Genomic DNA, 135,353 nt, shown 5'->3' on the forward strand with positions numbered 1-135,353 from the left:
ATAGATTGTTTATGCCAAATAAAAATAAAAATAAAAAAAATAAAATTGTATAGTTAATGGAGTTTGTCTGGTTTTGTTAAAGAAAACATGAGATAACGTCGTTGGTATAATGTTTTTGAGAATTATTATAATCATAAACTATTAATACCACAAATATTAAAAAAAAATTAGCAACAAAAATATCAACAGTTAAAAATTAAAATAATACCCGTAGACATGCATCTATATTCTATTCTATTTAGTTGATATTAATTATTAATATTTTTCACTTCTACAACGAAATTCAACTACTTATCAAATTATTCACCTGACAATAAAATGTTGCCACAAAAAAGGGGAAATAACCATTGGCTATTTTTTCAATGTGTCGCTTGTATAACACTAGGACACTAGGTATATAATATATAGGACACAACAATTATTAAAAAGTGGATACAAATAATTTATCATATAGGTGTAATTTTTGATGCTCACTGCAGTTGCATTTTTTGGTAAAATCTAAAACAGTTCATATTTATTTTAAGAAAATATCAGGACATTTGGATAATTTAGTACAGAATATACTGAGTTGAAACAGTTGTAAGTAGATATATAATTACTTGATAGTTAATACTCTAAAGTATTTAGTTTTGTTATTGCAAAATAATAATATATTTTTATTTCTAAGCACAGAATATTATTATAATCTGACATCTGTTTACCTATTAGAGATTGGCTGTCGGTTGAAGATTATTATATTTTCAAGTTAAGGTCGTTGCAATGTTAATATCTGGATACAACACATTAAATATTATACCTATTGTCAATTTATTTCTATACAGTATAGAAATACAATTTGATAGTATAATTCAATTATCAGGTCTTAAATCATAAAACTTCTAAATAAATTTAAATGTCGTCTCTCTGTAAAAGCTTTTGTGTTTAAATATTAAGTGTATATATATTATATTTTAGGCTCCATCATTAACTAGTTGATGGAATAAATTCAGAAATGTTCGCAGGAATTGGAATAGGATTGATTCATTGGGAAACTTATTTATTATAAATCTATATCATTATTATTTTAATTCATAATTCATGTATACCTACCTATGCATCATTTTTTCTCTCTCTAAAAAAAAATTATATAATGTAAACGTGTTAGAACGTATTACTTATGTAGAAATTCCCAATGGATATATTATATACTGCAGATGGTTATTTTTTCTTAAATAAATAAATAGTTGAGATATTTTTCAAACTATGCATGTATAGAATAAAATGTTTCCAAAGTTTTAGTGATTGATTAAAATCAATAAAATATTAATAACTTTTTTATTCTATATTAATTTTTAAATGATAAAATCTAAAGCGTATATAAATTATAAAACACATTTTGTAGTTATAATTACACTAATACAACACATAATTTCAATAGTGATTAATGATTCTCGAGTTTAATGAGTTAAATTCTCAGAAACATTACAGCTTATAACAGTTTAAAAAAACCCAATAAATCAGTTTTTAACTTATTATTAATAAGATCTAAAAAAATAAATACACCTATTTAGTATTTATTATCGTTATGCATTTGCAGTTAATACATATTTCAATATATATATTTTTTTCATATAATATATCTTTTTAGGTTTTATAACTATATACCTACTAAGTAATAAACTCGGTCTTGACTCAGAAAAATTGTATGATTTCAATATTTTTGTGTTGATATAGATATTATTAATTGTTTAATCAATTATACAGAGTGATCCATTTAACGTAAGACACTTTATCGTTTAACCATCTACTTTTTGTATACTAAGTGTCTTACGTTAAATGGATCACCCTGTATATATGTAAAAATGTATGTAATATATTTTAATTTCTTCTTTTGGATTGTCTACAGAGTGATACTCCAAGGAAGCTCAATCCATTTTTCTTCTTCAATAATGCAATAAGATATTTAAAATTTGATTTTTGGATTTGTTAAATACCTACTTATAGACTATATTTTCATATTCTTGAGATTTTTCATACTACTAAGGGATGTCCTGTTGTGGTACACACTTTTATTTTTAAAATAATAACCCTCTTTTTTTATTATAAATTATTTAACAAATAATTTTTCTGAATAAAAATCGTACCGGTAGTTTTTGAGTTATTTAACTTTGTGTGCTTCCGATAAAAGATCCATTGTAATTGTAATATTAGAAGATACAAGGGCTATAGTAATTTGAAAATTGGGACTATTATCTTTGTTTGGAATTGACTATTGAGTTATAGTAATAAATATTTATATGACTGGTAAAATAGGGATGAGCACGCTTGGTGAATATACTACACACTGTAGGTACCTATACATATAACGGTAGATTTACCTAATACCTACAAGTGTAATTCACAATACCTATATTTTTATAATAGTGATATAGTGACTAATGCCCCTGAGGCGTCGATAAATAAATAAATAAATAAATAAATAAATAGCTAATGATACTATTACTAGGTAGTTATGACAGTTATGTTAACTAAATACTTTTATTGATAGTTAAAATTAAACCCTAAATTAATTAATTAAATATGATAATTATGGTTAAATGATATAATAAAGACGTTTAAATATATATATTGATACATATATTTATATATTATATTATATTATTGTTTTAGCCTTTTAAAATAAATTCTAAAGTTACTGAATTGAACTAACAAACATCGAAACTGTAATTGAATGTTGATTGTGGTTCAGACATAAATAGCAATGAAATGTAGATTAAATATATCTTAATGTTGTCTATACAAAATATACAAACATACTTTTTTACTTAAATCTTTAATATATTCTCGAGTTTTATAGATACGTTGTTTCTTATTAATTGTAAAAAACCTTACTACATCTGTTTTATCGGTATTTTATAATATCATACCAGTAACTTAAACCTACTTACTAAAAACAATTATCGTTAATCACGAATAAAATAACGATTTATAACAATTAAATCGAACTTAAAGTTATTTATTTATTTTATCTTTAAACAAAAATGTGTGAATAATTTTAACACGTAATATTATATAATACATATGTAAATAATTTAATATTATGCATCTTTCAATCTTTGTACCTATAGTGAATGACAACTATAAATAGCTTATGTGTGTCTAAACATAATATATTAAAATATTATATTACCTACACTTATTAAAATTTGGAATTTATCTAAATCATAAATATGTGGATAATTTAAAAATATTTACTGGTTTATGTATACATAATACGTATACGTCTCGAACTGTAGTATATTATTCTTTTACACTTTTGGGCTTTGGCTGTATATAATTTGGAAGTACCTACGATTGTTTTTTTTATTATTATTATTATCTATACACTTTATTATAATATCCAACAGTCAGTCAGTTAGTATATATCAAATGTAATTTTAATCTATACTTATGAAAAAAGTAATTCCAAAAATTCCAGTTCACATTTAGTGTGAGTTCTCGTGTTTATTTTGGTCAACAAACTACATTTCTACGACAGTTTCTAAGGTCAGACTGGATATGCGTGTATTATTTTTTTAGTACCTACCTATAATACTGTTATACTATACATATGGTTACTATTTAAAGTGAGTGAACATGACGTATTTTCAGGAGAATCTCATGATTGTTGCACTCTTATAAACATAAAAACAAGTAAAGGCATTTTAATCTACGTCGTACCCGTCGTGGATAAATATTTTGAAATTGTTGCTAACATATTATATCAATCCAGTTTTGATACAGTGTGATTCAGTATAACCTTACTCCCCCCCCCCCCCATTTTTAATTTATAATAAATTTATTTGAATTCTGATTTTTGAATGTTTTAAGTATACACAAGGACCATACTCTTAAACACTTGGATTTTTTTTAATCTTATTTGAGGCAATTCCAACACCCTTTTTCCCTGTAAATTAATAAGTTGATAACTTTTTAAAAATCTTGATTTATCTAAATCAAAATTCCAACAGGTAGTTTCTTTATTTTTTTGTACCTAATAAGAATAATAGTTCTATGAATATAGGTTTGGAAGACATTTCGGAGGCTAATGAACATCATGATTTTTAAATAAGAGTTATAATAAATTATTAATTTTACCCAATTTATTAACATTTTATCATTTTTAAAAATTTATCCAATAAAGAAAATACCTACTAGATGAAATATTACATCAATTTTATATTTTTTTAAGGACTCGTATCCTTAGAATAAACATTTTAATAACTCAGAAATACTCTTTCAAACTTTTATTTAAAACACCAAAATATTTTTAAAAAAAATCATTTGTTTAACAAATTATAATAAAAAAAGGTTGGTTGTCATTGAAAGAAGATACGACAGTCCCGTGATATAAAAAAATCAAAGCATTTGAAAATATATGATCGTTAAGTACACCTAATAATTCAAAAAACCAGAATTTAAATAACTTCTTTATTTAAGGAAAAATACAGGAGGGTAAATCAATCTGTACATCATGTATTTATCTGCGTTACGTGAATCACTCTGTATAGTAATGATAGTTTTGATTTTAATTTATGTTCCGTTGGCATATCACTGGTATAAAAATATAAGCAGCGTGCCAGCGTACTAATTTAGCACAATAATTTGAATTTAATCGCTTAAATGTGTGCGTGATTTACATATATTTACATTTTCCCTAGCATTTAAGACATTATTATTTGTTTTTTTTTACAGAAAAGATTCCAATTCCACACCGAAGATGCTTATCGAGTTATTAATATTTTTCATGTTTTCATAAACATTTTTATTTTCTCATCGTTTTTAAAGACAATTTCACGCAGTAAAGACTTATATAATATTTACTTTGCATATAAAAAACATTTTATGATTTTTAATTTTGTTAATTATCGAAATCAAATGTTTGAATGTTACAAGATGAGTGGCTAGTAAATTAAACATTCTTATAAACATAAAATAACAGTTTATTAAAAAATAACAAAACATATTTTACCCGATGTAGTGTGATTTCTGTACGATTGTACTCACAAACCAGTAATCACTATAGTCATTTTGGATAGCTATAGGTACTGATTTTCAACTCGATATACCAAATACCAATACTAAATGACCATAGAAATTAAAACTTTGTATTATTAATTATTACATTAACTTAAAACTAATAATATATTAAACAGCCAATTTATTTTAAGCAATTTTTCATTCATTCATGATAAAAAGTTTTCATTTATAAATAATACATATTAATTCTATAATATGATGTGTACTATTGTATAACAATATTTATGACAGCTAAAATATCGTAGTTAGATTGTTTTTTCCCATAAATAATACTTTCAACAATCAACACATTTTTATTATTCCGTAAATTAAAATAAACTTTAAGTAAAAAAAAAATTAAACTATAAATTAGGTAACCAAAATATTATAACTCTTATAAAAAAATACCTATGAATATAATTTGAACAATAACGAATTGTAAGATTTAATCAAATTCAAATGTTATAATCATAGCTTATTTATCCAGTTATAATAATACACTTAAATGTATTAATATTTAATATATAATATTATCTACAATAAACGAAAATATAAAATCGTAAGTGTATTATTAATATTTTAGTTTGACTATTATTGAAAATGATTTACTCTATCGAGTATCAATAATAATTAACACAATAGTTAATTTAATATAATATTGTTGGTGGAGTAGAAATCGAATTGAATAATAATATTAGTTTTCGGATATTACGAACTTATCATTATTTCTTCTTTGTATTCTCCACGTATCATAATATATGGCGTCTGTTGGACGCAAAATAAAAATTATTTTCAAAAGTTATCCGACAACTAGACACCAATGATATTTTCATTTGTCTTATGGTTTTGAAACTTTGTTTGTGCCAGTTCAAACGTTACGATGGTTTCTACTTGTGTCTTGAAAGTTTATATTTTTGCTAAGAAAAACGTTCGTTGAAAAGGATAAAAAAAATTTGATAAATAGAAGGAAAACGAGTAACCGAATACAATTATATAACAGATATATTATATAATAATATAATTATCGTAGTGGGTGTGTGTGGGGAGGGGGGATTAGGAAAAACGGGAATCTTACGTGAAACCGGCTTTTCTTAAAAACTATTTATTTTTTATTTTGTTGTTTATTTTTAGGTATACATTTTTGGAATTAAGATGTGACCAAATGCATTCTATTGTCTGGGCGTTGGCTCCTGTTAGCGAGTGGACAAAATGTTTAGAATGGTTTTTAGTCGAGTGATTATAACCTTTATTTTGTAAAAATGTATAGGGTTTCCTATTCATCTGAGATGATTGTTGTTCTTGGAAGTATTTCTTTTTCAATTATTAGAATAACTAATAAGTGTATCTCTATCTCGACAAAAAAAAACGTAAAAACCCAACGTCCTTCTACTCGTTTTCCATAATAACTATTCGCGTTATTAGGAGGAATATTTTTAGAATCAGAATCCTTGTTTGAACTATTGTCGTCCGTTCAATTTGCACCTCTAACACCCCGTACCTAGAATCCTGCCTCATTATACTTCTATTATCATAATAATTAATAAATAATATAATAAATTAATAAATATAGGTATTAATATTTTATTAATAATAATAATTGTAGATCATGTTGACACCTAGTATAATACGATAGATTACCTGATACACCGTAACAGAGGTAGTAGATCACCTGTTACACCAATGCCAGATTTTTGAAACATTTATTTTATGGTGATAATAATAATAAAAGCCAACCTAGCTGAATAACGGCCCGTTGCATATTTCTATTGATAATCTTTATCTATTGGACGTGATAGATGGTTGAGTGTTGTGCTGTAATGCTGTATGACTGTTTCTTTTTTGAATTTGTTGATATTAAATCAAAATTTGAAACATTTCGTATATAGCTAAAGTTATAAAATTTACTTGTAAAATATGGATTTATACATAGTTTAACCAGAGTCCGGGAAAACAAATGTATTCGGCACTGTTTATTAAGTATGTAAATCATAAATGTAATTAATGTCGTTAGTGGTTAGTCGTCATAAATGGCAAAGAATCAGTTCCTACATCAGAACATAAAATGATTTAAGTAAATAAAAAAATTATATTTCAAACTATAAATTATTTTTATTTCAAAGTATATTTTATATAATATTAAAAATTTGATTTTCAAAAGCATCCATTTTATAAGTTCATTAGATCTCCTAAGTATATATTTTGAATGTATAATGCTAGGGTTTTAATTTTTAAAAGTAACTAACTACTAATATAGATTATAGGTAATAGGTCTTATAATAAATTATTAATTAACGTGTATATATTTTATATTTTTAGTTAATATAGTCATATTTTTAATTCAAAATACACTGTTAAAAATATATGTAAATTTAAATTATAGAGATAATTAAAAATAAGATTGTTTTAAATAAGTGATAATTTGAATGGGAAGTATTTTTTTAGATTTTAACCAAGAAATATATTTTTTACTGTTTTTGAGCATTTTAAATGATTTACACGAACGTAGGTACGTTTGGTTGTTAATCGTTGGTTGTAGGAACATTATTTTCATTTATAAGAATACATATAGGTGGTCCGTACACTCAACTGCGGAGAAGCTCTGAGTGTACGTATCAGCCGGTGTTGCTAGCTCCCGGATGGGTGACCACCCAGGATTTTTAGCTACAAATCCTTGCCACACATACAAACGTGTTTCGACCAACCGTTCCAACCGACAAACTCCCCCCTACAAACATAAAAAAAACAGCTAATGGTCATAATTGCCGGGATTAAGCTCAATAAAAAATAATAAAAATAAAAATAATACATAGTTTTAACTAACCTACCTATACAAATATAATATAAAATATAGAATAATATATTTTGTTGTTTTATATCACTATTATTGACATTTGTATTGCTGTCTGCTAATTATTTAATTAAACGTAACGTACTAACGTAAAAACAAAGATTAATAAAACAACAATGGCATTTTTTTGTATGCTATTGTATAATTCTAATATTCGAGATGTGACATTGATTTTATATTATTATCAAATGAAGACATGGTCGTTTTTTAGTGGAATGGGGTAGGAGATATACCTGCTATGATTTTTTTATTTATAATCACAAATAACTGTAACTTTTGATACTGGAGTGTTTTTTATGTGCTTATTGTAGCTAGGTGGCAAATAGGTTATATGTATTTTGTAATAATTAATGAATACATATTGATTTATTATCTTTTTACATATTATATATTATTTTTAAAGAGTGTCAAACATCGGAAGGCATTTTTAAATTTTAGTATAACTTAAATATTCTTCCCGTCATTACTGATTGCTGTATTAATCCTAAAACGATTGTATTTTTTCATTTGTCCTAAATAATATTTAGGGAAATACAATCGTTCTAATAATATATTAAAACGGTTTCCTTATGATTTAAAAACATATAGTAGGGTTATGACAGCTAGGTAATAATTTTGTTTTACACATAGAAATTTTTGATGGAAAATCGCAAAAAAGAACTTGTTGATTTGTTATTTAACCCTTTTTGTATTTTCTCTACGATATCATTAAAATGGCGTTATATTAATCAGTATTATAATTATTAATTCTATAAAAACAAAAAGATAAAATATTAATTTATTATAATACACGCCTACTTAAATTCGTTGTCTGTAAGTAAGTACCTATATCGTGTAATGGGATAAACTATCTCCGTATATAATATTTTCATTATTAGCCTTCCCAAATTTGGTAAAACTCAGGAACTCCACTGTCTTATACAAGAATATTAAAATATAAAAATATAATGAAAGTTTTAGTATCATCTATGAACTTATGGGCTGTGTATAATTTGCATAATTTATTAAGATCAGGTTTTTTCAACTAAAAAATATCAGAACTTATCTAGTAATCATTGGTAATAATATGCATAAGTAATAGCATAGTATTTTCGTATAGATTTTGTATTGGAATGATAAAATTAGTTGTCAAGATTAAAATATATCCCTCCCTATAGTTTAACAACATATCTATGCATAATGTGGTAAATTTTATGAAAATAATAGTCACTATTCAAAGTAAATAACTCAACAAAAATGATAGTTTTTATGAACCAGTTGAGTTTAGCGAAATTCAAGTTCGTATCGTATTACCTTTATTTATAGTTTATATGTAAATTTTTAAATAGATACTAAATATTTTAGCTTCTGAATAAATAAGTAATAACCATTGACATTATATACCTACTTGTTAGTAAATAGTTTCAGATGGTTTCATAAAATGATTGAAATATAATGTATTTAAATATTTAAAGTTTTAACTATACAAGTATATAGCTTTAATATTCTTGAATTATTTTTATGGACTTGAAATTGGCCAATTATCAAAATAATCGCAAGAAATTATTATAAACCTGATATGACTTGCGTGTAATTTTTAACACTTTTCCAATTTAAGGAATTTAACATATCATGATTTATAATAAGGTATTATAAAATATTATTTTTATTAAACCAATAAGTAAAATAATTTCGATAAATTGAGATATTTTAATATTTTATATAATTTAATTTGTCATTTTTATATTTTGTCTGTTTGTATTATAATTTATAACAATTGAATTGTTTTAATAATGATAAATATTATTGTCTATACAGTTATGTTTTTGTTACATTTTAGTTTTAAAACAATAACTATAATATCGTAAATACTAAATTGTATTATTGTTATTGTTATTAATTGTGCAAGATGGTTCAAACTTTAATACTCATTGGCCATTGCACTCCGACAATCTTCAATTTCATTTTACTATTATATTTGTATTTATTTGTGAATAAAAATCAATTTAAGATTTTTGCACATAATTATTTTTACAATATAAGATTATAGGTAACATTTCAGACTATTTGTATTTTTCATTTTTCAGTTTCAATGATCAGTGGCGGATCCCGGGTTTAATTTTGTGAGGGGCTCCTAAAAAATTACTTATAAGCCATAAATACATTATATACTTTAAAATATTTCTGTAAGTAAAAAGAGAAGTCTGTTGTCTGTTGAGAGGTCTGGGGGGGGGGCGAGGCCCCTGCCCCCCTCCTGGATCCTCTACTATCAATGATGTGTTTTTATGTAGAGAGGGAGGATAATAATTAAAAATATTTGGAAAAGGCACTACTTTATGTTGGACACATCCTGATTACTTTATTGCTATACATACTATCTATACATCTTCAATATATTGAATCTAAAAATATTCTAAATATTAATAACTTAATAAGAATTCAATAATATTAAATATTTTATACGGATTTCAATTGCTAAAACATTATGGAATTACAAATCTAAAAACAATAATAATAATAATAATAATAATAATATTAGTGCCAACATCGGACTGCCACTTATAAAGCATTACTCTGTAATTTTTTATGTGTTCTATTGATAAGGATTAAGTCTACATTAATATTTATTATCAAATAAAGAAATCAGCGCAATGCAAGCGTGGTATTTGAGTTGTGCAATATTGCATGTTATTATTGTAAACTACAGAATAAATATGAGATAATAATTAATAAACACATTATAATTTTGTAGTATAGATAATAACTTTTTTGTCATTTACCTAGTTAGGTACTTACATCTTTAGTTAAATTATAAAAATAACCACTTGAATAATTAATACATTTCACTAAAATAAATAATATTACGCGTTATATTTATTAAGAAGGATGATATTTATAATGTGTTTCGGTTAAATATTAATATTTCTAGGCTAATGACTATTAATAGACATGTTGTATTGGTTTTACAATGATGTGTTTTTTTGTGTTCGTTACACCTTTTGTGGGTGGCTTAAGGTACATATTAGGATCTAGTTGGGAATTTTTTTTTTTGAGTGGTGGGATAAAAAGTTAAAATTCCTAAATTTAGATTACTTTTTAAAATAATCAGGATAATATAATTAAAAAGCGGGTAAAAGGATATCACTCTGCTGCATAGAAGGTTACAAGTTGTTCACTTTAATGGATGATATTAAATTTGAATTCAATGATATAATAACATTGTATACGAAAAACGATTCTGAGCGTTTTTCAGCCAAGGATATTTCATATTATATGTATATTATTATTATTAATACCTACTATAGCCGGTAAGTAGAATTATATTATTTGTACATAATAATATTCTTTAGAAGATTCAAGTACTCACGAATAATTATTAATTTAAATATAACATAATATAACTAAAATCGTTTTTCTTCGTTTAAATATTTAATTTCGTCCAAATTTGAACATAAAAAACCGTGTTTATGTATATTTTTAGATTTTTTGGTTACAAAATTAAATACTAACTTGGAACCTTGTTTTAAATTTTCAATCCTTGGCTGAAAGTTGAACATTTTTAACTACAAAATCATTTTTAAATTTCTAATCTGTCATCTGATACATTTTGTCAAAATTCGAACTTTAAATGATTATAAAAAAAAAATTGTGCTTATGTAGATATTTTAAATGTATTTCAACTGCTATTATAACAATTTATAAGGATTTTTGTATTTATACTGATTTTAATCCATGATACCACCATATATATTACAATATATTAAGAAATATCTTTAGACAATTAAATTGACAAACCGTCTCCACTCACAATAGCATACAATGATCTATCATAGAATTCAAATTTAATACATCCGTATTAGTGACCTAGTCAATGATGAGATACACTCAACATCTTCTGTACTGCAGAGGAATGTCCCCAATTTCGTTATTTGAAATTTGAAGGCCAAGGCTCTCAATTAGCCTTTAAATTACCTGGGAGTGCTATTGGACATTGGTCGCACCCAACTTCCTACTAAGTGTCTTCACTAAATGTAATAACTATTCAGTTATTAGTAATGACTAATGTGTAGTCCCATTCCACGAATGAAATAATAGTAATGTTTTTCATATTCATCATATTAATTTAATTAATTAAATAATCTATATTGTACTTAAATCAAGATTAGCGTTTTTTTTTTTTTTGTTCTCTATGAACATTGAACTCAGTAACTACTGAACCATTTTCAATAAAAGTTATATCAATTAATTTCTTCGACTGGTGGAAGATTTTTGAATCTAGGACTTTCCCTTCGTGCTTTTCCCCCTCCACTATTCATTGAACACTCACCCTCCCAAACGGGAAAATTGCACCTCCGACAAAAAATTAAATATTAAACAATAACATACCTACGATAAAAATTAATAAATGTATAAATGGCTAAATTAATATATACATATAATTCAATTTCAAACGTAGTAATAATACTTATATAGGTTAGGTAGTTACTAATACAAAATTCACTAATGAATATTATAAAAGCTAGCATTGCAAGTGGTACCCCCCAAAGTACCAACTAGTTTTACTTTCCCACTATAAAAGATTCTGAAGTAAAAAACCGATGCATTTTTACTACCCTAAAGGATGAACAAATAATAACATACATCATTGTAAAATCAATGTATTATTTGCTCCACTCAGAAACTAAAATACAAAACTAAATAATAAAAAAAAAAAATGAACCAAATTTTTATTTTTGAAAAATAACTTATATAACTTAAAACATTCAAAAAAAATTAACTTACCTATCGCATCATTAGCCAAGTTATTACAAAAAACTCCTGTTCTATAATTAATAATTTTAATAAATTAACTTGTAGAGTTACTCATCTGTAGAGCTTCAATGAAAAGCCATGATTGATTCAGACTAATTTTGTAAGCTTATTATTTCACCCTTCCAGAATATTATTTGCTTTACTTATACTAGTTTTAGTTATAAGAAAAAAATAGCCCCTAATAAAAATAAAAAAATATTTATTAGGTGGGGGGGGAGGGGAACAACGTTCAAAAACCATGATTTTTAGCTTCGATTTTTAATTCAAATAAGTTGCTATAGGATGGTTCACGCCTCACACCTTTCGTTTCGGATCACGAAAATCGAATATTTTTTTGTTTATATAGGTAAAGGGTTGCTTTTGTCACAGATAATAAAATAGGTATTATGATTGGATAGAATTGTCTGTACCAACCTATTGTATTATATTTTATCATTTAAACAAATGAATAGATTAGTTACATAAATGTAAAATTGATTAACAGGATCAGGATGCACCTTAATAAATGGATGGATTTGGATCAGGTGTTACCCGTTGACGGGTGAGGGGGTAGAGGGATGCCAGTGAGGCTGTGACCTTTGTGTTTGTAGACCAATGTAGTTTCAATTTTCATCTTATTTTGGTCCAAGGCATACTTATTTTAATATAATAATTATTAATTTATCTATACCTATTGTTAATTAATGGACATAATATATTATATTATAATATAGATAGACATAAACGATAGCCAAAGTACAAGATCTACATGTAATTTTGTATGTACCTAACTATTTTTTTAAATACGATGTATTTTTCATAATCCTAATTAAATGTGTAACTTTTTTTATATCAATAATACTATACAGTAATGATCAAAAAAAAAAAATAACCTGTCAGTTAAAAAAAAACGTGCATGAATAGATTTAAAAGTTGTCTAGGTCAGCACTTGAATTTTGAATATTGCCGTTCATAAAGTCATTACATGTTTGGGCACTAAGGTTAAAACCGTTATTGTGAACTTATTACCTACTGTAAAAACATATTACCCAGGGTGATTTGTAGGTGTATTTAAATTGTATGCTTCGTGTTAGAAAAAAAATGAAACACAAAAAAGAGATTGAACGGAAAAAAAGATACAGTCACATAGCAGACCACTGACCTAACTAGGTAATAATTAGATAATAACTAGGTACTATACTTTCAATCTCAACTTGAAGATCCCAATTTGTTTAATTGTAGGATTAATAATAAGAGTATAATATTATCTTTATATGTGCTCGATCAATGTAGAATGTAGATAATATTGCTTATTTACAATTAATTATCTTTTCGTCTGAAAGAATGTAAGATAATAACAAATAATAGTAATGTACCTATTTCGTTTTTGTTTATCAAAAATGTTATTTAATAAATAAAATAAAATATTTATTAATATGCTATTATGGTTTTTGCGACCTTTTGTCGTCCCGAAGGTAAGACACTTTTTATCAAGAGACCAATTTAGAAAATTTATTTTCGTTATATTCAACTACAATAGATATATAATGTATATATAGTAAAAATCATATTATGTATTGTTAAATTTGTTACTTTGTTATGTACCTACCTATAACTATAACTGTTATAATATTCACACGGGTTGAAAATGGTGAATGACAACAGCCTGCAAGCACCCGCCGGCCCACCCTACTTTTAAGTTATTTATGCTATAACATATTATCAGTATTGTCACCGAGCGCTGAAGTACCAGTCTCTAATGAGACATCACAGCATTCCGGCAGAGAGAAAATATTCACATACATTTTTTATATGGGCAAGTTTCAACTGTATTTTTGTTTAAAAACTTACAATGTTACCTTACTGACGATTTACAGACAGTAAATGTGGGTAATAAAATCAGTGAATTAAAATTTTCATTTACAATATGTCAATAAAATAGGCATATCTACAATTAACAATGAATTACATTTTCTTTTCATATAATGCGTGGACAATAAGTATAGACACTTACACTTATAACAGTGATAAGTTATACAACTTTTAGCAGCTGCAGTAGAAAATGTTAAGATATGAACATATTATAAAAAAATTGCATAGGTACAACAGGTTAGAGGTAGGTTATAGGTACCTATATTGCATTACTTACTTACTATTTACTACTATTGATTATAAATAAAATTAGTATTTATAATTAATGTAACCACCCATCTATAACCTATATAGTATATGTATATCAAAACAGTGGCGTGATTACGGAGGGGATTTGGGTGTCGTATCCCCCCCCATGACCTTTTTTTTAAGACTGGTTAACTACATTTACCTATGTACTTCTTTATCTAATAATATATTTTTTTTATTATTGATATCAAATGCCTTGGCTAGCTGGCAGTTGTCCGAAAAATGATAAGAGTGATAAGAGTATTATTTTTTCGTGGATCGACGACGCTCGATGATTATCAGATTATTTTATCTAGATTAAAGACTATCGTCCCATTGAAGTATTGAACAAAAAATAACTTAATAATGATTTGTACACTCGGAATTTTCGTAGTAACTTTCCTAGTTTCGTCGTTATTCGGTAATCGAATATCGGTTATAAGTTACAGTTACAATCAGCAATCGACATTCGACTTTTATAGTTTTATAATTCATAATTTGATATTGTGACATTGGTACTGATATTAAATTAATCATTCGTGTGGAGTTTTGTTATTTAATTTTAATATTTACTATTTATAAATATATCGCACTGAAAGGTGCTTATAATAAATAATTTTTTTTTTTTTTTGGGGGGGGGGGCAAAATGTTAAAAAATGTCATCCCCCCCACAAAAATGACCAAATTACGCCACTATATCAAAACCGTAATTGGTTATTGTATAGGCACACGCGGACCGTGCTTACATAGGTAATTGAATACTGAAATTCATTTAGTACCCGTTAAGTCATAATAAGTTTATTATTAATACATTATGCAAATATTAATATTACGTATTAAATAATAATAATAATTTATTTAGCTTGAAGTTTCGCCGTTAGATAAATAATTATGTTAAGACAATATTATATTATTCGTAGATAAATTACAAAGCAAAAAAAAATTACACAATCCATTTACCTTTATGTGTAATGTACAATATAAAAATTAATATTAGTTCGCGCGTAATGATTATATAGTAATAAAAATATAATAATACGTACACATATCTATAGGTATATAAATTATTGAAGACGATAAAAATAAATTGCACGTTATAAAAATTGGCAAATCTCCGTCCCGTAGGCCGACAGATGGAGTGCGCGGCCGTCGACCCGCCGCCGCAGCCGTCCGGCTCAGCTGACCGCCGTCTTCGCCGCCACCGCCGCCGCCACAGCAGAAGTCCCTCCACCTCTGCTTTTCCAGATCGTGACCGCCCACCCGTCGAGTTGCGGCGGCGCCCCCGACGACGTGCATCGCCCGCGAATTCGTCAGTCAGTCGTGCCGTTCAAACCCGGTTGAGCTGTACGCGTGTTGCCGTTGATCGACGCCGCATCCGCTGTCGTCGTATTCGTATTTTCAATATCGGTTATAATATTAATTAATATATTATTATAAAAATAATTTTAGACGAGGAAATGTACCAAAATTCCAACTGTTGATTACGCGAGTTTTTCGTCCGTCGGGTGTGCGGTCATTTTTTCCAAATTCGATAAATTATTGTTTTCACGCGTGTTTTTGAGTTTAGTTCCGGAAACGTAGTAGTAAAAATATAAAAGTACGTGTATTATATTTTAATAATAATATATATACGTCGCCGTGTCGCGGGCGGTCGCGCTAGTGTCTACAACAGTTTCCGATCGTGTTTCCGCGCATCACCGTGCATAATATACATTATTATACACATAATATTAAATAATTAGGAGATACCTTTAAGTCCGTCGTCAAGCCGCCCACACCTCCGAGCCCGACATGCGGAGGTTTTTGTTGGCGGTAATCGTGTTGTCGGCGCACCGTCGGTGGGACGGATGCGCCTACCCGACGTCTGCGGAGTCAGCTGCAGACGGGGAATGCCGCGTGGCCGTACAGCGGTTCCGATCAGTCGGCCTGTACGACACGCCGACGTCGCGGATCGACCAAGGTAAGCGCCACCGTTCATTCTCGGTCTAATATTCGTATAAATATTATGTATATTATATGGGTACGTCATACACTATCATCATAATACTCAGACTATTTATATTATCGTATGTATTCTTGTCAGCGGTGTGTCGAGCTTTACGAGAGCCCATGCCACGAGCGAGTCGAAACGATTATTATTATACCTATACCTCGTATATTATACGAGTACCCATATACACGCCACTTCATCTGCAGCAGATCGTTCCCATTGATAATATATAGAGGAATGTATATGATATAAGACATGCCTATATATTGCATAAGGTTCTATGATCGGAATGGCAGCCAACTGTCCCGATCTAGCTGCTACTGTACTGCCTTGCCGTGGTCACTCGACACTATAGTGTTATAGTATCTACAGATCTAAGCACAAAACAATTTAGCTGATATTCTCTACCCATTTATTCATCTAGGTATACGGATAAAATTGTCTCAAAAAATTTTTTTTTAATTAATTGGAAATTCAGTGATAATAATATTAAATGTATTACCCTTGTCCTTCCCACCACCACCCGAACAATGGCTTACGATAAATATCGTGGTTCGTTGACTTCACCTCCCCCGCAACTGTTTCTGTATAAATATGTGCTGTTTCATGCTACAGTGATTCGTCCCGCGATCGGGTTGTGACAAACCTGTAATGTCAACTTGTCTTACTTCGTATCAATAATATAGTTAGAATGCTTACTCGTAAGAGCATCCAGCTGGGTACATTTCCTATGACCGTTATAGATGTAGATATATGGATACAGTAATCATATAGGTAGGTAGGTTTAAAATATATTGTTCTTGATACTTAAATCGTTATTGATCGTTAATATTTTCAATTTTGTAACTGTATACTTATTAAATTTCAAATTTAAGTATTTAATTTTAGATCAACTTTTCAACTGTTGATTTATTTTTGTCTGATATGGTAAAATATATTGTTACAATATTCTAAAAACGTACGAACAGTATTGATGATTGTCCCACTTAATGAGACTTTCTTATCACGAGTACCTAGGTTTTATATCTCATTATAATAATAGCCCCAAATGGTATGTTTAATATTATTTTTCTTAAACGTTCACTTATGTAGTACCTACTGTATAAGATACAATCAAATTTACAATCGTGGTTTTTAAAAAAAAAAACTATAATCACTGTTTAATATTCACTAAAAATTAATATAACACTATTTTGCTATTTGTATACAGAAACAAAGATATTTAGAAATTAAAATACTCAGACATTGCAAGTTAAAAGAATAATGTAAATTTGTATGCTTGTGTATACATACAACAATTGATTTTATTAATTTGGTAAACGTATATAATTTGGATTATCGTTTGAAGATTACTAAGACCACACTCTATGATCGAGATCTATAATTCTAAAGGAAATAATCTCGATTGAAACATATAACAATTTTACCTCGAATTTTACAATGTTTAAATTTTAATACTATTCGTTTAAAAATAAATTCTTACAAATTGTTTACGTGATCACAAAGCTTCCTTACATATTACGAGCATAATTTGAGTACGTTATCTAATTAAATCTTCAATAATATTAGTTATATGAATATTAAAATTAAAAATTATAAAGGAGGAACCTGTAAATATTATACTATTCTATATACGTATCTAAACAAATTGTAATATACCTACTATATTTATCACTTGTCAGTTATCACTTGCAAATACTATGTTTACATAGTTACAGTGGCATAGCCAGTGGTGCTGAGGTGGCTACAGTCCCTCCACCCACAGAAAATTCAGAAATAATTAAAAATGCTTTCAGTGTTCTATGGATGTATTATACGCAAGACGTAACCAACTATTAAAATTGTAACTTATGAAGGTTGCTGCAAAACTAAAATGTTTTATACATATGGCCTCGGTATACCAAATTTATAAGAAATCATAATTAAGGTTATCCCCTTTCCAAAAAAAAAAAGAAAATCTTGGCCATGCCACTGCATAGTTTAGTTAAAATTGAAAATTATCTACTGTAATATATACGTAAATGATTGCTTTTCAATTTTAAAAACTGTTCTGGAATAGTAGATTGAGTGTTATAGAACCACAATATTATATTGATTCATCTGAAATAATGGTTATACACTGCACATTAATAGAGTTTAACCAACTATAAAATCTCGTCTTTATTTCTTTTCATTCGGGTTCTTTTTTTACGACAAGAAGTTACTTTCTTTTTACTTTTTGAGTTGAGTTTAGTTTATAAAAATGTGATAACAAAGACTTCTTAGTTAAAAAAACATCAACAAAATAAAATAATAAATAGCGATGCTTTTTTTCTTTTCGTTTTTAAGCTAACCAAAAAGTTAAGTTAAACTTTACCAATAAAAACATAAATAACAAAAGTGATTTTAATTATATTAAGTTATATCTTTATAGGATGATTTTGATCATTTATGGAATTCGCTGTTTTTAGTTGAATATTATTTTTCAGACGAAATTTCCATAATAATTTATTACGTATGTACATCATGTTAACCTCGGGGGTGTGTTCATCTCTATAAAAAAAAAAGGTACTGAACAGTGAATTCCTAATTGAACACGTCGCGTTGGATTTTGTTTTTTTTTTTGTAAATTATACCACAATGACTTCATTATTCTGTGGTAACAGGGACTGTGTAATCGTGATCTCATGTTCTCCGTATAAAATTATATTATTGCCGTACAGGTCAGCCGCCTCCCATTAATTCAACTAAAACACGGTAACCACAAGCGCCGGCGCGATTAACGTACACGCGTCATACGTGTAACTGAATCTAATATTACGGGTGCATATATAGGTACCTACTGTAGAATGAAGGGTCGAGGAAACTTGTGATTAACATATTAATTCTAATAAAAACGACAAATTACGGAGTGGTCAATTATAATTAATCATCTCGCATTAGTCGTACTTTTAAGAACATATTCCCTGTATGAAAAAACAAATGGCTATAAAACGTATAGGTAGGTACAGTAAAAATTATTGTAGAAGAGTAAAAAAAAATACGATTTGTTTAATAATATGTTATTTATAAACAATGTGGATGAATTAATCATAATCAAAACATATTAACGGACACATTTATTAATTAGTTATTTATCATGCTTCGTACATTATGTAATCAGTGTACATATTTTATTGCAGATGTTCCAATGTTCCATTCTGAATTTGATATTTTAATAAAGATTTTGATTGTGTTGGTATAAGATGTGTTGCGTTTGGTATTTTGATTTTGAGTTTGTGTCCAAGTTTCTGATTAATTGAAAAAAAAAATATCTCTGTAATAAATTGCGTTCAAATTTGTAGTAGGTACTAAAAAAGATGGTTCAAACACTACCCACAGTAGTGCTATACGTGGGCAGTATATTATGAGTTTGAAATTGAATGCCGTACAAACAGAAAAAGTTAGGCGACCAAAATATGCCCAAACAACTAAAACTCTATAAAATAACGAATATTATCACAGGACATACGTGCTATTGGGACTTAGGTGGGGACATCGTTGTTTGGCCGAATTCCCGTGGCTGATTGCCAACCGGACCAAGTGGGCGCGGACAATATTTTCATGCATTAGCCAAAATTAAAAAAAGTAATTCGGCCGGTCACTAAAAGTTACTTTATCACCAATATATGGTCACTAAAGAATTTTACGTCTTAATAAAATCTCATTGCTAACAATGCACTCGAAATTATTTTAATTAATATTATACTCTTTTCAAATAAAAATCCATTCCACAATATTTTATGTTGGTTTCGTCAACGTTGGCTGCAAGACAAAGCATGAATTTAAATAATTATGTAATAAAAACAATTTACATAAAATAAGTGATTTAATTATATAGTTCAACAGCCGTGACATCTAAACATCTTTAATAAAATTGCCGTTTTCCGAGGATTTTAAGTACTTATTTATAGTATACATAATATCTACAGTTGACTATTACTTAAGTATAATAATTACTTGTAGGTACTAAAATATGTTGTGATTCAAACTGATCAAGTTTTTTTTTAACAATGAAAACTAAACTATTGTATTTTAATATCGTCGAGAGAACCGAATAATAATTATAACTCTTAGTCAAATAATTAAAATTATAGGAAACTAGTATCGAAATGATTATAGCCTATAGGTACTCAAAATTTGAATAAATATGAATTAAAAGTTGTATAATCATACAATAGGTAATGTAAAAACAGCCATTCGTGTCAGAACATCCGCTCCAGAATTGCAGTCATATTATAATAGCCTATTTAGGATTCCAGTGTTTGTCACGTCTGTGTGTAAAACAATGTAGAATTAAAGTGGGAACGAGCCAAATAACTCTGCAATTGTCTGTACAGTTAATAATAGGAAGGCGGATTTATTGGTCTTAAAAAATTCCTTATATGCATTTTGGTCGAAAAAAAGAAGACGTTTCATTTAAAACTCATCCGGGAAGTCGGCCAAATGGATTTATCAATGTTGTAAATAGGACAACATGGTATGGTAAATGGTAATATTATTTAAAAGCTTTTCAACATTATTTATGACGTTACGCTTTATTACTCGTGTGATGATTTGATGACGTTCAAATCTAAAATTACAGGGTCGTCAACAGTAGGTACATTTCTCGTATATATATATATTATGGTTTAAAATAATAATAACATTATAAGTCTGGTTGTAAATGTTTAATAGTCTACTGTATGAAACACCCTTTGGTGTAGTCGTATTCGTACACATATTACATAGGATTATGACTGTATAATACTTCCGCAATGCAAGGACGGTTTGAGATAATATAATAAAAATAATACACGGAATTATACGTAGTTCGATCCGGTGTGGATTAAAATATCTTATTGAAACGATAAGTACGTTTACGGCCTAAATAATAATAATAATAATAATAATAAAAGAATAAACGAGTATTATATTCTCGTTTATTCTCGAGCAACGCGAATCCACTATTTTTATTTATTATATATTCTTTACACAATAGGTATTGTGTGACAACCGTGGAAATTGTTGCATAGCGCCAGACCTAACGACTGTGGCGCAACCAGTGAGGGGGTCTCTGTAGGTTCTGGACCTCTCCCCTTGAAGCGTAGTTATTTGAGTATTTATATCAAGTGGTCAATTTTATTTGGTATTAATGAAAATTGCAGGGAACAAAAATATAATACCGAGCTTTTGTGGGCTTCACTGCCCCCTCAACTCTCCCACTACAAAAAATTATTATGTAAAAACATTTTGTTTATTGGCATTCTTACGTCGTGTCTCTTACTTGTTTTATTTGTACAAGCTACGCAATGCACCACGAGCCGTACTTTATACATTTGTGACCATATACAATATCCTTCGAGGTATCCTTCGATAACAAAGTGACTTTGCGGGTCAAAATAAAACTAAATGCGAGTTAAAACTGAAAAGCTGAATCACGCGTATAAGTGTATAACGTATAAACGTAGTCCTCTCGTCGGTATTGTAGAAATGAAAAACTCTTTAGGTACACTCGTCTATTTCCACGCATATAACATTATTTGTATCTACCTACTTGTAATGTACACTCGACACGCAATATTTACGTATATCCATTATTTCGCACGCACACGTATAGTGTTACGAGTTTATGACTTGTGTACATCAATACAGACACAATACGGGGTATAGGTACATTACGCGCAATAACAATAATAACACTGATATCCATTTAGGCGTGTCTACGGATCGTGCCTATCATGTACATACACCATCTGCGAAATTTGACAAGCCATTTAGGCATGTGAATAAATGTAATATCAATAATAGTAATTCCGGTTTCTTTTAAATGTTAATAATTTTTCTTTTCATTTTTATAAATTTTATTACTTATTTTATTTTCAGTACCTACATAGTATATACTCACAATACAAGGTAATGATATTTATTTTTCATCAAAATTTGGGTGTCAAACTCGTTATCCCCACCTGGTTTCACATTCGTGTATTGATGAGCTTAAATATAAGGTCTGGACACGCCTAGCAGTGCCTTGACATCAGATTCTATTACATAAATCGTCACGACTTAAATACAGATGGTGCGTATAAACGCTATACCTATTTCAATATCATCAACGACACGTCTTCTTACAGCATCCATATACATCAATTATACATGTATAAATATATAGTCGGAATTCTGGAATTCGTATAACCGGACGTCCGGACCACGGTCCCCGCCAAAATCTACCCCCCTGTTATACGATATTGTTATTATTATTACACGTGGTGCCTGGCGCTCTGGTCAAAGCGACCGGTGGTGCTGGCGGTTCGCCGTAGGCGACTGGTGCACACACACACACACACACACACACATAAACACACGTTTAAAGCGCGTGAAAAGGTGTATGAGCGCGCGCGCATGTGTGTGTGTGTGCGTGTGTGAGGCGGTGGTGGTGTGGTGCTCAACGGGGTGGCGGCGGCGGGGCAACACACACACTCTCACCGGTGCATTCCATTAGGTCTGGCAACGATGGTTTTTAAACGCCGGTGGCCCGCCGCCGCCGCCGTACACGTACACCTCCCACGCGGTATATACCTGTCCACCCGTCCTCCTACCCCCCGCCGCGCGTGTCCCTGAATCGCGCCGCGGACGGAGCACCGGCACCGGACACCCGAAACTTGTATAATAATAATATTATTATTATTATTATTATTATGTTCCCACGATGAGTCGAAAACGACGACCACCGCTGCCGCCGCTGACTTTGGCTGTATAATAAGTATATTATAGGTATACACCACTCCCGTCACTCCCTCCATATCAAACATTTATATTACATACCCCTGGTCCACGTTTTATTTTTTACGGAAATTGTTTCCATCAGATATTTTAATCAATGTGACGTCATACACGATCACTTGACATGCTATTCAAATCCCCGAAAACGAATTTGGTGTGTGGGTATATATTATCATATGTTTAGATCTTTCAGAGTAAGGCTCGATTAAAAATTAAATTTTCCTAAAAACGATTATTGTTTGTGGCGTAAAAATGTACAACTTGGCTCATTGGGAGGGGTAACCCATCCTGCGGTAACCAACCAACCCAGTGATACCGGTATCGGCAGAGCTTTTCGCGAAGTTTATTAAATTTATTTTCCGGGCACTCGTGGTCGATTTCCGTTTTCCGTTTTCGAGTCACGCACGCCACCACCACCACCTTCGTCGAATAATGTAGATCTATTGCACGTGCTTAGGAATGCCATTCGAGCGTTAGACAGCCGCCATAGATGGCTGTAGATCGGGTTAAACGATCGTGCGCTATAAAAAGTGTGCGTACACATACGTGTGCCGGTCAATGAGTATGACGTTAAGACGATATATTCTTTTGATAATAGAATATATTACGTTATTAGTCATTATTACTGCATATTATAATATATATATTATTATTATGACGTGGTGGTTGCGCAGTCGTTAATCTGGGAGAAAAAACACCGAAGAATCTCGCTTTATAGCTGCTTCACCACTTTACACAATATAATACATATAAGCATATCCTGTGCTGTATATACCAAACTACGTACTTTAATATCGGGAGACGAGTAATCCAACGCTTCGGCGATTAAAAACCATTGGAAATTCTATTAATTGTGACATTTCGAAATTTATCATTATTTAATTCAATAATTCTTATGATGCAAATGTCATCTTATACGTACCTACCATAAAAATAATATGTTAAAATAATAAAATACATTCACTCATTTTTAGTATTCGAACTTCTTTTCTTAGATAGTTAGATACCTACCTACCCAATGTCTAGATGTTTATTATAGCGACAAGTGCAGTTATATTGCGGACCTAGCCGAGCTAGGAGATATTTTTCGTCACTTAATAATTATTTATTGTGTATACCATTTCTATGTGGTTATTTGTGTTGTTGAAAAGGGAATTCAAACATTCCATATTAATAGTGATTATTCGCAATGTAAGTATGTGTGTGCTCTGAAGATCATTCGGGAGGCGCTGAGTCAGCAGTTTGTCTCGATTGTTACTCGGGCACTATCTTCGGAAAAGCATTTTGCATTGTCCCTATATAGGTGTGTAATAAATAATGGAGGCTTTTCTTGTTATTTTTTTTCCTTTTGGAGACATATTTTAGGTTTTAACTTTTAATTGGCATACCCTTTCTAATCAGTTAAAATAAATACAAAATAATTATACAGCTCGGACATGAATTCTGCATTATAATGATGTATCTAGACTTAAATTTTGTACATAAATCAAGACAATGATTATAAATGTGTAAAAGCGGCTGGGTTTTAGTTTTTGCCATTAATTTATAGTTGGCTTTATTATCGGCATGACTAATGATTTTGAGATTATACTTATATAGTCTTCGTGGTCTTGTACAGACCTAACAGATAGCAAATAAAGATGAATATTATAATAAACGTATATACTATATCCATACATTTTATACATATAAGTACGTAGTACGTGACTATGTGAGATTGTGGGGATAATTATGATTTATTATGAAATAGGTAGGTAGATAAATTTGTTTAGTATTCTGTGGATTAATTTGTATAAGGTATAATAATACACATAATATGCCTAAATAAGTACTGAAAACCCTATTAAGTATTTAATAAATTTTAAATCTGTTGGTTTGTATAGAATCTGAGTAGCTGACGTACGTACTACGCAACAACCAAATGCTTATTTTTCAAAAGAAGCAAAATATTTTTTTTTTAATTTATGTTTTGTTTATTCATTCTAACTTGACTGAAATTAATGATTTTGTTTCAAGTGTGACCAGATTTATAATAGGAATTCTTGATCTTCGAAAGTTGTTCATATTTTGGATAATGATAAAAAATGATAAATGTTTGTTTGATTTGTTCCTCGCTAATTCTATTATATTCGTCTAACAGACGATTTTAGCATTGAGTTTATTGCGGCATTTTTTTTTTAATTAGTAAACAAATAATTAGGTATTTATAAACGTGTATACCTACTAATGCACAAATAATTATTATCATAGTGTTCAATGTACACCGCATGCCTACCATATAATAGCAACATTTTATAATGTGAAATTAACTTATCGTGACTTCCGTCATTTCATTATATTCTATAAAAGCTGTACCATACTACAACGATAGTTCATATACAAACTTTGCGTGTACTATAATATTATTTTGATGAATGTTTAAAGTTTAGACGTGGTAAGTTATGTGTTTGCTTTGATTGATTGAAAAGTTATACCTATCAGGCTATTATACATAAATATAATGTACAGGTCTGTGTATAGCATTATTTTATCGCGCTAGAAATTATGAGTTCTATAATAATATGATATCACTTTAAATAACTTAATTTTTACAACCACTTCCTAGTGTATAGGTACTATATATTTAAGATAAACTATAATCAGTGGCGAATTTAGGCATACAAATTTTATTAGCACCCTCTTTTCCCCCAACGAGATTTTGTTCTATATATTATATTATATAGTATTAATTATGATCCTATATTTTTAAAAGTAAATAATAATACATATGGGGGGGGGGGGGGGCGTTGTCAAAATTAGAAAACTGCCAAATCTTAATATAATGGAGAAACTTATATTATCATTTTCTGGACATGATATAATTTTTATTGGTTATTTTTGAGCTATTTATAGAGATTTGAATTTTATTTTTTTAAGTCAAAATCTTGGAAGTTATGATCTAGTACATTATACATTAGTATTTAGTACATCAAAACTCATAATAAATTATATTTTAGGTTGTGGTTGATAAAATAGATTTACTGCAAAATGCCGCGCCGCCCCGTAGAGTATACTCGTATTAATATACATAGACCATTAGACCCGTATGAAAACAGTTTTACATTTTTATATTTTATTTCTGTTAGAGAAAACAAAAAAGATTTTTAAAACTGTCAATTTATAAGTACAGCGGTACAGTGTGTAATAGTGTTAAAGTTTTTTGTAACAAAAAATAAAAATAAATTTTATATTTAAATTCAATTTTGTTACCTAGAGGTACTTGGGAGATGATTAATAAGTTACTTCACTAACAAAATACTTATATATCCATCACTAGTATTTATTGATCGCTGGGTATAGATTAACATTTTTCTGCCCAGGACATTCACCCTAGTCACTCACCCTCCCCCAACCATTAAACGTGCAACTGCCTACCGTAATTATATATATTTTCAATTATTTTGATTACTGTTTGATTGCGCATACAATATAATGTAGGCACGTATTGTCACATATATATTATAATGTATTCATGGTATTATGTTGTCATCATTACGGTCTATATTATTATGATTGTAAAGTTGTAATCTATAGTGAATTGAATAAATGTTCATTAAAGCATGCGCGCGTATTTGTCAGTTGTACACAAATAATTAGTAGTTTGTAGTACCAATTTCTCATAGTAAAAATAAAAAATATGCATAGTACAATATAATGTATAATTTATTTTTTAAGCCGCTATTGTTTTCATTTTTAAGTTGTTATTACCGTGTAAACACGATTAGTAATTAATTCGTCCATTGTGAATGCATATAGGTAATACGAGTGTATTAGGTGTACACATTTGAACATATCATTCAAAATTAGTAGTTTGATTATATTTTTAGAACATTCTGACCAGGTACAGTATTATTACAGTAATAAATATAATAATATGTACTTATAATACAAACTTATCAAATCCACAGGATATCAATTGAACATGCGTATTTGATAATTTTAAGGTCACGGATCTATGATTTGTCGAGAATAATGTCCTATCTATACATTGTATACATTGTGTCGTTGGTATGATATTACTATATTACACACGTGAATATTAATTAAGAATTATGTAGACAACACGCACGTGTACATATATGCCATAATATTATATAGTATATAAAGTTATACCTATACAGTTCCGGATTAAGTCTGTAGTCACTTTTTTTACACAAGCTTACCAATTACCATATTTATGCATGAATATTAATTGCATAATACATTCAAATATTATAATATCTACATAATATAATATGTCATATTATAAAGTTTATTTTTCGATCAAATCAACTATTTTTTAAAAGAATTATGTCAGTACGTCCACTTATTATCATTACTTACAATAGGAATGTAAGTCATAAACGAAAAAATAAATGGCCCTAAAATCGGTTCGTATAGGTATTAAGTATAGCCAGCATAGGTACATAATATACAGCCTCATATTATATTATGCTCGTATATAAAATATTATCGATAACGATACAGACCCAATTAGTTATAGTGAAGTTATATTATTAAATTGTTAAATTGTTAGTTATGAATTTTAAATAAAAAAAACACCGAACGGTTTCATATTTTCGTATCCTTTCGGCTTTCGTCGAGCTGTTTAAGTGGATAACACGTCGCGAGTTGAAATTAAACTCGAAGTGTATATTATTTTACGTATAAATTACTGTCGTCGCTTCATTTCTTGTTTACGACTATATACTACATATCCAACTGCCAAAAGAAAACTCAACAGAAATAGAAGGTATCCTAATAATAGTCGCGGTGATAAATTCATGAAATTATACTATACATTACGACCGCGACGGTTCAGCTTGGATTAATAATTATATTATGTAACTCGTAAGTCACACATATTGACAGACAAGAGCAACAGTTATAGGTATATTTAACACTAGAATAATAACAATGTGTTATGTTTGCTGTTGAAAACAGATTAAAAATTTTAATTATGAAGAAAAAAAAGTTAAAAAAAAAATAACGCATGAAGTATTATATACTTGTGTCTTGTAATAATAGCATTAAAATAAAATATATGATACTCGAAGAAAAATAATATAAAATATAGCCTATACAGAAACGCAACGAACAAAAGATAAGTAGCTAGAGTATAATGTATCTATATATGCCTATATGATTGCAAAGTATGCATGATAACATTGTGTCGCTAAAAAATAAGTTATTTTCCCATCTCAATGATAATCTAATACCTACATAGTTGCACAGTGCATGAATATCTTTACTTCAATAAATTGCCCTTAAGGTCATCGTGGTAATGTCGTATTTTAAAGTGTCTGTCTACTGTATAAATAGTTTTTTATTTTAATAATTATTGTATTTACTCGAAAGTAAATGATGAGAGGCCTCTGGTATATTATAATGTAGTTTGGTTTTTTTAACTCGCCAAATTAAATGTATACATATGGATACTAAAGATAAAAATCATCATCGATTACTTATTATTATTATAGTTATAGTATATAATATTATAATTAATTATGGTTTTCCGACCAACGCTGGACCGTTGTAGTAGAGAGTTGGAACGTTTAAAAATAGGTACTGTATAATCTATATTATATATTTATCGTTCATATTATTATGCTAATATATCTTTAATACTCGTATAATGCAAAATATAATATTAATTAGTAATTACCATTACGAGTACAATACACACACATAATATACACTTCATGTCGGGAGGGTGTATTACTAGCTATACAGTAATTTAAAATTCGTTATACCTGCAGTGGTTCTACGGCAACGACGGCGGTCAATGATCTCTCTCACTCTCTCTCTCTCTCTCTCTCTCTCTCACTCACTCTCGCTCTTTCTATCTACGGTCAGTTGTACCGAAAACGCCCGAGTGCGCGTGCATCGCGTATAGCGTACCTATACAACAGTGAAAACGGTTGGTTGGAAAAACTATGCACACCGTGTCTGACCGACGACAGTGGTGGCGACAGTTACGAGTGTATACCTATAATACACACACATGGCGGACGTGTCAAAGATGTGCGAGGACGCCGAACCTTTGCGCACCGAATCATTATATTATATTATTTATGTATATAACGTAATATTATATTATATATATATATATATATATATAAAGAAGAGAACTAAATAGTAAGGAAAAAAAATTGTATTCCCTCCGCCCGGTTATATGTCCTATTGTCATTTCTAGACGTTCAAGGCCCACGCTGCAGCAGCAGTGTGTATATTATTATTACTATATTATCATGTATATGTATTCTATCCTCTGTGATGAACGCCGAAACCACCGTCCATAATGTGATTTTCTGCTCGTCTCACCCACGCTGCAGCAGCACTACATGCGTTTTCCCTATTTTTACACACAACACACACACACACATGCGGTTAGACGAAACGGATTAGAGAAAAAAATCAAGTGACGTAATTTCTATTATTATTATATATATATTTTTACAATGAAATCGTAATTTCGCTCTTTGTTCAAAGATCAATTGATGTGTATTGGACGACAGTTGTCGTAGTTTTACCCAGCTATCCGATAACCACCCCCTCCCCTCCCCCTCATAGAAGTCCAATTTTATTTTGAAGGACTTGTTGCGTAAGTCTTACGTTTATACCTATTATATAGCTCATAGCTCCTATAGTACACGCTCAATAACAATGATAATAGACAATATTATAGTTCCCGGCTTTTAATGACGAGCATGTTATCTGAAATCCAGAAAAGATCTCAGCGAATGAGTCCGTATCATTTGTTTTGTTTTTAAAAAACCGATAAAAGGAAAAAAATCATATAAATGCTACAATGTTTATGTTTACAAATTATATACATTAAACTAATGGTCATATTATTACACTCGTGTTACTATAATATAATAATATTATTTATAATGTATTTAAACTATTATATGATTTATGAACACGAAAAAAAACCGTTTAAGCAGTTACGCACGCGAAGAACCCGGAGGACTCGTAGAGATAACATGACGTACAATATAATATATATATTTATTCAAGAGGCGGTTCCCGTAATACATTTGGGCTGGAAGCGCAAGTCTTAATGTTATTTACTTTGGGCTTATACACGCGTGTAATATTATTATACTACACAGCTGTGTGTTGTACTAATGTGTATTTGTTCTTTTAGCGTTTTTTCAATCGATTTTGCCACAAAATATGAAGTATAATATTATTATGTTTTCACAATGACCAATAATGACTAATATTCGTTAAAAACCGTCGGTAGGTAATATGTACCTATATTATGAATTATGATATTATAATAATATTATTGTCGTGCACTAGTGTATTTGTGGGAAAAAAATTCAAAACTCTATTTACAATATAATTACAGCACTGTACTCGGGTTTGTTTGACTGGGTTGATATAATAATAATAATATTATTATGTATATTATAGTTTTCGGAGTTGCAGATGGAAAACGGCGCTCCGTCCGTCCGTCACACGCTTGGCCTTCAGTCACCGACCTGCCGCAGTGATATAATAATATACGGCAACAATATCGATATATAATTAATGGTCGACTTTGGCCGTTTTGCATACAGTTTAACGCATTGTTCTCTTTTTCTTAAATAAAATTGGCGTACACAAAATTGTCCCCGTTTACCTGTGACCACCAACCGAGACAGTTTCGGCGCGCGTCTGCAATGTAGATTCGTTACGATGTTTGATCTCTCTGCGGTCGACTCACAATATATATTTATAATAATAATAATAATATTCGAAGACTCGATTCGATCACTGCACGCGAAATTATTTTAATATTTTGATAGGCTAGGCGTACCTATCTTTATTATACATACACTGATGTTATATAGAGACACCGTTTTGTACGATCGTCTGCATCGTCACCACTCACGCAGCCACTCAGTAGGACCGCATTCGGTGAGTTATATTTATGAATACAAAGGTATTAACTTATAAAAAAGCCATTTTTTGTTTGGTTTTGATCTTAAATAATATAGTCAATTCATTTTCTAATGAACTTAAATACATAGTAACTTAACTAGTATCTATTGTAATAACTTTGCCTTTTCCAGTTGATTTAAAAAATATTATACATTTAGCTAAAATCAAGTTTATACATAACTTAAGTTAAAACAAATTAATAATTTATTTTTTGCTTTATCATTCTTTATACAATCATTTTAAATAAAAATAACAAATAAATATGTCTTAACTAAAAATAATTTATTTGACACTAAATGTGAAACCTACTAACCTGTAATTTCCTAAGCCATTACAATAGCTACTACGCAATAAGAATTAGGATTTATTTTTGGTAAAATATTTAGTTATTATTTACATCAAATTAAAAGTTGCATAGCAATCACTTATATATTATGTTTGGCCAATATGGGACAAAAAAAACGTTAACTTTTTTAGTTTAATATTTTTATCTATTTTAATTTTAAACTTTTTCAACTTCATGAGTTTAATATATTATTATGAATTTGTTAACTATATTAACTTATAACTCAACGTACATAGTATTAACTTAAATTACACTAACTATAGATAATTTTTTTCGTTAACTTGCCCACCTCTGTATAAATAATATACCTATTATATATTGTTGTTGTTATTGTTATAATATAAAAGGGTCAAACCCGCGGCGCGGCGACGGTGCGTGATATATTATGATCATTTAAAAAATAATAATAATGCTAGCCCCCTGTTTTCAAATAGAGATATTTGATCCGGCATCGTGTGTAGTGTTTTCTAATTTTATTTAATATTTATTCAAGACCGGTTTTCGAACCGTGTGTGCGACGGTCGATAAGACAAAAAAAAAAAAAAAGAAGTAAATAAATAAAATAAAATACAAGCCCGATTTTTACCCGGTAGTTTGCGCGCCGGTTTGCACGCCCTCCCCTCGTTGGACTCACCGTCGCCGCCGCTGCACCGTTCTTCGTTCCCACCGGATCGTTTGACCGAAGGCGCGTGCGTGGGCGCTAGACAGAGATCTTCAATACACTTGGTACACAGGTCAACCTACCCACAGTGGGTACCTAAACTATTATATCGCGCGTGTTCGTACATTAATATTAATAATCCGTTCCTCTTATATGGCGCAAAACGATACTTAAACAACGGTAGGCATAACACGTAGGTACTGTTGTATGCATAACATAAATAAAGTATAATATGATAAGCGACGATGGTTTTTACTTCGTGTTATTTTACACGCGAGTCGCAACCCTCGGATATAGCTGACAATTTATGTAGTAAGTGCTTATATTTATTACATAAGTGTGTACACACAATTTGTTGAGATCTAACGTCTAACCTATCTATATAAAATTATAATATATAAGTTCCAGTGATGTAGCCAAGGGTTTCAAAGAGTTAAGGGGCCATGCCCCTCCCATCCACCACCCTATCAGTAGAATTTTTGCAGAATATGACATTGTAGAAAAATAAATATTGAACTTTTTTTAAAATAAAATCTCCTAAAAGAATTCAAGTTTTAAATTGGATTTGGACAGAATAATAATATTATATTAAAAGTACCTCGTAAACATGTAAGTTTTTTGTAATAAATGAATATAAATAAAAAGTTGTTTAAAAATATTATTTATTTAGAAGGATGTATTTAATATTATATATCTGGTCATCTAATAAGTATAAAAATCATCTCTAGATATTGCGAACAATAAAAATTTAATTTTTCAAAGATTTTTCTTACTGTCCCTCCCTTTTTAGAAATTCTGGCTTCGCCACTTATTAGTTTACAGTAGGTATTACATTACTATTATAGTGAGTTAGCTAAGTCTATTCCACACTTAGGTAGGTAACAAATAGTTACCTACTTGAATGTTAACGGGTATTGCCAGTTGTTTTTGTTTCTTTGAAACAAAGTGCAACATTTATAAACATACTGTCCTCTTCATACCAATAAATTTAGTTCGAAACATGTTGCTCTATGAACACGCTGCTTGGAACATTTTAATCCGTTTACACTGATAAACTTGTTGCGACCTGGCACCCGTAGTCGCTACTCGTCACCAATTTTAAATTGTATTGTTCAATGGGAACATGTTTCGCTTTTAATCGAAATACAAAATAAGTTGGAATTTTGGTTGCCATCCACATAAACATGTTACGACATTTGGAATCATAAAGAAATATTTATCAACTTTTGAATTATGAGCAACAAGTTACAGCTGGAAAAATTGCTTTATATGGATCTAATGTGGTCGTGCGGACCAGACTAAGCTACAACTATATATACTTAATAGGTACCTAATATATTATAATGTGTGACTGTTGTCGTATATGCATATAATATGATATTATAATGTATTATGTGAGATAATATTATTATTATTACAACGATCCACCGCAATGGGCCACCGCAGTTTTGCGTGGGAAACCGTTATCTCAAAACGCGTATCGGAATGTCCTCTTCTCCTACGCGCCTCTTCTTGCTGATGAGTTCATAACGCGCAGTCGGTCGCATCGTCACCGCTTAAATTAAAAAATGGTTTTTAATTTCCCGTCCGGTTAGTTCGGCGGTGGAAGAGACGAAAAAATCCGATTCATCACCAAAGTGTGACCCCCCGGTATACTCGCCTCTCGCGGTGCGCAGCGTATAATATACCTAATATTATTATAAATTATAATACATTATAATATCCCACGCATAACGTACCTATGTAGCAATTTAACATCACTCGGTCGACGGTATTATTATAATATTATGTCATGCGATATACATCGTATAGTAGGTACATATATTAATTATGACTATATAATATGTAATTTAGTACATTATAACAAAAACAGTAGGTATCTATGCTTTTAATAATATATATTATTATGACCGTACTTCCATTACAATAATTATAATTTTGTTTGTATACTGGACAATATCCGTGTGTTCGGAGGTATTATATACGTGTATATGCTATATGTTTATGAGCAGGTTCCTATTTAGGTATAATATATATATTGCAAAGTGCGAGCGGTGAGTAATTTGCACGTTTGACTGGACTCGTCCGTTGTTTTTGTTCATTTTTCTGTATACACATTACACAGTACACACACACACACACACACACACACACACACATAATATATAATAAAATTATATACGGATATCCAAACACGATTTGTATTATGTATGTAACGTGTTTACGATTTGTTTTTTTTTTATTTCAAATATTTCAGTCAATTCTAATTTGCAATTCATCCCGGCTTATATGGAAATTTACTGCATGTGATTGAATAATATTTTGCACGTGGTATGCACGCGAATAAATATAGGTAATATATATTGCGGTGTTTTACCGTGGTGTTTGTCCACGCAAATTACATTTTTTTTACTACATTTTTTGAAACACGACTTTTTTTAGAATTATTTCAGCATTGGATTTAGTCAGATTTATCACAATTTATTTATTTTTTTTATCTATTATACAACCGTATTAAATCATTTGAAAAAAAAAATTGTTGGGTCATATTAATACAACCTGTCACCTGAAAATGGGCGCTGAGATACCCAATTAGTGGTGTGGATTTTTCCAGGCAGATTAATTACTATTATTCGTTCACATAGATAATATATAAAGTTAGAATTTTCTAAAATGCCATGTAGAGGTATACTCTCACTTACTCCTCTGAAGTGAACACTTACTTACTAGTTACTACTAAACGAACAACGACCGTACACTGTTAAGACTTATGTCAGTGGTTGGTGATCACTGATTAGTGATCAGTAATATTTACCTACGGACGCGCTTGGTTATAAAAATCTTATTTTTATTGTTTCGTAACGGACAGCCATTGTTTGTCAGTCGTACCTCGTAATGGCAATAACTCGCATTTCACGATAATTATTAATAACTGTTTATCATTGGTACGTCAAATCATAAATTTGATACGAAATTACGAACGTATTTTTCACGGTTCAACCTCCTGCAGGCGTTTCAAGTACAGTAACGAATCCAAAAGTCACTCAAGGTGGGGGACAAATTCCCAAAAATTATGTTACCTTAGCTAAATATTTTAATTAGAAATAACGTTAAAAAGACTGTTAAAGGGGATGGGCCAACGCCCTTTCGCCTCCCCTCTTGTATCCACCACTGTTCAAGTATAACGTGTGTTGTCTTCTGCTAGTTTCGCAAATAATATAAGACGAACCCCGCAGCAGACACATACGAACTACACATTACTTTATACTATAATATTTTTAACCGCCGCAATAATGTCAAATGATTAATATCGACCGATCGTGCGCTGTTCAATTGCGTATAATTAACAATAATGCGGTTGTCCATCCGACGACCCGTCATCTTCTCGTCATCTATGGTTAGGTTAGGTTAGGTTGCCTATGGTTTTCGCCATACGTCCGTCAAGACGATTTTGTTTTTTTGTGCGCGCACGAATATAATTTAATATTTAATTGAATTGCGGTCTACGAAACCGAGTCTGGTCGCCCGACATTCTTCGAAACGAAAACGACGCGTCCACAATAAGTTTGTTTTTTATTTTTCTATATTATTTTATGTTTAATCGTTTTCGTTTTACACCACACGTCACTGGCACGACGTTAGAACTGTCGAATTGTATTTAGATCCGTTCTCGATTAAAGACATTATTATTATTATTATTATTATTATTATCCACAATAGTGTCGTCATTGATTATTATAATTGACTAATGCTATGCACGAAGATTTTTCACTCTAAAGCACTTGATACGTCGAAGGACAAGTCGTGTGTGTTTACACGGTTTATATATTTTTTACATTCTAATTTATTGCGGTCGACGGAAATTTAAATAGTCGGAACCTTTGAGGCAGGTTTTTTCTTTCATTCGCCTCTCACTCTCTCACCCTTTCTCTCTCTATCTCTCTCTCTTACTCGCTCTACTACTACTACTACATAGGTGTACTATATTTATATATATATACGCCTATTACCTCCTACTTCAACTACCATACACGGAGATACATTTGAATTTTCAAAACATGTCGGTAGCGTTGCCCATGCAGACATTCCTTTGAATATACGCGGGAAGGAAATCAAGTCTCTATCCATAAAAATGTATTGTGTGTGTATATTTATTATTTATCAATATAGTCGAGTGTGGCCAATTAAGAATACAATCGAGACCAATAAATAACAACGCGAACAGTTTAACTACATAATATAATATGTAATATATTTCAATAGTGTTTTTGCGTTGGTGATTAATTTTTCGCTGATTTCATCTTGTTGTTGTTTGCATCAAAAAGATTATTCTGTTATCTGGTACGACCCAAACTGCACGTGCCTATTTGGTTTGGTACAAAAAAAAATGATGCATAAGCATATTATTGTTTCATACCATTGTACCAAACTAATTTTTATTAAAAACCATAAAACATGTGTTGTTTTTTTGCGATATGCAATTATAATTATTTTATATCAATACATTATTGTATTTTGTACGATAAAATATAACAATATATCAATTATCACCTTACTACGTGTGCGTCACATACTTCTGCGAACATCAATTCCGATAATAATATTGATAATATCAGTTCACGTTAAAGTAAATAACGAATAATATTATATAAATGTACCTGTAATACTTTGTGAAATTTGAATTTGAAAAGAACATTAAGGAAAAAAACAGTTCCGACTAGTATATATCTAAGGAATTATATATTATATTATTACAACAAAATTGTGTACATAATAATTATATTTATATACAAATGAATACTTTATAATTTCCGTCAATTCAATTTATATAAATGCTGAGCAATAGGCATCATTAAAAAAATCAGGTTATTGCGAATGTTGACGATTGAATATTCAATGGTGATTGAAAATCACTGCTTATTATATAGACGTTTTATGAATATAGTGCGTTAATATAAATTATTTATTTATATTAATTTAATTGTTTTGTTATATTATACCTATGCTTTTAAAATTTTTTAAATTGTATCGTCAGTCGACAAATATAATAATAATACAATACATTCACTACCTATAAATATTGATTAAAAATCGTCTAGTTATCGTTGAGGCGAAATTATACAATTATTCATCAGCTCAAATAATTAAAATAATTTTAAAAACTCCATTATAAAAGTTGAAAGACTTATCGTAAGAATTGCACCTCTTGAGGTTGTTGACCGAAATTCTAATTATTAAATGAATACTTTTACAAATATTATTAAATGTTTCAAGGAACCTACATACATTTAATTCGTTTGGTGATTTAGTATTTCACGCAATTGTCAAATTAAGTTTAATTGCTATCAAACAACTATAAATTGAAGTTAAGGATTGAAATTGAAAATTTTTAACCAAACTACCACGAGTTTTTTCTCTTTAAAGAACACTAAGTGAAAATGAAAATTATTGTTATTATATTATGCTTGGAAAACACTTCCTGGACTATAGATTATAATCTTAACTATGTTTTGAATTTTTTCATAGTTTTTCAGTTTTATATACTTTTTAGTATTATACAATTTATGAACACATTGAAGTAGTTAGTGTGGGTAAATAATTAATGGTTTCAAGTTGATTTTCTGGGGGAAAGAAAAAGAAAATATGATTTCTCGTGAGTTGTGCACGCGTTTTGGTAGAAATTCTATAGTTAGTGAACATTGTAAGAGTTTAAAAATTCATAAGCTGTTTTTTTTATCATCACACTATTAGTATATTATATACTTGCCTATATTGTAGGTCCTATACAGCATGGTAAAATGTTTCAATTTTTTTCGACAGTAATGTGAATAACAATTACTATTATTATTATTATGACAATAGTGTCATAGTTATCGAAATTATGGATAAGTGGATAATTTATTCGACCGATGTGAACACTTAATACACGACCGTTTACAATCGTGGACGTCAAACACTCAATCATATTAAAATATGTTATCGGATAAAAACAATGTATGCGTATAATAATAATAATAATAATAATAATAAACGATTATAAGTGCCGTTGTTCCGTGTGTTCCTATCGTGTAAAATGTGCACGATATAATAATATGTGTATGATAAAAAAAAATAATAACAATAACGATTAGACTGATCTTTTGCAGGTATACCTATTGTCCAATTATAGTAGTCCTATATTATGTTTATGTTTAGTTTTTCACACCGCATAAACATTTTTTGAGCATATTTATTGTAAGTATTATGTGTAGGTAGGTACGAGAAGTGTAAACGTTCGATTTCCAAACCAGAAACACACAATATCGTATCTATTGCCGTAACTTTTTTAAATAAATTTCCATTAATTTATTAGGTTACTATTAAATGATGTGAATTAATTGAGAAATTATTACATTGTTTTCTTTAGTAAACTGTATAGTACCGCGTTCCGAGTTGAATCATTGACGATATTCTAGGCCCTCAAACGGTTTAAAATCAAAAAGCGTTTACGGATAGTTTTTTTTTTAAATTCTGATCTATATAATTATTGATTATATAGCAAGAAGTGTGGGTATTGTATGGGGAATGTTCTGTTTCAAATTAAACTATTTCGTCAATATGTACAGATTATATTATATTTAAAATTGACACGAAAAATTCTGTTTATAGTAAAGTAAATAGTAATGATTAATTACTATATAGAGCCCATATTACAATGCGAAGTGCATTTCATTTATTTATTTTTTTGTGCTCTAGAATAATGCATTCCAACTTCCAAGTACATATTCGATAATCGATTGTATTACATATATAAGTGTCTACTTAAAAATTATAAAAGTTATTTTGAATTTTTTAAAACTTTTTTACTTATTTTTATTTATAATTTATAGCAGATTTATAAATTTGTTTAGTTTTTAGTCTAAAATTATTATCTCAAAAAATTTTGTTTATTATAATTTAATGTTCATAAATTAATATGTATAAAATAGTTGAACAAAGAATTTAGCATAATCTTAGTTTAATATTGTTGATTGTTATATATCGTATAGAATGAATAATACAGCCCCAATAAATGATGCTGTTCATAGATATAAGCCATGAGTCATTTTCTATTTTTTTCGTCGTAAGTTTTTTAATGTTAGATTTATTAAACTTTCTAAAATATTAAAATAATATTATGTCCTATCGATTTTTGTATAAAAATAAAAATAAATGTTTAGGTCATTATTGGGTGGTAAAAATTAATTGTTTTTAGGCCATTTCAGGCTATTTTTATAGAGTATTTTTTTTAGTTTTCGACCATTTAAATCTGGGTCATATAGTAATAATGACCGCGAGGACTAGAAAAATACTAAAGAGACCAAACTTTGTTTACAGAAAACGTCACTTAAAGAGTCGCATGATACTTACCACTAGGATAGTAAATTATAATATCAAGACCGAAGCGCAGCCAGCTGTGGCCGTTCAATCGTGTGACTCTATTTGGAACGTTTTTCAAGTGGGCGGTCGCTTGTGTTTGTTCTTCTTATTCTTGTCTTCATGGTAATAACTATTGCCATGAATAATAGATCTATTATATTATACAACGATATCACTTGTGCAATAATGACGTGTTTCGAGCAAATATTAGATAATAATGTATTGACATAGGCAGTATATATATATTATATAATTGTCACATCTGCAATATTGTAGATCGTGAACCGGAAGACTATTAAGATATAAGGAGAGTAGGAGATCAAACTTCTTTTACGACCCTCAATGTTTAAAAACTTCCCGGACTACCTGCCACCGGTAGTACTTAATATTATTATAAGGTTTTGTATTATATAGTGCGTTGGTTGCCGAACGAGCAGTTTTGACCATTCAAAAGAAAGTTTTTTAGTATTATTATTATTATTTATATTTTAGATTCTGATCGTGGCGAGATATTGATTTTATAATCATGTGCTTTTTTGTATCTGGAAACACTTTTTCTGATCATCAACTATAGAGGAGGTTTCTGAGAGAAAATTAGATCTAGTTGTTACTTTTGGGAAGTCAAAATTGAAAATCATCATTATTATTTAAAATAATCGGAGAAAATAAATCCCTTTCTCACCATTTGTTTACAATGAATACTCGAGTTTTTTTACAAATATTACCTATCATAAACTGTATACATTGGATAATATTATGCATCTGTTGAACAGATTCTGTTCACATGCGCATGATATAAACACTTGATTTATATTTTAATTCGTTAAAAAGTTTACTCGCTATTTCTTATACGTACTATTTAGTTAGTATTGAATACAGTGACCATATACATTAATAATTAATATTAACCATGAATGTATGTTTTTATCTATATGTGTGTAAAGCTTATGAATAATTGGACGTAATATATATAGTGACTAGGCACGTTTTAAACAATATGTACATACCTACTACCTACTACCTAAACCTACATATTATAGTAGTATAAACTATAAATGTATAATACATTCGTGCATATATTTATAATGCACTAGTACATAGATGCGTGTTCTAAAATGGTATTAAACTTTTACACTTTGGATTCGTATTTCTCAGAATCAAAAGTCAGTGATTTTTATGAAGTTATAACTAAACCGTCGAACCTGAAGTATTACGTCACCAATGCAGCCCTGATAAAATGTATATAATTTAAATAAAATCTTTACGTTTCAGAATATTTAAAAAAAAATGTGCTGCAGACTAATTTTTCCATTACCGGTTTGATTTGCATCAAATAAACGTGCTTTCGGAAAACTCACAATTTCTAAAAGGTTGGTGTGGCGTGGTGTTTAGCTTCAGGCGTTGTGCTCTGAGTGCCGGCACTAGCCGGTGCCATTAGTTCCCGGGTTGGTGACCATCCGGGTTTTTAGTGACAAATCCTTGCCACCTTGCCACAAGTGTGTTCTATAACAACCTTACCCTCCCCACAGTAATAAAACTTACTAAATAACCCAGGCTAATGACCTCATATGCAAAGCCTCAACTTAATTTAAAAAAAAAAAATTCGTAAAAGAAAAAAACTATTTACGAAGTGTGCTATTTGTTAAATCTTATAACGAACTACACGGTATTAATATGTATACCTATAACTACCCTATACAATCTGTCAATTCATTCCAATTAGAGAAAACCTGGACTTTCGTAGAAAAAAAAGTTATTATATGTATCATAAAAAAATATTTTCTTAGTTTATGTAGTTTGAAGTTTAAATAAAGTTTTTAATGATCTTGTAATCCTTTCATTATAAAATAAAACTATTAGTTAGTTAATTACATTTAGCTGTATTTTTTCCCAATAAACAGTTAGAAAATCTACCTACATTGCTCAACAAAAAAAATTTCTTCCCCTCATAGGTAGTTATTGTAATATAATAATATGATTACATGCTACGTATATGTTTTATAAATTTAACATACATTTGTATTTATTGTGATGAATATTTGTGATGGAACTTGGAATCAAAAACGTGTTTTATACACAAACTTATATGTTTTTATCGTTTACTTTGAGCCGGTTCGAAATAAAATATTGGAAATATCTTAAGCATATTATTTTTGTATGTAGAAAAATTGTTAGTATGCATACCTAATTATGCGCAAACATTGCTCACACAGTACATACATATGTGATATGTATATTTGTAATTGTGTAGGTAACGGGTTATAATATTTTAATATTATATTAGGTTGTCTCGTGATTATTATAATATTTTCAATTATTGCATTCGAGTTTTCTTGTAATAAAATCATACTAAACATGTACCACGATGAATATGTAATAATATTTGGCTAAGTATTTATGATCCGAGTACGTGAGATTTCGTTGATACCTCTTTATACAATATTATTAATCATCATGTATCACACTATATTTTATAACATGTTCAGTTATTATTTCTTTATCTCTGATACGTGTTACTCACAGATTATTAATTATTTTAATCAAATGTGTCATTAACCGTAATTAATAGTAGGTAGGTATACGTTATTAAAATATAACAACATAATAAATTACAGCCGCTTAGTTGTCCGTATATAGTAAGGCGTTAGTCAGAATTTGTTGGCGTACCTAACCCGAAACTTTCTGACGCCACCCTCTAAAAACCAGACCAACTTAGATTTTGTGGGTCTTAGGGTGTTCGACGAAACACCTACCTACCTACGTGTATATACGGCACCGCTGCGCTGCTTGAATTTTTGAAACAAGCAAATACGCAGTCAACCAGCTAAAAATAAAATACTGATTTCGTGTAGTCTGTCTTTCGTACAAAAATCGGAGCGAATACAATATATTATGTACCACACGAACACAATATAGAATAAAGTGATATATAGTCAAACGTGCAATTTTCTGTTGCTCACATGGTGCACTCTGCATTAGAGTTGTCTGTAATTTAACCGTAACCGCCTTTTGGCTAGCATAGAAATATATGTTTAATAGGTACTCGCGTATAATTCCACATGTATAATAATATATTACATGCAGATAATAGCCGATCGATGCGTTTTGGCAAAACGACGTTTTCGGTGTAATAATAATATAGTACAAGATGCATATTATAGAGCAGAACTCGTTGTGTTTATATGAAAATTATATATTACAATACACACGATGTCGTGTATTTACTACACCATCAGGGACGTACATCTTATACGTATAATAATAATAATACGTAGGTAGTATATTATATACAAACTCGGCTTTTCGAGATTAAACGCATGCAGTATATATTATTGTATAATAATATAATGGTGGCTGTGCAGTAAAGGTAAGTAGGTACGGTGGTAACCTATTTATAATATTATTGTGTTTTACGTCCAACACGCATCGTCTGCTAATACTGAGATTAACTATGTATAATATATATAGTGATATAATCGTGTGTCGAGATAATATAACTATTGATGATCAACGAAACGGTTTCCTTAAAAAAAAAATTTATTGACCCAATATGTTCTTGTTTAAGGCGAAATCGATCATTTTAGGCGAACAACGCTGTACAGGTAGTGAAATAGCAGGTATACAGCACACACACGTTCAATAATACGTTCGTTGTCATCGCAGTCGTTACCGTCGCTACTATATTATATTATGTATTATTGTGCTTATACCACGACGACGACCACTCTGTGTGTGTGTGTATGTGTGTGAGAGACTGCAGAACGGTCGGTCGTATATGCGAGAAAATACCTCCTTTGGGTAGAAAACGGATGTAAGCAGTCCGCAGGTATATAAACGTTTGTGTATTATACTATAGACATAGGTACGTTTCGGGTCCCGTCTGTCATTGTGCTGGTCTGGCTGCAGCAGGTATCCACGACGGGCAGGCCTTTAAGGGCTTCGAATTATTATTGTTATTATTGTATATTGTTGTCGTCGGTCGATGTCGGGCGAATAAAAATGCGCATTATGTGTAAAATCTGGCGTGAAGTAAAATCCCGGGTGCGTGCGTGCGTTAAGCCGCGGGCCTAAATACAGAAACGATGACCCCGTCGCCCACCCGTTTCCGTGACAATAATATACGTATAAACTGCATATACGAAAACCAGTGTCTCGTAAACGTTCACATGGCGCCTGCTCGGGTGAATATGCCAGAGAAATCACTGCGATAAAATATTGATACAACATTATTATTGCTGTAATACATAAAATATACCTACCAGCGCCGAGTGAAGAGTCAAAGATACTTTTTTTTCCACGTCCAGAGTCGTCGATTTGCACTGCGGTGGTGACTGACTCGAACACGACTTTTGACTTTCTACTACTATTTTACTTGCAAAAAAAAATACCAAACAATAGCGTCGGGGGATCCATCAATAATCCGCCGCAGTTTGAGTACCTGCACGAGTTAGATTTATATATCGATGATGACTGATATCTAGCACCTCAAACTCAGTTTTAAACAACTTTTCTGCATTTAAAAAATTACATCAGATTTGCATTAGACTGCCAAATCATTGGTACCAACATTAAGAAACAATAACTTACTCCTTATATCATAGACTATATTAGAAATAAAAATGTACTCAATATAAGGTACCCTAGATATTTACCCCGACCTGTGAGGTTAGGTCTCATAAGCGAGATTCAGAGGCTCGCCAGCAGCTATAGTATACGCGTATAAACTCCGTACTCGAAAACCAATGTTTCGTAAACATTAATATATTAATATATGTCATAACATATGGCGCCATGCAGCTCGGGAAAATGGCACAGAAATCACAATGCAATATACAATATAATATTATAACATTATTATTGCTATACAAATAGGTACCTACCTAGTACCTTCCAACACAGCGTGACACATCCGAAGACGATTTCGAGATTCATATTTTTTTGTCCACTATAAATACATAATATGTCCTTTTATTCACTATATAATATCCTAGGAACTTAAACCAGCCTATCTCAGCTGACGAGTGGTCGATTACGTTTTGGTTTTTCAGTAAACATTTGGCAATATCGCATACAGTTTATAATATATAGTAATACGATAAGTACGTTGTTGTTATTTTATAGCAGTTTTAATAATTATCTACTCATACCGAGTTCAAATTACGTAATTCTATTGTTTAGATTTTTTACTGTAGGTTAGTCAAATTTTTAGACGTCGAAAACGAAGCGCATTCATTAACCCGAGTGTTGGTTTTCTCGAAAAACCATTTTAATTTCATATTAATTATTGTCAAATTTTTAATATTCTGATATTCCAGCACGCTTCTATCATCGTTTTGCCGGCATAAATTAATCAATACTGAAAGCTTCGAATTTCAATCTTCACTCTCGGAATGTTGTCAATACTTTTAATTTGTAATTTATATTAATTGAGATTTACAACCTTCACACACACACACACACACACACACACACACACACACACATACAGACAGAAAACAATTTTTCTGCGTAAGTGCTCACTGCAACTATTACAAATCATGATTAATGTATTCATTCTGATAATGGAATGTAACAATGGTTTAATATGTGTTGCGGTATAGACCAATATCGTCAGTTATATTAACTCAATCACAAGCGCAACTGATATATTATTATATGACTACACGAATGTATGAATCAAGAATAAATTCTAAAAATGTCTACAACAATTTTTACAAATATAATATTGTGAAAATATATTTTCTAAATTTTTTATATAATATTTTAATCATTATAAACGTAGATTACAGTTTATTGCTAAAAAAAATACTGAAGGACTTGTAATGAGATAATAGGTTTATTATTTATCAACACGCTAATTTATAATTAACTGCACATTATCATATCTGTCTGTGGTTTGTCAGATAAGAAGAATATAATTTTGTTACATTGCAACATTGTATATTAATTTAATTATACAGTAATAATAACAATATTATATTAAGTAATTAGATACAGCTAAAAGCGATTTGCAATAACGTTTTTTTACGACTTTGCTCGAGATCAAATAAACAATTTATATTATAGCTTCATAAGCTCGTTAAGCAATAAATCGCTTTTATCCTTAAGAAATCAAAACAGTTGGTTTGTTGGCAATCGGCTATAAAAGCTGAAATAATATTGAGATAACAAAAACCGTTCGAATTTCAAATGACTTTTACCGTGGTTTGACATCATTTGCGTATATTATTTATATTATAATATAGATTTTCATTTTTATTTAACTCAACGTCATATAATATTATGACCCATATATTATTATATTATCATATAAATAATAATAATTGTATCAAATTACGTAACTGCCACGAACGCTTATAACCAGGGCTCGGAAGTTGTAGCACTAAAAATGTTACTTTTTAGCTCTTAAATATGCACTTAAAAACTTCAAAATTGCGCTAAAAATAGCCCAAAAAATCAAAAAATATGCATTTAAATTGAAAAAATTAAATTTATTTTAAAAAGTTAAATGTAATTATACAATTTTATAAAATTGTTGGACTGTTTGGACTAGTTGAATTATAAACTGTTAACAAAATATATATTAAATTACTTAAATATGTTTATAAAAGTGTACTTATAAGATCTATTTATTTCCTATTTCCTAACCAAATTAATCATTATTTTCAACATAATGTGATAATTTCCTATATTTTGTATAATATGTAGGTATATATTATGTATATTAAGAAAATATGACTAAAAATAGCACTATAAACCCTAAATTAGCAAAATAGCAATAAAAACCATAAATATGCAAAAAATAGCAAAATAAAATTTCGTGTATGACATCAGAGAAATATGATACATATTTGTATCTTAGTTTGGTTGTTCCAGGACGAACCAAGAAAAATATGCATTTGCTACAACTTCCGAGCCCTGCTTATAACAATATTAAGAATAATGAGATGGAAAATTGTCCGTTAGCCGCAACATGTGCGGTACCTATTAAGTTGTTGTGAACTTCAAAACTTGTGTGTATCTATCGTATATCCATATTTTTACGTTAGATAAATCATATTATCATATAGCAAAATGTCGATAAAAAATTTCTATACGGTTTCACGTCATAAAATCAAGCACAAACATAGTATATAAAACGTTGCAGATTATCCGCAACATATATAGATGTTATAATAATATTCTAAGTTTTAATTTAGCATAAAAATGCATTCAATCTATTCATGTTCTTGTGGGTTTTTCAATTTGCTGTCTATCGACATAATCTTTGTTATAATAGAATATTATCAATAATATACAAAACATTACCTAACTTATGTTGAAACAATTGAATAAAAATATACAATTATGATTGATTGATAATATATTAACAGCAACATAAAATATTGATTATTGCTGCAGGTTCTCGGATTATAAAATATAGTGGTGATGGACTTAAGAAGTAAATAATTTGAATTACATATTTAATACACTTTTTCTTTTTTTGCAGCTGATAATCAATAATATTTTAATATCGTAATATTTTATATACACGCACAATATAAATAATTTAGAAGAAGGAACGACCGCGGTCGTGCGCCAGCTTTTATTATTAATGGCAATGGTTGGTGACTTGGTATATGTCTGTATACACTAAATAACGCAAAAGTGAAAAAAAAATGTTCCATTTTAATTCTTCGGATCTATGAAAAACTTTTCCATTGTGTGCACTAGGTCATTAGCGAAGGACTATTATATATTATCTCCGTACAAGCTTTGCTTATTATGCAATTCTGTGCCAAATCGATACCGTAGGTCCATCATTCTTTTCTGGCTCAACAGTTTCGAGTGTACGCATTTTGTATTATATGTATCTCTCACCCCCGTCCTTGTTTCGTCGTCCTTTTGGCGAATACAGGGAATGAAGACAAATAGACGCGTAAAAACATTTATTATGTATATCGTGTCACAGTATTAAGACGCCATTAAAATACCGTTAGCAACTAAAATTTATTTACGAAACGTCATCCATTTTTGACGTTGATACTTTTACGAAAACCCACCCCAAGGTCCAAACCATTTCTACGCTATTATAATCGGTGCCCATAGAGTAGAGTAAAAAAATACATACATACAAAAAATAATAATAATAATAAATTTTAATTATTATTTCTCTTACATAAAATACCATTCGATATTATATATAACGTGCACCTGATATCAGATGCGTTAAGGGTTCAGTGAAAATGTGTGAAAGTCTGTGAGGAAATTTGATTTATGCGTTACAGACTGATTTTTTTCGAACCCTCGAGGGTTAAATGCAAACAATGTTTACACGGAATCGTAGTGAGACGAAAATTTATTGAACGCTTTTCCCCGAGTACTATAGTTGAAATGTATTTAAAGGGAGGGAGGATCAAAATCTTATTAAATAAATAAATAAAATCCAAGATTCAAGAAGAATTTATTTGCATGGTTTCGCTTGTCATGACTACTGCAGTGTATTATATATAAAAGCGAACATTTGTTTTAAAATTTGCCCGAGTGATAAAAAAGTGATCTGATTTTGTGGCCAACGGGAAGTCAGAACTTATATATATACATGCAAAACCATTGCGGCTTTGTGTCTCATTAAATTATTTTATAAAGACATTAAAAACAAATAGCACATTTTGATATTATTTGTATTTTCCTTATATGTTACGTCTTTGTGTGTAGTGTAGCTCCTTTTACAGGACCAACGGTAGCATTTTAAAAAACTTGGGGTTCATTGTTGAACTATAGAAAAAAAAATCAAATGAATAAATATCTGAAGAATGTATTACAAATATTATGACGAATAAGCAATTTATTTGAACGATGTGCACGTGTTCATATATATTATAAGATAATATTAAAGTATAATAGTTTGATGTGTCTTGTTCCTATTTGTTATTGAAAAAACATGAAAGCATTTATATATACACTTGTTAGTTATTCTATAACAGAACAAAATATGAATATGCGCGCGAATACAATTTTCAATACTTGAACATAATATTATAATGATGTTATGTTACATTTATTATATTATTTTGTGTTAAAAGTAACGTTATGTTTGTTATTATGCGCGGGTATAATAGTTTAGTATAAAAAAAATTTATATTTTATTTACAGCGTTTTTACCATGTATAGGAATGATAAATAGTTGTGAACGACTGAAGAAAAAAACCGTTAGGTCGTACTTAATAATAAACAGATTGACTAAACTAAAGGTTGGTTTTTTTCAAACGAAATATTCATATGATAATAACAAAGTTAACCATAAGAGGCTGTAGGAAGGAATAAAAATGTTTGAAAAAAATTATACTAATGTACAGCACATGCACTATACAAAAATTTACTTAAATTATGAACATATGAAATAAGTATTAGGAAAAAAGGTTTTATTAATTCATATATCATATTATACGCTGTTCTTTGAAAATTCTCTGCACGTCTCGAACCGTGTTTCGCACTTGTAATATTATATAATATATTAATCATGCTTGTAAACTTATGAATTTTTTATTTTAAATTCTTGATTTATTAATGAAACGCGAATATATAATATTGTGGGTGTAAAAGCGATTATAACGTACTATGTACGAACGTACGATATTATTTATATATAAGATATAACTCATAATAAAAATATATTGACGATAAGACACATGAAATGTTTTTAATTTTTACGCAGCAGTGAATTTGTCATCGTATACGCACTATACGGAAAGGCCCACGAGCCGTACAACATCTCGTGGCATATAATATCAAATATATTTTAAAATAAGAAAAATAAAAATTGCTGTGTTAGCAAACCTTGTTTGGTCGATCACACGCGTGTTAGATTAATAATAATCGTATTATAATTATTATCATTATTGTTTTTAATCGTTCGTTGTCGTCATACCTATACCTAATACGGCTATAGGCTAGTCGTTTTTAGCTGAATTCGTGATCCTAAATTCCAAACAAAAACCCGCGACCATCGATCGATGTAACGCATCTTAGCGCCTAGACGATGTGCTATACTATTATAATGTGATATCGTCTGCATTCATGTAATAATGTTTTCCTGTTATTATATATCATACAATTAATGGTGTTGTGTTAGTTGTTCAGCCCAAGTCGTAGCCAAAAGGTCGTCGTACTGTTATACGACAGCATATTATCCGACGGGCTATAATATGCGCGGTTAGCGCGATGCAGCTCCATAGCATTATACAATAATAATAATACGCTGTGATAAATTTTATCTTTCGGGCCAAATATCACGAGGGAGGAAAAAAAATGTCGAGTCGTTCGTAGAGTGTCGGTGGTGGAGTTTTAAATCGAGACTTGTAAGTCATATATATATATAATTTAGTACGGCGAGCTAAGTACCTATTATTGCTGTGCGTTTTCGAAAATAACATTGTTCGAACGATATACCTACTGCTGCTTGTACAAGCATAGATTTTTTCCTCTCAAATTCGACCTTTATATCGTTGTCCAAAGGTTATAAAAATATAGTAATACTAACATCCATATAACCAGATTTGTTACTGTAATACTAGAAACACCATAACAATAATAATAATAATATAATATACGTGTACCTATATGATGGACAAAAATATTTGTCCCGAATTCGCGATGTTTATATAAATCGAATTGTAGGTACGACTAAGTATAATATTATTGTAAATTATAATATTATGCTCATCGATGTACAATGTAGGTATTAGTGCGTATAACGTCCCACAAGTTGTACTAGAATAAACGTGATTTACATGATACATATTAGTTCAAAGCTATGCAAGTTAATGATATCTGGTTACCTATAGTTGATTGGAACAATTTTTAAAAAGTTGTATTAAAACCAAAAATTATACCATCTTAAGTTATGTTAATTTTAAAAAAAATTTTTAATTTTTAAATAGCTTATTTTAATTAAACAATTCTGACTAATCGCTATTGGCAACAATAATGAAATTTTTAATTTTATATTAAGATGTATCATTGTATCAATCATCATTAATCATTAAATTATATTTATTATTTAATCATTTATAAATTAACGTAACATTTGATTTAAAGAAACTCGTGATTCATCTAGTCAACATCAACAAAAATCAGTTAGATGAAAGTTAAGTAAATACAAATTAAATGCAAAAAATGTTGAATATAAATAACCTAACTTTAACTTTTTAACTCGTGTACCTATGCCAAATTTTGCACATTCAGAGACTTTTTTGATTAAAACGAACCTTCTGAAGCTCTAAAACAATTACCGATGATATAATAATTAAATAGTATTATAAATAAAGCAACATATGACACTGAAAATACTATAAGTAATTATTCATTATTCCTGTATGTAACTAAATGTAACAATCGTGTATTATTTCATTAAACTATGAAGAGCAAAACTTAAAATATATAAATATTTTTTTTTCAAAAACACGCTTACTAATTCTGACCGAACGTTTCGCGACGAGTTGACCGATATTTACGATCGCGAACAGCGACAAACACTCGAATCATAATTGGTGCACGTGACGGGTGTAATATATTATTTTATGACGTCATACGTGATTTAAGCGTCAGCGAAAATACGATAATAATAAATAAAATAATATTAACAAATAACAATAATTAATAATGTTAATAATATATTATTACATATTTGCTCGAAAACGATAGAAACGTCGTGTTTCAGTCGTCAGAAAAAAGAACCACTCACCCAAATTAATTGTCCCCGTTAGAAACGTTAATTTATTTGCGCTCGGTTCAGATGTTTTGTACGTTTAAATTATACAAATATATAAAATATTGTACATTTTCCGCATTCGAGTGGCGTTTGAATCATTTTTTCGCAAAGTTAAATATCGTTTGAATTTGAAAAAAAAAAAGGAAAAAAATATTTTTTTTTAAGTTCAAAGGAACTAGAGTAGTTATAAAAAATATGGTTTTATTTTTGAATATTAATTGTAAAGTTCCTATAAAAAAATATTTATATAATATATTATATTATCGAGAGCGACACAAACGGTTTTTTTCAATTATTTGTGTAGTATTTATCATATTTGTGGTTTTTTTTTTTTTTGTTATTGATTCGTTTTCTGTTTGTATCCATAATCATATCAATTGGAAAAATTTAACGTTTACACAATCACTGCAGAGTGCTCGATACTCGATAGCTATGTATCGACTCTAGCTATTATATACTATATAGGTACTTCATAAGTATGTAATATATATAATATAGTATAGGATGTACCTGTATAATAAAGTATACATACTTCAATACTTCAATAAGTGTAAACTGTGAAACAAATATAGCGATTAGGTACGGTTCAGGATACGAAAAAAATCGACGTGATACAATATTCGTTCAAAAATGGGATTTCGTTTACTTCACTATTCATTTTCCTCTGAAAAATAAGAAGAAAGGTACTTTATTCCCTCCACACATTTTTTTTTTAAACTAGAATGTCTATTATTTTAACTAAATATTAAAATCAAATAATTTGTGTTCTAATAGTATACAAGTCATATATCACACTACACACATTAATAATATGTATATATTATAGGTAATTAATAAAATGACGATAATTTGCATATTATATTTCTATTTAAATCAGTTTTAAACGATTATAAAAAACTTACATTTTACAGTATGTATTAACACAATGATTTTATTTTTAATTAATTTCATATTCACTGTTCACCTATGTACATAAAAATAAATCGAATAATATTTGGCTAGGAAATGATAAGTATTGGTGGATTCCTATTTAGATTAATAAGTGGGTGAAAACTGAAAATGCATAATTTTTATAATGAGGGAAAACGGACAGAGTGGAGAAAATTATCTATATTGGTTTTTTCAAGGAATACGTAAGTACGTTCTACTGTTTTTGGAGGAAAATGTCTACGGCTATGAATCGACATACATAATGATTATCTTTAAAATAATATAGGACATAGGTATACATAAAACACACTGCGCGGTGAAATTGTGAAAACCGTTTGTGACGACCGCATACAATGTCTTGAATATTGTCCGTTAGATACCTAGGTAATAATTATTAAGGTACTACGCTGAAATAAACACGCAACCTCGGCTGGGCTCGCCTTTATGTAAAACGTTTAAATGTTTGAGAAAAGAATTCGATGCGCGCTCGTGAAAGAAATGAATTTTAAATCGGTTTCGGCTATATACGGATGGATATTTCTTCACTATAATAATATGCAATAATATCGAAAACCATAATTCAACCGAAGATGACAATACCATATAATATAATGTATATGCATGATATACAATGTATGTATACCTATAATATAAATGGTATACTGTCTTTATAAGCCGATCGATGAATTATTATTATGCCCATGTATTGCATATTGCATTGCTGTATAGGTACCTACGATACATTTGCCTTTCATATGTTTTATACAAATTAGGTAGGTAGTCAGGTACTTACCTGCCTACCTTTTTTTTTCAATTTCATTTTCGTTTCATTATTATTGTCATCCGTACAGTCGTGTGTTGTAAACTATTATTATAATAATATTATATGTATTGCGTTGTTTTCGTATTGATCTCTATTCTCTGTGGATGTAGTCTGCGTGCTGTGTCAGGTGTCTTTATATTATTATAATGTTGATTTTGTATTATAGTTATAAGTAAGTAAAATATTTACTGACGAAAAAATAAAAAGAATTAAACTAGAAAATAAAACATTTATTGAGCAATAATTAATATAATGTATTTTATTTTAAAGTCAAATAGACATTTCAACGGCCATGCTATGAGTATTTCGATTTGAGAAGGTAGAATTAATGCGCAACTACCGGCAGACAGTTTTCGGGGCACATTTCTGGTTAGTAATTACGCGAGAGTATCTTCTAGTCGACTACCTATGTTAATAATTGTTTTTTAACAACCACAATAATAAACAGTTGTCTAATTTGTCGTCTATAGTTAATGGGTGCAGCGTACTACCATCACTACTTCGTCAATATTATTACGTGTTTTATGAAAAATACAACGTCTAGACGATATCATTAAAATATATATCGTCTGAGAAAAATGCAGCCGTTGTCGTAGCATAAAATATAATGACTGGTTATTACATCGTCGATAATAATAATTATTACTAATCAATGACCGGCGTCTGTGGCGGTAACAAATTATAATTTAAAACATCCAAACACCACTGGGAGTATTATAATTTTATATACGCCATGACTGTCCGCGAATCGTCAATCGTCTCGTGAAGACGTCCGACGAAACGCAATGTTTGAATACGCGCTCGTGTTATGCATATTATAGGACTGCATTCGAATTGCGTGCCAAAATTCAAATTTGGGTCGAGTTGCAGCGTGCGTGTTTTTTACTGAGTGAAACAGAATTGCACGCCCGATTTTATAATATTAGGTGTACAATACAATTTATTATTATTATTAAATATTATTGTATAATTTCTTTTCCCACTTTTTCAGGCGTCAGCTTAACAAAGTTTAACCGGTATATTATACACTGATATTATAATATATACACAAGTCGTAAAAATCATTATTATATTCTACTTATAAATAATATACTATTTAAGTATAATAGTTTACAGTATTAATATGTGATAATTATATGGTACTTAAACAGTAAACATATTATAAATGTATAGGTAATAATGATAATAATTAGGGCTCGGAAGTTGTAGGAATTGCATATTTTTCTGTATGATCACAATTTATAGCAGACCTAGCTAGAAATTTGAAGTATACAATTGCGAGTTGAAAAATTGAAAATTGAAAATGCATATTTTGCATATTTTACCAATTTTAGCTAAATAAGTGCATATTTCATTGATTTTATATGCATATTATGCATACCTATTTTATATTTTTCTAAAAAAATTGATTTTTTTCTATCTTAACCTGTATATTTCAACTAATATTGAATATAAAACTAAAAATTATCAACGAAGGTATTTATTGTCATCGCCATAGTCAATTACGAAGTTAATAACAGTGATATTGTGACACGCATTTAGTCTATCATGCTAGTATGCCGAAATACTTATTTGTAGGGCTCGGAAGTTGTAGGAATTGCATATTGTTCTGTATGATCTCAATTTATAGTAGACCTAGCTAATTAGATAGAAGTAGAAATTTGAAGTAGGTATACAATTGCGAGTTAAAAAAATTGAAAATTGAAAATTGAAAATGCATATTTCACCAATTTTAGCTAAAAAAGTGCATATTTCATTGATTTTGTACGCATATTTTTCGCATATTTAACATTTTTAATGCATATTTTGCAATTTTTTCGTGCATATTTTACATTTTTTAGCTTCTACAACTTCCAAGCCCTAAATTAATAATAATAAAAATATATGACTATACTTAACTTTATTTATTTTTCTAAATACCTAGCAACTAATAACTACAGTAGGTATAGTACGATGATAGGGGTAGTCGGGTAGATTAAGTGAATTTTTATAAATTACATTTTCGATAGAAATACTGTTTGTGTTGCGCCTCGATGTATGTTGATTTGTCAACGAATTCAAGCGATGAATGGCATTTGGTTATTTCTATTGTGTCTCTTATACAATTTCCTTTTTCTCCATTGCTTCTCGTCGTATTGTTTTAATATATGAATTCATTAATACATAATACTATGTCATATGATTAAGTAAATAAAGTAAAAACCCGTGTTATGTTAGTAGTTAGTTATAAAAATAACAAATGTACCTACCAAAAATAATTCTCACTTGCAAATTCGTTTTTTATGATTTTTAATTTTTGTCTGCCTCACGCATGATTTGGATGCGTCAATATGAGGATATCATTTGACTTGTAACGCGCTAGGGGGGGAGGGGGGTTGTGGCTACCTTTAATAAAGGCAGTCTTTCAGTTGGTGGTGACCAGCAGAATACAATTTTAATTTAAATTCGAACGCTTTCAATTTTGAAAAATTTCTCCAAACCTACATCCAACTGGTGACCCTACTCGTGAAGTCATCTCGAGCGTATAGTGTCACAAAATAAATTTAAAAAACACTGAAAAGTCCATCAAGTTGCGATTTTACCCCCACATTTCCACCACCCCTCATTTGCCCACTTAACCCTTTCTCCTTCACCAGCCCTTCTCCCAACCCACCCCATGAACCGTCCACGGCTGGCCAACCGAACAATCGCCGGGTCGAGTCCACACCGCCTCCGTCTCTCCATCACGCGACGGTATTACCGCCGTCACAGGCTAATGGCTTATGGCGGGTCGTCGCCGCCACCGCAACCTCGACACAGCATCAGCCGGCGCGACACACTGATATGTATGTTGACCTAGAATCGCGCGGCGGCGTCAGCAGCGGGTTTTCGTGTATACAAAAGAAGAGGAGAGTAATATCGGAATCGATTTTGCAGTCGCCGCGGCGGCACCAGATCCCCGCCGCCGACGCCTCGCCTGCCCGGCGCCTGTGCGCGCGGTCGCCCTAGATTTGATCGTCGGTTTTACGCTCGCGGTTCGTTGCGGCCGCGGTCGGCCCTACGCAATATTTAATGTGATTCAGACGCGATCCTCAGGGTAAACAGGCAGGGGATGAGCACCGCTCCCCGCCACTCCTAGCAGCAATGAAATTAAAATATGCGCCGCTATATAATAAGCAACATTATAGAAGTATGACGTGCAGCCGGTGGTTGATGGTAAAAAAAAGTATTTAAATATTTTTCGATTTCTCGCATAGTTTCATGTAGCGCAGTTTACCGATGGGTATCCATTGGTAGAGGTCGTTGTGGGGAGGGGTATTGAAGTGGGGGCTCAGCCCGCTCAAAAGTCTTTCGAGCTCTCTTATATAAAGACAAATACAATTAAATGTAATATTATTTTCTTTATAAATATTATCCAACATGTCTTTAAAAATGTCTTTACTATGCACCTACATAGAATATTTTAATAGTAATATAAGATATTAGTAAATATTTTTATTGAAAAATAATTCTTTATTTGAACCGACTGCGATTATATAAAATATAAATTATAAAAGCCTCATTGCTATAGCTCCTTCTGTATAAGTTGAAATTCAACGAATCACTGTAGGTACACGTAAAAAATGTCTGCAGAGCGTCGGTGATGGACAATTTGAACTTAAACACTTATATAAAATACAATTGTGCACATGTCTTTTCAGTTTTTTTTTTAAATTGCTATAAGAACAACTTCAGAGGGGTATTGTTTCACATTTTCAAACCTAATGTATTGAAAATTGAAAATTTGTTATTTCATTTTAACCATAGTTTGCCCCCCCCCCCCCAATTGTAGTAGCAGATTTTCGACCTTTTAGATGCCTGTTATAGTGTTCTATATATTATAATATAAGAGTAAAACCCATTAGACGTTCATTTGACAGTCCCTTACATGACTTGGTGCTATATTCGTGTAACTCGGTATATACTTATACTTTAATATTAGGTACCTATGTTTTATATATAAAATTATATCATTATAGATATATCATTAATGCGTTTAGCGTTTGTTATTTAATGAATTTATCTAAAATCGCTCGTTGCTGCGGTAAATGATTGTTACGATCAATAGTAGAATAATATGATATATATTTTATATAAAATTAAAAATTAAAAAACATTTTTATTAATCAATATAAAAAATAATTGAACCTCTGAAATTTAAATTTGATATAAGTACCTAGCTATATTTTAAAACTTTATATTGCGGGTCCAGAAAAATTAGAACGCTTGGAGAGTGAGATCGCCTTCACTTATATTGTTGACGGTACCTATAAATTCGTTAGTTTGCCGAATCATAATATTGTTCTCTTCTGTTTGCGTCTCCAGGGAGCTGCAGAAATAAATCCACGTTTGGAAATAAATTCGTGTCAGATAATATCTTAACCTTTTTCTATACGATTTTATTTTTAGACAAGTTTGATCCCGACTGCTATACAATATGTAGGTAGGTACCTTCATAGTTAGTTGTGCTTTAAATTCTTTTATTACTTTTCAGTCGTTGTGTTAGCGGCTGAAAGCAGTTTTTTCGATTACTTAAAAGTCGGTGGAGGCTAGAACGGCTGAATAAAGGTTAACCATAGAGTTCGGATTGTTTATTCATTACTCATAAGGATATTTGAACAAAAAATGTCATTGATAGATTTGTGAATGAAAAAAAATAAGATGGGGAAAAAAATATTATTTAATATTAAGTGACTTATTATTATTTAAAAAAAGTTCACATTTGATATGTTATTTTATATTATACAATGTGTAATAAAAATATGATTTCATGCTTAACAAAATATTTACTATTTTTTTTATTTACTTACTACAATTATGGTAGAATTATATAAGCCAAAGGTATAATATATATATTATATACCTATTCTCCATCAAATATTTTACATGATAAAAACAAAAATGTCAGCATTAAGCGAGCTTATAATTATCAAGTACCAATATATGATACACAAAATTGATATTCTGTTTCGCAGCAGTTTTGATGATAATAATCCGAGTCTATGTGCAATAACCTGTATATCTCAACCATCACTATAATCATACTTAAATACATGTACACAATATAATACAGAAAATACTGATTCTCAAAATCTATATTCATGACACTGCTATAAGTATTTTTCTCAATAATAATCGTACCCCTCTATATTGCTAGGAAAATCCTGGATCCACGCCTGACCTAGGTATAAATATATAATTAAAATACTTTCGTGTGTCGTTGGAAAATGTTTGTTACTACTATAATAATACGTGTCTGCCAACGTTTTTTGTGTTTAAAAAAATATTTATATTTACAACTAATTTATACGATAATAATAATAATAATAATCATAATTACAATAATAATATCGTTCATAAACAATGCATAATAATTATATATACATAATAATACATATTACTATACTGTTAACACTTGACGAGCTTAAAGCGTTGGGCAAAACAATTTCGGTATCGAAGCACCAACAACACCCACTAATTCTGAATTTTTGCGGTAACTGTTTTGAAATGTATAAATGGGTAATATACAAAATATATATATATAGCTATGTATTCAGGCAGTATATAGTTGTGTGCGCGCTTGCTAACGAACCAGCTCGAATTGATTTTACTTCCGACTCCTGTGCTGGTAGCGGAACGCTTACACTATACACATAGGCACACAGCTGGTGTAATAATAATAATAATAATAATGACGCTCAGACATTAATCAAGATAAAAAAAAATATATATAAAAAATGTATTTTCCTGATTACGGTCATTACACACGCAGGCCATAACGATATTATTAAAAAAAAAAAAAAACACATAGAATCCACGACCGGACAAGCTTACAGTCATCGCGTTTTGTTAAATGTTAAGTATATAATGGAGTTATTACGAAAACGTAATTTTTGGACTTGACACAAACAGCATATTAGAACAATAATTAGTTTTAAGATAATAACAACGTTTAGTTAAGTACATGATATATTTTTTATCGTTTAACACGACCATATTTTTAACATGGTTCTGTAAAATATGTTTTATATATTTTAAAGAGCACAATATTGTCATTTTAATTTTTCTGACTATAAAATATGTTTTTACTATTCCTATTATAGTATTATTGGATATTAATTCGTTGGTTGTTCTATTACGTATATTTTAATGAACAAATTTCAAAGACGAAGTTGATTCAACTACTTATGTGTGTGTATAGGTATAGTATTAGGTACTTTTTTTCGAATCGTCGATCATTATTTTTACTATCGATATCTATTATAATAATATCGATGTCTGGACTTTGTTCTTTTGATTTGAAAATCGAAAAGTGTAACACGCGTGTCTATTGTAGTGCATTCAATTGGGAAAATACCTCTCACAGTGTATATATTATAAGAGAAACTTATACGGAACAGAAAGTGTGTGTTTAATGTTTAGACTGAACGTCTGAAAGGAAACGAGTTGAAAGGCGTTTATTATCATTATTAAAATAAGGTCAACATTGCGACCGAACCGAAAATGACGGGTTTACAAGTACCTACGTACATATATGTGCACTACGTGCCGCTCAACAATATGATTCCTCCAGCTTCTGGAATCGGTGATCGTGTATCGTATTTCGTGTGTATTACAATAACCGAGTGAAGGACTACTTCCTCGTGAATTTATAACGAGGGTTACCGTAATACTGTGACGTTTTCGTTTTAAAAAAATGTGTTACAAATGCGGTAGGTAGGTAGGTAGGTAGGTATATTATGCGAAGATGGAAACAATTTTTCAAAGCCGTTTTCTTACGTATAATCCTTTATAAGATATAATATATAATATTATATTGCTAACAAAGCCGCACAGAGTGCGAGAAAAGTTATTACTTCCGTCTGAAAATAACACATATTACGATTTTGAGAAAAATATAAAGAAAAAATGGTTCTGAAAATCCTGTTGTGTGCGTATACCTAACTCCTACCTGCAGGCTGCCTAGCGCCTATATCAACCTATCTTTACTATGAAAGGCATCTCTGATTTACACGGGACGGTGACGACGTGTCCTTCGTTATTTTTTTTCTCTTGGGCCATTGTTGGCGTTTTATGGCGCTAAAGGCCCGCCGCAGGTACCTTTTCGGGGGAAAGAAGAATGTTTAAAAAAAAAAAATTAACCTCGATTTCCTCTGAATACACAAACATTCCAATACAACGCACAACCCTCGGGGTGCGGGTTCCTATTGAGAGAGAGGGAAAAAAATCTGTCTTTTGTACGGAAGACATTAAGATTTATATGCGTGCGGCTCACTCACAATTGTCGCCAAGTTATTATTATTTTCTTTTGCCCCTAAAGGGACCGATAATAACGCGCATACACGGGTGTCCTCTCTATCATCCCCTGCGCGGTACTCGCGTACATATACACACTCACACACAAACGCAAACCGTAAAATCTGTGGACATAATAATTCATCTCAACTATGGGGCGGGTGTCGGGTTTCTCGGCAACGTTCACTCGTGCCCGAAATTTCGGTACCGATTGTTTTTTTTTCTCTCTCCCTCTCTCTCCTTTTCTCGTTTGAAAATTAAAAGCCGCACATAATATATTATATGTGCGTTATTATATTGTGTTGTTGTATATAACGACCCGTGAAAGACCGAATCGTATATTATTATATTATATACACACGAATATTATATATTGATCTATAGCATTTTCGCGGTAACTATACTTAAACATATTATAATATACACAATAAGACGGATTAAAAGATAAACGTAAACAACAATATAATATATCATAGTATAAATAAATTATTACTTGGGTGTGCGCATTTGTTTTGTATACCTATATATACACTCCGGCAGGCAATAAGTCGTTACGATAGTTTAATCCATTTAGATTCGGATGACTGTATTATACATATACCTATACATATTATAATGTTTCGAAGTATCGTACAGAAGTCGTGCATGATACTGTGTAGGTACCTACTGCTGCTACAGTATTATATTATGTCTATTGCATTAGAAGGACGACACTGCAGCACGTCCTCCCTACAAACACGTGGTGTACAATATTTTGTTTCAACTCGAAAATTTGACATTTTGATATTCTTGTCCTCGCGCCCTTGTCGATATAGGTACGCGGCAATAACGTAGTTGGTGTACTATTTAAGTATTCATACGAGTCGATTTCAGCATACATATTCGGTATCGGTATATAATAATTCTCGATCATATTGAATATTAATGTCCAACGAAGACGTGATAACGATTGTAGCTCGCCTTTTATTCCGATGTCACGCGCTGTTATAATATATTGAACAATGGCTTATAATATGCGCATATAGCCTTAATTTATTTATTTTATATTTTTTTTTTCGCATCTTGCCTTGTAAATTAATTGGGACGTTCGTCGCGATCGAACGGAAACACAAACTAAGTCGTAACTCAACGTTTGCATAAAATAATATAATATACCGTAGCATATAATAAATTGATATAGGAAATTGTCCGAGGTGCAAAAACGATTTATATCGTTGGCGAGTGGCGCGACACTTGATAAATCACGGTAAAAATAACTAATGATACCGTATATTGTATAGGTATCCACGTAATTTTTCAAGTTGAAAACTAGGTATCCAATATACATTGTATATTGTGATAAAATAATCACTAAAATCATTTAAAAATTCGAGATGAAAATTAATAAATACGAATATTCATTATCGTTCATCAGTTATGCAACTTAATATAGGTAGATACATATATTATCCAGGTCTTAGACGGATAAAGTTTAAAAAAAATTTGTTTTTATGTCTAACTTATCCACAAGAATAATTTTTCTTTTTAAATGCTATCGACGTACTTTGCACATTTTTATTGTATACGTCATAATAGTCAGCCAGGACAAAAAAGTGTATTACTCATACACACTTCCAAATGTGTGCGGTTATCCGTGCTGAATAATAATTAATCTTTTCATTAAATTTTAATTGATCGTTAAATCGATATATTATTAAATACTTGTACAAAATACAACTGACAATATTAATTGTAATTTACCATAGAATTATAAATTATAACTCAATAAAACTATCGTACAGTAAATTGAGTATGTACCATTGTAAACGATCACATTTGAAAACTCAGTAAGTTAAGTATAGTTGGTTTGAATTATATTTTGGTTGGTCCATATGAAAATAAATTCGAATGGCAGTATAATGTTACCAATGTTATTTCAAGGAACCGCTCAGATCATTAAACTAAAGCGTGTTAAGTAAATATTACTATTTTCAAGTTGTGTACAGTTCCAGTTCACCTTTGGCTCGAAGCCCAATTACTTAATTCGTTCGGTGTTTTTGTAGGGATTTAGATTGATATTTATGTCAGAAAGCAATGGGTCAGAGGGATCTTACTTAAACACGATTTCAGTAAATTAATTATTTTAATGGGATTTTATCCAAGAACTTAAAATAAAACGGTAGAGCTATGACGTTACAGTCTTGCAACATTTAATGTGTTGTTAAGTCTTTTTGATACTGTTTTGTCCGTTGATTAAAATTAATTAAATTTTAATGAATTGATCCATTAGTATTTTAGTTACAGAGTGTATTGTCTATTATACATTTATACTTATAATATAATATAGGTAAGCGTGTATACGTCTAGCCTCTAAAAGCATAATACTTAATAAAATAATTTTATAATTATTATAACATGTTGCACATAATTATGTTTAAATATTTTAACAGTATTGAGTTATTCAGATTGTACCTATATAAATTGCAAAATATTTTGGAGATCATCGAGGACCAGTGGTATCCCTTAAGCTAAATTTGGAACACTGCGGGCGATTGAGGTTAAAATAAAATGTATAAATATAAAAACAACAACAATAATATACAAACTACAGCTGCTTCCCCAGCATCCTAAGATACTGTAGCGAGGTTTTTAAAATTGTGTTTTGGCGACTGTCCACGGCGCGGCGTATGGTTTACTATATAATAATAATAATAATAATAATAACGATATAGTTCGGACATGTTGATTACAATGAATTATTATTGCCCACAACGGGATCCTCGTCGTGACAGGAAGGTTCTGACAGAAAAATACACTCGTATACAATACATATATAAAAATGTACACACACGACGTTTTATTACCCATTTCGTCGAATATATATGCCGTTCGATGAATACGTCTTATTCTGGAAGTAATTTATCGTTTTCTTGTGTTTGCAGGAGACAATCTGAAAGTGTGTCAGTCGAGGAAGAGCTGTTGCAACGCCGCCACCGAGGCTCGGTTGATCGACATGGTGGACAGCGAATACAAGAAACACCTGGCCGCTCAGGCCGGCTACGTTTATGACCTGCTCAATTCCACCGCCCATCACTTGCAAGGTAAACAGAAAACAAAATAAAATAAGAAAAATATAAGAGAAAAAAAATACACACAAAATGTGCTCAGGGGACGACACGCGCCCCCGCTGGTGTGTTATTTATATAAATATATATAATGTTATGTTATGGCTTATTTATATATGCGAAGGCGGACGGTCGTAAAAATAAAAATAAAAAAAAATCCTAAGGGATATCTTTTACTATTATTATTATAATTTTACGCCTACATTATGTTATCAGCGAAAAAAGTCACAGAAATCGCTATGTATAAAACCGGTCATGAATGAATTTATTAAACGGTAATTTTGATCCATAGCTGGTCGGATTTCGAGTCTCCTTCTTTTGCGTTTATGCGGCTATAACGTGTACTTAATACATGTAAATAGACAACACTCTGAGAAAAAGACCGACGACTGTTTCTTTTGATTTAACCGACAATTTGCATTTACTAGGTAGTTACTACACCTTAATTATCAATAAATTATGTATGTTCATTGTTCATTATTTTTTTCGTAATAAATCAATATAGTTGCTTTAACCCAGTGGAACAGAATAGGTAGGTACGCTATAAAGGTGCAGTGACCGCACACCTTTTTTTAAGGGTTGGGTTGGTGGTTGGTTACCGCGTGTAATCGTGGTCAACTTTCGTTAGGGTATACTTACATATTATTAAAGGTTAGCAATTTGTGGTTGATTTAAATTCAACACTATCGGTATTCAGTTCTACTTAAATTGTTTGTAAATTGTAGGTGGGTCGTGGGTGTAATTAAAAAAAGTTGTGTAACACTTTTTTATAGTTCGGCGCAATTGGTTGCACATATAAAACGTATGCATGTAAATATTATTAAATATGATATCTTATCCTAGACAGACACTTGTTTTCTTCATCTTGAGGATAAGAGGAAAAAGCTGAACTGCACACTTCCCTTATTATGACACTGCCACGCTCGAACTTAACATAATCCCTTGAACTTTATTTAATATTAAAGTATAAAACTCTCCTATACTGTATATGTGGATGACCTTATAAACTATCTAATTTTCCAGGATTTGGCTCGCAACGAATTCGGCCGAATATGTAGGTAATAATAATATAGGTATAATGTGGGCTGTATGAAAATCGTATTACATTTATTTCATAATACAAATCCTAACCATTATGGACATTGTCCTCAGGGTTTTTGTTGAGAACTCTAATAACATAAAATCATTCAAGCCTTCCAAAATATCCGCCTTCGCCTAATTGCCGGAACTCCCCGCAGGTACTTCTCAAACAAATCTCTAAAATCTGACCGCAAAATCCGTTCAATCAATGAAACTACTACATTTTTTTATAAACATTTCCATGCAAAACTTTAATCCAATTCCAACTAGCTCATCAGTCATCAGTAATTTTACTTCAAACACACTTCTCGAGATCCCGCCCATCCGTCTATAACGGAACCGGTGCGGTGACCTGAACATTTAGATAATTTAAAATTCTTAGGTTGTTTCAACTGTGTAGTCATTACTTTCATGGAATTTTTTCTCATTTATCTTACTTATAGTTAATTTCAAATACTTTTAAGACTACTGAAATATATTGCCATATTGTTTTTAAAAAAAAATTAATATTATAGAACACAAATATGAATATTATGTTAACTTTAAAACGTTTACTATAGGTAGTCTATAAGTAATAATATTTTATATCAACTAAAATATTTTTTGTGTTATATTAATATGATAAGTATTTCTTTGATACAAAATGTACCTAAAACAAATAGGATTATATTATATTTAAAGTCTTTCTTTTCATGTACTAAAATATATAATAAAGTAAAAAAAGTTGTACATTTTATGCTACTTTCTTCTGTTTCGATTAAAATTAATTTATAACAAAAAGAGCAATTTCATTATAAATTTTTTAGAATTGTTCTTAATAAATTTATATTAAATAACAAAACCTTACTTAATTATAATAGGCTAGCAATTTCCTTAGACTTTCTTATATATATAGACTAAAAGCTGTGGTTTTATCATTAATTCGCTCTCAAACATTTTTTCGACTCGTAAGTCGTATTATGTGCATTATTAGATACGACATTTTATTCTGAACAAATTGGTTTTCCGTCAGCAACCTTTAAATTATTAGACGTAACAATATTATAAGTGGTGTATAACAAAGTATATTATTTTTACTACCTACCACCATGTGAATTTATATTTTAAAATACTGAAAATTATTTGGCCCATAGTTTATGTACTTATACATTATTTTATATATTATATTACTTATTAATATATTTATTTTAGGTAAAAGTAGGAATACTGGCAAAACTGAAGTTTAACCGATAAATCCAAGAGTTTACCAATTTATTAATTCGGTCAAATTACGAATGATTATTGTAGTTCTGATTTTTACAAACTATAATTTTTGGGAAATATTAGGATAAATAATTTATCATAGTAAAACCTATTCCCTAATATAAAAAATAAACTAAAAAAGAAAAAAACCAAATTGGATGAGATAAAATATAAATTAGTATTTGAAACTTATTTTACATAATTATTTAATTTTAACTTATTTTATAAAGAAATAAAAAATATGAATTGATAAACCTTGATAACACTGCGTGTTTTATTTTTATCAAATTGATAAGAAAAAAAGTAAATTGTAAATATTCAAAAAAAAAATTTTCTGGGTAGGTACCGTAATATTAAAATTAAAAATAAATAGAAATTTTTTCTCACAATTTACGAAATATTCCAAAATATGCTAAATGGGTTAAATATTCTCTAACCCATGAAATATTCTCAAATATGCAAAAAAAACTTTTTTCTACGCATTCAGAATTGAACGAATCGTCCACAGTTTTTACTCTCATAAGACTGCATAGACCCAGTAACGATATGTAAAAACATATAAATCCGGTCTTTAATCATCATCATTGTATATATTTAATTAACAAATAAAAATATATAATTTAAATCATTTATAATTATAAATAAACTAAAATTTTCAAATATAAATTGTATTTCAATGTATTTGATTCAGACATTTTAATTTCCAACATATTTATATATTTCGTAATAGATAAGACGTATACCTATACTAAGAGATACCATTTTTTGTTTGTAAAAGCCAGAACTACAATAATAGTTCATAATTTACTAAGATCGAACGACAAAAGTTCAAATGTACCGACAGTAGTCTATAAATTCTAGATTTCGCGCGTTAAAGTTAAGGTTACCGGTATTCGTACTTTTATCATAATAAACCTATTGGTGGTATAAATAGTGTAATACCAAAATGTTTATTGATCATCTAAGTCTGATTCTAACAATTCGTAATAAAGATTCCGCCTTCTATATAAAATAATATTTAATATACCATATATATAATAATATTATCGTTATCGAAGAGTAATAAAACGGTATTTAATCGCACCTAAACGGTGAACATGCAGTAATATTGTTTTGGCGTGTGAACCGCCCTCGGCCGAAACGTCTCGCACCGTATATCGTACCTATACCTACGTGTATTGAACACACAATATATCTTATATCCATGTACACGTACCATGGCGTTATGAAATGACAGAGTATATAAAATAGTTTATCCAATAACGAAACGCATATAAAAAAAAAATAATTTAATAATCACCTATACCACGCGGCGATAACCATCTAGACCTGCAGCAGGAGCAGCAAGGGGTTGTGCCGCATATACATTGCGTTATGCCGTTATGGCGATTGTCGACCGTCCTTTTCTTTTCACGTCTTTTTGAAAAAAACGCGTATATATAATGATAATAACAGCGTAGGTATATATAATATATATATATATATATATATATATATATATTATTATTATGTTGTATACAATATATTATATTATATAGACGGAACAAAGACGAAATTATTAGCCGGCTACAAATAATTATGGCACACGATGGGGGTGTCCTTTTTTCTTTCGTGTTACGCATTATATATTATGTTTTCAATAATATATACATATAATAATATATAAACCATGGTAGACCTGTAAAATGTGTGCATTTTAGCTGTCGGCAAGGAAGCTTAATAAAATATATTTATATTATAAAATCGGTATAAATATAATATTTTTCGTAAAATGTCTTAATAGTGTAATATAATATTTCAACTTTTAACTTTTTGTCCTAAAGTTTTGTTTACTTCAAAGTCGAGTATAAACTACCTATATTTGAAACATTTTTATTTTGAAATCACTAAAATGTACTCAGGGAACTAGTGTAGCCACCTGTTGTAGTGAAATTAATCAGACCGCGGTACACGTGAGTTTCACTCCGCTTTCGGGATTGCCGCGACTGCGCCATTTTCGCCGGTCGTTGGTGTGTCTGGATCGCAATTCGCGGCTCACAGCTGCAGCAGCAGTCTGGTTTGTCCGCAAACTCGTCGTAAATAACATAATAGGTACCTTACGACGCACGGTCTATTATTATTATCAATAATGTGTTCAGCCGGTATATGCGCGTGACACACACACGCTGCACGATGAGTCGGTCCGTCGGTCTCACATTAGATGCTCCCTGTAGACAATAATAATAAATAATAATATAATAACATACAATAATAATATATCCTATAAGACCCGACGGCGTACATAAAAATATATTTTCACCCCGGTTGACGAATGACGGTGAATAAACGTTCATTTCGGTATACTGCACACTCGCACGACACGCGGGCCGCCGCCGCCGCATTCCAGCGATAGACCCCCCCCCAGCCGCCGCGGGCGACGTCCTCCGGGCACTATAGCAAACTGCATTCCAGTCCAGATCGGCGGGTCCCATTCAATTGTTTCTTGTATTTTCTCCCTCTCCTCCGACCGCTCTTTTAATTCCGTTTCATATAATCTGATTTTTTTTATCATTATTATTCATTTCGTTTTCATTTTTTTCTCCTCGCGTATCTATAAATATACATATTACATAATATTATACCGCCTTATTAAACCCGTTGCGCGTTACCCGCGGCCCTATCGTACTTAATAATTTTATAACAGCCTACAACGAGTTTAATAATGATATATATATACGCTAAGTACACCACACGGCACACGTACACAGTGCGTGCACAAACGATCCGATTCCAAAAATAATATGTCTATATAATATATCGAGTGATCCAATTAACGTAAGACCTTCAACATTTCAAAAACTATTAACGCTTTGAAAATACCTTTTTACATAGCTTTATGTCGCTAGAAAACATTTTTTTTTCTAAAAGATGATACTTTTTACTGAATTGTTTTTTTTTAATTTTTTAATAACGCTCGTCAAAAAAACACTTCATGTATTTTTAGATCCATATTTTTTTAGTTCTTTGATGTACAAAAGTCGAATTTTGGAGGAGTAGCTAAAAAGTATTTAAAGTTTTGATGAGTGGAGTGGAGTAGTGCAAGAGTACCTCGCAAAATGTTGGTTTCACTACTCCGTTCGTCTAAGCTTCAAAGTTATTACAAATTAACTATACTTTTCCGGAATTTGATTTTTATAAATATAAATACTCCGAATATTATTCTGCTTTAGAATAGGCAATTTAAAATGTACGTTTTCAAAAGAATAAAAACTTAAATATAGATTACGATAAAAAATAGTAAAAACTATAAGTTTTTTTTTTAAATGTTATTTTGTAATAATTATTTAAGTTTATGTAAAATAAATACATTCAAAAACATATCTTTAGTTTTATGAAATAATACGAGTGTCTTGTTAAGCTAAATGGCCGATCACCCAGCATATACCATTCTACTAAAATATAGTTACAATGACAGCGTATGTTATATTCGCTGTCGATTAGTCTGTAAATGCACATATTATCATAACTCATAAGTATATAGGGCGTACCTATAGTGATGTGCAACCGTAGCAGCTACCGCATACCGCTGGGGTGCACACGCCCGGGTGAGAGACGGGCACATGTGTCGCCGATACTTGACCTATATAATTTATTATTATAATATATGTTTACTACAGATGTATATAATATATATCAATCGCTTCGATTGTCGTCGGACTCGTCAACTCTCGGAGTCTTAGTCGCGAAATAATTATACGCAACCATTGAGTTCGACGTGTTAATAGCTGCGTAATCGTCCATTTGATTTACCTAATTAAAGACACGAATCATATTTGCTAAAGATCGTGTGTGTGTGTGTGTGTGTGTGTGTGTGTGTGTGTGTGTGTGAACTATATCGTAATAATTTCGCTTGTACATAATTGCGGTGCGTACGATCGTTGTGCTAATTTAATATCAGTTTATTATGTACGTATATAATATTATATGCGCAGTCGACAGAAATTAGCATATTATATAAGTTATGCCATTACAATATTTTATTATTATATTTACAAGGTACGTCGATGATTATAAATTGTACGTTTTCTTTGGAGACCACATAAAACATAATAAGCTAAAACGAGTATGAATTTAGCTAATGATCTTCTATACGCGTATACATTATATCCGTATATTATAATATAATAGGTATAATAATTATAATCACTATTACACAAATCCACGTCGAGTATTCAAAATCAAATCGCAGTAATAAAAATATACGATCGTAATTATTTCTGTCTTTTTTTCATATACTCGATTTAAATTCTACTCGTAGTCTGTGCAAACTGCGAAGTATGCAAATGTAGTATGCAAATTATATTTTTATTGTATCTTATTGTGTATAGTCGAGGGCAGTTTTATTAAGTATTTGAGTACTGTTAATAGCTATCACAACACCCATGCTTAAAGCCTTAAATACATGTATAGGTTTACCTACCTTTTTTATTTTTTGAATTTGTTTTTTTTCTTATATTATTATAAGCGTACATATAATTTACTCCTATAACGATATACGATTAAAACTTTCGACAAATTAATAGAGATTTGAATGTGTTTTCGAAATCCTCGTCACCACCCCGCGGATATCAATACTTGTGAAGGAAATAATGAAGAAGGCTAAATCAGTGTAACAACGTAATATTGTAATATTAATATGATGTCACATGCGTGCATGCGTCGGGATAATATGCAGACCGCAGACGCATCAAATCGTGCACCGGTTCTAATTTCCTACCGTAATAATAATAAAATAAGCTATCACTTTACCATTGCGACCTCTCGTTTGAATTTCGAAATCAGAGGCGATCACATGCTTATTAAACGCGTAATCAACCCCGCCAATTTTACTCAACGTTTTCTACGCGTCTCTGCAAATAATAATATTGTGTATCAGATCAAATTTGAATAGTTGACACAAGTGAATTCGTTGATGGAATAATATCATACCAATTACCATTTCAAATTGAGAAAAAACAACGCGATGCCCATCAAACTTACCCATCCTTGAAAGTAAAATTAAAGATTTTACGCTGGCAAAATTAATCCCTAAACTAGCTTTATAAACGTTTTAGAAACAATATGATATATTTCCGCTACAAAATGAGATGGTTCAAACAAGAAAAAATAGAACATAACAATAAAGTAAAATATTCCAATAATTAAATTTCTAATCTACAATATGAAATTCAAATTGCAATAAAATAAAGTAGTTGTGACTCATTATCTACTATATAATATCATATAATAATGTTGTTTTAATTTTCAGTAGGTTGTATTAAAATATAAAGTTATTATTTTGTTTATAAGAAAACACGTTTTTCTTAAAATTTATAGCATTTTGAAGTTATAAATGACACGTCATGTACACGACCTTTAAATCCTTTAAGTACCTATAGAGTTTTATAATATTTCTTCAAGTAATTGTAGAAACATATGTGTATCATTTATTTTACTATACTATTTTATGACACATACTACAATATTTGTAAAAATTGTAATTCAACTTTTTCCTCAGGGATATTAAGTTGTTTGTTTTTCCTGAACAATTTTAAAACCTAGACACGTGTGTATTTACTATTTAGCGATTCAATATTATATTATATAGTATAATATACGTCTTACGTATCGGATAATAGGTATAGGTACTTACCGCAACACGAGCGTGACACTATATAATATAATAATATAATATCTAACCATTATTATACTTACATCCGTATTCTATTATAATATATTGTATTTCGAAAACTATCGTTTCAGATCACATGACGCACATGATCCGGAAGTCCAAGAGCAAAACGGTCCGGGTGCTGGCGGACGTGTACGCTAGCATCGAAGGACCGGCCGCGGGTCCGTTGGACGCGTTCTACGGGCGGCTGTCGCGGTACGTGCACGAGGACCCGGAAACGACCCCGGCGACGAGCCTGGAGGACGCGACTTCCCGGCTGTTCGCCGACTTGTTTCCGGTCGTCTACCGGACGGTGGCCGCGGCGGCTGACAGACCGGACGGCGGCGCCACCGAGTTCGACGAAGATTACGTTCAGTGTCTAACTGGCAAATCGTTCGATGTCAAACCGTTCGGCGACGTGCCCTACACGCTGGCCAAGGACATTTCCAGGACGTTCGCCGCCACCAATGTACTCGTACACGCACTAAGGTAATTATCGTATATGGAGAGTATTGACATTCAGCTTTATTATTATTATGTTATAAGTTAAAAAATATTTTATTGTTACAAAATCTACTGTAACAGCATAAACATGACGGTGTAGTCATAGTTGACACAATGGCACTTGACTACTCTGCGAACTTTCCCCCCTCAATATTCAATATTATTATCATGATAATTGTTAGTCAATCATAAAATACTTTTTTACCATGGTAAATATAGTTAAATGAGGTTACCCCATCCAAATTAGTTTTTATAACTTATGTGTCAATATGAATATCTATACCTACGTAATATGTCTGATTACCCTACCAGAAATTGTGCGCACATTTATGGTTCTATATAGGTAACAGGTAAGTAATAACAATAATGTGTATGATTAGAGCATAATAATGTTTCATAGATAGCAGTAGTCGGTGTATGAAATAATACTGATCGAAATATCGAATAGTCTGTTCAAATTTTAAATAATAAGGAAATAGTTTTAACGATTTTTATTTTAAAAATATACCAAATTTCATTTCATGATTTTCACTGTATTAAATATTTCAATTTTTAAAAACAAAAATGGTTTTGATATCGTCAAATTATTACTTATTTAAATGTAAAAATAAGATATACTATAGACATACCTATCTTTAAATTAAAACTAAGAATTTCGTAATTTATTACAATAGCTACTATATAGTTACGAACTATATTACGTATCTTGATTCCGTAACTTTGTTACACTACCTGTAGCTGATTATATACTGCCAGACACTGTGTACGTTTGGCTGCGTCCCTGACACCGATTGATAATAATGTGTTCAGAAAACCGTTCGTATAATATTGAGATCGCGTGAATGTCAATATAATGTTTATTGAATTTCATCACTTACGCCTTAATAATAATATTATTGTATGGTGTAGATACGGTGGCCAACTAGTGGATGAAGAGCACTCCCGGTCGTGGCTGGGCTACGGAAACACGGAACAGTGTTCGGCGGCGTTGACCCGGATGAGACAGTGCTCGTGGTGCGACGGAAAGGACGCGAAACCGTGTCACGGGCTGTGCGTGAACGTGATCCGCGGGTGTCTGGCCAGGGAGACGGCGCACCTGGACGCGCCGTGGACCGGATACTACGAGGCCGTCGACCGGCTGGTGTCGGCCATCAACAATGGTCAGTCGTCGGTGTGTCTGGAGGACCTGCTCAGATCCCTGCACTCGAGGATATCCGAAGCCATCATGTACGCGATGAACCACGCTTCCGATATACAAAACAACGTGAGTAGGATTTTTTCATTTACATGATTATGTTCGACTCTCGTGTCAAACACCGCTTGGGATAGTTTTAAATATTATATGTATAGGTACTCATTTATTATAAACCTTTAACTTATATATATATAATAGGGCCCTGATTATAATATTATAATTCTCTCACGGACTTGCTGTCTCAATGGAATTGAGAAAATATAACTAAACGTTTGGTAAATTTGTCGCTCTCCACGTTTCCGCTTTTTTGTTTTGTTTAAGTTTCATTCACTTTTGAATACCATGCGTATGACTATAATAATTACACCTATGCTGGAAACATAACAGGAAGGAATCAAAATTTGTATATTATCACTATAGTGGCGCAATTTGGACAGCACAAAAATTAAAATCCAATATCATTGTGTTTTGTCCCACTTCTTAAATTGGTTGAATGGATAAATTCTAAACAGGGTTTGTACGGCTACATAAAAATATGCGAATTAAAAGAAAATTGTAATGACGCCAATGATATAATCTGTTGTAGATTTATTTAAAAATCATGTTTATGTTAATTTATTCGTATTGTATATATACGTATTTTCTACTTACCAAGCAGAGATTAAATTTCTTTATTATATTCGTTTCCTAGTTGTACCTATTTCAATCCGTTAGTCTAATCAGTTTGTCGTAATAATAATCATTGTATCAACATACGAAACAATCATAACGCGTTTGTTTGATTATGTTTTGTTTATCATATTTTAATAGTGTTTTAATAATAATTAATACTCATATTGTAATTATAATAAGTTATAAATAATAAAACATTACACCAATGCATTTAATAATAACTAATATAAGATTCCTCGCGATTCTAACGTGTTATGTTGAATTGAGGTCACGCGTGATCATATTTATACAGTTTTTTACTCTGATAACGAAATTCAGGGACGCACACATGTATTATTTTATATTTACCTATATACCTATGTGTGGTAAGTAGTGTTGAATGCAAATTTTCGTGCAGTGCCTAATGAGTAATGAGTAAATGATGCGGTCGGAATATTTAGGTATCTTATGTGGTATACCTCCTGTACGCCGCGGTACGCCGAAACCGAACGTTGTTCTCCCTCTCTCTCACTCACTCTCTCTCTCTCTCTCTGAAGAGATGAAACGAAAGACCAGGTGGTCCGAACTCGTGGAATTCAAATGATATGGCGATTCCCCCGCAGATATCAATGACTCTGGGAGATCGGATGACTCCGACACGGTTTTACTGAATGGTTCAGGCGGCATAATAACAATATAATACGTACCCATTATAATAATATATAACATAACGCGTATACGCGCGGCGGCCGTCGACGGGACCCGAAATACCGACCAGACGGAACGGTGCGCCTAGTAGCGCCACCTGAGATCACGAGACGACGACGACGTGCACATCGCCGCGGTCGTCTTCGTCGGGGCGAGGACCGGTGCAACGCGTATGACTCATCGAAATGAAATGCTGGACTTCCATTGGTCCGGCGAGAGGAATTCCGATCTGCCGGCACCTTTCACGCACACACACGTAAACGCACGTGTATACTTTATGTATTTTATGTGTATTTATATACATATATATATATATACACAGACGTAGGCGTGTACACAAACGCACAACCCTTCCGATACTAAACTCGATTTACCATATTTGGACCGGTTCCAACTCGCGCACACACACACACACACACACACACGCGCGCGCGCGCGCGCTCGCTGCACCTCCTGACAATCTGCATCATTTGCCTATATATTATATACCTACATTATATATTATATTATTTACAATCAGAACCCTATTCCACATACCTATATATACATGTATATTATATATTGTGTGTACAACAATGTGGAAGCACATGATGCGTGAACAATAAGACGAATTCGGTCGAATTTGTATAGCGCTAACGAGGTGCCGGCGGTGCATCGTGTTGCAGTGCAGGAAAAACGCGCAGGATGTTCGATTGCTATACAGCTACACCCCTCACCACACCCCAAACGGGGTTGGAAACCCGTCGATAGCGTTTCGTTCAAAACCCCGCATTAGGCACGGTACCAAAAAGCACTGGACGTCTGGACAATATAGCTGGTATAACTGCCGTTGTTGAAACGACAAGTTTGATCGGAATTCGTTTTGCGGTATCGATATAATATAATAATAATAATATTCGAGCGTTTTTCGGTGAAGATACGAAATAAATCGATTATCGCATCTGGGAACCGTTTTAAAGACTTCTACAACAACTGATCACGTATAACGTCGTAACCGAACAATAAATCATTATTCTAGTGTCGTTGTTCATTTCGTCTTAACAGCACAACCGTTGTCTTACATGTGTATCGAAGAGAATTAAAAAAAAAACCAAATGAAATTCGGAAAAATCGTTGACAATACCCCATATAAAGCAAGAATCTGAAAAGCGACGGAATTATAATAATATGCATATTATTATCGAATGGCATACTTATATATACGTACATTTTTCTCATCGGTGCTTTGTTTCAACAAAACTGGGTCAAATTAATGAAAACTAGGTTTTTCTAATTTTAATTTTGTATAGGTATACAGTAGGTATACATACCTACCTATATGGCTTTATAATATAATATAATATGTTTGTACTCTTAATCTTCATAAGAACATGACGGCAGAGTGTGGAACGGAACGATGAAAAGGGAAAATATTAGGTACAAATTTTGTATTGTAGGAATGAATACCTATATATTATAATAACGAAAGTAATTTTTCTAATATACTGAGAACACAATATTTGTTGAATACGAAAAAACAAAGTAAAATTAGGCTAATTTAAATTTATACATGTAAAGCAAATTGATAAAAAAAAAGTGAAACGAAAATGTTTGAAACTGTAATTTATTTTGTGCGAAGAAAATAGTTTCTACACTATTGCAGAAGTCTTGAACTTTTGTATAATCGAAGATGGCGAGCCCGCAAGGCTTGTATATTTATTTCGAGAATACAGGGTGCGGTTAATTCAAATAAATTACCGATACATCGTTATGAATAATTTATTACAGTACAGTCGTCTTGTGCGCGTTATACATTTAAACGTCGCGCCGTTTTTACAAAATATATAATTAGAATAGTCATTACAAATACAAACGTATTTAAGTACGTATAATTATTATTAATAATCTGCGATTAGCTACGTACACAATATACGCATGTCCAAAGGAAGTACATACGACGAGGCGGTAGAATGGACGGTCCGTCTACGGTATGGAAATCACTCTGTATATTTTAAGACAGGAATGGTTAATATACCGAGTTAAGGCCAACGATTTATATGTGTGACAAGATTATATGCATGGCGACGACGTCGGTGGACGATGCATTTTTAGCGTGTACCTCGGAATGGAATGTCGCCGTGCAGTTGGTTTATTTTTACCGGGCGTAAAAAAAACGATAGAAACACACGCACATTGCACACACACAAACCCACAGAGGGAGAGTGAAATAGAGTGAGGGAGTGTCTGGTGATGATGGGAGGGAGTAGAGGGGCGAGAGAGAGAAGCCGGTGTGTATCATTGGCAACAGGAAATTTCTTATTAGAACTCGAGTGAAGAACGGGTGTCTGGCTCCCCAATAAATCTGTCGCGAGTAAAAATTCCAACGATCGTGCCAAAAATAAGACCATTTCGTACTAGATTTGTCCCCCGAGTACCATAAACCCTTTAAAAAGTTCAACAGGATGGGCCCCACGTTTAATATTTTCTTGTTTTTTCATTTACAAAATGCTTTTAAATTTAATAAGCCTGTGAAGCAATATAAGTTTTACACTCAAAACTTTAACGCCGACAGTCCGGTATTATACCTTGACATTTTGTTGACTGTTTGAAGTTGTCAAACTAATGTAATTACAAACTATATTATGCTACCTATATTCAATATTGTATTGACAGTTTTTTCATGTGTGTTTGTTGAATTACGGACAGAGTGGTTGCTGTTTGAATAATCGCATTAAAATGTTTTGATGTATTTTACCATAGAAACTTGAAATGTATCACATACTATCATATTGTGTTAATTGCTGAATGTGAGAAGAAAAGTTATTTTTCACGTTTCATCAAACAACCATGTTTTGTGCTAATTAAACAATTTTACATTGATGTAATTAATAATATTGATAATAATATTACGATTATTTTGGATAAAACATAAAATCTTATGTGCCCGAGGAAAATCATCGGTAGTTATAATATTAAAGGTGTTAATAAGTAATAACTAAAAATAACCTTATGGCGAATTAGAATTTCGATTTATAAATACGCAGCTAGTTTTAGTGGAATAAATTCCGTTCACGTAAGTAGGTATATATAATTTCTGAATCCCCTAGAGCAATGTTTTTTTTTTTCATTGTATATCTAAAGTAATACAAGAATATATGTACATCGTACATGTTTGAAATAATAATAATAAAAAATTATGCAGATCGCCTCGCGATATAAAATGGTCAAGGGCCCGACCTTTTAGAATAATATATTTTAAATTTAACTATAGATACGTATACAATGCCAAGACGAGATAAATAAAAATCTAGTTTGTTAGGTAGCGTTGTTATTGAGTTTAACGATAAATTAAAATCCATTAAATTAAATAATAATTATGCATATTACATGTACACAATATATTATTATATAACATTCGAGACGGTACCGGAACTCTTGTGGTAGGTAGGTATCAATATTTTTTTCAATTACAATTTTGTAACGTAAAATATTGATTTCATATTAAAAAAAAAAAAAATACTGTGATATGTTCAAAGTCGGTTGTGCACGCAAATACAATAACAATAATAACAATACAATATATTATTATATACATAATAATATATGGCTGCCGAATCGATATTAAATATATATGGTTTCGACATGCCAGATGATGTTCGGTATCTCGCGATTAATCACGAAAAGTAAAACGGAACTGTTATGGCCTCTTGTGTGCATGGAAATAGGGAGAAAAAATGAAAACTGAAAAAAAAAATCCAAAGTGGATAGCTATGGAAAAAAAACCAGACAGTAATCGATGTGTTATGACGCGTTTCGAATCCGTCGATTGTGTTTAGTTAAATATATATAATTACGCAGGGCATTCACCGGGCGTGTTTACACCTCGCCTATATATATATTATATATTATACTGTTCGTTTGAATTGTGTCGCGATCAACGCGAATCGGTTTATATTAAATTGTACAGACGAGGTGTGTATAATAGTTGTCTCGAGTGTGTTCGTTGGTTCTCGATATAATAACAGTGCACTGCACGACCACAACTTGTAATTATTATTATTCGATGGTTAAGCGTACACATGACGTGTTAAGTGCCTTGTATCTATAATATAGGTACACACATATATTTCATGTATTTTCCTGAAACCACACGTTTTGAAATATATTCATAAAATCATATGTAATCGTATTTTTAAGAATTAAAACAATTTAATTTGAAAATGCATATAATATATTCAAAAAAAAAAAAATAGTTCAGGTTTTCGTAAATTAAAATATACAATAAGACAATTAGAAACTATCAAAGAAAAAATATAAAATTGTAGTTTTATGTTGAATATTTAGGTATTTTTTAATTTTTGAGGCGTATTATTTAGATGTTTTTGCATAGTTTCTTTTAAACGATATGTTCTTATATGCCTACCATATTATGATTATTAAAAAGCCTCCACGCACTGCAACATGGCTGCGGTTTTATTGAGTATTTCAGTGTATAAACTTTATGTGTCTTGCTTAACATCGGTTCTTCTTCTAGATGCTATTTATTTTATTTTATTTTAATGTATAAAATATTAAATAAGCCATTAGAAAAAAATGTTTTAGCATATCTTAGGGTTTTTAAGTGCACAAGTGCTTTCTGTGCTTTTTCAGGGCTATAATAATATATTACCAATGTCCTGGTCCTTAATCATCATCGTTCGAATTTAATTTACGACGGCAGCCTAACGTGATACGATATGAACGTTTTCGGGAGCGGCATCATCCACGATAATTAGATGTAACGTATAAAGATGCGCGAGCGAGTGTTTTAAGGACAAACTGACAAAGAGTATAATTTAAGTTCGTTATAATATAAACGCTAAGAGATGGAAGAAGAAGAAGAAGAAGAAGAAGAAGAAAACGGAGAAGGAGAAGGAGTCGAGGAAGGAGCAGGTGAAGGTGGAAGAGGAGGAGGATGAAAAAAATAGTAGTATACATATAGATATATACAAACGCGTAACACATATGAACAGTTACGCGGCAAAACCACTGCGACATTCTATCGGAGAATTCCGTCACTTATTTTTATCGTTCGACATATTACCGGAATGCTATTATGCCGCAATATTTCTCGGTAGGCTACACACACACTCACTCACACACATCACACACACATATTATAATTTAAGTCGAGCGTCAACTACGGTGCAGTAGTGCGTGGCAGCCTAGGATACTGCGCAGCGTTGAGATTTCAGAGCGGTACTTCCCGAAGCGCCGTCAAGTCGTCTCGCGCTCGTATTTTTACGATTTTTAATTTGATTAATTATCACTAATATTGTTGCTACTGTCCATCGGCCGATACGATAATAACACAATAGGGTTCGGATGTCGTTGCTTGTTATTTCGCAACTATTTTCTTATACCGACCGAATTATTGTTGTGCAAATATCTATTATCAACAATAATAATGCATATCAGTCGTATAGGTTTTAAATCGGTTTCTAATGCACGTGTTGAAATCCACAAATCCACAATCTTGATTCAATATTGGATATTTTACTTTTAAAACGTAATTTGACTTTTACAGTTTTACGTCTTCGAAATTGCATTCGAGATAAACATAATTACTGTCAAGATAAATATCAGCGTGCCATTACGCTATGCCGTCGTCTAATAGTGTTTGCTGATAGCATTAATACAAAACCTATAATACAACATTTTTTACGGAGGAATGATATAGTGCTCTACGTTGGATTTTTTTTAATATTTACATTTTTTACGAATAACCGTCAAAAACGATCCAAGTCAAGATTATTAACATTAATACTATAATAGTTATACCTAATAGTTTCTTTGATAATTTAAATATTGCAAGAAGCCAATAGTAAAGGTCACTGTAGATATACACACCTCGCTTTGGTAATTTTTATGTTCTTTATTTTGACTATACAAAATGAGAATTATGAGAGAAATGTGGTTTTGCTATAGGTACCTAAATAATGTAATATGTTAGCTAATATTATAGTGACAAGACAAAAATGTTTCACAATTTTATATTTTCAATAATTCAATCACTGTGCGCGCATATGTCTGTATAATATATAATATGCACTTCAACTTCTTAGGACCAGCGAGTTTGTTGTGAACGTCTAGTTCTACAGTTACACTGCATTCGGCACTAAATAATATTAGAATCTAGGTCAATTGCTACCCGATCATTTGTCACTTGTCGGTTTTTAGGACGATTTCCACCTGTTGGTGGACAAATCCCACCCATAAATTATACTTGTGGCTTTATATTTTTTAAATTCCAGTAAGATCAACTTCTAAAGAATTTTGTATAAATTTATTGTCAAGCCTTGGGTATTAAAAACAAACATTCCATGAATTTCGATATTGAAAACGGATTTGAATGCCTGCCTGTGCGTAATTATGTGTACGTATATTATGTACGATCCTACGAAACACTTTTTTATATGAAAAAGGATAATTAGTTGTAGAATGCATAACATGAATGTTTGAAAATTAAAAAATAAAAATAGATATTTTTAGCATCAATAACATTCGTCTGTTTTGAATCCCTTCAAATGTAATTTAAAATGTTGGATGGTAATATTGACCTAACACCATAATGTTATGGTTCGTAGTATTTATTTCTGTCTAGTGAATAAAAAAAAAAAATTCAGAATTTGAATAAATAAATTAATAAACGCAAAAATGGGGGTAAGCATGCTTAGTAAATACTTTATTATGAGTTTCATTCCGCTGTACATAATATATAAGTGCTCGATCGATCGGGAAAAAAATCAAGTTTAAACGAGTTTATTAGTATATATTATTTATATTATATAATTAATATAATAAATAATTTATGTATACTTAATATGCGTGTACCTATTCCTATTATAATATATTACCGCGAAATCATCGATTATTATGATAAATATGTAATTTATGTTTTGCGCGTATGCGTTATTAGAATGATAACAATATTTAATAATCTAATCGATTTTGGTACGTGCAACAATAATACTATTATAATTCCAACGATTAATTGCTCGTATAGTTTATTTGTATCATATTATATCATTTCATTGGACCAAATATTATACGCCACACTGGGTAATCATAGACACTCGTGATTTTCAAAAATGTCAATGTTTTTAAAAATATATGTTGACACAATTTTTAAAATTTTAAAGTTTTTAACTTGTTACAAAATAATATTTTTTTTTTAAATTACAATTTAAAAAAAAATTTAATCGGTATTGTATACTTTTAAGATTTCTTTTTTTAAATAACAATATGTGTTTTTAATTTCATATTTCAAAGTTGAATATTTTTCGGAATACTTTGATGCATGAATATCAGATACGCGACCAGCAATTTGTGTGTAATAAATATTTAAAGTATAGATAAGCTGAGTGGAGTGCTCAGGGCTTACCCGCAAATATTTGTCCATTACGGTTTACTTCACTTATCATATCTTTAAAATAAACTTACAACTAAATATTTATCTACTCGTCCGAAATTCGTTTTATATGGATATCAGAATACTCCGAATAATATCTATTATTTGCTTCAAAATATAAAATTGAAAATTAACGTTGTCATTCGAAAAATTAAAATTCTAACGAAACGATAACGATAAAAAATGTAATAACTTGCAACGACTCAAAATTATATATAAAAAAAAATATTTTCAAAAACGTCAATCAAGTAATACTTATGAACGTTCTATGCGTTAAATCGTTGATTAAATATAATATATATTTTAAATATTTTATACGTAGTCAGAGCGGTATTATATACATTATAATATAAGTATATTGCAATCGAAAAACTCGAAATTCAAGTGTTGGCAAAACGATATCGATACCCATATAATATTAATATTAATATGTATGCATTATAATCTTCGTGTCGATTCGCATTCGTCCGGTGCTCGTCCGTCCGCGTGACAAAGGCGTCTCTACCCGACGTTTATACTTACGACTAGTTTTTTACGTTTCGTTTGGTTTTTTACGTCCAGCCGTACCACAATATACCAATTCTTATTTTTTATATACGTACGAGTATTTCGTGTGCACCATATTACATAATATACGCTCTCGTTGCAGTTTTACGTTTCGCTCGTTCTCCTCCCCCCTTCTATCAGTCCACGTACTATATAATATATTTTATTGTATATATAGGTATAATTATAGGTAGGCGAAGTAGTTATAATATTATTGTGCTCCTGTCCCGACAAACGTGCGGTTGTGCGAGTGTGTTTGTATACAATACGTGCGCATAGGTCGGAAACCGGGCTGCGCCGAGGAGACTAAACAAACACCGCGTGGGATTCGGCTGGGGAGAAAAAAAATGAGAGTCAGTGTTATTATTATTATTATTGCAGTGTGTTGTCGTAGGTTTAGGTCGGTCGATTTGTCGACGAGACGACTCGAAGAGTATATTATACCTTATACGATATGTGCGTATAATATTATGTTACCTGATACCGCGCGATAACCGCGATATTCTCCTATATATACCATACGATATTTAAGGCGCGGGTTTCTACTATAATATAGTACACACATGTGTAATATGCAATCTCGCGTATACGAATATTATTAACGTAAGTAAACTCGAAGTTGTAACGCTGGTTTCATATATTGGTTGATATTGGTAATACGGGCTTTTAAAAGTGGTTATAAAACCGATATCATTCTATAATTCTATATACATATTATAATTTTGTTTATACCACTGTGCACACGAAACCATTAAATTGTGGATCCAACAACGTAGTAACGTGGTTTGTGGTGTGTTAAGAACGTATACACACGTGTGGTATATTAACCAAAGCCAACCACGATTTAATATGAATATCAACTAATCACAGCAAACGATTATTACACACTACACACGTGAATGTCTAATATTCTGTAGTGGAAACTCACCTTAATTGGGTTCACGCGGGATCGATATAATAATATTATACGTCACGATGGATCTAGTCATTCGTACCCTTCTGTAACACGAATTTTGACGAATCAAGATAAATAATATTATTTGGCACACAATTGGAAACTCAAGTGGAAACTCAATAGTTCGATGTTCCGATGGAGATAAATGTTCCAATACATTCACGGTTTTTTTTATAAAATAGTTATGCAAAGGATGGTCATTCTCTGCGTACGATATTATAATTATTGTTCGAATGAATGGGATTTTTTTCACGAAATAATAATATTCGTGTATGTAACACGAAATCTTGATAATGAAACTTATAAACACTATTACAAAAACGATCGCTTTGTATACCTATATATCATGAATGCTGCACGTCTTCATACATAATATTATTACCTACCTTTATAAGTTTATCGCATTTTGGTAAGCGAATAATTTTGAATTATGCGATGTATAAGCACACGGATTTGTAAACTGTATGCGGTCGTTATTATGCGTTTAAATTATAATAATTTGTAACTTGATTATTTCAGATTAGATACTGTAATAAAAAAAATTATAAATAAAACATTTTTACTACTTTATTATAATATTATTAAAAATGTAAAATTATGTGCAATATTTTAAACGGTTGTATCGAGTTGCAGTAAGCATACGCATAAAACAACCAAGTAAAAATCTGTTAGGTATTTGTATACAGTCTCCTCGATAAAGTGCGGATTGGACTCTTAATAATTGTATATCCTACATATTTTATGTTGGTAAAGTATCAACCGAGACGTAGGTACATAATATAATTTACGGTGCAAATTATGGTTATCGTTCCCGAGAATAATTTTTTCAAATTGAGTATAATTGCTCGGAATTCTCATTATGGTTGTGCAATAACAGAAAAATGATTTATTCGTTTCTGTCATGTCTAAGTACGGCGGGTACACGTATAAAACGTACGTAAAAAATTAAAGAAGGGAATTTCAAATACATCCGATTGTGTGTAGTGCGTCCTAACGGTTTCTCACAAACGGTACCTGTGTATTATATATTTTATTTGCTACGTATATAATATCGAGTAGTGCTGTTATTCCACCGTATACTCATTGGCCGAGGTTCTTCCGGTTTATTTTTTTTATTAATTTGAAAATCTCAAGCAATTTCATTATACTCGCTTAAAACGTATATGACGGTTTTATAATATCGTATGAGTGTGAATTATTACTATTATTATGCGCTGACTATTTACTATCATAATCGACAAACGAAAAAAAAAATGGGCATGCATAATATAATGTGCCTACGATAAAAAAAAAATATTACAATGTAAAAAACCTCAAAACTTCCGAAATAATGATTACCTACGAGAAAGATTTTGAGACTTTGCATAAAGCTTACAACATTATATTGTTATCGTTACAAAATTGTTTGCGTGAAACTCGCCACTGTAAATGGCTTTGAACCGAAACTCGCGTTTTATTTCCTATATCATATTATCTATAGCACACGAGTCTGCGCCGTGTAATTATTATATTATTTGCGTACATATTATTATTATTATTATACTGTTTCCGACTAGCGAAGGGTCCGAGCGTGGTATTTTTTTTTTTGCTAATTCGTTACTTGTTTTTTTACACACGATGACACTAATCTGTTTAACACACACTCAGTATAATAACCCCGTGCTAAACAAACATCCGTTGCACGACGACTAAATTAGGGACCGCTTTACATATATTATTATTGTTATTATTATTACTATTATTAAACGTTCGCCGTATTACATTTTTTTTCATCTGTATCAGCCATATGCAAAAATAATTATGCATACTATAGCTATAGTATAACAATATATGGGCAGTACCTACATTGATTTCGATAACGTTTTAATATAGTTGAGTGTTGATCGAATAGAATAATTAACGTTACAGTGGTACGTATACTGATGGTGGCTTTCAAAAATATATTGTTACATCGGTACGAGGGACAATTAATACTGCGAACTAATAGACAAACTGTTAATTAAACTATATGACCATTATTTTAGCCAGTTATAAATCGTATAGCCGGACGCGGGAGTAATTAATTACTGTAGAATAATTAATTTTGAAGAGTTATTAATTAAAATCGATAAATTGTTAACAATATAATATACATAGTGAACAAATTTCGTAAAATGTGTACGTTATTATTGATTTATTGGAGTATAGAAGGTATAATAGAAATTTAGTTGGTATAGATAGGTACTACTAGTATTCTAGTATAATAGAAATCTGATAATTGTATAATGTACGGCAGCAGTTCGATTAAAAAATTAATTAAAATATTTTTAGAAATAGTTTCACCTATAGTATAATGTAGGTACCTAATATGTAATTAGAAATAGTGTGTTTATTTCAAATAATTATTATACCTACTCTTTCTCACCTAATATAATATAAAAATATAAAACATTAATAAGACAACTCTATTTAGAATCGAGCTGCTAATGATTAATTGCAAATTTGTAATAATTATATCTTCAGCAATGACGATAACAATAGTATTTACTCGTGGATGGTAGATTAAATGCTGACTTTACCTACTTAAAAATATTCTTCTTACAACTTACGATAATTGATTGCCAAAGCTATTTACTATGTATGACCAAACGAACTAGGATAAGTCTTATCTATAGTTGTAAACTATTGAATCGACTGCAATAATATATAAGTATGTTCATAAAATATATCGAAACGGTTCTTTTGACAATCATTTTAGGATTTATAAAAATGTATTTTATTCACTTCCATTTGAAATGATGGTCGTAAAAAGGAACAATCGCAATCGTTGTGATGTGTCGATCATTTATTTATTTTCAAGACCCAATTCTTTTAGTTTGATTATCGTCGTCGCACGAGCTATGAGTTATATAGCACTGGTGTGGCGGGAAGGTGCAGGGAAGCGTCCGTTTTCTTTTTATTCGATGTTGGCGTTTCCCGAACAATAAGTGACAATTAGAGTAACGCTTGTCGTCGGGCGTTTTCCTTTGATTAAGTTTTTGGCAACAGAGATACACGCTCGAACGGATGAGTGTATAGGCGACAGCACGGTCGTCGTGGAACAATAATAGCATAATACATATATTGATCTGCACCTTTATAGGTTACTGGGATGTATTATACACAGCTAGTATACGGTGTTAAAGTTTAACGAAATACGATAATACCTAATACATAATATCATTAAACTTATTATTTACGCAAACGTTAACACATAAAATAATATATATTTATTTATATACATACATATATAGGTATAATAAATACGTGTCAAGCCGACTATGGCTATGGCCAATATAATAATAATGAGCAGCATAAAGTACCTACTCAGCATTATATTTATTCAAGTATATAATATGCATATGTGTGTGTGTGTGTGTGTGTGTGTAGAAAGACTAAAGAGTGAGAGAGAGAAAGAGTGATACGTCGGCACAGCCTGAAGTGACGTACGCGACACACCCCAAAAGTTCGATACGACCCACTCGTTTCGTCAAAAACCGCGTTTTGATTTACGATCATCCCGCAGAGTGGTTTATTCGAGAAATGGAAAACAACGACCTCGTAAATCCTGCAACGCCTACGTGTTCGGTCGAATGTGTATATACCTATCATAATATTCGTAAGATATTGTAGAAATCGTATATAAGTCAAAATATGTTATCGATAATCCGCGATCGGATGTCGCGCGAAAATCAAGTGAAAATATCGACGTACACTTAATGTTACCATAAGACATTTTTTTTTTTACTTCGGTGTGCAATATGCGTACTGCAGTATAGAATATGTCACACGACATGCAGTAAGTACATAGGCGCAATTTCAACTTTTGGCTTGGGGGGCTGAATATATTAAAGGCAAACAGACCATTGCAATATAGCGTATTAAAATTGAATTTTCTAGGTTTTTGGGTGATACGGATAAGTTTGGGGGGCTTAGCACCCCCAAGCCCCCCTCCAATTTGCGCCTATGAGTAGGTAATTATAGTGCCTACACGTTTTGTTTCGGTTGAGATGGATAATATAAACACAATTCGTTCGATTGCACGGCCGAATGGGAATAGCTGGTACCTAGTAATATTCGATGTTTATGCATTTGTAATCGACTGATTTTGAGATTTGAATCAAAATTACTAAGATCACTAATCAATTATTTGACCGAAATTTTATTTTGGTAGTTTGAAATGCTCCGAATCATATCCTGCTTAGGAATATGAAAATATGCAAAACATGTACATTGATTGTCATTTAAACGTTTAAAAAACTTGATAACGATAAAAAATATAATTTTTTTTCAAAAACGTTTTTTTGTAACAACTAAAAATGATGTACCTATAAGAAATATTTTCAAAAACATTAGTTACTTTCTGAAATAAAGAGTGTATTACGTTAAATGGACCACTCCGTATATATACGTGGATAATATCGTCATTGGTAATTCATGTGCAACAAAATGTCATTGTCGTTCAATAATTGGTTATAGGTACCTGCAGTACGTAATAATAGTAATAATAACAATAATGGATAATGATAATAATATTATGCATGCGTGCGTTATAATACACACGCTGCAAGGATTTCGTATAATAATAAATAAGCTCGCGCATACACACAAACATAACATAATATGTATACATAAATAGGTATTGTATGAGGAGATGATGGTCAGAACGAGTTTTGAAATTCAACATTTTCAGTGTACCACGGTCCGCGCGGCGATAACTCGATTTGAAATTAAACGCCTTTTTCCCGTTTAAATTCGGTATCTATACATACGTACTTATGTAGTTTTAATTTGCATCAATCGTTATTCAGGTATTTTATTCGGCTTCAGGACGAGATCCCTCCACATCGTATAGCTGCAAGGTAGCGTTAAAAAACAACAATACAAGATGTCGTTTATTTATGCCACGCGGTTATTATACGGTCAAATTGCGGTTAAAAAATAGCAATTTTTTATGGGGTTTTTTTTTGTTTGTTGTTACATAGTATTGAAATCTCATACCAAGGTTAATTTAACAACAAAAAAAGCACGCTGAATGATTAATTTGAGAATTAAATGTAAATTGTGTTTGGGTAAAATGTCAATTGCATCGGTTCCACGACGAGTGGTTTGTATTGACCGAAGGGAGCCACAACAACAATACGCGAGATAGCTACATTCGAAGGAAGACAAAATAAAAAATCTCCCATATATTATTATACGCTCGCTATAAGTCTTAAAGCGCATACTTAATTCACATATATTTAAATTTACATTTTAATGACACCCGTGCGTGGATGTTTTATGGACACATCGCGTGCATATTATTTTCATAATCGCATTCGTTGTGCAATTGGTTAATAATTTATTGATCATACTAAAACATTATAGTAACGTAATGTATAAAAGTATCTGCAATTATACAATGCGTGTAATATGGATTAATTGAACCATCAACGCATGAGTGCATTTCATATGTATTATAGCTGTAGGCTTTGGAATAACTTTAACGTCAATATCGAGTTTAGTTGTTGTGTAGAAACGTTTCAACGGCGAACATTACATTTCTTCATAATACTGGGTGATTTACCTATAGAGCGGACACCACCATTTTTTCCTTTATCTATGAGTTTAGTCAAATTCTGATTTTTTTTATTTTTTGAGTATACTCAAAGTATATACATATTATTTTCAAATAGGTACTTACTGAGATTTTTATATCAAAGGTATAATATGGATTGTCCAGGGCAGGTGATCCAAACTTTATTTTTTTTTAATGAGATCTAACCACTGCAAATTGTTAAACGGCTAATTTTTTTGAAAATATTGATATGTCTAAATAAAAATTCGAAATAGTTTCTGAGTTGTTATAATACAAAGGAATAAAGGATACTTTATTGCTTAAAAATGGTTTTACAAAACTATATAATATGTAATATTTAATCTAGTACTTATTAGTTATTACTTATTATACTCAGACAATTTTTACAAATTTTGAAATGTTATCTAAAATAATAATATTGATTACTATTATTTTCAAATAATCATAGCCCCCATAATGTTATTTATACCACAGGACAATCGTTCTTGAAAAATCTATGTGTATTTATTTACTATATACATACGTACTTAAAAATTGTATAAACTATAGTTTGAATAAATCCATTGTTAAAGGGAAAGAAATGGGACGCGAGTATGCTCGGCAATCATCCTGTATTTATGTATATAGGACAACATGGTCGATCGTGTGCAGTCCCTATAATATTATACATATTATATTAGGGCGACGTTGCTACATATATGAAATGTACTAACCTATCTTTAATAGGTTATTTAATATTGAATCAGACATAATTCACCTTTACGTTTATTATTGATTATAATATTATGTATGTACCCTATTCCACTCTATGCGTTCGCGTTGCATTTAAATCACGGAAAGTGTTATCGTGTTCTCGAATCGAATTTGATCGAATCGAATGTCTGTAACGTATAGGTAGGTATTCGAAACTATAAAACGTATAGATACCCAAAACTCGCGCGATGCAGAACTCGCATAAATATAATATATTGTATATTACTATGCTTAAACGTGCGTAATAATTATATTACGGTGAAATCGTTCGATAATTGAGGAGAAAATGAACCTAATGTTATAAAGGAGAACCTAAATCAATCCATGTCAAGAATGGTTTTTATGTTTCAATATAAATATCTCGGGAAAACTTTTTTCGTCTTATTCATGCGTCTTATTTTTTTCTTACGAAATTGGTTCTTCGTAAGTACAAAGAAAGTAATTTGTCCGCTAACAACATACTCGTATATTATAATATTGTTTTATTATGTTTTAACGCATTCGAAGAATTCATTTTACATTGTTCGTATCATTTTATACATACACATGTGTGTTCGAGTGTGTATGTGTGTGTTGTTTCCAACAACGATATAATAAGTTATAGGTACTTATAAACATCCACCACGGTGTTATTTATCACTCGTTTATTGTAGGTATTTGATCACTCGGTACACTCGGATTACTGCACTACAGCGTGCGGGTGGTGTGTTTAAAATATGTAGTCGTTTTTTCGTGGAAGATGTGGCGCAAAACTTTATTCAAACGTTGCGAAACACTCTGATTTTAACTGCTTTAATGCGCATAGTATTGCGTCAAGGAATAAACAAAACGTTCCGTTTGTACCGCAGAGTACAGACGTGAGTGCAATCAGTAGATCAGCTAATCCTACCTAGGTGTGCGTTACAGTTGTGACTGCAAGTTAAAATGCATAATTTTGGCAGAAACTATATTTTGTCGGCATCGATGCACACCAAAATGTGAGTATGTATAGGTTAATATGCTAATTATCGTTGTCGACTAATAATCGCTGACTACCGCAACGAGTAAATCAAAAAATCAAAAACAGAAATCGTTCATGTTATAATATAAAGAGGATGGTGGAACCCGCGTTACCAACAATGATTTGGAGGAAAAAACAAATCGAATAATTACAGGTACCTATATAATATATATATAGGTGTCGGTTATTGCCGTGAGAAATGCGGGCCTGTCGCGGTCGTCTGCGCATCGCCGCGCGTACGCGGTTCATTGAGAATAATAATAATATAATATATATATTTTTTCATTATCAAACGGCGGCGGCGCCCTAAATTGTCCGCCTCTCTCTCACACAGCCTCTCGCCGTCTCGACGTCGTCACCGTTGCAGCCCGAAGGCGACGACAACGTCTTCAGTCGGCCCGCGTGTGTACGCCGCCACCACCGCCGAAGACCAGTTCAGACATGTCGGAGACCCCGTCCGTTTCATTGTTATCCGTTTTTTTATTTTTTTTATGCTTTTTTATTATTATTATTTTTTTTAAATAATCTCCCCCCCCCCTTGTCTCGCGCGTTTCATTGTTTCTTTTACAGTCACGAGGTATTTTTCCCCTCTTCTTCCTACTTCGCCTCCCCTGGTTTACATATGTACAACCACCGCCGCCGCTTCGCATACTCACGCTTATTATTATTATTATTATTATTATTATACGTACCTATATACTACAGCGCCGCCGCGGCACTGGTTTGAGGAGAAGTTAAGGAGGAAAAGTAGGAGTTGGAGGTGGAGGAGGAGAAGGAAAAGGAGAATAATAATAATAGTAAGATGAAGAAGAGGAACGAATGGAATAGGAGTATATATAATATATCTATAAGGAGAACACGAGAAGAATGAGAAGAGTCATCGGTACGGAATCCGCGCGCCTGCCCGCGACCGTCAAAGAACTACGCCACACAATGATCGTCAACGTACCTGCATATTACATATTTTTATAATATATATTATATTGTAAATAAAGAGGTATACCTACATATAGGTATATACGATAATATTCTCTCGGTATATGGTATATACGCCGCCACCGCCGTTCTTCTCCGGCCTCCCACGCTACGCAATCTTCCCTCCGTGATCTATAGGCCGCGCATACATTATGTACAATGTACGTACCAATATATATGCGTACGATATTATTATAATTTATAATATGTTTTATCGCATTCCTCGTCTTGGGCACACATACACACACACACGTGTTCGAGCGCATTATATATATTTTATTATATTGCGTGTGTGTGTATTATTTAGTACAATGTGTCTGCGCCGCGAGTATACATTATACAGTTTAATTATAAGAAAATTAATATATCTCACGCTTACCCCCATACTACAGCCTATGCGATGTATTACTACTTAGTACTTACATGTATAACAGCTTACGCTCGTCGGTGAAGTGATCGGGAATGTGTAGTTCTTGGGTGTCTTGTGGCAATGTAGCCAGTCTCTCGCATGATACCCTACAAAATATATAACTTTCTGAAGTAGTCATGCTTATAGTAGTATATCTTAAAGTCAAAAATATGTACAACATTAATGTGTATACATATTATTCGTAAATGTTTACAAGCGCTATAAGCAAGTATTTTTTTCGTTGTTCTATAAAGAATATAACTTTTCAGGGATAAAATTATTATACTATATAACACGTGTTATATAGGTACGAAATGAATAAATAAAAATAATTTCAATGATAATTATGCATTTTCACATTTAAGTTTTGAACTACTTTAGCTATATGTACTATACCACAAATAAAATTAAAACTGTATTTTAGTTTTTGTTTGCCAATATTACTTTTATGTCTTCTGCATTGAATCCTAACATAATCATTTTTTTTATTACGATACGGAGTACCGTTATGACTTATAAAATGATAATACTTACCGGAAAAAAGGCTTTATGCGTGCAGAGGATTATCCTCATCGGATGACTCACCCCGATAAGTAAGCCATAAGGTCGATTTGCACTTATTTTTGTTGAGCTGCGCTGAGGAAAAAAAGAGGCTTTTTGTTGAGCTACAATTTAAAAATCATTTAGATAATTATGAATTATTATAAACATATAAAATACATTTTTACGTTTATATTTTATTTCTTAATTAGTTACGTTATTGTAACATAATAACCAAATTGATAGACACATGCAATTATTGGATAAATGATAAATTGAAATGATCGAATCGAGCTTAATTCGAACATTTCGGGTATAAGGAGCGCGCACCCATCAACTCGTTGAGTTATGATACTGCGAATAATATAATATTATACTATTGTCGCCACAACTATAAAAATAATAAAATATATATTCAAAGTCGAACAGCGAACATACCCACTGCCGGGAGTATTAGATTATAATTATTATTCTGTTTGCCGAAACATTTAATCGTTTCATTTTTACTATTTTTTTTAAAATTTTTTTTTTACATAATCGTCATCGTGTTTTAAATGTGTTACTAATAATGTATGCACTCGAAACAGCACAACCGTTGAAATGCAAACACAATCCGAGAAAACGTGCGACTGCAACTGGTCGTGTCCGTGGCGTGCACTCGTCGCGCGCATTTATCGCTGCCCCTGCGTGTACAATAACAACGACTAAAATGATTTCGCGGCGGTAAATTCTTAAATTTATCGCCTCGACCGCGGTAGTCGTTGGTATTACAGGTAGCGTGTGTGTGTGTGTGTGTGTGTGTGTGTGTGTGTGTGTGTGTGTGTGTGTGTGTGTGTGTGTATGTGTGTGTGTGTGCATGTCTGTGTATACTGCTGCAGCAGTCACGTACGCGTAAATAAAACAATTTCGACGCCGTTTCATTTTGCTCGTGACGCTTGTTAAAAAACCTAATCACAACCTATTTTATATTATTATTATTTACCGACCGGCGACAAAGGTTATAACGGGTAGTAGGGAAAGTGAGGGGAGGTAAACTAAATAATAACTTTCTGTTATCAAAAAAAAAAATAATAATAATAATAGTAAGATAATGTCATACACTCATACTATTGAATAAATTATTATTCTGACAATCGATGAATATAATATTATATGTATCTACGATACAAAATGTTATGAAATATTCGTACAATGCATACGACGAAAACGATGTGACCGAACAACGAATGGTCTCAACTAACACCGTATACATATATATGCGACCGATAAACGTATTGAAAAAGCTATAAAAATGTCTATACGTTTTTCGATAGTGACTGAAAATCACCCCAACTTCCGTCAAAACACTATTATAAAAGAGAGCTTATAAGCTGCGATGGTGGTAGGTATAAACAGTTTCTGAGCCTCACCCAAAAGAAAATGTTCTGCCAATGGTGCGGTTATGGTTCCTGCGCTCCCTTGGGTCAAAAATGTGATGGGTTTGACGAGAAAACGTTTCCGAGAGACGGCGGCGGATGCAGCGCGGTTCCGGTCGGGTGGTCACGGAGAATCACATCGCAAAGACAACCGACAACCGACGGGAAGAGAACAATCGCATATTATTATAATATGTATAAGATGTACATTACGACTGTGTGGGTGTGTGTTTGTACAGCAAAAGAATTTCGCGACGGGAACGATGATAATAATAATAATATTATAACAGCGCACGACGACCGCGATTGTGCCATTATTGTACCTATATATATATATATAATTAGCATGTCGTCGTTTCCGCGTCGTACGCAGTACAAATACGCCAAAACTGTGTGAACGAACGGAATAAAATTTTAATTGCGAGACATTTAATATTAGAATATCGTACATAAATTAGGTGAGAGGGATATGGATAAGAGAGCGAGGGAAAGACAGATATAATAGCAATGGATGGCGTTATGCGGATAAATATTATTTTATCGTCCGTGTCAATATAATATATACGCGCGTACGATATCATAATAACATACAACTTACAGGACAACGCGGCTCGATGAATAATGCAAAAGTACGGTAAACTGCGTACAGAAAGCGCCGCCGCGGTGTTTTCCCGCATGGCCGTCCCGGAAAAACGGGAAAAGCCACCCGCCCTTTGTGTTAAAACAATATTGTTGAAATATGTCGTCGTTTTCATGTACAATTATTAATAAGCCAAACTAAAAACACCGCTGCAGTGCGCATTACTCTCACGACTGTAACCGACCGAACTACAAAAACAATACTAATATTTTATTATTATCATATTGCACAATTAGTATAATATAAATTAAAATATTCAACACGCTTCATCGCAGTGCCAGTGGCGTATTTTTGGGGGTTGTTCTTATACGATGTCTGGCAAACGAAATATGATTTTTTTAATATCGTCATGGTAATCATGAGAAGAAATTACTTCATTCAATTCATTATTTTTTTTTCTCAAAAATCAAAATCAACTTTTGATACAAAGACTGGAAATATTCAAATATAGTTATGATTTTATCATCATCCAGATTTCATTCTTAAATAATTCTTTTTCCTCGACATTTTCCAAATGTCTTTTGATTAACAATTTACTGGGAAAAAGTGCGTTTCTCATTCGAAAAAAGGAGTTTGAATCACAACAGGATATTATTATATTCCATTATAAGATCTTAAATTACTTACAAAATCCATGTACTTGGACATTTGATCCTATTAACTATATTTTGGTGTTTTTTAAATTCAGCATATAACGTCATATTATACATCAGCAAATATAAGTGTAAATTGTCTTAACCTAAAACTTTATTATTTATTTGATCAACTTTAGAAAATATGTTAAAACATTTGCATTATTTTACCAAAACCGACTGAAGATATGTGGGAAAAATTAAGTTTTAAATGAATCTTCTCAAATAGATTAAACTTTCGTTAATTTTAAGACTGAAGCAGTATTGTTATATTAATTGTTTATTTTTGTTTCACTTTAATCTTGCCTATAGTCAAATTTTAAGTGACTGCAGTAACTATGGTTGAATATTTTTAAAATTGTATTATAATGACTAAAATTATAACTTTGTAAAGTTCTTAATTGATTAATACTTATCAAAATATTTATAGTGATAATAACGTTAATGTTAATGTTTTGTTGTTTTTTTTTTTTTGCAAATTTAGTTAATTATTATAAAATAAATAAATACCTTAAATGTTAAAATATATACATTTGTATTTTATATCAATGTTAATTAAATTAAGTACTTATATCTATCATATGAAAAAAATTATATAACATATGTCACTATATCTCAATTGCATTTTGCCCTATACAAATTTTCATATCCATGACCGTTTTCACTTAGCTGAATTTATAGTTATACATTGTAATGTAGTTAAAAAAGACTAAATTATGGCGAATAAAACTATAGAAAGTTAGTATTATGTATTGGCAATAATATCGCCTATTTAAGTTACAAACTCACACAATGGTATATAATTATACGGTTAATTAAACATAAAGGTGTGTCCACTTTGCCCCACATTCCCCTACATACACATAGGTACCTACTTTAAAAATCAGGACTTTAATAAATTAATTAACAAAGGAAAAGACGGGGGGTGAACATGCTCGCAGGTGAATCACCCTGTATACACGCATAATACATCACGTATATCTTTAACGCCGCGAGCCCAATAATCGTCATGTAGGTACACACAATTCAATTGTGCATGCTCCGATCGCGCGCGCATTGTTATACCGGCTGGCCGAAAAGTATAATAATATATATATTTATATGTGTGTGCATGGAGTAAGCGCGACCGTGTGTGAGTGTTTGTGTGTACACGCGATGACTAAACAATAGGTATATACATACCTAGAAGTATATATGTTTAAAACAAAAAGTTCTCGCGGTGTGTCCAAAACTTTGCCTCAGGCACTCTGTCTCTCTATTCTATCTCTCTCTTCCTCCGACCATGGCAGTTATATTATGTGCACTGTGAACATGTATTATGAAACCCGAGATTCAGGTATAATCATCGTCGAGACTTTATGTTTATATTATTTTAATAACAATCTAATCGAAACGTATATCGGATGCCGATCGATAGAGTATAATATCTATTTATTATTATATACGTACATCGTATTATTAAACAAACCACCAATTTAATATCGCGTTTGGTGCCTATTGTATGCGAAGATTTCGTCATGCAATCAATATAACATTTTTATCACACGATTTTGTTTCAGGAGCATTTGGGGTACACGCGTTTTTTTTTGAAAAGGCGTGCTTTAAGTCACTTGAATATTTAAATTTTATCACTAGTAATATTATACATTACATTGGTGCACATATACATAATATGTGCAACATTATTAGGGAATTTGACAAGGCATTTTTTAAGGACCTTTGAAATATAATGCTGCACGAGTGGCAGGTGCGTTGCCCCTCCATACACCTCCCTGATTGCGCCTGATAATACGGTCAGATATTAAACGTATACTATGGCTTTTAAAAGGTATTCGCCTCAATTTTATTATAATATTATTTAAGTAGATGCATTATATATATTTGCGTGAACTTTTCGTGGTGTGTACAAATCAAAACTAATCAGTTTTCTGTTTGTTACTCTTTTCATACAAAAATCAATCTTCATTTAATATACTATAAATATTTTTTTAAACTAACCCATTGTAAGTTGATACCTATTTAAACGCGTCTACGTGTCGAATATTTTTACTGACCGTCTGCTCACCATATTTTATTCACACGTTTATATCATACAATTTTTTTGTTTTTTTTTTTGTTTACTCGCATATATTATTCTAATTTGTCAATAAGTTATGTTAAAAAAACTATCGTTTTGTATTTGAATAGATTTGTATTAATGTATGTAATGATAATGAAATGAAGTCGTATAGAAACAAAACAATCAAAAACTATGGACCCCACATAAATAAAATGCATGTTTTGTATTTTAGTTTAAATATTAAATGAAATGTCGGGACACAACAGTGATGTAAATTTAATTATTATTTCTGAAATGTTTAACAAATTTTGTTTTACGATAGTTAACTCTCATCGAAAAATATTATATTATTCTTTAAAAGATACCTATCAATATATTATGTTCAATGGGCCATGAGTCGAAAGATCCGATGAAAAACAATTATATTAGTTATATCTACACACAGCAGCCTAACATTAATTGATGTTTGATTTTTGATTCGCAGGTGAAATACTTTTGCGGTCCCGCAAGGTGGAACACTCGTGCCCCGGCTACAGCTTCATCATCGGGCGCAGCCAAGACGCCAGAGAGCCAGGAAGTGTGGAACGTCGAAGAAGAGGACCTCAGCACCGCACTGCTCACATCCAAGTTGACCAAGTTTTCTGACCCGGAAACCGCGGTCAGGGTACGGGGACTGTTCTCAGACATGGCACGGTCCATGTGCACAAACTACACGACGACAGACTGCTGGAACGGCCGATCTGTGGGAGAGTAAGTATATTTACAACTGCAGTGGCTTAGTCAGAGGAGGAACAAGGGTGCTGCAGCCCTCCTGAAAATTCCATTAAAATTCAAAACGTCGCTTAGTTTTCTGTGAACCTACTACGGTAATATATTTACAGAACATTAAAGCGTTTTTGAATTTTCGTGAAATTTTCTGGCAGAGCTGTAGCCCCCTCGGACCTTTTCCCATCTTACAATCCCACATAATTTTTATAAAATTATAATATACAATGCACTGCCCAACCCTGAATATTATCATCATATTTTTGTCATATATACCTATTACTGTAACGTATTAATTATTTACTGTCGTACGACAGTGTTTTATATACCTATATGGCTATATACAATATTATACATTATATGCAATATAATAATATCACGAATTGTCAAGAGAACGTCTCCACTCACATGTGTCGTTTTCGTCTTATATAACGGTGTAAATAGTAAATTCACGTTGAGCCGTTCTCGTTAAGTTTCGTTAGTTTTAATATTATTATGAATTTACTAATTATTAAATTGAAAGGTAACATCATTTTCTGTGGTTTGTTGGACACTTTTTTCGATATTTTAATTTCGAAACAAATTTTAAGAATGTGTAAAATACTACAAATTAAAAATGCTACTCACTCAAAATTAATATATCGATAAATCGCTTTCAATAAATCATCAAACATTTTTTTTTTATCTTCCTTAAAGTTAAATAATAGGTATAAACACATACTAATATTAAAACTAACGAGGCTAAACGAAGCTAAACTTGAAGGCGGAGACAACAACATTCGGGTGAGACGTCGTGTATTTAGCGTTTAAATTGTCCACTGCAGTATATCATACGATGATATTACGAAATAATAATATTATAGCATATTGTATGCCCAAACAAGACTATGGACGCGTGTACGGCAATTGTTAATAATAATTATATTTCCGAATTCGGTTACATCGACGCACCCGACCTTCGTGTCTCTGCGGGCTTGTTATCGATCTATTGATTTATTATTTATTTATTAAAATAATAGTTATCATCGCTGTACGCAATAATATACATATATTGTATACCTATATAATTCATAACGATGTTTTATTTTTTATGTTACACAGATATACGGACAACGTCGTCGGGCCGTTGTTGAGCGCGCAAATGTACAACCCGGAATTCGATTGGACGGCTTCCATCAACTCCCAAGACAACAAAGTGGCGGAAGTCATCGACAAGCTCAGGCACATCAGACAAGTGAGTTGCACGATATTATCACTTTGGTGTACAGAATATTATATTATATAGTAATGTATAGGAGATGGAGTGTGGTCGAACGTTATTTTTTAGACGATTCGATAAATTATATACGGGGAGGGGTAGGAGGAAATATTTTATACTATATTATACATATTAATATTATTAGTATTATTATATATATTAGTCGGACGAGAGATCGTTTAAAATCGTTAACCGAGCAATAAACGTGATTTATGGACGGAGTATTTGCTGATGTTGTATATAGGAAGAGTGTTGCGGATATTTGTACAACACGTATATATACCTATAATAATAATACTAATAATACATAGTATAGGTACAATATAATAATATATCGAATTGACTAACTTTCCCGAAATTAATGACGAGTAATATACATGGGCTCGGAACGTGGACAAACAATTAATTGTTTGTTTTAACTCTGATTCGGTTCTATAAATCAAAATATATCCATCCGGCAGGAAGGTAAAAAAAACAAACTCCTAAAATTACCGATTATTTACGGTTTAGTTATTCCTATATACCTAGTGCATTTCTTATAATGGACTAATAAAGCATTTAAATTAATGGCATTTGGATATTATATCATAATATGTTACGATGCGTATTATATGCGTATTAACCGTTTATAATGAATAACAAGCAAAACTGACATCTGACCGTCGTAACAGCGATGGGATGGGACTTGGTAAATGTTGAACAGTAGTTAATAGATATAAACGTTTCGACTCTGTTATTATTTTAAAGATATTTTCAATACAACAATATTATCATACTCGAGTGTGAGGGAAAGTAAATCCCCACCTCTCGATATCGACCCATCTCCTCGTAAATACCCGCCGCTAAATACTTTGTCCAACGGGAGAACACGCCGATTCTGCGAATCCTCACTCAACAGTCAACACCTCTCGGCCGAGATCGTTTTCACTATGACAGGTGTCGCGTAGGGATGCCGCTCTGAAGAACCTATTTACGTCGGCCCACGGCGTGTTCACTCGTTGGACAGAGTATATAATATATAGCACCGTTAAAAGTGACCGAATGACATCGCTTGATTTGGGAAACAATTTAAAGGTGTATGAAAAAGTGTAAAAAAATGTGCTTACTTGATATATCTAAATGTCTTATTGATTATAGGACATACGTATAAGGGGTGTACCTACTCCGTCTCCTCTTAATTTAAACACTGCCGAACGAAATTTTTAATTTTTTACTTACCGATTTTCAGATGGTGTTGAATCAATTGAGTTCGAGTCCACAATCGGACTCATTCATGGCCGACGAGGCCGAAGGGTCCGGCGAAGGCAGTGGCACCGGCAAGGGCGGTAACTCGGGCTGGGACGACGACGACGACAACGCAGACTACTCATCGGGTGATGGTTCCGGCGAGAACCCGATAACCACTCAGTTGCCTAACGCCGATGATTCACAATGTAAATATTGTTTTCTTCACAATATTATACGCATGAACATAAATATGTTTATAACAGTTGTTATTTTAGAAAAACAAATAATTAAATCTATAGTAGACATTTTGAAATAACCGGCACTAAACTATGTAATGAAATACCATCTCATATAATAAATCTTCTAATTATTTAATTTAAAAAACAAATTTTGCAATAGCAATTACAATCTCCCGAAAAACTAACATTATAGTAATCAAAAATCAAGCATAGTGTTTGTAACCATCTACTCATGAACCATATTTAATTTATTTTTTTTATCTCTATAAATTTAGAATTCTATTTTTACAGTGTAAAATAATTCTAATATTTAATCATGTACTTCTCAAATGTAAATTAATAGATAGGTATTGTATTATATACAATGTAATTTGGATCACTTGGGCTCCCTCACGAATTTTCTCAATGGGGCTCACTCAGCTCAGTAATCATATGTATATGACATTGATTACTAAACAAATAACTAAATAATAAAGATTATCGCCCACGATGGGTATGCCAATTATTATTATGTAATTATCAGTGATATACCTAGTTAAATATTTAAATGGCAACGCACACGTATGTTACAATAGTAATAATACATCATTATGTATAGGTGCATCGAGACAATGTAATTGTATAACTCAATGTTTTAATCTTTTCTTTTTCTTTTTTTTTTCAGTCAAACCGACTGATAAATCGGGACCGAAATCGGGACCGGACGTAGTGATAAACGCCAACGAACCTTCGGGCGCCACACCGTCTACACGACTGCACGCACCCCTATTGATAACGGTGTGCTTGATGGTCATCCCCGTGTTGCAGCAGCTGCAGACGAGGATATATTTTTAAACGTACTTTTTATTTTTTGTTTTTGTCGCGTTAAGTTATTATTATATTGTTGTTAAAAGAAACTTTGTTCTTGGATTTACTCGGCTTTTCTTTAGGGTACCTTTTCGAAAAAATATATATATATGTACAATTTATAACACTTCTGGACACAATTAATCGTTTAATTATTTTAAACTTTTCTTTTTTCCAAAATGAGACTATTTTTTTAATTTGTCGTCATTATATATTTGTTTTTTTTTTACGTCCTTTAGACTGATAAAATTTGTATTCATATGATATTATTTATGTGTAAAATGTTCTCTGTAGCCTATATGTGTTTATATATATTTGTTGTCGAAAACCAAGCGCAATAATTTGTAATAACAATCGTTAATATAATATTATATATATATATATTATATACCATTAGGCTTATATTATACTAATACGTAATAACCCAATTTTTAACTTTGTCTCTTAACGGTTTATTTGTTGTTCTCGAGCAATAATAATACATAATAATTATTTATATTTTAAAATAATGTAAACTTACGAAAAAAAAAAACAATGTAAATATTTGTTTAGTCTAGTTTTGAACACTTATCCGTAATAATCTATAAATATATTATATTGTTAAGCTCTACACGCGTTTATTTGACGGAAAATTTTGTATTTTCACTAGTTCCGCATTTTTTATTTGTCATTTTGTTTTTACTTTTCTCACTCGTGACGATACGATTTTTTTTTAGTCGAGCGGGGGAACGCACAAAAAAGGCCGACTCCACGGCATAATTTTCACGCTATTATAAGTCATACGTAGGTGTACTATTGTCTAAAATAATATTTCGACACACGAACAAAATTTAATTTAATAATAATAATACTATAATATAAAGTAGCTTATGTGTAGTGCATAGGTAATATTATATTATAATATATAGGCTATTATTTATTAACGTTGTAATTTTGTCATCGTCGTTTCAAGATGGAATCGGATTTTCGATAGAAAAAAAATAAAAAATATGAGCGAGTGAGAGAGGGAAATTAAAAATAACAACCCTCGAAAAACGTAGGTATATGACGTAAGAACGAGCCGACATAATATTTCTTATTATATATATATATATATGATATTGTTTATTTATTTATTTTTTAAATTATTATTATTATCAGAGACACGTTTTTTTGTCTAACGCGTTTTTTTTTTACCGTGAGACGTAATATATATGATATCGTGTGAATGCACCTATGATGTGTGCAACATAATATATACTGCAGAAGACCCTGCGACACCGATAACGGGATTGTGGGCACTGCACGCGAGTGTGGTCGTCATCGGATATTCCTTTTGGGCTTCCAGCGGGTGAAAGAGATTGCTTGCTAAATAAAAAAATTAAATATCCTATATTTTTCGACGTTAAACGTAATAATACATTTCAATAATAATATAATATAGAAGAATTGGATAAATTTATTAGGGAATTGTGTTGTTTTGTATGAAAGTTTTGTTGGAGAAAAAAATTATTATATAATGATTAGCAGAAACTTATTATTATTATTATTTACAATGTTTTCACGTATGTATTGGATTAGTTGTATTTTATTTTTATTATTATTATTTTTTTTTTCATTTTGATGACTGTGATTTGTATAGTTAAGTAGGCAAATTTAAAAATTATTATTATATAAATTGACTTTAATGTTTATTCATGCTAATATAATAAAATATATACTGTATAGTTATAATATATTGTATAATATTATTATAATATATTCTGATACAATAAAGAATACAATTTTTAGACCATATACACATTACTTATATAATATTATACATTTATACGAGTCGAGTTTATATTTTGGTTTTTCTGCGGTTAATGGAAAATATTAAATATAATAACATCAACGGGTAGCACAAAGGACGTGACGCAGGAGATTGGTCTGGTGCGAATATCACGTAGTCGTAGCAATCAACAGTGACGATATTGACGACCCAAAGACACTGCACATATTATAATATTATCATTGTTCGCGCACTGAATGTATTATTGCTATTATTATTATTATTATTATAGCAAATATTATTACACATCGTTGCCAAACTCCTCTCAGACCGTGCAGTGCCATACGCGAATTTCGGTTTGACCGACGACAGTCGCAATATTATTGTATTGTATTGGATTGCATTTTTTTTAAATGTTTATGCCAAGCGCCGATGATTAAAACCAACATATTCGGATCGGGACGCATTATTAACAACTTCATATTAGTATTTTTTTTTGTTATTAGCTCACATTATTTAAATTATTATAGTTCAACAATTACAACTATATACATTAAAAAGAACAAAACAAGCAACAAAAAAAAGACAAAAGACAAAAATAAAGAAAAAAACATATAATACATTAATATTATTATTGGTACTTATAAATATTGCAATAGGTATATAATATGTATGCTATAATGATCTCTAACAGAGTTGAACCGTATACAGTAAATGTAAATGATTTCATACTTCGTGTCTAGTATATATTTTAAGTATTCATCAACGCACACTCATTTTCCGCAAGGGATATTAACAATACACAGAAAAAAAATTTCCAATCAATTTTGTTACATTAATAGGACATAAAATTAATTAGGTGTATTGTGTTCAACACACAATATGAAATAATCCACCAGTACGTTTAACAGTCACCCAGCCACCCATCGACAATTTTGATTGCTGCTGATTAGCGGACAAAAGGTGACTACATTTGATCTTACGCATTTATGATAATAATATGTAGGTACGCTCAAAATAAAATAAAAACAATAAAATAGAAAAATAGAAAAATAAAATGGGATAAAAAAAATCCGATACAGTTGTGTAGGCTTAATTTAAACTTATATACCTGAGTCGTGGTAATATTATAATACTGAAAATGACAATAATTCGTATACTGCATTCGAAAAACGATTCTAGAGGCTTTCGGAATGATCTCTCTGTCAGACATAATAATCGTCCACAGAAAAAGATAAATAGGATTTAGGAAAAAAAACCATCATCCCAAACTAAATCTTAATCGACTACATTTTATCCGTATACGACGGTACATTGATACACTTCTTTCTTCTATCTTTTTACACAATATATTCTTATACTTTGGCCAGTGGAATAATTATTCGTTAGCGATAAAACGTTTCGTAAGACGCAATCGTCTAATCATTTAAAAAAACAACCGACTAATATAGTAATGTATTCGAACGCCGATTGATTGAGTTTCTAGAATAGGTATAGGAACATAACATTATAATATAATTACATGGCTATAATAAAACACGCAGCAATGCACCACGGGATTCCTGGGTTTCGTGCTTACCATCCTTCTGTCCGTGACATAAATGAAGTACACTTTTCACGGTGCAGAGGAGGGCGCGACCAGAGCGGTACGGAAATCACACCGTAGGTCCGCCGCGGTGACCTTTTTCCGCGTACTGTGCAGAAATTCCGCGCAAAGTCGGTTATATATATAGTTCAACCGACTCGAAACGACAGCCCGTACGAAACTAAACCCAAAGAAGCGACGGGGTAACACAGTTATGGGTTGACTGCGACCCTGCAGGACTCATCCCCGCGACCCGTATTACCGATCGTAATATTGTCGTCGGTAGGACATAATTCCCAACCTTCGGCTACCGACTTAAAGGGACTCTACCGATTGACGAGCCACCGGCTGCGTCACCAGGCACTCACATCAAGGTCAATGAGGCACACGGTCGTATGTAATTTGTGCCTAAACTCAAAATTAATTTTAGTGATCTGTTGCACCAGTCTTAAGGTTGTAATTTGTACAACAAAAAACTAGACAAAAATGCATTATAGGCACGTAATCTGTGCAAACTTGTATCTACAAAAATTATTATGATTTGCGCCGCTTTAAAATAATTAACAATAATTTTTAAACTTATTTATAACAATATGTATTTAAAATCATTCGTCAATCAAGATAATCTTAATAGATAAAGAAAATCATTAAAATTTAAGCTAATTGTAATTATTTGAAGGTATGCCTACGTATTTTAGGATAAATTAGTGATATATTTCAGTCAATAATTAAATATGTAAAAATCAGAAATATTATAATAAATTTTCTAATCGTTTGTCTTAAAAATATTCCATGCTACTTATTAGGTAAATTCCATCAATTTAAATTTTAAGTGTGGTGCAGATTACATAATACGCCATTTTGTCTTATGTTGTAGCGCAGATTACCAAAACTAATATTTAGAAGTGTACCTATAATTTGTGGACAAATTAAAAGTACTAAAATGTGTGTAAAAGACAGTGTTGGCAAAAACCCGGGCTTTTTAGAAAAAACACAAAAAACCCAAAAACCCGATGGGTTTTAATGTAAAAGTAATAATGGGTGGTTTTATTGGGTTTTTTCAGAAAAAATCCATCCAAAAACCCTGTGGGTTTTATTGTAAAATATTAATGGGCGGTTTTATCGGGGTTTTTCTGAAAAAACCCATCCGAAAAAAATAAAAATCGGAATTTTTTTCCATGTATTTTTTGCCATGCGGTTTTTTGTTTTTTCCCTTATCGCGTTATCACTTATCTCTATACTGGCCCCGCCAAAACTATATGATAATAATATAAGATATAAACATTCAGAACTTTTCCCAATTGTTAATTTTTATTGACGTTACTACGTTTGTGGCATTATTACGTTTTTTGTTTTGTTGTTAGATTTTTATTTTTTACTAAAATTGTACCTACCTTATTAATTAAAATAATTATTTAGTTTTTTTCAAATCAATTTAATATTTTAATTAGAAAAATAAATAATACCTAAAAGGTAATTTTTTCTGAAAATTAACACAAGTTAAAAAAAATAAGAGTGAACTTCTATTTTATCCAGAAAAGTAACCCGGGTTTTATGGGTTTTTTCAAAAAAAATTAGTGGGTTTAACCCAGAAAAGCAGACCGGGTTTTTTTATGGGTTTTTCAAAATATCAAGAGGGTTTAACCCAGAAAAGCAGCCCGGGTTTTTTCGGGGTGGGCTTTTTCGTGCCAACCCTGGTAAAAGACCATATTCCTTTAACGACATCGATTACTGCAGTATGTTACAGTCGTCTATATTTGTCATTAGACTATATTAGAATAATATTATTATGTTTGTACCACACGACTGAAACGTTTGGAAACATAAACAATGCGTACAATTACATATTACTTCGTGTTAAATAAATGCAGTGTGATAAAACGTTTTAGTATCGAAAATGTACCTACCAGTTTTTCCTCAGACGACTTACAATAGTGATAAATATATTGGCCATGGAAAAGAACAATAAAATGCTAGTGGAGTCAAACAATTGTTATTATTATTTATTATTATGTACTTTACGTTCACTGGTGTGACGTTACTGACCACAGCTGGCATGACTGCAGCTCTATAGCTGACTCTATAGTGTTAACATTTATTTTTCGCACGTATTAAATTATTATTGTTGCCCGAAAAGAGTGGTATTCCTCCTTTTATCGACGTGAATCATTTACCGAATACCATTAATACTTATAACTTGTCGACAAGTCTGTAAGTCACGAACAATGTTTATTTGATTCGATTGGCACAGGAATAATAAAATGACAAAGTGTTTTATAGCGGCGGCCAGTGCATTAAGCATTATTATCGCACGGATTGCAACAATCGCGATATTATTATGTAGAAAACATTTAGAAATATTATTGTTTTGTAACAATGTACGTCCTCCAATATCGTGAGACGTACAACGAGCTATAAAATATCTCGATAATAATATTGCCCTTTGTGTCATAGAAACGTAATTTGTTCATATCATAAAATTAGGAGAAGTACGACAAGGGGCACAGGTGTTTAAAGGCTTAAACTAAATAATATGAATTGAATCTGTGGTTACGTTTTCTTAACTTGTTGCTTATCATTTATGGATTTAATTATTCTAAATTTTTCTGATTTTACATTTGATACAAATTTAATACATTGAAAGCTGAAAGTTTAAATTGTATGTTATTTATTATTTGATCTACCTGGGACAATTTATTAATGCCATGGCAAGAGCGCCCGCAGAATAAAATACCGCCAGGATTAAAATCCAATGGTCAAATTATTGTATTATTATATTTTGGTATACTATAAGCATCTCTATTTTAATATAGCATACAACATCATTGTTAACACTTTTTTATTTCAGAAATAAACTATATTGTGTTGTGCCATATTATGCACGCTATTAAATTACATACAGCAAACAGAAACCCAGGGGGGCAATACCCCTATTAGAACTAAATAGAACCCCCTGCGGGTTCCCTTGTCCCGGGATGACGTGACAACCAACTATGAATCGGTGTTGATTATCACCAATTCCGTATTTTATTTTAAAATTTAAAAAATTGATTTTGACTCATGTTATTTTAGTAATTGTTCATTTTTCGAGACAGTATTTCGAATAATAATATGACAAATAACAAAAATAAAAAACAACAATTTATTAAATGAAATCTAGTAAAAACTATGATAACTATATAAGTAGGTAGTTAGGTCATCCTTATTCGTGAATCTGCTCAATATGTGTGAGATTTTTGTTCAAAACGTGAATGTTTTATTTTATTTTATTTTATATTTTATTGCATTTTATAATACGGGACGATCCCTTTAGTACATTACTATAATAGTAATAATTTGCTTTATGGAAACGAGGCTCAATTTTACTGTGAGAATGCAGGGTCAGTATTGGCAACGCGCATAAGACGGATGATCGGTGAGTTAAGATAGTAGTTTGAGGAAGAGAAAAGTATATGGAATGGAACGGATAATCGTGTACGACGGGAGGGGACATTGAATGAGACACGGGATAGTGATTCTGGACTGTCAATTTTAGAGGAAAGAAGATTAGATAGAAATGACAAGTTAGCTGAATGACGACGATTAGGGAGGCTTTCTAAGAAAAAAAAGGCGTTGGATTGGCGTGTAATTGTGAGGACAGGATATGTTTAATTTATAAGCAGCGTGACGGAGGAATTTTCTTTGAACCTTTTCTATCATGCTACGTGCAAAAGCGGTGGACGGGTCCCAGAGGATGGTTCCATACTCAAGGATGGGACGGACTAAGGAACAGAAAAGAGTTTTTAGTGGTGCTAGCCAGTGAATGGCTGTAGGGACACGGTTTATGAAACCTAGCAATTTATGTTGAAATCTTGACGAAAAGTTGAATTCATTAGAATGGCTATTAAGTAACAGTACATAATAATATCACAACATAATATTGTATTAATCGTCGAGAAACCGAAAAAAACGTCTCTAGGTATTACAGCGGTGAATAAATTTTTTTCTATACAATTTTTACTGTAGCGTGAGTCCGTCCGTAAACGATTTTTTTCGTAGTTTATGACATGAACACGGTTTGGAATAAATTTCGTGATTACGACCACACGCGAAACGTGATACTGTGCATTATGTTGAGATCTACGCTGTTTGCACGTTCATAGAAAAAGTACCTAAGACTTAAGTGCATTTATTGATTTTTTTTTACGTTTTTAATTTATGCTTTAATATTCTAAGTTTTACTGAGATTTTCGTCAGAACTCGCAATATGAAATATTGAATCCGTTTAAAATCGCGATTGAAATAATAATATTATATCATATTCGATTTTTTGGCTCGGCGATATCCATCGCTCATAAATTAACTAAAAAACGATGCTTTTTGAAACTCGGCAAGGCAATAGGGTTTTAGCTTTTGCAATACAGGTTTATAAATCTGAATTATATTAAATAGATAAAGCTAAACATTGGACTTTATACGTATAATATTATTATAATATAATGTAGCTTATACGTTTTAAATAAATTTACTATTACTTTAAACCATAACTACCTGCCTATCAATATTTAATTTTAAGCGTTGAACACGTTGAAAATATATATATTCTTTCCTAAAAAAAAGAACATAAATGTCACGAGTTTTAAATGTTAAAAATATTAAAAATGCCATAACATTTTTATAACTATAAAGAAATAAATTCAAGTTATTGGACCTCTTATATTTATATACAAAGTATGAGACTTATATTAACTACTCTTATATACGCTATCTGTCCATCATGCAAACAATAATAATTTGCAATAAATATCATAACAAATAAGGTTGACATATTATATACCTACTTGAATTTGCGTTTTAAAAACATTTTCTGGAATCTATTACACGGTCGTAAAGTGAAATGACTTTTCTGAACTATTAATATCTCAACGAACACGAGAAAAATGAATTATTAAATGATTGTACCTATTTGTGTGCGCATTACTTAAAAAGGACACCGGACAAAGTCTTAGCGCAAGTCTAAAACAAACGAAACCAATTTGGATTGTTAAACAAAAGTACTTATAGGACTTGCACAAAAATACCTAAACGAGAAAAGTTTAATTCGAGTTTGAAGTTTGCATTAATTATTTGAACACCCAATCGACGGACTATTAATTATTTTCCATTTCCCATTTTTTTCGTTGCATTTAAGTTCTGTGATAATAAAAAATGTATAATACAATATTGTACTCCACTCTGTCTTCGGTTTCTATTCTATAATAGTAATATAAAGTTATTTTTTTTTTTAACCCGTCGCCAACGCAGAGCATAATATTTTCAAGGCGTATGCACATTTTCATACGTACACGCACGCACCTATGGTAGAAAATCGTTGTTTATCACGCAGACGAGGCGAAATTATATTTTATGGCATGCAATCTATATTATATATTCTTACCCGTAAAACACCTTCACATAAAACCATAATATCGATTGTTCGACGGTGTATTATATACTACCGGTGGTCGGATCTACATAATATTATTTGTTTTTTGCGATCGTGGCGAATCATAAATAAATACCTACGCGTACTATATAATATAATACCTACGCACCTGCATCGTTAAAGTTTAACTCGTGGGCAATGGTCGCAACAGTGGCGTAACTATTGGAGTTAATTTGAATTCTTGTTTTTATTTGGGGTTAAAAAAAATACTGTATACCTATTTTTTCTACGCAATTAAGCAATAATTAATCTATAAGCGCGCATAAACACTAAAAATCGCGGTCCTTGAAGTTTTGTAGAATTGTAATTGAAATTAGAATTTTATACCAAGTTAATGCCTTCTGTATAGTGTATTGTAATATTATTATAATAATCGCAAGGGTGGCCGTCATTCAGTAGCTAAAAGTTAATTTGTTCAACCTTATAAACTTAATTAGTTATAGTAAATGCTCTAATGAATTTAATTACAGAATTAGATAACATTGTCCATGATTATAAATACCTACTTGGCATTTTTCAGTTAATTTGAAAAATAAAACGTACACTCATTAAACTAAAAATATGCTGTTTATGCAAATCAACAACTGTGATATATGTACAAGTTAACTAAATATTTGTTTATCTGATCACGCTGTTAGTTCATCTAAACGGTGATTTTAAACAATAGTAAAGATAAAATAATTCTTAATTCAATAAAATTCAGTAGCCACAAACTTATAATAAATTCTCTACACCATCATATAGGCGCAAATAGCATTTCAAATTTTTTTTTTTTTTTGGGGGGGGGCTAAGGCCCAAATAATATCGAAGAAGCATGAAAAAAAATTAAGACATTTTTGAGGTGGACATTGATATTTTTGTAGGGGCTTAACACTTAAAGCCCTCCTCTTAGTTGCGCCTATGTACCTTTATACAGTGTATATTAAGTAGGAAAAGTAGGATGAATTAATACAAAATAATAAGTTATTCTAAAAAAATTGAAAGTTTCATAATCACTAATGAGTGGTCATATATTATAATGTGTGACCTGGGCGAAAAGATAAAAAAAACGAATCGGCTTGTTTTGACCAAGTTACATTTTTTCCTTTTTTTTTAATTATTAGAGTTGAATATTATAACATATTGTTTGGTAACTATACAATATATATTATGCTATATCTCAACGTAGCTATAAACGTTAGGTACTTAACTAAACTAACTTAAGTTAATTGCCCACCTTTGATAAGTAATTTAATGACCTACTAGTAATTAAATTGAACACACACAGAAAAATAAAATATAAGTAATTTATGGTTTAAAACAAAAATAAAATAAAAAAATGTCGTATAAATTACTAATTATAGAGTTTAAAAACTTAACGTTGATTGATTTAAAAGGAAATAATAATAATAATAAATTATTGTTTATTTAATTTTTGATATTATATAAACTTTTCTATAAGGTTATTACGCCACGTAGTATATATCTATAGGTGCATTGCTCATATAATCGATACTCACACGTGGTTCAGGAAGGTCGGGAATGCTACAACCCTAAGATTTTAAGCACTAGTGTCAGTATAATAATTGTTGGAAAATTGACAAGCTGTCATTGCGGCAATGCACACAAGTCATAAAGTATTTAAAGGGTTGTATAAAGGCAATTGTTTTGTTACCTACTCTATTATGAAGTTTCTGCATGACAATTAATGTACATAGTAAATTATCAATATTATGTGAGTCGTGAGTATATACGTGCGGACGTGCGGTGACCAAATTTGAAATCACAAGTACAAAATAAGCAAATCTCTAAATAGCCACAGTCTGCACTCAGAGTACCAACTACAACAATCACATTTTGTCAGCGAAACAAAACCAATTTATCAACAAATAGTCGATAAACAATACAATGTACGCCTGACAAAAGTTATAATACTTTCAGATTTCAATTTGGATTTGCAACGGTCTAAAAACATTTTTTTTTACTTTTAAGCTTATCATTATTCGTTATTGAAAATGAAAAGGTACCTACCTACAGGCTACAATATTGAACAGAAATCTTAAACTAGTTTTTCGGGCGAAACGTTGACAAGGCAATAGAAAAAGTTCACGGCCCCATCGATCAGAAATGTACCTAAATCTTATTTAAACAATTTCAAACTGCTTTCGACGTCAAAACTTGAGTTCTGAAAGTAGTCAAGTTTTTAACATAATATGATTTTAAATGTTTTAAAGATCAGTTGACATGTCGAAGAAGGGACTTTATTTTATAAAGGTATAGATTGACGATATTGCAGGGTGTATCAGTGGCGTCGTCCGTGTCAATGTCAGTTTCAAATTGTATTGCATAAAAATTAACTCTGAGTACCACCATTATTTTCTTGTCCTAATAGACCTGACACACACCCCCATTATTACCGTTTTACAATTATTACAAAACACTGACTTAAAATAGTACCTATTTAATTCCAGTAATTTCTTATGTAAGTATTTTAAAACACAAACAAAAAGAAATAATATTAATAATATTACTGCCAAAGTACCTAACACTTAAGTCTACTGTATAACTTAAGTCTACTGTATAACCTAATGTCGTTGGGAAGTTGGAACAATAATATTATTGTTCACACATAATATGTTAAAATTCTTTGACGTAACAAACAAACAACCAATTATTGACTGCAATTTCTAAACATTTCTAGTTTGTCTTACTTAAATACGCGACAAATTTCAAGTATTCATATTATCCAAAAAGCTCTAAAATCTTGTACCTATACATCCTTCGGGCTATACGTACCAATACCATCGTCCACCACTTCACCATCCAGTTAAATAAGGAAATGGATCCACAATACTTATACATATAGAGATTGGCGCTACTGAGGTGTACAATGTATGTGTAGTGAAATATATAGTTCATTTTTTCGATTTGTAATAGTAATTATGTATAATGTATTGGATTATACCTACTTACGATAAATAAATATTGTAAAAAAAACAGTCGAAATAGTTTTTGTTGTTGAACAAAAACAACTAATTTAACAATTAATCAATAAAAAACGAAATTAAAAACATTGAACGGACGAAAAAAAATATCTACACACGACGTGTTATGTAATTCTATCCGGAAAAATATTCGTGCTCTGTTGTAGTAGAATTAAATGTACCAATATCCTGCTCTGCAGATCACGTATTTTTTTATTATTTTATCCACAGTAGAATATTTATTTTTATCACTTTAATATTCAGGCTGTGCAGGTTGTACTAAATGCCTTAGCACCTGTATGTTAATAATTATAATGATATATGCAGTAATTTACAATGGTTTAAAAAACAGCTCGACTGGTATACCTAATACACATTTAAATTGAAATTCAACTATACAATGCCGATTTACTATAAGAATAATTATTAATTGTGCGTATATACTTTAAGTCAAAAGTAGTTATTTTAAACATACAGTATACTCATATATTATAATTTATAATATTTGAATCATAGACTCGTCAGTGAGTCAACCACAGCAGGTCTAGGTGCGCTCGTTTCCGGTTCCACGGATACCATTATGCATTGAATTTATTAGATTTAATACCTACCTATATACGAATACTTGACAAGAATTCTCTGAGATGTGAAACGTGCACATTATTATAATTCAGATTTCTGTGTTTGATCATTTAAATCCGGATGTTATATATAGTAGCATCGTAATACTTGAAATGACAGATACGAAGAGATTATAATTGAACAGATATCTTAATATCCTCAGTAGCTGTAGGACTGTAACTACCTGTGTGGTTATATATATCTAATATTATACATTCAATAATCAAGCAAGTAAGGCGGATGGGAATTTGTGGTTAAATAACGCTTCACCGACAATTTCTTTACATATTTATTTGAACGAATTTTATTTTTGTATGTTTATTTAAAACAAACGAAAATTACCAAAATAATTATATGGCAATATATAAAATAAAAGGAACGTATTTATTACGATTGTAATAATATTTCCTATCACTGATAGTCAATAGCAAGAATATTATTTCCGTTAAAATATGGACAATTTGGTGAGTAAAGAACTGTAATTATTCTAGATTAAAATGTCAACACTTTAATACACATCGAATTAAAATTATCATTTATTATTATCGTCAGCAGTAAAGTTAGCAATATTATATTATTTACCGTACAGCGTTATTCGTTTCAATATAGGATTTTTTAAGTTCATTGTTTTAAAGGCCTGGTTAAGCCCTGAATTATAGGCGTGAGCCTGGTAAACGGATTTATCCCAGTTTAATCCGGGCAAGGGATATTATAAAGTACCCAGAGAGATTAGAGTTAGGAAACTACTCAGAAAGATGTTTTATAAAACAAACTAAATAGATTTAGTGTCTCGACATTTCTAGTGCATACTAAAGTATATCCTACATAATTATGTTAGATTTATAATAGTCAATTGGCGTAAAAACGAATATTATTAAAAAAAACTTTCAGTGACCTTATAGGAAAAACTATATGTTTATTCCATACCGTATTGTGTTCTTCGTGACTTACAAAGGCTGCAAACAATTAAATCTAAAAACGTGTTAAGAAAACCTGAACTTATATATTTGCTTCGATTTCTACTTAATGTCTCAACACCTATCTGATAAGGTTTTTACATTTTTCAGTCGTAACAGTTATTAAATAATAATATACACTTTTCCCACACAGTCACACTTACACTGAGTTACACATGATAGTAATATGCCAATCAGATAATTTCATTTCACCCAAAGCGTTTTTTGAGCTCTCAATATCATATTTTATGGGTATGCCTGTCGGTGTTCAAATTGGTTATAAATATACTAGTATTTACTAGAAATAATCAATAGTACCTAACCTAACCTATATAGTTTATAATCAGTGGTATTGCGTATATTAATTTTTAGAAAAAACAAATATTATTGTGTAAAACAATTTTAAAAAAAATATGATTTGGATCATATTTATCGGTAGGTACCTATAAAGCTATACTCTCCATAATAAATTAATGATATAATATGTATTATATTATATTTATAATCGTAATAATGTTAAACGTTGAAATCATGTTATATTAGCGTTATACTTTACGATGTTTGAATATTGACAATTTAAACTCGATACACTCAAATATAGGCAGGATCACAGGGGCGTCATTTCAGTTTTTTTTCTGGGTGTGCAAACTTTTAGGCAGGCCAATTTTGACATTTCACCAGGCCATTAAAAAAAATATATATTTATATATATATAAATGTAGGAAACCTATGCAAACCTATGTAAATATTCTTTCCTTCCCTTTTATAATTCTAATTGAAACTCATAACGACTAATGCAACTTTTAAATAGCTAGCAATTCAAAGAATTAAAAGCTTATAAGCAGTTAAAGCAACCAGCTAATGTCATTACTGTACATATACAAAAACTTAAAATATATATATTTTATATTACCTATATATGAAAACATGTATAAGTTAATTAGGACGGCGCATTGGAGTATTAATGGCAGGCCAATTGTTAACATTTTTTAAGTTAGTGGTGCCATTGCACACCCTGCCCCCCCCCCCCCCCCAAATGACGCCCCTGCAGGATCATAAACATTTTTATAATAAAACCATGTAGAATACTTATCATTAATTCCATAAAAAATAAAACATTAGTTATAGGTAAATATAAAATGTATTGTATTACTATTATTCGTTTAATTACATATTGATTATATAGATAAGGCGTTTTATTTATTTATTTAATAATGTTACGGAGAACTACCCGGTTATAGAAACATTGAAATAACAATGGTTTATTATTTATATAAGAAATAATATTGTAATATATTATAGATAGCAATTAGCAATAACATTTACAATATTCAAGAATAACAAACTTTCGTATGATAAAGAAGCAAAAAAAAGAAATAAATAAATTAGAAACAATAAACACAAGAAAGTTTGATTCGCTTTGATTCTATTATAGAAAAAGATAGGTCCTTAATGGTAAGCCTCAATAGACGGATAAATGGAGAATTGAACAGATGGTTATAACTTATAAGGTAAAAAAGTGGAGTACGAAAATGTATTGTGTTACTGGTTGGGTGTATGACGTGCATAATGCACCTATGCAATATAAATATATATATTCACATACATTGTAATAATAGTCGTGTTAATAATGTAAATTTTCTTGAAATATAAAATAATATTACTGTGTCTATAGACCATAGCAAACAAATTCAATAGCGACGAAATAATATTGTTTGATATGCATTTTTTTTGTCCGTGATACGATAGTGTGTTACATAATTTATATAATTGACTATAAGAATTAATAATAGGTACTCAATTTCTTTCGAACGGAAAAATGCGTTATTATTCTAAACACTAGGTAGCCAAAATTAATACAAAGCCTTCAAATACAGACATATTATATAAATAAATAAATAAATAAATAAATAAATACAAATATAGGTAGGTACACACTGGCGCCACATCCATTATATAGTTGTATCACGTAAAAAGCTATCGGTTGTTAAGACGTATTATTAATAATAATATTATGCGGCGTTCAATAAAAATTATTGAACACTATAATATAAAATGAATCTTTTATAGCTGTAACAAAAATAACGACCGCGAGGTGAATGTATCATTTTTTTTTAACTTTAATTTTTCTCAACACATTACAAGAACTTCAGTATTTTGTGTGACATAAATATTAAAAGTCTCAGTGTATTATATTATATTACATTATTTAAACTGTGGTTTTTAGAGTTTTCAAATTTTTTATTTTTTTTTATTATTTATGGAGTGTCCTGAGGTGATACAAACTTCTGTTTTTTTTTCAAATGAGTATCTCTCTATTTTACTTAAATTATTTAGTAGTTAATTTTTTTTAAATGTTTATGTACCTAATTCAAACTAGGTAGTGGTTTTTCAGTTAAGTATTAAAATGTTTAAATTAAGGATAATATAGTCCTAAATAATAGTTTTATAAAAATATATATATAAATATTGGATCCAGTATTTTATACTTGGACCATTTTTAAAAATTATTAATGTTGATGGATCAATCCCTAACATTTTCAAATTGCCATAACCCCCATATATTTAAAACCCATTATCGTGGACCTTTAATACACTATGTTAATTAACTCAAAACTACTCTTACGAATTTTGATACACATTAACGTTTTCAAATACTAACAATATTTTCTACTAAATGATTTACTGTATAAAAAGAAGTGGGCATCATTTCAAAAAAACAGAAGTTTGTATTCCACAGGACATTCCTTAAGTAGTGGTACCTACAAAAAAAAAAGTAAAGAATTTGAAAATATGATATTAATTATATTTAAATTTTAAATCTGATCTTTAATAATTGCATTATTGAAGAAAATGGGGGTGAGGACGCTTAATGAATCATCCAGAATCTTATAAATAGAATGTGGTATTGTGTTAAAAATCTGTTTTAGATTTACATATTATAATATATCTTCGTACAAAATATATTTTAATATAGTTTTATATAGTTTAATATGAAATATACTATATATTATATTGTTACCTATATGGTATCTGGGGTTTGTGGAAAACAATCTAGGTGGATACACGCATGACGCAGGCATGATTGTACATGCCTCAACGCCGGTGTGAAATAAATCCAGTAAATTACCTATAAGCGTGCATTAAAAAATTCCTTTAACCTGCATTTTACAAGACAATAAAAAATAAAACACAAGACGATGTTCTGAAATGATAATCAAACAATCCGGACTCCGCAGTTAACTGGGGTAGGGGTTGTACGATAGTAAAATATAATCGAACGAAAACAGGTAGATGCATATAATATATTTAAACATTAAAAATAAAACGTGAACTTGGTAAATCGGTTGCATGGAAATATATACAATATAATAATATGTACTGTACGCATAATAATATTTATATCTGATTATATTATATAGTCAGGTATAAATATAAAATCTAGGACATTTGTACCTAGTTAAGTTAAAAACGCAACGAGCACGCAGCGGTGGTTATACATTTTAAAGTTTATCTATTTGACACACTTTAAGGTATTCAAGTACGTCATTATATAATAATATTTGATAGATATATGGAGAATTAACGCACATAAAGTGGGCAATTATAAACTGGGCCCGCGGTTACCTTTTTTGTAGTAAGCTCAGCCCGGAAATTTTAGGTAATAAAATAGGTCGATTGTAAACTCGGCCCGGAAATTTAAAATTATAAAAAAGGACGGTTGTAAACTGGGATTTTGTACAAAATTTGAGAAGCTTCAGTTATCAACATTTTCAACTAATATAGTGATTATTTTTGTTATCAGTTTGGTACTGAAAATTGTTGAAAAATATCGAGTTTATTTTTTAATTCAAATATTTTGTAGTTTTTTTCATTGCCAGTATCTACAGCCACTTCAGAGGGATCTTTTTCAACCTTAAAAAGGTTGAAAAGTTGTCTAAGAACAACACTGAATGAAGTAATGTATTTTAAGAAATATTTTTATAAAAGTTAGAACATAACTATATTAGATTCTGAGCGGAGCGATGAAGCTAGTGGTTTTACAATGGTATTTATTTTTTTTTTTTTATCCTGTATACAAAATTTCTATCAGAAGGAGTGCTTTGATTTCAATATGTAGTACCTATCTTATCTTTTAGCAAATTGGATTAAGATGGTACTTTAAGCAGATCATTTTTTGATTTTCTCAATAGTTATTTAATGTCACGGGAAAAACCACCGACAAATTACAAAAAACCTCTAAAAATGGGATTTTAATTTCTAACGCATTATTTATCATCATAGACAAAAAATATATTTCAATATTAATTCAACTTACGGGCTATAATAAATAATAACAATATAAAATATCCAGACTGACAAACCATCTCAGAATCGTTTTCCTTTTACAATGATATTATATCATTGAATTCAAGTGTAATACAATCCATCATACATTGACCCACTTGTAACCTACTGTACAGTAGAACAACATTCACTTACCTGCTTTTTTAAATTTGTTTTGTACATATTATTATTTAATACCAATTAAAAACTCGAAAATTTTAAATCGTCTTATAAATATGGTATATTTATTTAATAAAGAGTAATTGGGTGGTGTGGGAGGCTTTGCCCCCCCACGGCTCTGTTTTCTGAAAATTATCTGGACCCTCCCCATAACAAATTCCTAAATACGCCACTGGTGAGAGCCACCAATAGTTATTAATACCCGTGCATATTTCATAAATCATAATCAATTCATTCTGAATTGAATGGATCTCGCATGAATTTTTTAGGAGTAATAGGGTTAATTAATCGATAGAAAATAAGTCAGTCAAATTAAATGTAATTTTTTTAAATTTTACATTGTAAATTTACCACTCTTCGTTGCTCTGTTGCTTGTTAGGTATCTGGAAAAAGTGAAATCAAACGATTTTTATTGCGATCCGTGATATTTTATTGATGTTAGACAAGATAATTCTATATAATAATATAGAAATAAATGTATATTTATATAATGGAAACCGTAATTGGATCAGATATAATAATAATATACTATAGGTAATAAAAAAAAAAACCGTTTTTAAAATATCAAAAATTGAAGCCGTGAGAATTTCTTTAACAGACTGTTATTTTTTTTCGGTATTTTTACACCTTACCCTTTTCATAATAATTAATGACCCCGTCCACAGATTTATTCAGTTTATAAATATACGTCTATGATATTATATGATGGACATGGTGACTAACTGACAACAAGGGGACGCTATTGTAAGACCTATTTTATATTATTAAAAACATCACTTCATCTAATCTAATCTTGGAACACGATAAAACGTATAATATGATATAATATATCGTAGAAACGACATGTACAAGGTGTATAGAATGACTTGACAAATAAAATAACTTTTATTCTATAACCAATAATTTAAAAGTTCTTGATGTACAATTTAGAGACATTTGTGTTACAAGTACAGTTACAGTTTTCATTTTTATTTTTAGATTCTGAGTAGAACGATGAATGTATTGATTTTACAATGATGTGTTTTTTTTTTTTATTTTCTATTTTTTTTTTTTTTTTGTGTCTGTCATCACCTTTTAAGATAGTAAAAGTGCTTGGATTTTCTTCAACAGTACCTTTTCTGATAGGAAAGTGAATCTAGTTGGTACTTTGGGGGGTCAAAAGTAATTATAAAATTTTATTTTAATTATTTCGATTTGTTTTAAGCTGTTTACGGACAATTTCAGTTTCCAATTTAATTAGTTTTTATTTCTATGAATGTTGTTATTTGTATAAAATAACTTTATTTGTTGACTAAAAATACTTTAAAATTTAATACAAGGCTCCTACTTTATTGTTACAATGACATTTGAAAAATATTAAAAATCCTTAGTCACAGTTTTTTTTAATTAGCATTTAAAGTTCAAAAATTGACAAAATATGTAAAAATCACGAAAATTAGCAAATTATTTTGAGTTAATAATTCGTAAAAATTTTTCTTTTTAGAAATAATATTTTAAAATGTAATACAAGATTCTTTATAGAATAATCTATCTTTACCAAAAAAAAAATGTCTATAAGAAACTCAAATTAAATTTTTATGAGCGTTTTAAATTCATATTTTTACAACATTTGATATTCGCTCGATTCCTCATGTGACGATCTCTTATTTTATTGTAATTAAAAAATGAATGACTGTAGGTATTTGAAAATTTCACTGAATGTCTATATTAGCATTTTCTATATACGATAAAATGTTGAAAATAATTTGACTCTTTTTGAGCTGTGTACAGACATGGTCAGTTTTCAATTTTTTTAGTTTTTTTTTCTATAAATATCAATAAAGTTTTATCTATTAGGCCAAAAAGTGTAAAAATGTAATACAAGGCTCCTAAAATATTGTTACAATAGCAGTTGAAAAATATTAAAAATACATAGGCACAATTTTTTTTATAAGCATTTGAAGTTGAAATTTTGACAAAATTTATCAAATTTAAAATTGAATAATAATTTTGTAGTTAAAAAATTATAAAATGTTCAACTTTTATATCTAAGGATTGAAAATTTAAAACAAAATTCCACGTAAATATTTAACTCTGTTACCAAAAATTCTAAGAAATACATAAGCACAGTTTATTTTTATAGTCATTTTAAGTTCGAATTTGGACGAAATTACATGTTAAAAAACCTAGAATAACTATTTTAGTTATTTTGTTATGATTGTATAATATTACTCGTGGGTACTTGAAACTTCTAAAGTATACTATTATATACCTATGATAGTATCACGGTTTGTTGTAATCACTAATAGACTAAAGATAACATTATATACTATAATAAACATAATTTGATGACAAAATTTATGATAAAATTTAAAATATTTTATGGATTTTAATACATATGAACTATTTAGTATATAAATAAATAGGTACATAATATATAAAATTTTCAAAGGAGGAGTGCATAAGTCCCCATTTCCCTGGAATCCGCTACTGGGTATACCGTTATTGAATAATCAAATTACAGCAGAAACGCTTAGGTATATGTAGAATTTTTATAGATGTCCATTGTATGAATCTCATATAATAATGCCATATCAGCTTATAAACAACAAGTAAATGCTAAAATTTAACTCGTAAATGCTTTAAAATTAAAACTACAAAAATATCCTACGAGGGACGAGTGGAGAACTAGATAATATTCGTATTTCTTATCTTTAAATTTGATAATAGTTAAATTCATACTAATTACTAAATTTAAATTTACTCGTTAAATTATTATTATTATTATTTTTTTGTAACTATTTTTTGTTAGTTAATGATTTTTACTGTACTATATAATTATTCTTTATTTAGCTGTTTACTGTTACCATTGGTACCACTAATTTTTACTTATTTTTTGTATCCAAAATCTATTATAAGATAAGCTGAACTGTACTTATAATTATTCAAATTTCTAAAGGGCTTAACACCCGTTTATTATATTATATACATTATACATTATACATACATAAATAAATAAATATTAAGGGGATTACAAAAATACAAACGATCAATTCTTTCAATCAAAATATATCAATTTATGAAATTTTAAATATTCAAGTAAAATTTATATGAAATGTAAAACGAAATTTGATTAAGTGGCCTGATCGATGACAATTAGAATTGATATAATAAACAATTCATATCAGTTTTCAAATGTATAATCGCATGAGTCATGAGTCATGACTATAGGTCCATCGGTTTGATTTACAAAATATTGGTACATTTTGATTAAATTATCTGATCGTTTGCAATCCCCTTAACAGTAAAATTAATATTATTCTAAACGTAAAATTTGAAAAGTTATGTATTGACAAGACTGAAACATAATTTACAGGTCCCTTTCAAGAAGGTATATAAATATGGTATACAATAATTATAAATATTAACCCGAATTATAGAGGTTTTGAAAACCCGAATGTTTGTTTAAACTTTTTATTCCGGTGTTTAAACACCCGTATACATCCAGTACCCACCCGAAACCCGAAACCCGAAACCCGAATAAATGATTTGGGTGCTAAGCCCTGGTTTTAATTTTTAAGTACCTAATACCATTGATTATACAAAGTATAATAGTATAATATTATACTGTTATACTATGTATAATAGTATAATATTATACTATGTATAATCAATGCTAATACAATGAAGCCAATATAACTGTATACATACTATTAATAGTGTCTCTGTCAATTTAAAAACTATTTGTAATTTTGTTCGGGAAGTTAATACTTCACCCATGCTATCCGGGTTTCCTTAAACTTGCAACTTAAAATTGACCAAATCTATTAAATCCCGATTAAGGTATATTATATCAATATGTGTAGTGTAGGGGGAATCGTATCGGTAAACAATAATTATAATAATTAATTCGGGTTAATATTGGTTAATACGGGTGTTGAGTAGTCTAAAAAAACATAACTTTTGATAACCTCTCCCCCTTTTTATTAAGGGAATTCGATATCGTGATTTTCTGTTTTTGTCTAACACACGCGCGACATAGTATTTTAAATGTGTTTTTGCCAAACATATCAAATGATCTAATGAAGCGATAAGAATTCTAAAAACAAATTTGAATTTGTCATCAAGTCTACTTAAAATCGACTTTCCCACATTTTTGATTTTTTGATTTTAACTGCTCCGAAAATTGAAATATAGCAATTTTTAAATACTCTTATATGATAATATAATATATAATATATTATACTATAATATGACATTTTGAGGAATTTGGGTGATTATATCAAAAATATGGAAAAGTCGATTTCAAGTAGACTTGACGACAAATTCAAATCTGTTTTCATAATTCTTATCGCTTTATTAGATCAATTGCTATGTTTGACAAAAAACATGTCCAAATACTATGTCACGCGTGTGTTAGACAAAAACAGAAAATCACGGTATCGAATCCCCTTAATAGTAACAGGCAACAGCAACAAAAATGCGTGAGGTGCGTCATAGAGTAATACAAATTATAAACATGCAATTTACCACTTGCGAAGTCGATGAATATAATAAAATGTTTAAAATAGGTAGGCCATAGAGGCGTTGAAGTGTAGAGAAATAAAATAAAACATAAATTATGATTTCGCGATTTTCGGAAAACTGGTAAATAGCCAAGAATTACGATATTCGTTACTAATTTAGGTATAGACAGTTATAAAGTGATAACTGATAATAACACCAGTTGGAAAGTTGGTAGCAAATAATACCAGGTATTATTATTTATTAGTTATTAGTATTTGATATTTTGGCCACGACTGTCAATACCTTATTCAGTTTTGTTGAAACCATGTTTATATTGCTATTGGCTATATTTGGATTTATTTTATATACCTACTGATAAAGTAATAAATTATATTATATGCCTATTAGGTATAAAAAGAATTTATTGGATTAAATTTTCAAGAAAATAATTATTAAATTTACCTGTGATTGGTTGTAAGATTGTTTACAATTTATTATTATTATTAAACAACAAACTACCATAGATAATATAAGAATGGATAGGACATAAGAACTTATCACATGAAAATGTAGTGATACTATTTTTAAGGTTATATGGGGCAAATATCGATGTGATAATTGATAAATAATAATAAATATTAAATAACATAATTTTATTTTGTTAAAATATTATTTTCCAATTTCCATTTTCCAGATACAGGTGGAAAAACAATCAAAATACAAAGTGACAAATATCTAAATATAACTGACTATCATGTTTATTCATTATTATTTAATAAAATAGTTTTGCACATAACCTTAAAAAGCCCCATATTGTCTTTCTCTCTTTACGTTCTCTCTTCCCCAAAAAAGCACACGGCCCCATATGGAACTGGTATAGGCATGTCCTATCCATTCTAATATTATCTATGCTAACTACAGAATCGAACTCACCACAAGAAATACAGACAAAATTATGTTTGTAATAATCAAAATTATTTGGGTTTCGGGTTAACCCAAATGATTTATACGGGTTTTAGTTAATACGGGTGTTTTGAAAATAGAATCATTCGGGTTATAATATGGGTTTCGGGTGTTTGATTTTTTTAAGGGTGTTTAGGGGTGTTTGGGGTTCGGGTTAATTCGGGTGCAAGGCCCTGGTTAAAACTGATATTCTTCTTCAAATGTTTAAATAATAATTGATAAACAATGTACATGCACTATTATTTATGTTTTATAATATTATATTGTTGATTTTAATATTTAGATGATAACGGCATGCCGCGGCACCTGATCTATTATTTTGTAGATTATTAATATATTATTTTTGAAAGTATTATAGGTGAATGTTAATTTTGAATACACTACGTATATTTTTTATGTACCTAAACGTGAGAAATTATTTACAAACATTTGAACCTACGTTTTATATCCCATCTGATAGTTGCCTGCAATGTATGCTTGCAATGTATATAAATGAACAATAACTAGATTATTCCATTTGGTAGCACATCTAAAAAAACATTTTGTCAAATTAAAAAGGGTTTTTGATGAATTCACCTGTACAGTAACCTGTGGTAAAATTATTTGGCAGGTGGCGGAATCGAAGGGTATTGTTTTAAAACTATAACAATATATCTACCCAGTGCTGGACTGGCGGAATCGATGCTCCCTCCTAATTGATGACATATTGACATTGCCGTGGCAAAGCGTACTATGCTATAGTGTCGTATACCGATTATGCATTTATAATAACACATTCGACAATATAACAATACGAAAAGGTATACGCACGCGTAAATATAGTAATAACCTATACGAACCTACCTACGTCATGTCGTCATACATTAGCATCCGCGGGCGACGTGTTACCTCCCGATTTCGACGGACAGCGCACGTGATGTGTATGCACGTTAAAGTCAAAGCCACTCTATACGTTTATATATATTATTAAATCAGCTCGGTCACCGTGTCCATGATATAATGGTATAATAATATACATATAATATACCTACGACGTTGGTCCGAGACCGAAATCGGTTGATTGATATTGATCGTAATTGAGAATATTGTATGCCACGAGGGTGGTGCAGTGTGACGTTTCAAAACCATCCCAAAGTATTTCATATACTTTTGTCATTTAGAAAAATGTAATAAAAGTCTTATTACATTTTTTGCTAACAGTCTCCGAACGGGAAATCCGGAGAATGGAATGGTGTAATTTTGCGCGTAAACGGAAAAGTGCCGGTTTTGGCGAAAAGGTTAAACCGTAGTACCGTACCTACTACCACTCTAATTGTCTTTTACCTATAAACGATATACCTAACACGAGCTTTATACTTACTAAACTTTAAAAACAAGTAACTCTGTAATTCTGAATTTTACTTTTCCTCTCGTGGTCCATAATAGTATACTACCACTGTAACTAGATATTGGATTAGAACTTGTTCTAATTTCTAACTGATTTAATTCTAAATATTCAATACATATTATCATATTGTAAACGATTTAATATTACACGTGTAGAAAAGATACGTATTTCGTTGTGACCATAACGGAAGTTCTTATATTGTTTAAAATTCTATTAACATAATTAGAGTCATGTAGAGTTCGGTATGCGTGCGTCACGACGAACACCGCCTGTCCATCCGTACCACATCAGACCTGGACAATGATAAGTAGGTACGTGTGCATAAAATAAGTGTTAATTTCATTTTGTTTTGCTAAAAATAACGAGATAAAAACATAATGAAACATTGGTTGTAATATAAACATACTATCTAAAAATGTAACTATATTATTATTACAAAAAGAAAAAAATGTTTACAAGTATATTATTGAGAGTACAACTTGTAATATTTGTATATTTTAAAAGAATAACTTACTTAATGCAGTTTAAATATTACCATATTTTCCCAAAATTAAATACAAAGAAACTTATATGTTTGACAATTTAAAATGTTGATCAAATTACTTTTGATTTTGACATTAAAAATATTATTTATAAGCTTAAATTGATAATGGATAAATTACAAATTTTGTTTATGTGAAAAATAGGTGTTGTATAATAAGTAATAACCATAGGTGTTCGTGTATTTTATACATGATCTGAAAACCATCTCGAGCAATAATAATAGTTATTGATTATAACAACGTTTATTATACATTTATACGACTATACGAGAATAAAATACTTTTTACTATAATAGATATTTTTCATCCATTGACGTTTACAGAAATGTAAGTACGTCTAACGCGGGATGGTTTTTTGATTTAACTTTGTAAAATTGGGGATTATAACTTCTAATAGACTTAACAGTTTAGCGAAAGAGTCAACCGTAAACAAATTTAAAACACCTACCAAAATATATATATATATATATTATATTATCAACATACCTACAATTTTTTTTATAAATGTTTTAAATTAGAATTTCAGCAAAATATACTGTTTTTTTAATATTCATAACTGTATTATTAATATAAATATTTTTGTCATTGTTTATCTTTTAATAAAATGAGTAATTTCGTGTTTTAATACTCGACATTTTATAATACAAGGTTTATTTCATCGTGTTCTTTCAACTAATTATACCTAGAAAATCTTGGCTAAAAATGTTTTTACAGACACTCAAATTGTAGGTAATATAATACCTTTGAATTTTTAAATATACGACAATGTTATTTTTAGATTACTTTGTGACTTCTGTAGAATTATCTGTTTATGAGTATTATAAAACTTTCAACGAAAAAAAGGATATTACACTATATTGTTAAAATAATGCAACAATGTAATCAACATTTAACCTATATTCACCATCTGTAATCCATCAAGACTGATTCAATGCATGTGTATATATTATATTATATTTACTAAAACGGAAAAATTATAATATGCACAGAATTCAGCTATAATATCAAATATACATTAAGGTATATTATTATTATACGCAGAAGCAGATGATAGGCCACCAGGCCATTATAATTTATAAATTCTGACAAATCAATACAATGTACCTAATAATGTTTAAAATTATAATAATTTAAATAGAATTTAAGAGTCCCAGATAAAGTAAGTAGGATCAGTGGAAAGTTTCGTTTATAATTCATACTCAAGCTAATAATATTAAGTAGGTAACATTAAAAGTTATTTTCCCTTCCATTTCGTTCACAATGATCCTTATTTGATAGGTATAATTTCTATATTTAATGTTTTTAGATTAACTTGAAAAATAGTCACGGTTAACTAACGGTGAGATATATAATTTTCATATAAATTTAATACCAATCATATATTATTATTACAGCAGATCATTTAACAGAAAAAATTGAGTTCAAAGGAGAATTATTCATTACAAAATAACATAGATTCGTTGAAGACAAATAAAATAAAGGAAATCGATTTTAAAACTCTTTCATGGAGATTCTTTTAGTCGGAACCATTTTAATAAATTATCATTGTGAGGTTTAAGTTTTTAATTATTAATATTATTTTCAGAATATAAACTGAATTCTATCTAAAATAAAATCTTAAAACAATTAAAAAAATGATAAAAACCAAATAATGTACCAAAAGCTAAAAAGATGTTGGTGGTTTTTTTTATTAGCTTTGTGACAACAAAAGGCAGTATTTCATTGAATATATAATATATTTATACTAACGGTTATTTTTTTAGCAGTTGGTGCTTTCAACTTTAATTTTTAACGTATTGTTAAAAGTTGACATAGAAAATTGAATTTACGGTACTTTAGTTTCTATACAATATTTCACAATACTTAAGAATTATTTTACAAAGAAATATGTATTGAAAGTGATAAATTATCATTTTAAAAATAGGTATCGAAATACGCAATGCTCCCTAAATTTTGTATATTTCCATAATAAATTTATCGATGATATATATTAGAATATGGACACCAATAGCCAACACTTATTTCGCATAATGAATTGCGAATTTAACACATGATGTATAGACTTGTGCATGGTAGACTTAAGAGGGTGCCAAGATCAACGAATAATTTTACTTTAAAAACATGTTTACGCACTTTCAACTGAATGTTATCTTCTGCATTTGTCGTATTATATATTTTACAACAGTTGTACCTAATTTATTACTAGAAATCCCATGCCAATATATTTAGTACAAGTTTCCAAGGTTCCTCCGTAAAAAAATTGTCGTCTTTTCGCAACGACCAAAAATGGTATATCGAAACAGGACTACTATATTATATTTTTTTCAATCCATATATTGCAATTATCTGGAAATTATTGTTGAATGATGTTTTTAAATATATATGACAGAAGATTGTAATTGCTGCTAAAGATGTATTTTCACCTGTTTAAAATTGTTGATGATTTTAAAATGAATAATTAAAAACCTATGATTAATATTAAGATATAATATGTTCAGCGCTGAAAGATTACGAATCCTGGGGGGGAGTTACCCTACCATCTTTGAAAATATTATATATTATGTATTTAAGTATACAATAAATAACTAGTTATAATATATATGACTTAAAATCCAAACATTTCAAATAAAATTGAAATTGTAAATATCGACATGAAATCTTCTTATTTATAAATCTATAATTTATTATGTACTAAAATTATAATTGTATTTTTTCTGAAAACAATTTAGCTTCCACCATTTTAAAGTTCTAAACCCATACCTGAGCGTTGTAACATCTTGTGATTTCCAATATTATACAATCAACTATATATGTCCATACGCATACGGGAGGTGAAGGCATGGAGTGTTTTATTGTTCCAATGATAAATATAAAATATGTATCTCAACGTGCGAGGGAGGCGGAGAATAAAAAACGTAACCTGGACAATTTTATGTTTAGTCCCGTGCAATAATATTATAATAATACAACGGAATGTTGTCGGTAGGAAATGAAATGTTCGTTTTTTATTGTGGCCCTCATATAGTATACACGAGTCACGACTCGAACCGAATCCACAACATAGTGTATGATATAATTTAATGAAAATGTTAATAATATACTTAACGAGCTCCGAGAAAACGACATGTTACAAACTTACAACGACTGTTTTATCCATCGAAAACGGTCCAAACAACTTCTACCACGGTCGCGGTGATTCAGCGATGCGATATACCGACATTAGTGTATGAATGAAAATAATAATCGCTTAGGTGGCGTACGATCGGCGTATGATAATAGGTATACTTTAGTTGCACTTATCGAAATCGTTTTTTCGTTCATGGGAGTCTGAAATGGCGTCAAACTTGAATGTACGTATGTGGGGCGTAGGTGAATCACAGTAAAAAAAAACGCATAGAAAAACAAGTTCTGGTCAAAAAGTCCGAAACATAAAAAGTCCGCAGTAAAAAAGTTCCAAACATAAAAAGGTCGTATGTAAGTCCGGTATTCTAAATACTTTTCAAGAGTATTTGAAATTTGAATACAAACAAATCCATATGGCAAAACTATCTAATTTCACATCAAAAATGTGAATGAAAAAGTATAACTTATCTATAGGTACAGATCTGTTAAAAGTAACGATGATGACAATATTCTCCGGTCAATTATATTTGGTTTTCATTCTATACATAATTACCATCGTTTTGTATTCTCCGACGTATATGTTACGATTATAATAATAATATGCATAACCTAACAACGACTATTTTGGTGCTCTCTATGATTACTTTGAAGATTTATGCCCTCTTTTTAGACGTCAAGCAATTTAAATAGATTTACATATAGATATAGGAACTAACAATAAATGTCGAACTGCATACTGACGAAAATGACAACTGTTCAGTTAAATACAAAAATATTATATAATATGTACGACGTAAGTACCTGTCCATATATTATAACCTCTATGAGCTACATAAACTAGATTAACTAATATAATTATTAAAATGATTGCGATGATATTTACTATTTGATTTATGTGTGACTACGAGCATCATTCATTATGATAATCAAAAATAGGCATTGTCGAGTGCTCGCAAGACTCGAACAACGTTCCAAGTCCTACAAAGAAAGTAGATACAGAGTACAGACATACAGTAGCTATAATTTATATTATGTCACTTGATTACTGACAAGTATATAGCCATATTGGTACCTACAAGATATTATTTGCTTATTTCGTCAGATGAATCAATTAATTCAAATTGACATCAATATAGGTACCTACTAATCAGTGGCGTATTTTCAATTTTTTTCTGGGGGTGGTCCAATAATTCCAACATAATATAGATAGGTAGGTACTGATATAAAGAAATAGTTTTTAATAGATTATATTATTATAAGAATAAAAAATAGTTTTTTTATTATATTTTATAATTTTAAAGTACAAAATCTAAGCGTCTTTTTTTTTTACAAAGTTCATCTAAAATGTCTTTTGGTAAGAGAGAATCTTTTCTATAAATGGACATCATAGCCAATCCATTAAGTCTATTCTAGAAAAAAAAACCATAAATCTTACACAAATAAAAAAATAATATTTTACTGAATAAAATATTAACACTTACTTCAGAAATAGTATTACGTAAGTACATTTTTATTAACTTTAATTTCGAAAATGTTCTTTCAATTGACGCAGTCGATACAGGGAGTGTTGCTAGAATTTAAAGCAAATTTAATATACCAGGATACATGTCTTTATTGCATATATTCAATGCATCAATTGCATTATTTGGCTTGTCGCTCATCATAAATGATTTCAATGAACTTTGTTTTATTTTTTTATTGGAAGACATATTTATTCCAATTCCAATTACCAAACAATAAATAGATGCAAATATACAGCTATAAAAAAAAATAAAAAAATAAATTTGATAGTATTTATTAAATAATTATTAAATGTTAGGTTTTTTCAAATCTGTATTCACACCTATCACAAATGAGAGACCCTTGTATTTAAAAATAAATAGGTATTCTATATTAACTAATTTTAAACAAAAGGTTATTAAAAAAAAAAATCATTGCATTCGACGATTTGCGAGACGATTCTATGCAATACCTATGCATTTTATATCAGAGACATTTATGAACCGATACACATCACAGAGACACAGGGTACAGATAGATTTTTAAAGAAAAAATAATATGATTTTGTATATAAAAGTACAGTATATAATATAGGTTAAACGAATATTGAAGTATGCCTCGTAGCTCCGATAGTCGTACCTATATCAATAATTATTCTCAGTACACGTTGACAATTAATATTATTTCGATAGCAGTTTAATAATATGTTGTCAACTTCGTGTTAAAACGTAAAAATAGGTTTAAATTATAGAAATATGACATTATGACAACAGTCGTCCATATCGCTCTGCTTATCTCTGGACAGAAAATAAATATTACGTAGGTAAACATGGTTCTAAATGAATACTAATTGTCGACCAGTTGACTCCAAAAATTACATTAATGTTTTATGTTATTATTAAAAATAATAAATTCCTTACGGCTCACATCAGATCAATGAGCTATTATTATTATTTACTAATTTATTATATATTTAATTGGTACTCACGTAATAGATCTAATATATTTTATTGAAAAAATGTAATGCAGTTCGCACTCGTAGCCGACGCCGTCGTTCAGTAACGAAATACAAACATGAAGTAAATGGTTCTACGACAATTTCCTTGTTTACAAAGCAAAAATTCAAATAGATTAATAATAGCTATCTATATTGTCCTATAGAAATAGTTTATTGGAGAATGATGTGAGTCGTCAATTCCTGGCGATAAGAATGTTTTGACTGTTTCGAGAATTATTGATGTTTATCTAATACCCGTATTTTATAAAGTGGTAATACATACAATACAAGGAAAAGTGTAATTACGCGTGGCGGCGGGTTTTTGATCGTTCGACTGTTGACTAATTTTAAACTATATTTCATATAAATATTTTGTTCACGGGAAAAAACCATGTCCGCGCGTGCTTACATCAATCGGGGTCTGTAAATATGTAAGAATTTTTTTTTTTTTGGAGAGATTCTGGGGGAGTCCAGTACCCCTGGACCCCCCCCCTCGTAAATACGCCACTGCTACTAATAAATTGGAACTTTAAAATATATTGTTCAACACATCGTATTTTATTTGTGTACATTTTTTACTCATATACCTGAATGATGGTTATGCGTATGTATACCTACCGGACCTTTTTATACCGCAGAATTGTTAACGATGGACTTTTTTTGCACCGGATTTTTGCCGATTTTTTTTCCCTGGCCTTTTTGGTATACTTTACCGTAATAAGAGGTATGTCGGAAACGACGCTTGTTTTTTTTCTTTTTGTTCAACGATTTTCTTTTGCGACGCGTATAGTGTGTAATATAATCGATGTAATCTGTAAAATATTTTTGTATACAAATACTCGCGTTGCATATAATATTTAGATGACAAAATAGGAAATAGATGACACGTCATCTGCAGCAAACGTTCTCACGACGATGATCTATAACTGCACATAATATATTATTATACTCCTGACGACGACAATAGCGCACAATAATAATAATAATACTATTATGATGTTAGTGCCACGTGTAATATAATATATTATAATATTATCTATACCCAAACAGTAAGCATAATATTCAGACGGCGTTCGAATTCCAGAAATCATTCAACTACAGCCTGACGCATTATTGTAATTTATTAGAGTCTGCGTTTTTCGGATTTCGAACTACCTATACGCGATCCGCCGGCCGACCGGGTAAATATCCTACGATCCAACTCCGGAATTTGATCGGAAATATATGCTGAAATTTGAAAGTCAAAACGGCATTATACAGGATGCGTCACCATGCATTTTGTCTGCGACGACATTTTTTGAAATTAATGCGTTTTTAAAATACGGTTTTTTGTAAATTGGATAACTGGTGTTCTGCAAGTATCCAATTTATTATAATTTCAAGTAAAATATATTTTGTTTCAGTGTTACTTTAAAAAGCCAAATTATACAGGAACTCGTGTAAATAAGTTACAAATTGCGTTATTCATTGAAAAGTGAGTGTTATAATAGTTATAAACATCGAAGTTTTTATGCAGGAAACGGTTGCTGCAGGTACTCCTGTATAAAGCCATAAAGTGATGATATATTTGTTTTGATTGGCTGACGAGTAGAGTATTATTATATTATGCACAAAACGAAGATCACATCGAGACACTTATTTTATGTACGTTATTTCAGCCCCAGCTTTCAAAATTTTGCAAATCTGTCTATACGCAAATGTTAACATGCAAATTTGTATGACCATTTCCAAAATGTGTACAGCATCTGTTTGCCTTGAAAATTCAATTGATGAGGTGAGAGAAACGTTTCCCAGTCCCATATACGTGAAAAACAACTTTTTTGCAAATTTCAAGTGTGTGGAGAAACATAAGTATGTTGTATTTTTAAGCAGCATTATTAGTGATTAATAGATTATTAGTTAAAAAATATATGAATAACCAAATTTAAACGACAATTATAGTCTGGCCTCGTAAAGGTGAGAAGTGAGCAGGGCCGTATTTAAGGGGTGGTTCGGAGGGGCAATAGCCCCCCCTGGAATATGTCAAGGGGGCGCCAAAATTTTTACGGAGACTATAAAAAAGTTTTCGGAAAAATTATACATTACATTAATAATTAAAATATAATATGATACAAAATACTAAATATTAGTTATCCACAATAATTGTAGAATATTGTAATTTGTTTCCCAATCTACAACAAGTACAACCGCGGAATATTACAACGGCCTCCGACTTCCGAGCGGCGAGCACGGTCACGCGGGTATTATTTATTTTTTAGCCGTATCGGTATCGCCCGTATTTCCCATATC

General features: G+C 30.7%; 1 protein-coding gene and 1 long non-coding RNA gene across 2 annotated transcripts; one reads left to right on the forward strand and one right to left on the reverse strand.

Annotated features, from left to right (window-relative positions):
• The first annotated feature begins 16,115 nt into the window (after nt 1–16,115).
• On the forward strand, nt 16,116–103,935 carry LOC100164483 (division abnormally delayed protein). Its single transcript, XM_008186814.3, has 8 exons — nt 16,116–16,775; nt 63,684–63,842; nt 71,970–72,366; nt 73,291–73,645; nt 98,372–98,637; nt 99,754–99,886; nt 101,139–101,343; nt 102,041–103,935. The coding sequence occupies exons 1-8, from the start codon at nt 16,607–16,609 to the stop codon at nt 102,208–102,210; spliced, it is 1,854 nt and encodes a 617-aa protein (XP_008185036.1). The 5' UTR covers nt 16,116–16,606; the 3' UTR covers nt 102,211–103,935.
• A 27,924-nt stretch (nt 103,936–131,859) lies between these two features.
• LOC107884291 lies at nt 131,860–133,498 on the reverse strand. Its single transcript, XR_001679827.2, has 3 exons — nt 133,056–133,498; nt 132,049–132,325; nt 131,860–131,976 (listed from the first exon to the last, which is right to left on the reverse strand). It is a non-coding gene; the product is annotated as an uncharacterized LOC107884291 (long non-coding RNA).
• Between the last annotated feature and the right edge of the window lie 1,855 nt (nt 133,499–135,353).

This window comes from Acyrthosiphon pisum, chromosome A1 (assembly GCF_005508785.2).
Source record: "Acyrthosiphon pisum isolate AL4f chromosome A1, pea_aphid_22Mar2018_4r6ur, whole genome shotgun sequence".
Classification (NCBI taxonomy): Eukaryota; Metazoa; Arthropoda; class Insecta; order Hemiptera; family Aphididae; genus Acyrthosiphon; species Acyrthosiphon pisum.

Coding starts and splice junctions, on each gene's coding strand:
- LOC100164483 (XM_008186814.3), top strand. CDS start 16,607: ATGCGGAGGTTTTTGTTGGCGGTAATCGTGTTGTCGGCGCACCGTCGG. Junction 16,776..63,683: donor GACGTCGCGGATCGACCAAG/GTAAGCGCCACC, acceptor TTGTGTTTGCAG/GAGACAATCTGAAAGTGTGT. Junction 63,843..71,969: donor CACCGCCCATCACTTGCAAG/GTAAACAGAAAA, acceptor CTATCGTTTCAG/ATCACATGACGCACATGATC.